Source organism: Lichenostomus cassidix, chromosome 4 (genome assembly GCF_008360975.1).
Source record: "Lichenostomus cassidix isolate B80296 chromosome 4, HeHo_3.0, whole genome shotgun sequence".
Lineage (NCBI taxonomy): Eukaryota > Metazoa > Chordata > Aves > Passeriformes > Meliphagidae > Lichenostomus > Lichenostomus cassidix.
This window is the reverse complement of record NC_139484.1, coordinates 69643114-69787292: the sequence shown is the minus strand read 5'-3', so window position 1 is coordinate 69787292 and position 144179 is coordinate 69643114. Positions and strand designations below refer to the sequence as shown.

At 38.7% G+C, this 144179-nt stretch overlaps 2 protein-coding genes across 6 annotated transcripts; one reads left to right on the top strand and one right to left on the bottom strand.

The window, feature by feature from the left end:
- The first annotated feature begins 36631 nt into the window (after window positions 1-36631).
- Window positions 36632-88589, top strand: CLNK (cytokine dependent hematopoietic cell linker). Of its 3 annotated transcripts, XM_085059825.1 has the most exons (18): window positions 36632-36673; window positions 57598-57669; window positions 58635-58684; window positions 62312-62346; window positions 64735-64897; window positions 66634-66710; window positions 67250-67295; window positions 69497-69525; window positions 69894-69913; window positions 71378-71506; window positions 74440-74467; window positions 77232-77250; window positions 78273-78336; window positions 79449-79489; window positions 82014-82147; window positions 82475-82552; window positions 82684-82839; window positions 88254-88589. In XM_085059825.1, the coding sequence occupies exons 1-18, from the start codon at window positions 36663-36665 to the stop codon at window positions 88380-88382; spliced, it is 1281 nt and encodes a 426-aa protein (XP_084915951.1). In that variant the 5' UTR covers window positions 36632-36662; the 3' UTR covers window positions 88383-88589. The 3 variants fall into 3 exon arrangements, with proteins under 3 accessions (XP_084915951.1, XP_084915953.1, XP_084915952.1); XM_085059827.1 differs by lacking the exons at window positions 36632-36673; window positions 57598-57669; window positions 58635-58684 and adding an exon at window positions 60368-60436; XM_085059826.1 differs by lacking the exons at window positions 36632-36673; window positions 57598-57669; window positions 58635-58684 and having other exon boundaries at window positions 62054-62346.
- Window positions 88590-89701: 1112 nt separating this feature from the next.
- Window positions 89702-103154, bottom strand: ZNF518B (zinc finger protein 518B). Of its 3 annotated transcripts, none has more exons than XM_085059823.1 (2): window positions 103021-103154; window positions 89702-95479 (listed from the first exon to the last, which is right to left on the bottom strand). In XM_085059823.1, exon 2 carries the CDS (start codon window positions 95274-95276, stop codon window positions 92055-92057), a length of 3222 nt encoding a protein of 1073 aa, XP_084915949.1. In that variant the 5' UTR covers window positions 95277-95479; window positions 103021-103154; the 3' UTR covers window positions 89702-92054. The 3 variants fall into 3 exon arrangements, with proteins under 3 accessions (XP_084915949.1, XP_084915948.1, XP_084915950.1); XM_085059822.1 differs by lacking the exon at window positions 103021-103154 and adding an exon at window positions 102573-102815; XM_085059824.1 differs by lacking the exon at window positions 103021-103154 and adding an exon at window positions 102616-102815.
- Between the last annotated feature and the right edge of the window lie 41025 nt (window positions 103155-144179).

Below are 144179 nucleotides of genomic sequence, written 5' to 3'. Positions count from 1 at the left end.
CTTATTTTATGCACCCTGCTGAGTATGTCTACAGGCTCACAGTCAAACGTCTGCTTCCTCAGCAGCTGATAATCTTCTGAGCTCTGTGGGACTTGTTTACTAGTCTGTGCCAAAGGGGCACAGTGTTCTTTGAGTGGCTCTCAGAGACAGCTGTTGAATCTTTTACCAAGAGGAAAATCAGCAGTGAGCAAAAGCAAGGATGAATTTTCTTTCACCTAATTAACTCAGAAAACTGCATTTTCAGACAACCGTCCCATTTACTCAAGTCTGCTATAGTAAAGACAGAAAATTTATAATTATTTGGGATATTGTTTTAGCATAAACGTCCTATCAGAACCTAAGAAAATTAAAAGGGGATCTTGGTTCTTTCTTAAGATATCCCATTTAAAATATTGGTAGGTGATAGCAGATGCACAGCACAGGTGTGTAAAACCACCATACAGTCTAAGTAATGCTTAATCATGCCAAACATATCATCACTCTATATCCAGTATTTGCTGTTGGATCAAACCATCGCTTTTTTTCCTAAGCAATTACCAACCCTACGATATAATTAAGATGAAAAAATGGGATTTTCTCCTCTGCTCTCTCTTGTGCATGGTGGATATCTTGTTCCACTGAACAACAGAACCTAATTTTATTTGATGCACTTGCCTGTCCATTTCTGATTCAGCCCCTGTATGCTGGACAAGTCACTTTACTTCTGCTTTTCCTGGGAAGCAGTAATAATAAAACAGACTTCCACAGAAAATTGCTTTGAGATTTCATGATAGAAACAAAATAGAGAAGACAGGAATTATCACAATAAGATGATAATCATTTAATTGTTCACACATCAGTAAAACTTAAATCAAAAGGTAGTGCAGTAACCTTAGAACAGTATGAAAATTCAGCTTTTGAAGATTGCTCTGCTGTGCATTTGCTAAACAATACACAGTGGTTCCCAACACTCATTATTCAAGCAGAAATTATTACTTGCCACCTAGAGGTATAGCAATTATCAGCAATGTCACTGATAAGCAATAACTTAAAATAGATAATTGAAGTCCTTCTTCTGTGAAAATCGAGTATTTTTTTCTACTATATTTGATTGTTTTCAGCATGCTCTGATTTTCTTTTTCTGCTAAGTGGAATAGCTATTAACTACTTCTGTTAAACTATGGAGTGACTGGGTAAGTTCTGCGCAAAATTTACCACAACCAAATCTCAGTGAAAGGTAGAGCTACAACAGCTTCCCTCTGAGCTGCATTCCCTCATGGGGGCAAATGGAGAAATCACCTGCTTCAAGCCTACCACCTCAAAGTTCCCAGTTTCACAAGATTATTCTAGTCTTGCTATGAAAGTCTTACTAAACATAATCCTTAGAAAGTCCTTCTGGTATTGGTATCATCCCTTCAACAGCTTGCATTGAGATAGAAAGACTAAAAATGATGTGTGTTAAATAACAGGAGTCAGCATCAGATTCTGCAGTTCCTCCTGATGTCAAAGCAGTTACAATCAGACCCTCATACAGCAATCCCAGGCTATTGTTCTCCCCACCCTCCCAAAAAAATAAACAGGTCCTTCATTGATATGCACCTAGTCAGTCTAGTGCCTTTGGTTTGTACAATTTCAGGAATAAGGTGTAAATTAAGTATTTGGTTTAAATGTGTGTATTTTCTGATTAAGGGAAACATTTTCTCCATAATTTTAAGTGTTGTTAATTACCTTACTAGTCCAATGCTGGAATATAAAAAGTGGTCATTGTTATAACAACCGTGTGACATATAGCTGTATGTTTATCCTGACAGTGTTACAGCACAGAACAAATTGATACTGGGCTTTGTTTATGTTTACCTGGGGAAGAAATAGAACTGGGGTTTTCTTATGTTTAACTCATGCCTTCTACTGTAGCAGGAGTCTGGGAAAATTAAAAACTATATGTACCAAAAGAAATTATGTGAGTGCTTTTTCCCTAGGGGCCTCTCCTGGAGCCCTCACAATAACAAAGGCAGAGATACCAGGGGGTAAACAGTCAGCCAGAATTCGACATGAAAAATACAATACATGCATCAGCTTCAAGAAGGATGAAAGGAATTATGGCTTGAGGACTAGGCCAAATTTGAGGTATCTTGCTGAGTTTACTGTCAAATTTCCTCTGTCATATGTTATAGATGCACCAGATGAAACAAATTGTTAAATAAGGGTTGAAAAAAACCTTCTAATATTCAATGCTGATAGCTTTTTCATCTTTCTGTAACACACAACTCAAGTATTAGAATGAACAGTGTAATATAGGATGCTACAGCAGAAGTGATAGATGCAGTCATTAGATTAGAAATGGGGAAAGTTGTCTTCTGCAGATTGAATATCTGAGAATTCATGGAAATAGGCAAAGTAAAACAAGCATATATAACAGAACAAAGATAAAATGAGGTATTTCATTAATTAATTTTGAAAGTATTTGTGGTGTTCTTTTATATTTGACATATTGACTGGCTTTTTAAATTAGCATTCCTATCATTGCATAGTATTAGTAAAAAGTGGCATACTTTGGTTTGATCTGAATATATTCTCATTAAGAATTAGCAGCCTAATGAAATTGGAATAAATAATATTTTCAACATTAAACCACATCTCATATGTAATATTGCTATATCAAAATATGGTTTTTGAGCTGACTTTGTATCTACATAAAGTATTTTGCTTACATGGAATGCAGATGAACTAATTTAATAATGAAAATTACTAATTATTCCATAGATCCATAAGTTTGGCCATATGGGAGATCTAAAGGTAACGCCTAGGGAATTTATATTTCACAAGGAAAATAGAAATGCATTTGAGGGCACACTCTAATCCACTGTAAAAGACTGGAAATACAGCTATGTAATTGAGAAATCCCACATTTTAAACAAGCATATTTTAAAAAGTTGTTTGGAAAGTTTATTTTGGTTGATGAACTTTTAGCACCCCTGACTCTGACATGAAGTTCTACACAGTGAGAATAGAAAGCCTTTTTCCATTGGTTTATAATTTTTTTTGAGACAGCTAAGCATAAATTTCTGCAGAAATTCTCTGCATTAACAAATCCAATTATCCGTTGTGCATAAAGACTTTGACCCTTCTTAGTTAAGGACTGTTAACTTGCATTTCTTTACATTCAGGAACAGGACTACTATTGTCACACATGGTAACATAAATAAATACATCACTACTTATACATTTCCATGCCAAACATATATATCATTACCAATATCACAACTTATAAAATTAGGGAGTGGCTCCAGGAAAGCTTCACACAATTCACTGGCCCATAAAAACATTTTAGCTATTGGGAAGTTTGGCATGCACAGGGCAGAGACAGTGCAGTGGCCTTTAATTTTCCAACGAGAATGGCAGTGCTCATCACAAACTCAAAGTGATAGATGAATTCATCAGTCGGTTCTGATGGGCAGGTTCTTCTAAATTCTGCAGAGAGGAACTGCTGGAACACTAAGCTAATTTTATTATGACTCTTAAGATTATCTGAAAACCACCTACACACTTAATATTTGTATCTTTAGGGAGGACACACAGCCCTAAGTGACCAAAACTACTCATTCACAAGTAAAATTGTGATCAATTACTGACAGATTGATCAGTGGCTTAGCATAAGTTTTTCTTCCTTTTTTCTTCAATTCCAGATTAATTTGGGGAAAATAAAATCTCCAATACCATGTTTAAAAATTGGAAGCAAAATACTTACCTGTGTGATATTTTCTTTCTTGACATGTTTTCTGTAAAATGTTAATATATTTTTGCAATTCTACTACAAATGAATAAATTACAGTGAAGAAAAAAGAAAAAAAGGCATTAAGCCAATGTTTTGTGCCAAGACAGCACTTTCAGGTCTCTAAAAAGCTAAATGAGTTGAAGTAAATTCTTTTCATCTCCGAACTGGAACCTTTTCCTACTGTGTTTGAATCAAATGCATTAATGCACCAAGGCCCACAGAACAAAATGTATGTCTGTGTCTGGAAACTTCTGTTACATCCAGTTTAATGGATCTTTGGGGGTGGGATGCCAATTGCAGCTGCATTTTCTGTGGAGCAAGAGGTGTAACTTACAAACATTTCCCTTCCTGATATGAAAGTGAATTTCAATTTTGTCTCTGGTGTGCTTGTAAATTAAAAAGATGGATGAATCTTCTCAGCATTGCTAACTTTCTCAGATTACATTCCTACAGATTTAAGATCCACACAAGGTTCCACATCCCTTCTCATTTCAGCTGCAAGGGTGTGAATTGAAAATAAAGCATGAAATATTAGAAATTTCTGTCTCAAGATCAAAAAGGTTCTGCATATTATATGTTAATAAATCCAAAGATTTCCTTTAACAGAAAAAAAGGAAAACCCCCACATTCTATATTGGATGTGATGATCATTCCCTGATCTTTACAGTACTAGGCATGGAAAAATCTGCAGTTAGAGTACCAAGTGCTTCCCAGCCAAATGAAGATGAGCACAACTCAGCATTTCCAGTCTGACTCTCCAAAGCCATGGTCTCAAACTCTGACTGTGGATCAGGGTCCTTGTTCAGCTCAAAAAACTCTGCAGTGCACTTGCTTTAGATCCTGTCATCAGTGCCTACACAGGCTGAGCCCACACCCACATTTGCACACTCTCCATCAAAATATCAAATAGGCTTTTAGTAGTTATTCCTTGGCTTTCTGGCTTCCTCATTAAGGCTTCTTTTGGACAAATAGACTAGAAAACAAGGGAGCACAAACTTAGCCAGGCTAAGCCAGGCTTAACCAAGGAATATGCTGCATGCTTGTCTTTTAAAAGCACTGCAGAACTGGGGAGATAATCTCTTCTCCCGTTGAGAAAAGCAGTCCTTTCTTTCTTCCATGCAGGCAAGCTGAATGTGCACAGCAGCTCAAGCTGCTGCTGAGGAGACAATCCAGTGTTCTGAGGCACTGGACCAGCAGTTCTGAAGCAGTAAAACATTATGGTCCTTAACTGCTGGATCATCTTTCCCAGTCACATGCCTTCTGGAATTTTTCACAAACCTTCTGGGGAATACATCATAGCAAGTTTGCCTGGGCAAGCTGAGACAAACACTGAGCTCTTACCACAAAAAAAAAAAAACAAAAAACAAGTACACCCTGTGTGTCACAGCCACCTTCCACCTTTTCACCTTCAGTTTAGAAATAAAACTGCTGATCATTAACAGTCTCTGACATTAACATGTTATTTTCTTTCATTATTTTATCACTGGTGTCCTAGCCTGATTCTGGACAGGTTATTACTGCATTCTACCTTCTCATACTCCTTGTTATCCTTCAACTGGATTGGATAGTCTCTCTCACATCCCATTTCAAACTCATAATTTTTTCTAAGCAAGTTTCCGTTTCCCTACTTTTAACTAACCAAAGTAATTGCTGCAATCATTTGACCTACAAGCAATTTTTATACTAAAACTGGTGCTGTTACTGCTACTGTTCTTTCCTATGTATTTATTCTATCCACCAACTCCTATAAAAGCTCAAATCAACATCTCATTTCCACACTTACTATAACTAAAGAAATAGCTTTCTCAAAATCCTGCCCCAAATGAAAATGTATTAAACGAAGCTGCAAAACAAAGGCATGTGATACCAATTGGATAATGTAATCTTAATCTTACTTTTCTCATAGCAATCAGGGCATTGATGATTTACAATAAGGGACACAAGATGAGGTACTTTCATAAAACTGTAAGGATTATAGCTGAACGTAAACAAAACAATCCATGAAACTGGAAATAGCTTTAGGATCATCCTTTTGCCATAAATATGTATGAACTTATCTAAGAAAGGAAAGGCTCAGTTGTTTTATCTCATTGGCTTCTTATCACTTGTCACAAATGATAACTACTCTACACCCTCTCAATATATTACACCTTTGCTCTCAGTCTGTGACTTTTCAATATGATGGGATTCTGCTTTCAGCAAAACACTGAAACTAAGCAGTAGATGGATATAGATTATTTGTGCACCATCAGCTTGGATGTTTAAAGCCAGCTTCCAAAAATGTGACACCTGCCCAAGTTCCATAGCCTGCTTTCTCATCTGATTTTTTCTGAGAAACTGTTGGTTACACAGTTCAAAAAATCTATGGATAAAATAATACATCTCTACTACAGACATCTCTGCTCTTGAGACTACTGGATTTTTACCAGAAATAAAGGAGCACCGGTGACAGAACTAAAATGATGCAACTTGTATAGCTCTCTATGACCACAGATTTTTATCATAAATACAAATAAAGCCAACTTTGTAAATGGCCCCTGGACCCTCAGGGTTTTGACTCTAAAAATGGTCATTTTCCTTCTACAATTCCATTTCCTCAAATCCCCACACTTTATCTTTCAAAAACGTCCAATTTTGCAATGCATTGTGTTCCAAGAAGACAGGTATCCAGTCTTATATGCCTTTTAACAAGTGGCCACACTCTCTACAAGTCAACTTCTTTGAAAGATCAAGGAGGATTCACAGTTCCTTTACAACCTTTCTATTCTGGAGGATTCAGCAAGCTTTAATCCCTTAGTTCATGTTCTGAGCATGAAATTCTAGTGTAAATTTATGATCTACAGATACTTTCACCAGATCAGCACCCTCATGATTTAAAACACTGTATCTGGGAGTCCTTCCTTAAATTTTTTCAAGAGGGAATTAAAATGATGGAGTATCTTTCAGCTACAGTCATACAATCAAAACAAAAATGGTTATCCACTAAATCTATTTGCTGATGTGACTAATGGGAATCATTGATCTAGTAAGTTAATTACAGCTTTGATTTAACCATATTTTTGTTCTATTTGTAATAGATGTAATAGTAAAAACTCAGTAATAAATTATACATAAAAATAACTTTGATTTCTTTGGAAAGTTGAGCAAGCAATGTAAGAAAAAAGAAGTATACAAATGGAAGAAGATCCCCATTCCTCTGCATCATGTCACTGTTAGACAGCACTGTCTTTGCTTCAGTTCACTCCAACTCGCTCTTTTCAAAGCAGAATTTCTATAGAGGAGAAAAGTTCTAAGATATTCAGACATGATCCAGTCATTTGCATTTATACTGAGTACTACAAGCCCTTTCTTGGCCTTCCTTTACTTAGTAGGATGGACACAGGATGCACAAAACCTGACAGCTCCAGAGATTTCTGGAGAGCAGCCTACACATCACAAAACTCTACTTCCAAATGAAAACCAGTCTTTTCAAGTAACTAAATAGAACTACACCAAATTCCTATAGACCAATATGACATTTAAAAGGCTGTAAATGTATTCAGCCTGGCATTTTAATAAACTGTTTTAAACAGTCATCTGAACCTTTTGGAGTAGAATGAGGTTTGAGTGCAGTTCTGCAACATAGAAGATTTATCAGTTATCAAAGGCCAGTTAGATCTGAGATACTTTCACTTAAAGTGACAACTGAAATTATGAACAGTCCTGATGTAAATTGTATGGAATGTACAGTGCTCAGTAATAAAGCACTCTTAAAAATTATAGAGCAAATCTGAGAATCCATGGCACTACCACTTCCCTGAAATTGTAGGTTTTACATGAGGGAAAAGCATGTAACAGGATATGCCATCACCTTAACCTAACAGCACTTTTAACCAACAGGTTTCTGTCTTCAGTAAACACCAGATCTCTTCCTGGATTTTACTTTTCTTGTGCTACAATGAAAACTTGGTTGATGATTCAAGGCTGACAAGAACAGATAACATTAGTGATAGGAATCAGATTCCTCTGATCCAAATACTGATGTCCAGTACTGGAGCTGAAGAACCATTTCCTGTTAGCCAGTGTGAGATTTATCACTGCTTAAAAAGTAACACTTACCTTGAAATTTACATTGCTACTCCTTTGGCTTCTACATCCATTTCTGTCTCTCTTATGGATGCCTTTCATGACATCCTTTATTCCAATGAGTGAGCTATACCAGTTATGTTTCAGTAAATATGGAATCATGCCATTTCTTGTGGCTCAGTATCTACACCAGATACAGGAATATGAGACAAATCCTCCAGCTTTACTGGCACAATAGTTGCTCTGACTGAATTAGTTCCCAATGTGGGTAACATAGCTGTGAGCTGTGACTCACTCAGTACAGCTACACCAGCTGTATGCCAGCATATAGAAATTCTGGAAATTATCAGAGCTATATGCTGCTATTTTGCCTCATGAGTGGCCTCAAGAGATATCAGAAGGTCTTTAAGAACCATAAGTTCCATTCCTTCATTCTGTCTTTTTAAGTTAGTGTACTCCAAAACTTTTGTGTCATATTTAGTCCAGACAAGGCTGAATAGTTCAGCTCATATTTCACATAAAATCTTACACAGATTGAAAATCCTCTCCCTTCTTTCCTCATTTTGAACCAGTCCCTGCTATTCACTGTTTCTTCAGTCCATTAAGGGACTGATTATATACATTTCTCCTATTTCTGCTCTTCCTATTGCATAACACCAAGATGTCACTATTACGACTTTTTCCCCTCTGTGCAAGAGAAGACAGTCTTTTAAACATAGATTTTGCCCATGTGGGAGGGTTTTTCCCAACAGCAGTTTTCCTGACACATTTCTTAATTTGGAATTTAAATAGTTACAAATATTTTACATATGAAGGGTGGATTAGATGGATAGATTAGATGAGATACAGGCAAACCAAGAAAGGGACACATAAACCAAGAAAGGAACACCCCAATCAAGTGGTACTGCAACATACCTGTGATTACTGAGTGCATTTTCCATCTTTGTGTTACTGGAGGTCATGAAATGTAAATGCTACCAAAGAGGTATTGCACACACTGAAGATTTTTCTGGTTCTGTTTCAGTAATTTATGATAAGGGTGAATTGTGTCCTCCAAGGATACCTGAAGAAATTATGCCTTTTGACAAATATTATTTCCAAATTAAAGGAAGAACTTTATGCTGAAAACAGCAGAAAGCAGATTTGTTTTCACAGTAGTCCCTAAAAAATCATTTTTTAAAAGTATTTTTAACAGGTTTAATGCACATTGAGAGCTTTGAAGGGGGAGAAAAAATCAACAACAAATAAAGTGGGTAAATGGAATGAATAAAATCACATAAATGAGCATAAAATTATACATATTTATAGAATGAAAAAAAAAAATAGAAGGAATAAAACCAGCTTTACAACCAGCTCTTAAAATTCTCAGGTGCTAAACCAAGAGCTCCCAAAGAAGACATATAAGGCCACTTGAGGTAATAAAAATTACCAGTAAAGTCATGAACTTGATGGAAATTCTATTGGAAAAGTGGCTCTCACAATCAAACCTGGGAACCAACAGCTGCCAAAGAAGCCTGATTCTCAGGCTAACAAAGAACTTCACTTAAAATCATAAACTCAAATACAGTGATAAATAAATAGTGCATTGCAGGTAAAAATAGAGAATTTATGTGCAAAAGGAGTATAAAATCAGAGTGCCTGCATAATGAACAAAAAAAGAAATGTTTGTACTCAAAATTGCAAATATTAACTTGAACATCACTAATGAGTCACCATTTGGTTGGAAAGGCAGCTAACTTCAGTTTAGAGACACACTTGCAAAGACCCAGGGGACTGAATTCAATGGAAACTAGAACTTGCTCATGAACATAAATTTAGTGCAAGGTAAATACCACTCCAAAGCACAACATCTCCTTATAATCGTGTCTCTAGTGCAGAATTATGTTCTTACTCTAAATTAAGTTAATATTATTATATGATTCTCAAATATATAAGACAAATAAATACATCTTTTAAATTTTAATGATTTAAAATTATTTAATGTTTTTAAACAAATCTATTGTTTGATTTTGAATTAAAATGGCTTTCAAACTTTGCCTGTGATAAGCCCTGAATTGTTTATTATTTCTGATTCTCCTTCCTGACAACAGTTTTCAGTCATCTTATTTCTTATTCATATAACTGAAGCCAAACCAGATCTGTATTACCTGTGACTTTCACTTACACTTTGCTAAGCTTTCACCTATATTTATTAAAGCTTTTTTACAGACCATAAAATGAATTAAGGCTTGATTACAGACCTCAGAAATAAGGCCAAGAGACTGGAAATAAGGTCACCTGTGAACATGTTCAAAAATACTGCTGTGGAGAAAGAAGATCTCTTTAGATTGACAGGAAGTGTAAAGAGCAGCCTCAAAGCTGCTTTGTGTACATGGCTTATTTAACTCAGATACTAATATCAGCTCCATAAGGAAGGAGCCTTCTAGCCATGTCTAGATGAATAAAGAGAAAGAAAGCTTCACTGGCACAAGATTTTTACTGAGATATCTTTTAAATACACTTTATGAACCACCACAGCTTAGCATGAACTCAGTACTAATTAGCAGTTAAACTCACTTAGACAAGAAAAAAATTTCCATCCTAAGTCCAGGCAATGAAAATTTTGCTTAAGGATCTCAGATATATTAGTTCTCTGCTCAAGTGTCATATGAACTATATGGCTCAGCACAGGAACTAATAGCAGAAGATGACACAGAGAAGATTTTCTGGATTAATACAATGCAAAGAAAATCTTTGTTGAAATCCCAGAGGACAACAGCACAAACTAGCTTTCTTAGTCTGTTTCTATATAATTTTGAAATCACTAAATCTGAATGAGATGTGGGAATTACAAGGACTGGGCCCAGCATCACTTGCTGAGTTAATTTTCCTCATGGACATATCAAAATCGTCGTAATATTTTTTGAAACCAAACTATAAGTGGGTTTCAAGGGAAGGGGTAATAGAACAGAGAGTTTGTCTCTCATAGATGCACGTGTCTATGTGGAGAATCATCCAACACCTTCCTGACAACCCTGTTATGCTCCCTTTTTCATTTGTTACACAACTGTCACACTCTATACTCAATTTGTATGTTATTTCTCTTCCTTCTCTCCCCCCTCTTCCTCCCAACTACCTCAATTCTCTCTACTTCAATTTTCAACTTGCACAATCAGCAATCCAAGCAGCCAAAGTAAAATGTTCCGTACTTGGATCACAAAAACAAAAATGTGTGCTGTCTCTGCCAGTCCCCCTGTTGCTAATGCTAACAGAACAACTTAAGCCCTGAAGCATAATGTTGGACATCTTTTCAAAATAAGGGCTGTAATAGTCTTCCACAGTGATGGTATTCCTTCTGCTTACCAATATGTCTCTTCCTTAAAAAAATTGCCAGTATCTTGATGTGTGATACTGAATTTGAGTCCTGTGTACATGAAGGAAAAGGGTGGGAAGGGAGAGAATTTAATCATTTTACTCAGAGAATCTTTTGATTTATTTCAGTCTCAGCTTGCTCTTGTGTTGCTCTGTTTGCCCTATCAGCAAAATGTGCCAGATTTAATAAAGTCCATTCGTGCTTCACTGTCATTTTTATTTAAAGACTATTAAAGCACTGATATTTAGAAATTTCAGTTTAGTTAAAGGTGAAGGTTTGGGTTTCTTAAGTATCCTCAGATGCTTAAGCAGAAATGTTAAGGTATCAAAGGGTGGCTGAATCTCAGTTTTTGGATTGCTGGTCTTAATCTGAACTTTTGACATCTGGCATTTCACTAGGCTCCCTAAAAAACGTGCTTCAGAAGTGATATTGCTGGGGAGAACATGGCAAAAGCTAATTAGCAACAACAGATGAAGTGTTGATTTCTCACCACAAGTGAAACCTGCTATAAGAAGAAAAATAAAATAATTGGTAAATATAAATAAATGTTGGTGATTAGCATGTGATATCTTTGTTTTCATGGTACATACAAAAAACATGGAAGGAGGTTTGCATAGACAGCCTGTGTGAAAATCCCTGCACATGTACTGTGGGGAGGGAGGAGACAGCAGGCAGCAGATGGAGGAGCCACATGGACTCCTCACCTTCTTTGCTTTCAACTCAGTGCTTTCTGTCACCAGCTCCCCAACCTGAATCAGAAGGCAAGGCAGGTACAGGCTATAGGATAAGCCAGATGAACATAAGGATTTCTAATAACAAGAGCCCTGACAATCTCTCTAATGGCAGGGATTTGACTGTGTTTTCAGTGGTTAGAAGAGCAGCCACAAAGGAAGTTACAATTACCAGGTGTAATTACCCTGCTGATGGATGCCCTATTGCCACCTGCAGAGATGCTAACCAGGAAATCCTCACTGCATTGCCTCCTAGAGTCAAGACATTTTACAAGCCTTGAATTGTGGGAGCCCAATCCTTGTGATAAACCTCTATGTTTTGGAAAACAAAAGACTGGAGAAATAAATCCCATTCTTAGTCTAAATTAGCCATCCACACTCCTCTGTGTTCTGTGAAGAGAGATGGACACTGGAGAAGGTAATTCATCTCATCCATGGTAAGATGGAATGAATAGCTCTCTGGAGATAGCTATTTGTCTCCACTGACTATGGAGTGAGGCTGGATGACTACCTTAGATTAGAGCTGTATCTTTTTTGATGGCTGAAATAAAGTAAGATGAATCTAGGCAAAAATCACTAGAACTTCTAGAAGCCCATTTATTTTTCTTTCATCTCGGGTTACCTGAAATCACAGGGAGCCATACAGATGAGTACATTTTCTCTGCTCATTAATTTTAATTCAGTAATGTTCCTTACATAGCATAATATAAATTTCTTCCAAAATGCCATATGCTGTTCAACTCTAATAAATTCCTACTAACCTTTCAACTCTGTTTAATTTTTGAAATCGATTATTTTAACTCTACATCATAAATTATGCAGTATTTCAGTTTATTTTAATAGTCTGAACAGTGGTCTGTGGGATCTAAAATCTCTGTTGGTTAATTCTCTGTCACTTTTCCATTTTATCTTTTTACTCTTAATGGCTATTTAAAAGACAAATCTATAGGAACTATCATATTTTAGAGCTTTAATTAATTAATTAGTAAAAAAATGATATCTTAATTCAACAGAAAGTCCTTAGCAGATTTAGATTTGCTTTTTTCTGCTGGAATAAATTTTAGGTTTAGTTTAGTGTATATCCTGCCCAGGCCTGTGCTTCTTTCTTTGACATGAGATGATGTAAACATATCTTCTCCAGCTTGCAGAGGGCAAATTGCATTCAAAGACACATGAGTAGGAACAACTCCACATTCTCTCTCCTTAATTGTCTCCCTCTCCGGAGCGAATGCAAAGGAGGGGTGAAGAATGAGTTGGACTTTGGTTGTGCCTTTTTGCAGAGCACTCTGCACAACTGAACTGGTGCCAGCAGAAGCTGGCAGACCCTGGAGGCCCTGAATTTGGATCAACAGCATTCCAGGGGAACACTTGTGCAGAAGACAACACAGAACATGTAATAGTAAGGTGAGGAAACTCAGGAATATTCTGCAGACGTGCTGGTTTACCATAGTATTTGGAAATCCCAAATTCTTAATGAATTTTTGTACAACATATCCTTCTCCGGGGGGAAAAAAAAGGATTAAAAAGAAAACAAAATTAATTAATGTTCCATTCATCAAATCCAGAATTATCAGCATCATCCTTGTGCTTAGGGGACACACATTGCTGCCCAGGTGATAAGGTGATAATAAATAGTATGACACAGTGGTAATAAATAGTATAAAACCAGGACAATGGAAAGAACTTCTTCTCCAGAGAAGGGCAACAAAGCTGGTGAAGGGCTGGAGCTCCTCTGATGAGGAGCAGCTGAGGGAGCTGCGGGTGTTTAGCCTGAGAAAAGGAGTCTCAGGGGGAACCTTATTGCTCTCTACAACTCCCTGAAAGGAAGTGGTAACCGTGTGGAATTCACTGTGCTTGTCAGCACTCAGTTATACCTCTGTATGGGCAGGGAATTGGGCAAGAAAAAGTACACGAGAGGCAGGGTGGATTGGAGAGGAAAAGGACTTATAAAATAAGAAGGTATTTGCTACTTGAAAACAAAATTCAATGCTTTATCATCAATTTTATAATATAGCCAAGCATAAATCTATTAATAATTTGATTATCAGTGGAACTTCTGTAAATATGGATCATTGCTTCACAAGTTAAGGTTTGAAAGACATTTCATTCAGTTTAAACGATTGGGTTTTTTCTTTTTACTGTTGAGAATTTGTCAAAGATATTAGAAAGTCTTTGGAGCAAGACTCCTGCTGCTCACTGTGTGCAGGGATCTGCCAGAACCTCCCAGAAGGGACATCACACTCCCACTAGGCAGCTCTCACATTTGGGGAGTTATCTATTTCGTGTACAGAAAGCTGCAAGGTCTTTCACACCACACTTAATTGTTCTAACTGAACCCTCCAAACTAGGTCAGACCCCACCCAGGAGCTTACACAAAAGTGTAAGCTTGAGAGGACAGAGAAGGTTTCTGACTTCCTGTGGGCCACTTCAGCAGTCAAAATGTGTTAATGCTGGTGGTTTGGGTGGTTAACATCTCCCCTATAATTCTGGCAAATGCTGCACTAACAGCCTCACTGTCTCAAGCCCACTGGTTTCTTTTGGTTTGGTTTGTTTTTATTTCCTGAGAGAAAGAGAGCAATTGCTCATAAGTTTTATACTATTATACAGCAGTATTCTGCAATAGTGTTTATCTGGAAGTCACCCTGTGCAGAGCTCAGCTGACATCAGTGATGAAGCAGGTGCTCTACATGAGCAAATATGCTTTGGTGAGATAAAGTGACATTTCAGCTAAAACTGTGATTCTGCAACAAAACCAGCAATCTTAACTCCAGTTTCACTGGGGGAAAATCAACCACGTTTGTCAAAGCAGTGATAATTTTCAGTCTTAGAGTGCTGCAGATGAAAAAAATATCTTATTTCAGTCTGTGCTCTGGTTGTACTAAAGCTGTAGAGTGTCTGCCTCCCTTATAATGGATTTTAGGACTGAAGAGGGCTTAGCACTCTGATCTGTGGCCATTGCTCTACTGTATTATAGTTTTCTGAATTCTCTGCAATACCTTCCTTCACCTTTTAGTTTAACTTCTCAACAGAAGAAAAAAGTTAATTCTGTAATTCTAAATCTTTTATGGATAACTCCCAAAAAGAGTGTGTTTTTCACAGAGGAAACTTGGCAATGATAACTGCATAACCTTGTGAATGCATAATTGTTTGATCCTGAATTCAGAATGGAAGAGTTTTAACTGTTCCTTTGGTCCTGCTTGTAAACAATTAGCAAAATTTCGCAGATTTCCATTAGCACTAATTAGAATTAATTTGCTTTGTAGAACATGATAATTTTGTCACCTCTTTAAACTTTCCAGAGTTTTGCAGAGTTATCAGAACAGAAAATTTGGAGCTATGTGATCTCAAAAGTTAAACAATTATTTGATGCCAGCAAATGTCTATTCCAAATGGCATCTGTTTCCCTTTGAGATTAAAAAAGAAGTATTTTTATTTATGTTTTCCATTCCATTCTTGCATATAAGTCTAAAGAAAACCTATTATAACAGAGAAGTAAATCAGATGAAATTTAGATGCACCTTTGCTTTCATAATTATATAAATAAGTCTGAAAATTCTGCATGGTTCCCATTGCTGTATTAACTCAGCTTTGTGTCCCTAGGAATTGATTAAATTAGATCAAATCAATAGTCTGGCTTTTCTTTTGATACAGTGCAGAGAAAAAAGACAAAACACCAAACAATGAGCTTACGGGATTCCATTAAGAAGGTAGTTCCATTCTGATGTCTGCAATAGTAATTAGAATTTACTATTTAATGCAATAGTCTCAGAATTAAGTCTTTCAGTGCTCAAATCCCCTGCCAGTGGAAATGAAGAGCAGAGTGCTCCTGCACGGCTAAGTGGCAATTTTAAAGATTTTAAAAATAGAAGATATGAATGAACAAATGATAATTCAGCTGGGACAACATCCAAATACCCAGCAATACCATGCTCTGGACACACATTAAAAACATGCCTCTTCACAGTCCATTACTTTCTTCCACTAATTTACCTCTAAGAAGTTTTCATTAATTTCCAGAGGCGTTGCAAATGCTATTACTTTTTCCCTGTAGAAATACCCATCTATCCTGATTGTTTTGAAATCTATTAATAAATAGAAATACCTTTAATCCTGCATGAATAGCTGAATCTCAGAATCTCTTTTCTGAAGATTGATGCAACACAATGAAATCCTAGTAATAATTAAAATTAGCATAAAATTTAAAATAGGAGGAATTTAATCTACATTTTTTAAAGTTATTACATACTCTCTCCTATCCACATAGCTGCTCCAGAAATTTCTTGGACATCATTAACTAGTGCAAAGCACTGCAGATAATTAAGGCCCCATTGTTCAAATGATGAATGTCATGTAACAATTTTTTGTATCTCCATGACAGATGGAGTAGGCAATGCAATAGGGTGAGTAAAGGAGGAAGAGTATTAAATGAGAGATTTAGAGATGCTACATACTAACTAAATGCAGAACACAAAAAGTATCAGGTGTCAGAACTCAAACTTTTTATGGCCCTTTTCTTGCCAGAAAACTGCCCTTAGAACTGAAATGTTCATGTGACAGCATCAGATGTTTTAATTCAGTATTTCTTATGAAAACATAGCTTTCGATTTTCCAGTTTGTTCTACTGCAAACTCTTCAGAAGAGAATTTTATTAAGACATTAGACATTCCTTTAGACATTCCAAAGCATGTCTGCATTGTATATCTACATTGTAATGTAGATATAAAACATGTATTCGACTATAATGTAGTCAAAGATTTATTATGTAACTCCAGGATACATTGCTTTAGCCTTTGGCAAAGTACAAGAACAGTTATGTCTGTGTTTCAGTTCCTATCTGCCCATAATTTCAGAGACCCCCACAAACACACTGCAAGTAGGCAGAAGTGTTCCTTTGTCCCTCACCTCCCACCTTTGGTTGCCTTGACAAACAGGTTGATGTTATTTCAGGTCTAGTACTGATCCACAGACCTTGATAAATGTGTTTTCTACATAACCATTTTGCCACAAGCTGTGTTGGGAACATGCTGTCACTTATTTGAAGAAGTTCTGTAATTTTGTTTTGAAAATGAGCTTTCATTGCTTCATTGTTAAAGTCAAATAACCACTCTCAGATTATGCATTAATAGGATAGAATAATTTAGGAACTGCAAAGAAAAAAAAAATGGCACTGATCACTGGTTTGCTGCAGACCTTCTCAAAAATCTGCAAGGGCTTTCTTAGAAATATTCCTTCCTGATGAACATCTAAGGCATTTTAGAAGGGGATACTAGTTAGTATGTTACCTACAAACCTTTCAAGACTTTGAAATGTTTACCAGCCTTGAATTTGAGGCATGGATTTTTCAGGGAGTTAAATCTCTGTCCCCAGAAAATCAATATCAAATGCCATATGATTGCCTGAACTTAGGCTGACCTCTGCATCCACTTATCCCTCTAACACAGGTCTAGCCTAAACCAACACCTGGATCCAGACCAGTTTATTTTTATCAGTCATTAAAACTGCCATCTCCAGTATATTTACTCTATTTGCTGTGTCACTGTTTGTTTTCCACTAACACCTGCTCCCTAATGGAAATAATTTAAGCTTGAATCTTTTTGCCAATCTGGTTTTTAGCACACGAAAACACTGTCAGTTGTCAGTTTTCTTAAGATAGGTTTTAAAATAGAAAATTGGCAATACCAACACAATATTTCTTTGTAAATAATGAGAAGTTTACACCTAAGTCTGCCTTGCTTCTTCTACAAGTCCAGTGCATCAGCTTTGGCAAATATCACTGAAGATGAGGCCTCAGGATCAAAGAGTGCTGCACAGGTGGAGTCAGAGATGTGCACTCCAAGAACCCAGTCTTCTAACACTGAAGTCAGTGATTAAGCAGCAAATATAGTCTCTGAAAAACTAGAATCAGCTTCCACCAGGACAAGGTATGTTTTCTGCAAAAAACATCATAGTAGGAAGGAATGTCCTCATGAGAACATTGTGTCACTAGGGTGTAAAAAGCATAAAAGTACTTTTTTTTTCCCAGATATGAAAGCCAAAGTGAAAAAAAAATAAACCTTTAGGAATTTCATGATCTTCTAATTACTCAGCTCAATGGTTTTCCTTCTGGATTTACAATTTCCAGATGTTTCAGGATTATAATGCCAGCCTAAATTCTGATTTGACATCAAAAGGAGGAAAAAAAAGGATTAATAACAAGTTTCAAAGAGAAGGAAAGAACAAAACATGTTTGCTGGAGAGTTCTTCGTACATTTTGAAAAGTAATTATTGCTTTTAAATGTCACACAGATGTCCCTGCAAAAGTGACTTCTCCCAAAGCATTGATACTTCACAGACTAGAACCTGAGTAAAATCACTCCCCTATTTTATGTCTTCATTTCCCCAGCTATAAGGCTCAGGAGGAAAGGAGGATTTCCAACCTCACACCCTTTTGGTTATGGAATGCACAACTGTTTAGTTGATTTATTCACAATTGCTACAAGTTTACATGGTTTTGATCCTTTGCAAAATGATATCTGGGCAAGTAGGAAAGTTGTTTCATTTTCTTTGGCCCAGAGTACTCACTTTGAGCCAAGGACCCCTGGAAAAGTTACTCCTTTCTCAGGGGAAGCTGAGGGGAAGCCAATGGGAAGCATGGGATACTCAGAGCTCTGGTGGTATCAGATTCCAGAGGGATTTCTTGAAAGAAAAACACCCTAAACAATTCAACAATGTTTAACCAAGCTGGACATATACTAATTAAAAAAAAAAAAAGTATAAAAATTTGCATCAATAACCCAATGTTAGATCCCTTAATTCAGTATTATCTTTTTTTTACTTGGATAACTAGTTTGGATTTGGACACAATAACCAAGTTTGGGATCTTTTGTGTAAACATGTTTTTTACTAAGCCTTTCAGGGATAAAGCAATCATTATGTCTCACAGCTACAAGGCAATTTTAGTCAGTACTGTTCCACAAAGTCTCTCAAGGCCTGTGTTTTTGTTGTCACAGCAAGTTTTGGCATCTTCATTTTTCCCTTCTGTGCTCTGGCCTGACTTTGCCTCTCTCCAAATACCTTCCAATACAAAAATAAAAAAACATTCCACCTAAATAGCTTCAACCTTTAAGTGATTATACATGTGCCTTTTTTTCTATCTGGAAAATTTAGCTCATAAGTTCTGCAATCATAAGTTCAGGGCAGGGCCACATCCTCACTCAGCTAAGCTTTTTAAAGATTTATTAGCTTGTGCTAATAAGCATTGAATTTATTTCCTGTTTTTAAAGTAGGCTATTCTTTTACTCACTTTGAGTTTTCCATAAAGATACTGGATTTTTACATTCCTTTTTTACCTCAACATACCAGATGATCTTTAAGATCCCTTCCAATCCAAACCATTCTGTGATTCTAGGATTCTACAGTAAATATATAATAATAATAATAACACTAATAATAAAATTTGCATATTTCAATATTAATATTATGCCAGATATGATATATATAAATTTTTAAAGGCATTTATCAGAGCTATTTGTTGGTACTGAGACATATTTCTTACATTTCCAAAAAAACCCCTCATCTTTCTCTGTGAAAAATTAATTTCTCTGCTTCCAGCAGGTCTCCAGGTAAGCTTTTAGAGTGAAAAAATGGTAAAGACTAGCAGCCTCCCTCCTGTGGCTTTGCTTCTTCTGCCTTAGAGGATGAATTTGGGTCTCCAACCTCTGTGTGTCCCCAGTTACCAAGTACTTCATAGCACTTCTCTGGTTTTTTCCCCTCAGAAGCAGGTAACTGATTCTTGTGAAACAGGATTTTTTCTCTCAATTTAAGAGAAGACAGCTTTTCCCTCCAGCTGCTTTCTTTGAAAATGTTACAGAAATTATTTTCCTTGATTTATATAACCTTCTCACTTTAACATTTTACTAAATTTAGTCAAATGTATGTTCTCATACATTCTTGTTCCTGTGACAATTTTGTTTAGCTTAAATGACTCTTCTCCCCCTGTTACTTTCACTCCCAGTATGGAGAATCTCCTTCCAGACTTTGTTATATAAGCTGTTCATATTTATTTTTGTCAAATATACATTTTGTTCACCTTCTCCTTACCTTCTGCATTTCAATTGCTTATTTTCAGATAAGATTCTAGAAATCACTCTTGCTCCCTACTTACCTGCAACAAGATTTACTTAAGTTGGAAAATAATTTAATGAGAAAGAAGAAGTTGAGCATTGTAATTCTCTTCTTTTGAATTTCTGAGGAAACCAGACTTGATCACTGAGGAAGCAAGCAGATAATGATGGCAATACAAACACACCCACATCCACCTTGGGACATGTTTTGGTAAAGAACTGTCAATGGTGGAAAAAAGTTCTGAAAAGTTAAATCCTGTGGACATTGTGATAAAAAATTCACAGTGAAAATGAGGATTCTCCATAGTGATAAAGTAATAAGTTTTCCATAGAAAGGTGAGAATTTTTTTATATCTTCTAGCCATAACCATGTAATCTGTTGTAAAGAAACTTTCCAGATTTTTCTTCCAAACAAGGAAGACATAGACATCTCCTAACAGACCTTTTTGTACCCAGTTTAACATCTTTCTTCCTGTTTCACAAGCAACAAATTATCTGCTTCACATCAGTGGGTAAACAGGTACTTCACTTTTCTGCTGAATAAGCAACTATCAGAAAAAGCAAATTGTTATCATATAGGCCACAGTTTGGAGGATAACATGACATGCCTAAAACTTTTCAGTCATGCTGCAGCATTGTACTCAAGGCAATAAAATTTCATGCAAACACAAAGACATGCCTATGTTGAGAGTGAACTGAGACCAGGACCACAAACTCCAGGATTCTGAATTTATTACAGAAAAATATTCAAAAGAAGTTAATTTTCCCTGTGATGTTCAAATAGACTGAATTTGGAAGTATTTCTTGCTCAGCCTTAGTCCCACTCATGTACAACTAATAAGAATGTTAAAGTACAAAACTTTTGTTTCTATAATCTTTCCAGATACTGCAGTCCCTCCTGAGTGGGGGATATAGGTTGCTTCTATCCTTGCTATTCATTTCATATAAACTTGAGTAATTAGGCAGCTTTTTGGGTGAAGACATACCATGGTATTTAAAATATTAACATTTTCAACCTACAACTCTTTGAATCTGTTCTTGATCAAATTTTCAATTAGTTGTCCCCCTTAAGTCAGGTTGCCAACAAGAAAATATTCCAGTACAGAAGCTCCTCAGCCACAGGGATGCAAGACTATAAGGCTGGCTCAAAAGATCCTCATTATCTTCTGACAACTCCCTAGGAACAGTTGTTTTGAAAACACTGTGAAATAGGTTGCATTTAAATAATGTAGAGGTGCCTGTAAATGCAGCCTGATTCAAAGTAAAAGCAACAAAATGTCAAGACTGGCTAATTTTAGTAAGGGTAAAACTGAATAGTTTTAAACTTATCTCTTCAGGTTTTCAGTTTCCAGCTCTGCCTAGATCTGTCCTTTTCTGTCTTCAAACCTTAATTTCTGCTCATCCCTGCCCTTCTATTTTAAAAACACCATGAGGAAACTTATTTCTGCTTATCCCTGACCTTCTATTTGAAAAAACACCAAGGGGAAACCCACTCTACCCCAGTCTAACCTCAGCTCCTCAGCTCCAGCTGAGGCTCAGGCCCCCCTGCCACCCCTCACTGCCCACAAACCCCAGGCAGGAGGATGCACTCGGGGTCAGTGCCTCTGTAGGCAACATCACTGCTCTTCAGACCTGGACATTCAAAGCAGCTTTGCTAAATGAGGCCATTCAGGAGCTGAAGCACTTAGAAGTATTTTAGATGGGGGCAAAAACCCACTCTCATTATTTATTCCAGGAGTGTTTGAATGTTTTTTAAAAGTATAAGCTTTATATATTCAAGCTTTTGCTCTAGGGTTAGAAACATAATTCCCATTTAAAGGAGAGCTGAATCTCACATAACCCTGTGATTTGGGGGTTGTGTCCCTATTAGGGACAAATATAATGTGTTATAGGACTCACCCATGAGAACTGGCAGAAGTGAGTGCAATGCTAGCTTTTCAATCATCATAACAGAATGTTTGGAATCAAATATATTAAATCAGAATAAAATGTGACAAATATTTTTGCTAGTCTCAATTGTATAAAAGTTTGTTTATATGTAGTGTACAAGCCAAATCTAAGTTGGCATAGTCGCTGTAAACCAGAATGAGGAAGAAAGGTCTAGATAAATATGAATAATACTTTTTTTAGAAACAAAAGCTTATCTGAATCTCAAGAAAAGTATTTCTCTTGAAGACAAGATAAACATTATTTCTTATTATATTTTCCTTGTAAAATGTATCCTTAGTGATTATTTAGAAAGTTCTATAAACAGATTTTTAACGACAGAAGAATTGACATGTAAAAATGAATAAAAAATGTGAAGTTTTGCTATGCTTCTTTTCACAATAGAAAACAGTCACACCGTAAATTAATAATCACAAGCAATAACTTCTAAGAAATTGAGAATCACAGTCTATCTATTTGTCTGTAAGATGTTTCTTTTCCTACAGTACTTAACACCATGGTGCCTTTTTGTGGCACACAGCTAAGAGTTTACTTTTTGTTGACTTTGAGTGCTTTGAACTAGGTTCTAGTTGAGAATCCCAACAAAATATATTACATTATGTGAAAGAGATGTATTTGTTATTTTTAAAATTCCAGCTGCTTATAAAAATGAGTGCCCAGAATCACTGTTTGGAAAAAAAATACTGAAAAAAATTGGTATTATCCAATCCAATTGGTATTATTTTGCATAAACCCAGCAGTATTGGAGCAAAGTATTTGCTGGAAGGCAGCTTGTGGTCAGCCTTCCTCCAGCAATACTCTTCGTTGCTGTAAGTCACTTAGCACTCTGCAAACTACTATTTCAGAGATATCTTCATACAACCACAAGATATCTTCATAAAACACCTGCTCTTATCTCTCACTAGCTCATCACAAGCACTTTTAGGAATCCTTCTATGTGCTATCTGAGGTAGCCACCTGCATTTAAGCTATACATGTACTGGTAGAGTACAGTTCTGCTCACTGGTGTGTGTTCCTGACACACATTCATGAAAGCAACTTGTTGACAAAAACATTCAATTCAGAGCATCAAAGTCCTAGAAAACATTTGCAATAAATTTGTCGCCTCAGCCACCTCATGAGGTTCAGAGGTGCTGGTTATTTGTGAAGGGTTGGCTTTTGGTGGAGGATACTGCTGAATTACCCCCAGTCAGCAGCATGGACTGTGTATACAATGAGAAGCATGTGCCAAGATGAAAACTGCTTTAGTAACTGCCCACAAGTGCCTTGAAGGACTAAATGTATAAAAGATATATGAATAACAAAATAAAAAGCTGAGATCACACATGTGACCTCAACATAAAAGACACTGACACACTTTCTGTTCAGGTTTACACTGAAGAACTAGTTCTCATTTGGTTTGCTAAACACTTTTGATCTCATTTATTATGATGGTAGGTGTTTTTAGCTTTTGTACTCCCATGTTAGAAAAGTGACCTTTTCTGGAGATTAAAATAATTCACAGATGCACTTTAACATATTAAATATATAATGTACTGAAATAATAAATATTTGGAGTTCACCTGTAGATTTGTTTTCAAAATAATGAGTACATTGTATACAGCTAGAGCCCTAGAGGGATATTTCCTCTGCATATTATGGGAACATCATAGAAAAGTCAACATGGAAATTATTTTATGTAGCACTAAGAGTACATAATAGACTCTGCCAACAGGGACTGCTAATTAGAGGATCTGTCAATGAGCAGTTATGGACCCACATCCAGTGTTAGCAAGACCAGTGCAAGCAATGTTGTGTCTTCTCTGCTGTCCACAGATGAAGGATGTGAAAATGCAAAGGCAGTTCAAAGGAGGGCCAAAATAATGAACTAAGGGATGGGAAAAATAAACCCCATTATTTGAGTCTAAAAGAACTCAACTTGTAAAATAAGGGCTTGATCATGAATACATGAAATAGTGGGAGGCCTTTGAACCTTGCTGACAATGACATAATGAGATCCAATGACAAGAAATGGAAATTAGGCAACTCGACTTCAAAGTAGCTGAAATTTCACAAAAGATGAAATTTCAGAGAAATACCACCGATTATATACTTGAACAACTTAGCTTTACTAACTCCTTGAACCTGTAAAGTGATATTAGAAACATTTCTCCAGAACAGAATTAATCCATCTCCTGGAAGAAATTCCTTGGCTTGTGATCATGGCTTGAAAGGAAGAATAAGACTGGAGAATCTGCCTGGGTTTGAACTCCTTGAATTGGATTAGTATCAGTCATGTCTTTTATTTCTGAGCCCCAGGGAGACCAGGACTTGCATGCACATCCCCCACAAGCTCTGTAGTTCTGCATTAAGATAAGGATTACAAATTTCATGCTTTTGGATTTTTGAAAATGCATCTAAAGAATTGAAAATAAGTGTTTTGCCATGACATCTTTTTTGGTGCAGACTGGGATAAAGGTTCTTACCTCCCTCAGAAGCAACAGAGGTTAGCTATGAGGAGGGGTAAGACATGGACAAGTATCACCCTACAAGCCTCCCAATTAGTGTATGTTATTAATTAATTAATTAATAATTTAAGTTGATGTAGGGAAATAAATTTCCTCTCCAGTGAGGATGGCATAAACACCCATTTTTCACCATTTTATAACTCAAGAAGAGTAATTCTGTCTCCTCCACGTCCTTTTCACTGCAGAAGAATCAATTCATTGTTACATCTAGTAAGCACTTATTTTTCAAGTACTGAAATTCTTGATCTTTTGTAATATGCCTGATAATCAGTAACATAAAACAATATCAAACAATTTCTCATGGACTCAGGTCTTTGACCTGGTTAATTAAGTTAAATTAACTAAAATTAATGTAAAAATCTTAAATATTGCATTTAACATTTGACCAGTCAGTGTAAGCAAAAGGTGATACACAATACCTACATACATATATATGCAACTATGATTAATTTCGTAAAAAGAGCAATTTTACCAACAGAACTTTCCTTTTCCTGGTGATACTAAGAGATCAGATTTCTGTATGTGCTATTACTAATCAATTTCTGATAATTTTTATATTACTATTGCACTTAGAAACTCAGAGAAAACCAAGAAAAACATTTCAATGATTTTCTGCCTTGTCCCAAATGACTCAGTTATTTCTAAGGGGGATACTAAGGATTATTATAAGATTTTGCCCATGTAAAAACACCTTTAAGTGCATTTTAACCATGAGAAAATAATTTTCACCATTTTATGTAGAAATCTAGTATTCCAGCACTCAAACTTTAAAGAAGGTTGTGACAGAAAAACGACATTTATATTACTGATATTTTTTCAACTGGGAAAAAATACTTATATTTAAAACTTTTCTGCTAACTAAGTAGTCTCACAAATCTATAGGTGCTTAGATGAACTGATCCGCAAGATTTCTGAGTGAATTCTAGAAGAATCTTAACAGCTGTGACTCTGAAAAGTCCCCTCCTTGCAGAGACCTCCAGGATCCTCCAATGTACTAAGTGCCAGCTTCACAGCAAGGAGTCTAGAAACAGGGAGAGGTGAATTATACTGAGCGGACTCCCAAAATTAATGCAAGTTTTTACCTAAATACCTCAGTTCCTCATCAGTCAAATTTGGCTAATAGCATGCCTTCACCTCCCAGGGGAGTTGTGAAGATTTATTAGTTAATATTTATGAAGCACTCAGATACCACAGTGATCATGCCATAGGAAAGTCATCAAGTAAATACTCTGCTTCAAAGCAGTTCTCCAACAACATCAAGCAAAAAGAAGAGGCACAAACTCACAGCAAAGAAAGGATAAACTATTTCTGAGCAAATCCCACTCACTGTATGTACTTAGCGAGGCATCCTAATGTTTTATCTTTTTTTTTTTAATCTAAATGAGAAATTAAATTGAGTCAAAAAGAATCTGAATAAGTTTGCCCACAAAGAAATTACAGCATTTCTTGATTCTGAGTACAGAAAGCTGTCCTAAAGTTGAATTTTTGTATAATCTCTCAGAGATTAAAACACACAGTTAGATGTAGTTTACCACATATCTTTAATATGTTTCATGTATCACATATCCAGTGATGTGTTCCACTCTATTTTTTATGGAAATGAGACTCTATTTGCTAAGCTCTACAGTGAATGTCCTTTCACCAAGTACTTTTATTTACTGAAAGTTTAGTTCTGCTAGCCTGTTCCAGGAAATATGGCCAACCACAAAAAGGTTAAATTCAAAAAAGAGTACCTACAAAAAGGATGAGCATATACAGAGGTCTTCAGGTTTTTCAACTCCGTGTTTTTGCTGACTTCTCTTTTTCTGAAATTGGTCAATTCAAATTTGGATTTGTTCAAAGTAACATTTTGAAGTACTCATCTTGGGTCAGACACAAGCATGGCATATGTTAATATTTTAAGAAAGAATTCTAAAATTAAATAGTAGTCATGCAAAACAAAAGCAATGCCCAGAATTCAGGCTCAGCCATTGACTTTTCCTTCTGAGCAGAACATCACCTAAGTGCCATTTCCATTACAGAGCAGCTGAGCTGGGGATGTGTGCAGGAACCCAGTGAGAGACAGGGAGTTCTCACCTAAACAGGTCAGCTCAGCTCATCAAGCATTGCAGGTAACAAAGGAAAAGTTAAATTATTATCTTGTCAGCAGTATCTTGTCCTGGCTTAGTTCCTGACTTGTGCTTCCTACTGAGCTTTGAGTTTAGCATTGGCTGAATGTCTCTTCTGCCAGGGGTGGACAGTGGCTTTTGGGCAGGCAGCAAGTCCTACTTAAACCTTTTTTCCAACTGCATGTCACATCAGAAGCCCAGTGCTCCTCAGGCTGGCAAAAAGTCCTTAGCCAGCTCCCATCACTGGGATCCTCTGCACTGCACAGGTTGATGCAGGAGGTGAGCTGGACATCCATGATGGACAGTGTTAAATCTCTGCTGTATTGGTGAAATGTTGGATTTATGTCTCCAGGACTTGATACTGAGGTACACAACACACAGGTGGGCTAATTTTAACTGCTTGAAAACCCTCCATGTGAAACCATTTCAGAGCTGGCATAAGAAGAAAAACAAACAAAACAAAACCAAAACCAACAAGAACCAACCAACCAAACAACAACAAAAAACTAAATCAAAGAAATCATGCTTCTCATCTCTGGAATTTGAAGTCCAGGTTGACTTTATTTTATGAAAATTGAAAGGACATAATATGACGTGTAATGCCTGGGGAGTGTGATGGTGACTCTGAAACACAAATAAATGAAAAGACAGAGGAAAGCAACTGCCCCAATAGCTCTGTTGCTCCTTCATGTACCAGTCAGACATAACACACTAAATGTTATCTCACAGTATCAGCTGAATTGGAAGAGGTAGAAACAAAGTAGGGTTTTGAGTATTTTTTGAGGCAGAGGAATCTGTAGTGCTTTGCTGATCCTTTTCACAATTCCACATTAACAGCAGGCAGCCCTGTGACAGGGGGAATCCTGCTCCAAAAGCATGCCCATTATTTTGGGGGATTTCAAAATATTTCACAGAGTTATCTTTGGGTTTATCATTGAACTTTTCCCCAACCTCAGACTTGATCAGAGAGATATTCACTGCAATTTCCACAAACTAATTCGAACACTCTTCTTCCACAAATGCATTGATGTCAGCAACTTTTACCCAAACCCATATTTGAAAACTCTGCTATTTAAACCCACAAGTTTAAACAACTACCTAAGTTGAAAGTAGCTTAGCTGCAAATGATTTGTGCTGTTTTTAATTAGTATATTCTGTAGGAAGCTTAATTGGAATAAAATATTAATAGATATTATTTTCACTGTTCAACAGGCCTGATAGGTTTTTATTTCTTAAACAGTGCTAAAACTTTCATCTGATTTAAGTCATGCTTGTTGACAGCACAGTATGCAGATTTCAAAGCCTGTGTCTCTGGAAAAAAAAACAAAATAAAACAAAACCCATGAAAATGAATGTAATCAGCATCATACCAATGAAAACTTGATTTCTCACCAGTCAGAACCTCTATCATTTGTTCCAGTGTTTTTGTACCACACAGACATACATTTTTGCTATATGTTAATATCACATTTCCAATCAACTTGGAGAAAAGGGGATGACTACAACAGAAAGGTCACCAAAAATATTGAAAAATTTGATCAAAGTGTGATGTCCTGGTCTAAAAATGGCAACATTTATTTTGCCAAGAATAATGATACTGTATTGCAACCTCACTTCACCAGTAATTAAGCTAAGACTCCCATAAAGCTTGCCTGGAATTATGGTCTTTTAATTTTGCTTTGAAGATGAATAAATTTGGATTAAGAAGATATGTTCTCATTTATATTGACAGAGTTGATCCGTTACTGCAGAGTCTGTGACCTTGATAACACACAGACATTTTAATATGGACATGATCTCCATTCCAAAAATCACAGAAGCACATTGTACACACAGTTTCCCCATTGGATACATCAGCCTTATTTGTATTAGCATAACATACAGGAGGATTTGGCCTTGTAAGTGACACTGAGGAATGTATAAAAAGAAAATTGAGAAGTCAGCAAAATGCCCTGTAAATAGGGGGGCATACTTTGTTTTTCAAAGCAGTATTACAAGCAAGAGAATGGTGAGAACAGTCCATAAGAGATTGAAAAATAACCTTCCTAGAAAGGTTTAATTACAATTCTCTAATGCTACAAGCAGCTTATTATTGCTTCAGGGAAGATATCCAGAATATACATGTTCCACATATACTAGAAGTTCCATTATGAATAGGACTTATCCATAAAAGTACCCATAATCTAAACATAACTTGAGGGGAAAAGGACAGACAAACCTTGTGGGTTTTTCATTGACCAAAACACAAGGACAGTGTCTGTTGGACAGGATGTCACCTGTAGTGTGCAAGCATAAACAGTGTATAAATAATAGGTCTTGCCCTGCCATTTATTAATTCCTTTCCTCAGCACAGGGTTTGGATGATCCCAGGTAAGACAGAGGGTTCCTGCTAAGCATTCATACTCTTAAATATTTTTATAGCCTTTTCCTAAAATTGGAAAAGCAACAAGTTTTTCATTCCCTTTATCTCAAGATGAGTTTATTCATCACTGAATTTGTGTTGTAAAAGCTGTCTTTCTGTGTTTACTTTCCCATCATAATTGTATTGTTAGAAAACAAATTTGGTGATCCTGGCATTTCATCCTGTGCTGGTGGCTACCTGCAGTATTTAAGAATGTGAGGGATATTCCCATGCTGTCAACACTAACAAGATAATTGACTAAAAAGAAAAACAGAAGATGCAGAAATTAATTGAAGTAAACTGGAGATATGAATACAGGGCCTTTAATTCTTCATCCAAGAACAAAAGGGAATAAACAGAAAATCAAATGTCCTGCCAAGGAAAAGCCAATTTCCTTCAAACCAGAAAAGACAAAGTACAACCCATTCTTCTCTCTACCTCATAGGGAAAAATGCTCTTTGTCTGTATAATTCATGAAAGAGCACTTCTACTGGCCCTGTTAAGCCTCAGCTCTTCAATATGGGAGGCCTGCAAGAGTGGTTTTACCAGGGACAGGAAGCCTCCTCCCCAGCACAAGAGAACTTGCAGGTCCAAGGCTGCCCAGCACGTTCCTGTGCATTCAGCCTGTCCCACAGGCAGCCTGCAGCTCTACCAAGGCAGCCATGCAGATGGAGAGCTTGCAGGAGGTGAACCATGCTGTGTTTACATCTGTCCTGGGATGCTGCACTTTCAGAGGCACAAAGACACGGCCATTGAGTCCCTCCTCTGTAAATGAGATGTTTTCTCACAGTGAACAGCTTGGGTATTAAAGCAGTAATGTACCATTTACTAAAGGCAAAGTACTATTGATGTTAATTATAAAACTAAAACAACAGTTTCTAGAGAAAAGAGACTTTGAGGGACTTTAGAAGCTAACCATTTTAAGATGCTGAAAAATTTTCTAGGGAAGTAAGATTTTTCAAATTGCCCTAATTGAAACAGGAGCTCAGTGCTTACAGATTTTAGCTTTTGTCAATGTGTTGCTGGAATGATGGTTACACAAAGAAACTGTGAGACTGGTCACTCCACAGCAGTGGTATGTACCTTATTGCTCAGCCTTAAAAAAGCCACATACTTGTCACAAATATTTTGTGTGACCCACAAAGTCGTTAAGGAAGGTTTGTTCCCTTGAAATCAAATAGTGTTTTTATAAATGGTACCTCTGTGAACTTTCTGAACTTAGTCTGACAAATGTTTGATTTCAAAAATTTTAAAACAAACTGTTTCAAGATGGCTGATTTTTTCCCTGCTTTTTCTTCAGCTGAGCTATTACTAGGTCCCAGTGGTAACAGAGTCTGCAAGTAGATGTGGATAAACTGAAATTATTTTTATCAGCAACTAAAGCAAGTAAGTCTCGGCAAAAGAATACCATAGTCATAGAGTCATGAGCATAGCACAAAAACACTGTCCCTCAGAAACTGCCTCACAGCTCCAGAACTTTCTGTTCTGTAAAACATGAGCAGGAACAGACTTCTGGAACAAAACCAAAAGTCACATTATTACTGCTTCAGTCAGATGAAACCCTGACCTGAACAGAAAGCAAGAGAGGATGAGCAGCTGTGGAGACACTTCTGCAACATGCACCACAAAGTCCATCCTGCACTAGACAGTACTGGTACCATCACTCCATCAAAACTCTTCCTCTGAATTCCTCTAGTTGCTCCTCCTCAGCAGGATGGGAAGAACTGCCCATAGCAGAGCAATAAAAGAAAGAAGAAAACGGGATCTGCAGGGGTGTTTTACAAAGGAAGCCACAGGGTGCATCTTCATTCTCTAAGCAACAATTCATGAGAACAGTGGGAACCATGTTGACTCCAGCTGGTGCTAAACTGGCACTCTGCAGTGTTACAGATGATAAATATAAATGTGTTCATCTGGCATAATGGTGGTTCCATGCTACATTTTAATTCTAATATTTTGTTTATGTACCCAGTACTGTCAATGTTAGGGCTTCAACTGTGCGCATTAAAAATCATAACTAAAAATATAGCATGCTTTCCAAACACAGAAAAATTATCCATTGATTTGTGGGATATAGGCTGATCTGATTGAGAACTGGAAATACCTATTCTATTTTTGACTGATTTCGTGCACAGAAAGCAGATTTTCATACAAAATACCCTTTATTCCTGAGAAACACAAGTCTGCAGCAAAGCTGTTGGAGGGGAAGTCAGCTTACAGCAGAAGTATTTGTTTTGGAAATTCCCTTAACAAGATTTATTGGGGCTATACTGTTAGTGCCCCATGCATGCTAGTTTCTGGGCTCTCTAAAATGCTGCCATGCTCTTGTGCTGGGACACCATTCCTGTGTACTGTGGACTGATGTTTTCAGGACGTTCAGTTTTCTCCCACATCAACACTGACCTTTTTTACAAAATGCTATTTTTAGTGAAAAAAAATTTACTAAGTATATCATTTTAGAAAGCTCATATATATTTTCTAATTACATATGGGTCTTATGTTTTAAAATACAAGGAAAAACATGCTTCATGTTTTACACAGTAGGTACAAAGATTTACTGAAATCCCTTGGAAGCATAGTGCGAGAATAAGCACATTGTTCCCAAATTATTAATTTTGTTCTGAGAAATAGATAATGAAAGTAGTTAAACATACCTTGAAATGATGAGTAAGATCTTTGAAAAGATTTAGAACATGAGAAAATCTTAAATCAGGAGATATATTTTCCCCCATTAAAATTAAGCAGCAGCCTATTAATTTTTTTTTCTCTCTGTGTTAACATTTGAAATGGCTGCTGCCACAGAGACAGAGCTGCTGAATATGGGTTAAGGTAGATGAGACTGAGAGAGCATCTTGTCTGTCTTTTCTCACTTAGAGGTATATTCTTAGAGCAGAAAGGGTGAAAATCCACCAGTCCCACAGAGCTGATTGGTGCCCAGGCTGTCGTGGCCATCCACAGGAAACTCACCAAAACCCACAGAATATTTGTCCACTTGCATTGTTTCAACCTGCCAGTGTCTCTGACCTTCAGACAGCTTTCTGAAGTATTTAGCAAGGCTGCAAAAATTTGCTTTACAGGGGAAACCACCTGGGCATTGTGCTAGCTCCAAACCCACACACCGTGAAGGAAGACCTCTGTAAGTTGTCCTTGATTCTTCCTATGCTCTTCTGCTTTTAAAAGGTTTCTGCTGAAGAGTTTTATCCAAGGGATTAGCTTGTGTTCCACAGTCTGCTTTTGCACCAGCTCATACCTACTATGTCTTAAAACTTGAATTTTATGGGATGAGGGTCCTAGAAATAGCCTGACACCTTGGGCAGCCTCATGGCGTAGAGCAAAATTTTTTGCCTGCCTTGTTAAACTCTTTTCTTCTCTCTTAAGAAAATCCATAGAGCCTCTATAAAATAACTGTACTTTTTTTGCCTGATTCCACTGCATGTTTTTTCTGCATTGCTAATTTATGTTTCTGGGTAAAAGTTATGTATTAGAACTGCATTACAAAGTTACACTTAATAAACTGATGCAAATAGTTTCCTGAATAACCGCCTTTACAGAGAGCTCTGGAAGCTCCTCTTAGAGATATATTTTGTTACTGTGAAGCTTCTGGTTGCGTTTCTGGCAAGATCGGGAATCAAATTAATGTGCTATTAAAATAAATTGAGCAACATGCTAATTATTGCCAGAAACGAATTAGTGAAACCAGATTGTATTCATTTAAATCAGATAAATAAGTACTTCCTCCTACATGTAACAGTTTGTTGTTGCTGTAAAGACGGCCCTTGAAAAAAATTTTGACAATGCCATTTGACAACTGCTTTTCACTTGCTGGTGAAATGACTGCTTCAGTCTCTACCACTGTTCCCTCTTGTACCAAATACAGTTGGTCTGGTGCTACAAAGCACTTCAAAAGGAGATTGAGCAGCATAAAAATTAAGCTTCCCAAGAATTCCCACACCTTAACTGTAATCTCACAACTGATTTTCTGAACCAGGAACACAGCAGTGTCTACAGAAACTTCTGCCCATTTCCACTAAACTTTAATGTGAGAATACAGATGGCCAAACGAGCAAGGATAACCAGTGAAAAGTTTACATGATGCCTCTGTAGTGTTGCAGTCTCTGCATGAAGATCTGGCTCCTGGCAGACATTTTTAGCTGTTTATAGGTTGAGGTAATTATTTACAGAACTGAAAACCCAATTCTTCAGTTCTCCCTTCAGTAGTACTTGATAAGGAATCTAGCTATGCTGTCAGTAGGATTTTCAAATCCTCTTTTAAAAGGTGTCTAAATTAATTTAGAAATTTATGTCCCTTTTCAGAAGCAAATTACTTGTTTGTTAACTCACATTTGATTGTAAGAAAAAGTCCTTTTTTTTCTGCATCAACTTCATGTAGGTTTTGTTCTGGTTATTTCCTGTTGGGTTTGGGTTTGTTTGGGGTTTTTAAACAAAATTTAAATGTCCTGAAGAACCCATATATTTTCTTCTTAGTCAAATAACAATGGCAAAAAAACCTTGAAGCACTAACTAGGATATACTGTCTAGCAAGTTATTAATAGAAAAATTTGCATTAGCTATCCAAATGAACAGGCAGAGACCTTCTTGGTTATAAAATGAAACATTTTAAAATGCTCGGCATTTTAATGTACTGGGTCACCCCAAGGATAATGCAGGTTCCTGCGATTTGCTCCAGTCTGATGTTTGGACAAACAACTCATGAAATTTCCTGCAGGGCCCTGAAATCTGTTTGCATTGCACATCCCTCTGCTGAAAGTGGAAGCCCCAGGAAATCTGCTGCCTTTTGTGCAACAGAGCTAAACCAAAAGCAAAGCTACACATCTTCACTTTTCCCTTTTATTTTGAAATTTCATTTAAGTAGCAATAATTGAAAGGTTTTGATCATTTTTCATTGTTCTTGGCAAATAGTACTTGGCTGGATTTTTAACTGTGCTTCATATGTTGACTAGTCATTTTTTTAGACAGCACATAAAAGCTAATTCTCATTTTCTCATTACCCTTAGTTACGGTTTTTACAAACTCTTGGTGGCTTGGGGCCTTTTATTTTTCTTGCTTCTTTTTAAGTCACATAGAGGCACCCCTTCTGAGCCTCGTTTATGGGAGACTGGAGTTTTCTATTTTTTTTTGTTATTTTGACAAAGATGGTCCTTTAAGGACAGGGGTATGACTGGCATGTGCCCTGCTTCAGTTTGCTTGGCAAGGGGCCTCAGAACCACAGGGCTTTAGCCAAAAGAAACAGACAATCTCTTTGACTCCTGCACACTGTGCTGCATGTCCCTGTGCTCCTGTGTTTGATGGGCAGACAGAGAATGGCAGTGTAAAGCACATCATGAAGCTCCAGAATTTTTGTTGTCTGCAAAAGATTTTGTGTTGCTGCTGAAAAGCAGACACCCAGCTACAGCTGTCACTTACTCCTCCTTTCATCCATGGAACATCTACATTTACAATCTGGGCCAAGTTTACTCATCTAAATGATTGCAAAACCTTTTCTTAATCAATAACAGACATGGCTGTAATTTTACTAGTTGTATTCATTCCAAGGATTTTCTTTCCAAAGGCCCCCACACCCACAGCAACAGCAGCCACCCAAATTCAGGAGGTGTAACCTGCCAGAAGAGTGGCTTATCACAACACTCTTGTAAGAGAACTTAGCATAGTGTTACTTCTGCACTCTGAGTGATTTCCAGCTAGGTTAAGTTGCAAGAAATAAGGATGTATTTCTGGGATTCAGCTGAATAGGGATCTCAGTTGAATCTGCTTATGTATTCAAAGTTTTCTCCCTACTACATTTTACATCTCCGCTACTGACAACCTCAGTCTTTTAATACTCTCAAAGAAAACTAGAAAAAGAAGGTTTATTTTTTTTATGTGAGTTTTCTCTTTTGTTCTCCCTCTAACTTAGACCTTGCATTTTAAGATCCAACCTACATCAAAATGCCTATAAATTTTCAAAAAAGGACATTATTGCATAACTATGCAATTATTACGTTCATAACAACTCACTCATTTGCAACACTGTGAGTTATTACAAGTTTACAATTTGGCTTATGCCATCTTTGAACATGGAATAAATTTAACAAATGCAAAATCCCAAAGGAAATGTTGGACAAACTGCATCATAAATGATCTCACATGTGGTAGCAAATTTTCAGGTAGCTTTCTTTAAAATATTATGGACTTTTCAGATGTTTGAATCATAATGTCCAATATTTAAGGCAGAAAAATAGCTTTTATTCTTGTAGTATGTGATGATAGAAGTCAGTACTCTTTGGTGAAATTTTTAAAAATAACCTGTTTAGAGAAAAGTGTTTTTTCTTGATCATCTTCAAAAATTTTAATTCTTTCTTAATTTTGAAATGTAATTAAGGAACTGTTTTTCTCAGATGTCCATCTGCTTCTACCAATGCTGCTTACTGTAAAACACAAGCCACTGTTAGCCATTTCCACTGTCACAAATCCATTATTGCCATTTCAGAGAACAAGCAAGCTGCTCGAGAAAGCTACAAAGAATACCACAAACACAGAATAAATATAATCCATACAGAATAACAGCAGGAGAAAATTAACTTTAGAAAAATAAAACACTTTTTGATTCACTACCATTCAGAAATAGCTAAAATTGGCTTAAGGCATTTTGAAATAAACTGAGTCTGCACACTGATGGGTAAATAGAAAGCTTAAGAATTTTTGTCTGTGAATTTATGGCCAATTTAAAAAGAAAATGTAAAATAGGGTGAGGATAATAGAAAGCTCAGAAAGAGTTGATATGCATACAGTTGCAAGTCCCTGCCATTTGACAAGTTGTTGCACATTAGGAGAGCAGACAATAAGACTATTTTTTACTCTCACTACAGTTATTAAGCTGAGAGAAAGTAATGGCAGTGGACAGTGATAGAGACAGAGTAAATGGAAAAGTTATAAATTCCATTTTTATGTCTAAATTACGTGACTACTGAGGCTTCTATTAGGAAATATCAGGCAGAGACAAGCAGACAATTGGAAAATTGATTGAGTCATCAGCTTAAAAGTCTTGGCAATACAAGAGGTGACAACTCTGAAACAGGTTTTAGAATTCTAGATTTCTCCAACAAAATGGTAAACCCAAACTTTTAAAAACTCTGTCTGTGTATGTGTGTGTGTGTGTGTGTAAACACACATACTTTAATCGCCCTGTTGTTGACCAAGGAGTTTCACAGATTTATAATGTTTAGATTTGATTTTCAGAGATACTTTTTAAAATTTATGCTTGGTTTTTAAAATTTAAATTTCGCTTCCCAAATTCTCATATAAATACAGATCTCTGTGTACAAATTCTATTACTGACTGGAAGACGGTAATGGTAGAACAATGTGTGCAGTTAGAAAATTTGTCCATGCACCAATGGAGATATCATTAAGGCCACTTTTAAAAACATGACCATGCTAAACACTCTCTGATGCTGCTCATAGTCATCATCACATCTTCCAACAGATTAACACCTGCCAAAACTGGAGCATTTTCTCCTTTGAGTAGAGCATAATTCAAGACAAGTTCTTTTCTAGTCTAGCAAAAATTATTCCAAAAAAAAGACAAAAAAGTGTTGAAAATGAATACATCTAGATTTTTAAGTCTCTCAATAAACAGTATATTTCTTTTTTCGTCACAAGGTCTTTTGAAGATTTGCATTTTTCCGAGTCAGAAATCATGAGCAAGGAGTAAGTACTGCACCTGAATGTTTGCCAACCTCTCTTTGGCACTCAATACTTGCTTGTTATTGCATTTGATTATTGATGTTAATTTTATGCTTCACTCATGTTAAAGGTTTCATGGCAGTCCCGCAGTCTTTCCACATCTTCTAATCTGTTACTGCCTTCTTCTTTTGTCCTTCCTGAAACTGCCTTGTCTTGCTTTATCTCTTAGCTCTCGAATCACCCTCCAGGATGATTTCTGAAGGGTGACCTTAATTCCACTGCACTCACCTCTAATACTGAGTATATAAACCTCATCTCTCCTTCTAGCAGAGCATTTCAGGGTTTTTTAGGAAGGCTAAAGAGCCATCAGCCCCATGCAAGCCATGCCAGTGCTGAGGGGATGTGTGGGAAGCAGTGAAGTCACAATCAAATTATACATGTGCAATTAAGGATCTTCCAATGGTTGGGGAAAAAGATGTAGCACTCTAGAGCTAGCTTGTAGGAACCTCTAGTATTAACTGTGGGCAACAAAGCCAAGGCTTGATTTTGAAGCCAGTTAAAATACACTGAATGCATGGCCAGACCCAAGGCCATGTAGGGATTCAGTAGCAGGTACTGGCAGGAAATGCAAGCTTTCCAACTCAGATATCCTTCATGGTGAAACACTGCCTCCTGTGTTTCTTTCCAACTGGGGCCTTTGAACACAAAGATTTTCCAAGTAGTTCCAGAGTCATATATTAGTGGATAGCTCTAAGAATACATTTTAAATAACCTGGAGCCAATGGGTTTTTTCCATGGGTAATAAATGGACTTAAAATTTATTACTGTGTCACATTATCCCTAAAGATACTTCTCTTGTGTAAGCATCCAGAGTGAACAACTCTTCTGGGAGATGGATTCAATAACATTTCACTTCCTTATGTGGTTTTTTTTTCTCTTGCATACTTCTCCAAATTTATGTCTGTTTCTTGCAAAAATATTGAGACAGAACTGATAGACAAAGACTGAAAGGGACTTCTGTGTTTGCTGATGAGATATTTTATGCAAAGGAAATCCCTTTGTCCAATAAGGTGACCCATCTTTCTTCTACTATGAGGCATCTTGCCTCTTACCCATCATGAGTAGCTGATCTTCTGCCCAGGTTACCCCACTTACACCACTTACACTGCTCTTGCAACATTGTACTACCCATGCAATCCCTTTATCTTCATTTTAGGGTGGATTTGCTTCTGGGTAGCATCACAGAATTACTGTCCATTTGCTGCACTTAGCCATCCCCACCCTCTTCTCTGTAGCAAAGATCTAACAGCACAGTGACTCATACCAGGTGCCTGGGAGTGCATGTGTTGCATCAGGATCCAACAGCACACCCAGAAAGGAAATATTCAGCATTGAAATGTATTCCCTTTGCTGCAGACCAATTCAGTTATAAGGAAGAGAGCAATTCACATGCTGCCAGGAATGCGTGTTTTATTTCAAAACATGTCTTAGGTAATTGAGAGCAATTACTAAAATTGACAAATGGAAATAATTTCCCAAATCAGTCTTTTGTTTTAGACCCTTGTGTCTCAGACTTTAAAGCTTTACCTTCTTTCTTATTTAGATTTCTCCTGCTCTACCTTTGACTCTCTTTTCTCATAGCCTCTTCTCCGTGGGTTTTTCCATGTTTCCTTCAGTGCTCCCAGATGATGGGAGCCACCACACAAGGCTTTCCTTTAAACACAGTTTAATTCTTTTAACAGATCCTCTGATTACTAACATGTATTTTTGACCATTGGAAAGCTTTAATTTGATGCAATATATAAGTAAACAAATCATAGTATGGTTGAGGTTCGAAAGCTCCTCTGAAGGTCACCTCATCCAGCCTCCCTGATCAAGCAGAATCAGAGAAAGCAGGATGTCCAGGGTTGTGTCCAGTTGAGTTCTGAATATTTTCATGGATAGAGACTCCGAGAAAACTGTTCCAGATTTTCTGCTCCCTCAAAGTAAGGGAGATTTTTCTTGCTTTTAAAAAGAATTCCCTGTATTCTCTTCTGTGTCCATTGCCTCTTGTTCTGCCACTACACACTACTGACAAAAGCTTGGCTTCCTCTTTACTCCTTCCAGTCAGGTATTTATGGACACTGACAAGATCCCCCCCAGGCCTTCTCTTTTCCAGAGGGAGCAGTACCAGCTCTCTCAGGCTCTCTTTGCATGAAATACTCTGGTCCTTTAATCATCTTCATGGTCCTTTACTGGACTCACTCCAGCAAGTCCATTTCTTTCTTTTAGCCTCAATTTCCATACACAAGGTGTGGCTTCGTCAGTGCAGTCACCATCCTCAGCCTTGCTGGCAACATGAGGATGCACCTGGCCTTCTTTGCTGGCTCATGCTCAGCTTGGTTGTCCACCAGGACCCCCTCATCCTTCACCCCAGGAGAATTTCTTCCCAGGTGCAGAAATCTGCATTTCCCTTTCTTGGGCTTTGTGAGTTTCCTCTCTGCCCATTTCACCTGTTGAGGTCCCTCTGAGTGACAGTACAACCAGCTGCTGTATCAGCAACTCCTCCCTGTTTTCCATCCCCTGAAAACTTGCTGAGGCTGCAGGTTGCCCTGTGGGTCACTAATGGAGATATTAAACAGTATTGACCCCAGCATCAGCCCCTGTGGTACACCACTACTGACTGGTCTCCAGCTGGGATTTGATCACAACCCTTCAGGCCTGGATATTCAGCCAGTTTTCAATACTCTTTACTGACCACTTATCTAGCTCACATTCAGCGTGCCTGTGAGGATGAATCATGTATGTATAGGCAAATTCTATTATGCTGTATCTCTTTTTTCCAGTTCTTTTCCCATTCTTCTACCATCATGTCAGAAGGGATGTTATCACATCCTGTTCTTACTTTAATGTCCCTGACATCTCCCAGAATGGAGAAATGCACCCTGGGATTGGTGTAGGGATTGTGCAGTTAAAGGAACAGTAATTTTGCTTCAAGTATTGAATTTTGCTAATTTGTATTTTTCCTCTGGGGTCACAACCACATTTCACTTTTTTCATCTGTTGGCTTCAGGGAAGAACTCAAATTCACAGGGAACATAAGGGAGGCCATGTAATTTCCTATTTACATGTTTACAAAGCCATATTTCAGAAGATGCTAATTTTGGCAGCAGCAAGAAGTTGTAGTTTGGGGAGTGAGTGGGGTTAGTGAGGTTCTTTGAAGCTATGACACTCCTTTGTTCAGACTTGGATCCATCAGTCAGGATCACCTCACAACATTTCCACAGAGAGCAGGGAACCTGCAGAGTCTTCCTACCACCTCAACGAGAATTATAAGGATCTGTGAAAAGTTTTTTTTTCTGTAAGAAAGCTCAGCCTCTACTTCATTTTCTCTTATAGTTATTTTTAGGCACTCCAGACACCAAGAAAATGTTACAGCAGAAACATCCTGCAGCTACCAGGTCTTGTAAAGAAACAGCTAACTCAACTTTAAACTAGTCAGCTCACTACTGAGAGCAACACACCAGCAGCAGCTCCCTGCCAGATGAAAGCAACCTCGGAGGATTTCCCTCCATGAGCAGGAAAGGCTCTCAATTCAAAACTTGCTCCACCAGATTCACCTTGACTGAAGTCCCTCTAGTAACTGAATTTAAGATATGGAGGCAGCTTTTATGCATGAAGTTGACTTTGTCTGTGTGTGTGTGTAGGAGCACTGACATAATAACCTAGTATGAATTTATGTTCTGGCCAGGTAAGGCTGGTCAGCTCTTCATAGCAAAAGAAAAGCTTTGTGTATAATGCCCATTATCAGGTCTGAAAAATGACACCTGTGCTGCACTTGCAGATTTTTTTTTCTCCTTCAGATGGGGAAAGGGAGTGCTCGGGTTTAGCTAAATGAGAAGACTTCATAAACACCCATTTTCTGAGCTATCACAGAAAACACACTTCATGTTTAAGGAAGTTAGACTGTCATGGGAGAGTGAACCTACAAACAAGAAGGGGCAAATCCAAATTAGAAAATTAAGAATCCTTTCTGAGGTCTTGACAGGTTTATACATACTTTGTTACAGCTCTTTTAAATGACAACTACATAGCTAGACAGCTGTCCATCCCAGCTTACTCTTGTTTTTCAAACTGTGATCCTGGTGGGTTCCTTCCAACACAGGATATTCCATGATTCCATGACTGATCAGTGGCAGGACTCACCCAGTGTGGGTCTATAATTCTGAATGCTTAATAAAAACCAAAAGTATGATAGTGGAAAGATTTAGACCATGACACACATTCTGTAGAGAAATTCATTAATCACTGAATGAAGTACTGTAGTTCCGTCAGCTGGCAGCAAAAGACATGCCTGTGGACGTGACTAGTATAACATTTGTGGAAAAATCCCATATGCACAAAGTCACTTAGCATTCATCATATCAGAGTTATGGTCAGTAAAATAATACAAAATAAGAGATGCACATGCTTTTCTCTCCTATCATGAGAAAAACAAAGCCGATTATTCTCTCTAACGTGGAAATCTATTGCAAAAAACAGCTTTAAATCCATGGGCTTAGACTATGTTAAAGTCAACATTGTCTTTCACGCTCAAGCAAAAGGTGTTCCCAAAATCTCTCAAACCCTTGCCACCATCAGTCCTCTGGCACAAAATGCAAAAGCATAAACCATGATTCCTGATATTTTTAACTAAGACCACAAATGAAAATCATATCTCAAATGGTACTCTCTTTGTACATCATAAAATAAGATCAAAGAGCACAAACAAACTTTGTGGTTCACCCTTCCACATGCTCTTGCTCATGAAACACAGTACAGAAATGGGGTCAACACAGAGTTTCTGGAACAGTGCACTCATCCTCCTTCCTGTTTTTTCCTTTCATTTGCTCACAAAGCTGACCAGAGGGAAGGAACACGCAGCTGCGATTACTCTCTTCAAGGTCTAATAACAGCCATGCAATATATCACTTTAAAATACATTTTTTAAATGAACAAGTTGCCCTCGGGGCTGAAGAGTGGTGAAATCTCCCATGCTAGATCAAACCACTGCTTTTGGTTTCAGCTCCAGCCCCTGCTGGGACTGCTCCTTTGAAGTGTTTGCAGGTAGGGGCAGCTCAGCAGAGAATGCCCTGCTGTGCTAAACCAAGGAGCTTGAACCCAGAGATCTTATTTTCTGCTTGTGCTGGAAAGAATCCTGCTGAGCTGCAGGCACAGGTATTCAAATAGGAAGGCTACAGGTACATTAGAAATATTGCAATTGATTAAATGACATTTTTGCATGGGAAAGGAGCTCAAATTTAAGCCAGGGTCTTTGTGCCTAAGTGTATCATAGCTATAAACTGAATTTCAACCTGTGTTTTAAAGCTGGTGGCTTACCTTTGCTGTGGGAGTGGGTTTTAACTACATCTGAGACTGAAGATGTGATATCACCTGCCTCTAAAGCAGATACAGAGATGTCTCTCTGCATCAAGAAATAACTCTTTAAGTCAAGTTCCAGCTAAGCTACAGCAAATGTAAAGGCAGTGTTTAAGACTGTGTATTTCTTTGTCTGCAGAGAGGAGCTTCAAACCCAGCTGTGAGTACTTCAAAGGCATAGATTCCACAGCTGGTGCTAGAGCTAGAATTAAGATGCCAGCTTCAACATATGCTAGATTTTATGATCCAAAGTTTTTCACCATCAGTTTTATTAATGTATACATTTTAATAAATTGGAAGTCATCTATAACACTAATTTGCAATTTTAAATATAGCTACACTCTAAAATATTATTGAGATGAAGGAGGCATTTTAGCATTTGTGAATTATTTACATTTTTCAGAGGTTTTTCTTTCCAAAGGATCAGACATATACCTCCTGTAGTTTGGTAAGGTGCTGAAAGTAGTACTTGTCTTTATTAGCATGTCTAGGTAGAACTTTCCTATGATCAATCAAGGCCTCTGAAACATTTATGCAGTATACTGAGGAATGACTCCATATCCTAGCTAAATACAATGTTCAAGCTGCAAAAAGGCCCGTGCTGCTATATGGAAAGGTGGCATTATTTCCCAGACTTTGCTCTGAAATAACTGAAACACTTCAAGCACACAGCTTGGCATGTGAAGTGAGAGCCAAGAGTGAGACTGCAGCTTTTGCCTCTCTCTAAGTGTGGCAAGGCAGGTGAGAAAAAGCTCCTCATCACAGAGACACTGTATCCAGGGGAGGCTTGGCTCATGCTGGGGTAAAGCACAGATTTAACAATATTGCTTTAAAAAAATCCCACTGACACATATTTCAATAGTATTTCCTGGAATAATCCACAGATCCCTCCATCTTATCCTTGATCCACAGATAATGTGGTTCTGCCATTCTCCATCTCCTGAATTTGGAGCCTAAAGAGGGGATCTAGAGGTGGACAAGGGACACAATAGGAAAATCCCTGCTGGCCCCTTGTCTGTGGGGTATATTCAGCCAAATGAGTGGTAAAGTATCTTAAGAACAGGCTTTGGGGGGGATATCAACTCCATTTTTAGCCATGGGATTTATTTCATCTGAAATGAAGCCTGCTTTGAAGGGTGTGCCCTTTTATTTTTAATGAAAAATCTAAGTCAATAATTTACAGCCTTGCTGACAAAAAGGTCTCTTAAAAAGTCCATAAGGTTTTCTTGGTGAAATAGCTTTTTTTTTGCTTTGTCTCAATTATTTGATGAACAAAGCATTCTAGTGTATTTGGCTTTGTTTATAAGTTTCCTCTGCTTCAGAATGCAATGAAAAGAGACAAAAATGTTGAGAATGGGATGAAATCAGGAGCAAAAGGTAAATTAAACTGGAGACAGCTCAAAGCTTCCTGAGAGTCCTTTCTGCATACTCATTACACCTCCCATTTCCTCCCTCCCTGCCTTCTCTAGGCAAGAGGCAACACTCCATTTTATTAGCTCACAATGAGAAGCAATACCATGTTTGCTTTCTGGCCAGGCTGGAATTACTGTCAATTCAGCTGCTCTGTGCAAGAGACATTAAAGAGTATCTCTTGTTCCATACTGGGGTTTACATTTTGTCCACAGCTATGAAGCTTTTTCAGTCTTTTTAGCAAGGGCAGTACAATGTCTTTGGAGGGATTATATGGTTGCCCTTTTCTTACTGCAACTTAAAGTATAATAGAGAACCATGGAGTAACTCTAATGCTGTAATTAACTGGAGTGGCTCTGCTGATGTTATTAACCATGAGCGTATAATTCAAGTGGCTTCTGAATAGCCATAAAGCCCCAGGAGTGACATACAGCTCCATATCTACTTCATAACCATCTGTTATTATCAAAATATGTGGGATTTTTCAGTTTATGGTGAAAGTTTTAAAGTAATGCCTCTCTATGAGATGATGGAAAATGCTTTTCGAGATGGTCCATGACTGGGGTAGTAGGCAAAAATTATAATACATTGGTACTAAATATTAGTTTTATTTTACTGTATCAGAGCAAAGACATGCTTGTAATTCTTATTACCTTTTTTTTTCCCCCAATGCAATACTCTTTTTCAGTCTAATTCTTCATTCTGAACAATTTATGTCCATCCAACATAGCTGTAGTCTGCATTAGGGAGAAGTGGAAAACACACAGTTTAAAGCCATTATGACTCTCCCTGTCCTGTGGTGCAGAGTCAGCCTGTGTGAGTTGTCGTAGCTTTATTAAGGTCAACATTCCACCAACTGGTAGAGCATCTGATGCTCCTGTGGTTTTGATCTGAACACACTCATGATTTCCTTCCCATCTGCTTTCCTCTTCATGCTAAACATTTATATATCAAAAACTGTGTGCTTAGAATTTCACCTTTTAATTCACACAAAAGCACTTAAAAATTTTAAGGTGTGTATGCCATCTGTGGCTTCTGGAGAAGCAAGAAAGGAACAATGGCTAGGAGAGCAAAGCTTTAGCAGGCATTAATCCTTACATTTTTGGCAGAGAATTGAAATTTCCTGATTTTTTTTTTTCCACTTCCCTTATTATGCACAACACCACTCTAATTCTATTTTTAAAACACAAAGATATTTCAGGAAAAATTATTAAAAACATTAAATGGATCACAAGGAGCTAATAACTCAAAGGAATCCAATAAGCTGGGCAAGGTGAACTTTACCACTTCCCTTTATCAGTAGTCTGGCCAGATGTCTCAAGGACAGTGAAGACTCTGCCAGCCCACAGTAGCTGTGTGGAAAGAACAGGAGGCTGAGATGAAAACAGTCAAGAGAAGTGTGAATCTAGTTGTTGATGGGTGGGGTGTGGAGTTTGGGTTATGGAACATTATTTAGACTTGGGACACAGTCAGATCTAGGACTGGAGTTTAAGACTAAAGTAACCAGAGTTGGTTTATTACAGGACTCTGAAAGGCATTTGGCATGAAGTGAATGCTGCTGCTGCTGCTGCTATGGACAAAGAATCTGCTGGTTTGAGGTTGTATTATAATTAGTACTAGAACTGGAGTTAGTGTAAAGTTCTCAGAGACTAAGCAGTGAAAGATGGTTGTGTTGCTGAGTGACAGGGAGACACACAGGGCCAGCAAATGCACATTACTGGAGGTGACTTTACAGATGGATATGGTTTGTTGAGGCATGGCAATGTCTGGGGCAAAGGCGAGGGAATTAAATGAGCATGAAGCAAATTTAATATCCCTGTGGGTTTGATTGGACTGGTAGATTCAGGACAAGAACTCTCCCAAGGGGTGCAGAGCCAGGGGACAAGGGGGAGTTGGTAGGACCATTGGAAGAAGGGCCTTGGCAGGCAGTGCCCACCAGAGCACCCCAGTGGGACAAGCAGGGTGACAGCCCCAGGGTCCAGGTCAGACAGACTCATGGCAGTGAGGTCAGTTTGCTGGTCCTGTCTTATCTGATGAGGGTAGCCAGGGTCAGACACATTCCCACAGTGGCTGGGCAGGATCAAAGTCATGCTGGGAAGTCCTTTGGGGGTTGGGGTATTGATCACCACTGTCCATGGACAGACATGGGTGTGGCTGTGGCTGAGTTGGAGTCTGGAATTTCTGTGAATTTGTCAGGTAGGGTCTGACAGCCCTGTTGGGCTGAAATGGGGCTCCTGGGCCAGGGGTCCAGCTGGGCCAGTGGCCCCAGGGGTGGCTGGTCAGAGCCATTAAGGACTATTAGTGTCCTCAGGGTCCTGGCAGTAGATGATGTCATGACAAGAGTCTCTGACCTAGCTTTAAGGTGCAGAATTGGGGTTGAGGCTCAAGGCATAGATTTAGGATATAGCTTTAAACTGTGTCAGATAAACCCCACAGAATTAGGATGTGGGCTGACTACAGCAGCATGGTGGTTAGGTCTGTGAAAGGTTTCCCTCAAGTACAGTTAAGGCTAAGTTCCATTCAGGGAATAAATAAGTGGTAGAGTAAAAGGCACAGTTTATTTGTGGATCAGTATAGGCTAGGATGAGAGCTGTGAATGAGTTTAGCTGCCTGATGGGTTAAAGCACAGCAGTGGCAAAAAACAAAAATGAAGATAGCTTTCTTGGGTTGTTGTCTTCTGGGCATGAACAGCAATAAGTTGCACATCGACCTAAAGCAAGGATGAAGGGCATAGCTAATCTTCCTTCAGAAAAACAGATGGGGTTTTGTGCATGTGTGAATGGCCAGTTTAGCATGGGAAAATATTGAATGTGGATCCCCCTTCCAAAGAGGATTTAGTGGCAATTGACAGGACTGAGCATCAGATCTTACTAATAGTATGTTTGAAGCTGCAATCAAAGCATTTGGGCTTTAGCAATTCCAGTGATCTCCTGAACTAGATGGAAAATTGTCCAGTCTTTTCCAGGACTTTTCTGAAATCACCCCTTTGGGCACACTGTCACAGTGAAGCTGGCTGGGTACAGCACCACTGATCTTAGCCTTGAGAGGAAATCAGCTGGTAGCATTTTGAACACCCTTTGGAACAAGGAGCAGAGCCTGTACTGATATTGTGCCAGTGGGTTAACTGAAAATTTGAGGGCACTATAGAGCCCTCAGTGAAGGACCTCTGAGTCTGATGTCACTAAGGCAAAAAAATCACATTATGCAAAACATTCCATTTTTAAAAGCATGGTTTTATACAAATATATTAATGTTCTCTTCAGTAGGAAAGGATGGAGTAACTCCCCAGACTCATCTAGCCTTCCTCTGGAGGTATCTTGAAAACATATTTCCCTTTTTTTTAGGTGTAATAGATATTACAGGAACCTTAAAGACAACTGTATTACTGGACCATGTTACAAGATTAATGGTGCAAAAATGTGCTCTAATGAACAGGGTCTTAGTATGTTAATTCATGTTTGTAAATTAAAATAATTCTCCCTTCTTCCAGTACATGCTCACATTTGGTAGCCTTCAAGCTTCTAAAGTGCTCCTTCTCCTTTTGGTAGCATCCTGATGATGGTACTGGTGATATCTGCAGAGAAAAGTACAAGACTTTCACAGCCCTCTTTCCTCTTTCTCCAACATGAAATTTCTGATCTGTCAAAAGAGAGTACCTCTGGGGCTATCATTGACATCTTGGCAGCAAGAAAGTAAAAAAAAAGAATTATTGACTCACATGAATACAAATGCAAAATCAAAATACCTGAGAACAGATGTTTTTATTAACAGAACATAACTCCTTTGAAAAAGTGTGTGCACATACTGGACAAGATATGGAATTTCTGGAAGAGGTTTGTAGTAATAGCCAAGGCAGAAGAGGATAAATGGAGCCTTCTTTTGACTCCCCTGGACCTCTTTCTCCAGGTTCTGTCCCATATTGTTATGGGAGAAAGAATACCAACAATGGTAATTTTGGATGTATACATGATATTGAATGAAACTTTCATTTGTTGTAAATGGATTAAATTTTACTTTAAAACCTAGCATAACTCCTTTCAGCTTTCACTGAAGATACTGCTGAAGTATATTTTTTCCTGCAGTGGAGCCTCTCAGTTCTCTTTTTACTGACTTTCCCAGCATAAGTTTATATTTCCAGATATTTTGCACGTATTTTCTTGACATTTAACCTTGTGTTGTTTAATTTAGGACTGGAGGTCAGAGCTGGGTTTTGCTAGGCGCATAATCTGAACAGCATTTTATATATATATATATGTAAGGATAGTGTTATATATATATATATAAGGATAGCATTACTGTAAGTGTCTTCATTTGTGTGGCCAATCTTGAGTTCATTTTGCTATATTCCTTAGTCTGGTTGGAATGTCCATCCACACATTAATACATGAATACTAAAGAATTCTGCAGTATGCTAGGACAAGGGTATGCAGTTATGGTATCACTATTTAAAATGGCAAGCTGGAAAAGCAGTTTGTTTACATTCCTGCTTTTTGACAGACTCCTATTGCAAAGAAAAGCATTATAGGAATCTGATCAAAACCCTTTGAAAGTCAGTGGGAATTTTCCCACAAAATTATTTGACATTCATTAGATTGAATGAAATTGATGATGGAATGATGTAATATTAATTTTCTGCCATAAACAGCAGAAGTAGTAGAAGTAAAGAAGTTTTGCAAAGGTTACATTAAGTTAGCATTCTTGGTTTTACCAAGTAGCCAAATCAGTGTGCTCTCCCCAGATACAAAAGCAGTATGTTTGGCCTCTGCTCCTCTAAGCAGTATCTGGCAGCAACTAAAGAAATAAATACAAAAATAAAAAATAAAATATTACACTTAACTGGAAGAAATTAACAAGCCCAATGTGGAGTCAAGCCCCCTACCAAGTCTAATTTCAAGACTACTTCATGCACACAAAGGATGGACAACCTGAGGACTGTTAATGTTTTATGGTCTTCAAATCCCCAGGCATCACAGACAAACTTCACCTAACAAATCTGTGCTGATCCTTTCTGAAAATCCAGTTATTTACCAAATAGTTTTTTTGTAGTTCCTGGACTCTGGTTCTGCTGAATGGCCTTCAAGAAGAGAAGAACTGAGACAAAAATTAATCAGGCTGCAGTTGAAAGTGATGATTTAAGAAATCTTTCCTAAAAGCAACATTGTGCTGCTTGTGAAACATGTCTGGTTTTCATTTTTGCCAGCTACCAGAGCCAGGCACTTATTCACAAAGGCTTCAGAAACAGCAAGGTCTATTCCCCTCCAGACTCTCTCCTTCAGCAAGCTGTTCATGCAGCACCCAGCCTTTCACCTGAGTACACAGCTGCTGCTGAACACACAGTACACTCCCAGGCAGCCTGAACTGAAATCCCAGGGAGCCACGAGATCAGGGAGCCAGCAGTGCTGAGCAGGAATCCAGGCATGACTTCTGGGGAATCCCTAACTCCAGAGTGGGTCACAACTGCAGAAGAGTGGTCAAACGGAAGAAGAGGGTTAGTCAGGGATTAGTCAGGAACAGAGACCAATTGTAGTGTAGGACAGGTCAAGAACATGAGCTTTTACACCAAGATGGATAATTGAAAGAGAGAGTGGAAGGGAGAATGCTTCTGAAGTGGAGGGCTTTTGGTGGGGTTTCTTATTTTCAGAGGCACTTAGCTACAGCTAAGAAAAAGCTACTCTTTTCAAACATGAATGCTGACATTGAGTCAACAGCAGGTTAATTCAACCATGTAATTTAAGACCCCAGTCTGAATGACACAAAGGTTTAAATTAGCAAATATAACCTATTCAGCCAAGTCCCTTCACTTTCTCCCAAATCAAGCATTTCTTACATTTGATTTTTCAGTATGAGTTTTAAAGATCATTAAATCAAGATGTGAAAATTTTCTGAAATTTACATGTAATTTATAAATACAGTTTTCCAGTCAGAAATCCCCTGCAGAAAGCACTGGTTTACTAGTTGTTGTTCTTCCCAAAGAACTTCGTGTTTAGGAAATGCCAATGGCTGTTTTCCTAAAAAAAAAATACAATGAGGTAATTTTAAAAAAATTTAAAATACTGAAATTAATTAGTTTTGTCTGTGTTTTGCTGAATATTCAAAAACTCCATCAACATGCTTATAAATGAAAGAAACAGCTATGAAGGTACTTGCTTGCTTTCATTTTTACTTGGAAGAATTACCACTATACTAACCTCTAATACAGCATGGACACCACTCCTGTGAGAACTCAGAGCAGTCGTTTTCATCTTCCTATAAACTGGATTTCATTGGCAACCTGTAAATACAGTGTGATGCTGTTGGATACACAGATACCAAGATACTAAGAATGTGGATGTAGGATTAGAGGACAGTAGCTGTGAACTGAGTGCTTCAGTGTACCCTGCTCTTTTCACTAGATTCATATTTCTCTCCAACCTTGGGCAGGGTAATTTTATTCTCCCTGGATGTTAAGAGCCATATTTTAGGCTTTATTCTGTGTCTGTGAGGCAGGGATCAAAGACTTACATTATTACATTTATATGCAGATTAGTCCACCTTGACTCAGACAGAGTGAAATTAAATTAAAAGCTGCTTACCTGCTAGCTCCTTCCTGACAGCAGGTAGCAGGAAAGAACAGAAATGGCATTTTCTTCAAGTTCTACCTTGTTACTCAGCTGTCACATGCAGTAGGTAGGCTCAGATTGTTTTATGATTTGCTGCAGTAGAGAAGTAGTAAACCATCAGCATAATGGGAATAGGGAGGGAATTGTGATCCAGGCACTTAACTCTAAGTCAAATGTCTGCTGAAACAGTAGGTTTGCTCAGGGCCGTGGGGAAGATTGCCAAACTCTGGCCTCTGGTATGTGGAAGAGCTAGGAAGAGCTCTAGGAAGAGCTATTCAAGCAATGACAACACCCTGGGCAGTGCTGAGTCTCACAGCACCTCCTGAGGTTCTCTGGCAAGTGGCTGCAGCCAGCACTGCATCTTCTGAGACACAACATCATCTGCCTGACTTCTTGTTTGCTCCCAGGATGTCACTCATCTGAGGGAAAGGGAGGCAACAAACCTTCAGCTCTTCTGACCACTGAGGCTGGGATTTACTGGAATACTAGTATTCCCTAGGTGAGTGCAGATACTGGGAAACTAGAAGGCCTTGGCTTCCTTTCTCACATGAAGCACTCCCCAAAATGTCTGGCAGATGGTAATGCCATGATTCCAAGGACTAGTGAGAGATTTAAGAAGTTAAATATTTTTCCCTCTGACTTCCCCAGGTACACAGGGATTTGCACCCTTCATTACAAGATGCAGGGACAGAGATAAGCAATATATTCTGATTCTAAAAAACCAGTAAAAACAACTTGGTAGGTAACAACACAGAAAAAGTCTGAAAACTGTGCTGCTTATGAGACGGACAAAAGAGAAAATAATTTTATATATTCATATGTATATATATATATATATGTATGAACATTGGGAAAGCACACATTTTAGGTAGAATTATCTTTAGATGGCATGTTTTCAAATTCCATGTGCTTTCTGAGACTGCCTCTGTTACAAGGATCTCCATGAAAAAGCAAAACACATCTGTTGCCCATTCAAGCCTTTGCTCTTCATTCCAGAAGAAACCCTCTACAACTTAGATGCGAAATATCTCAAGGGTTGGCACAGAAGCTAGGAAATGCAAAAATGAGTGTAGTTACAGGGATGCAACCCTAAACCTCTACAAAGTGTTAATGTCAACCCAGGAGCAAATTCAGATGAGGTATTTTAATTCAATGACTTCCACTTCTATGGTCACAAACCACCAGTGCTTCAAAAGCATCTCTTTTTACTGTTATTATGTTACTATAAACCACTTTTCATGCATAAAGAATTCCCTCAGTCATGTCCACTCAGTTTAGCATTTACCTGCTTGGACTGGAAAATGTGAAAACCCTGTCCACATGATAGATTTGGTTCCTTTGTAGTCTCACTCATCTTCTCATAGAATACATGATTTTCGGCGAGTTTAGCAAAACTTTCTGAGAGACAATTTTTATTCATTCTTAATAAGCATTTCTATTTCAATCCACTGCTTGCCTAATCTCTCTGCTCTATACTGTGCCATGGCAGAGCTGTTATTTTAGATAAGAAAGTGCTTGGCATACGCAAGCACAGTAATATGAACAGTAATTACAGGTACCCAGGCCTCCCAGCAGCATTACTCCAAGTGCCAAATGTCTGTGGTTACCTTTCAGGTACCCACAGCTCCTGTCACTCCTGACAGCATCACTTCAGCCAGCCAGTCACTGCCTGACAATTTATCAGAAGCTCACACTACAGGAACCTGACTAAATCAGGGGTGTCCCGTGGTCCAGGAGCCAGACTAGATCATTCTTGTGAGTCCCCTCCAACTCAGGATATGCTATGATTCCATAAAAGCAGGTTGGTCACAAATGTGTGGACCTGAGGTGACAGATGCTAGGCTTGAACAAGTACATTTTGTTAATGAAGCTGTGGTGCTGCCTTGTGCAATGTATGCCATTAGGAAAACACATAGGAAGGGTAGTGCAAGGAGGATGTAGGCTCATTCTTCATACCACTTTATTCAGAGGCAAAATTTCCATGACACACCTCCCCAAGAAATCTTTGCCATGTGGTTCAGACTATTTTGCAGCATTTGGCTTGAAATGTCCCATACTACTCTGCTGCTACGTGAATATGTTTTATCCGATGCAGTAAAAAATTCTGGGAAAAAACTCATGCCAAACACTGAATATTTTCCAGGCATTTATTTGCAAGGCGTGGTGTCATGCACAACAACAAAGACCAAATTTCAGTTTCAGAAGAGCAATGGCTTAAAGGAGGCAATCTCTGTCAGTGCTCACAATTAAGACTGAATTAAATATTTTCCTCTCCTGAAAGATTACAAGCTTTTGGCTTGAAACATACCTCAGTAGAGAGTCAACCTCTACTTCAGCCACAATGGCTTACCATTTGTTCTCTTTTTCTCTCATCCAGTGCAAAGTGACATGTCTAGGATTCATTGCAGCAATTCCACATGAATGTAATACAAACAAAAGTGCATTCTGTGTGTCCCAATTGTCAGCCTGAATACCTGTGCTAACCAGTACTAGAGAAGTGGCATTCATAACACATTGACCAGGGACTCAATACCTGATAATGCTAATTTCAATGTCTTCTAAGATTTTGTATGTGGAACTAGAGTAGTGCATCAGTTCTGGAGTCCCCAGCACAGGATGGACATGGACCTGTTGGAATGAGTCCAGAGGAAGCCACCAAGATGAGGGATGGAGCACCTCTCCCATGAGCAAAGGCTGAGAGAATTGTTCAGGCTGGAGAAGAGAAGGTTTTAGGTGCCCTAATTGCAGCCTTTCAGTACCCAATGGGAGCCTACAAGAAAGAGGGAAAGACTTTTTAGAAGAGCAAATAGGAACAGGATGAGGGGAAATGGCTTCAAACTGAAAGAGGGAAGCTTTAGATTAGATATTAGGAAGAATTTTTTTTAGTGTGAGTGCAGTGAGGCACTGAAATGCATTGAGTATTTGTGGATGCCCCATCCCTGGAAGTGTCCAAGGTCAGGCTGGGTGGGGCCCTGGGCATCCTGGTCTAGGGGAAGGTGTCCCTGCCCACGGCAGGTTGGTTGGAACTAGGTCACCTTTAAGGTCTCTTTCAACCCAAGCCATTCTATGATTACATAATTCTTGCAAAGAGCTGGGCCTTTGCAGCTTGTTACTGGAGTTTGGTACTATAGAAATGTTTCTACTCAACAATTCTAAAATCTGCATTTAACCAGTACAATAATTAATTACAGTTCATAATACTTGTGTTTCTGTGGGGTTGTCTGAACTGATAGTGTGCTGATAGGTTTCTGTATTTACACATAGCATTTTAAAGGTTTCCAGGGAAACCTAGAGCACTCTTTTTGGGAGAAGAGAATCCAAATTAATGTTATCAATCATAATTTCTAAGTAGTTTTGCAAGTGATCAGTTACATAATTTTGCTAAGATAATAGAGCCTTTAATATTTATTATTATGTTCCTAGCATTTACTTTAGGTAAAAAGAACAGAACAAGTCGTCTCCCTCCAATATGGCACACTTGCAGGACTTTAGTAGTTTAAATGCAGTAACCAAAAGAGCATCTGTTTTATGGAGTATTTTTCATAAGTCACAACAGTAAGTACAATGTTGCCATGGATGATCTTATTACTGATTCATAAAACTGACCTTTAAAAATTCAAGGAAACAAAAATCTGCATTTCAGGGCTGTAGTTGGGCTTACATAAAAGTGGTCAGGCCTTAGCCTTGGACCTGGATGATATCTGTATGCCAGTGTCAAAACCGTGATCCTGAACCCCCCGTGATCAGCTGAAAGGTCAAATGGCTCTTCCCTCCCTTCCCTCAATCCCTGCCTGCTGATGTGCCTGCAGCAGGCTGCCCCTGGCTGGGGAAAGATGGAAAGCAAGTCAGGAAATTTGTGGGTTATGATAGACGCAGCTTAGCAAGCGAAGAAAGAAAAAGAAAAAAACCTGAAACAAAACAAGTGGTGTGAAGGCAATCACTGAGCAGTGGCTCTCTTCCAAAAAAGGGAAAATCCTCACTTGTATTTTTTTGCTGAACACATGCTGTGCAGTGTAGGATATCCCTGGGGTTAGCTGGGGTTGGCTGTGCCAGCTTTGTCCACTTCCAGCCTCTGCCCACCCCCAGCCTACTCACTGGGAGGGCAGAAGAGGAAAAAGAGAAAAAGAGAAAAAGAGAAAGCCTTGGTGCTGTGCAAGCATTGCTAACAACAACCAAAACACAGTGTGTTGTCAGCACTGCTCTGGTCACAGATCCACAGCACAGCACCCTACAGACTGCTCTCAGCACAATTTAACTCCATCCCAGCCAGAGCCAGCACAGTGAAAATATCTGACATACATAGGGAGGGAACTTTGCCTCTCCAAAATTCCCACACTTTCCTTCTGCATGTAGTTATAGCATTCAGAAACAGGAATATTTTGGCTCACATTTTGGAAGATCCATGGATGGATATAACCAGCGTGCTAAATTGTATGATCCTTTTGTTGGATAAAGTAGCCCATAAAATATAATACTGACCTCTTTCAATAGTAAGAATTGAAGTGCAAATATGAAATACAAACGTGGTTTTCTCTCTCCACGGGTCTGACAGGTGCCTGCTTTTCAAACTAGGGACTGACCCCCTTCAGATGTCTTCAGTCAGCACAGAGTTGTATACTCCATGTTTTATTCCTTTCCTTCTAGAAAAACTCCTTTTACCTGCAGCTTCTTGTTTTATCCCCATCTGTTTGTTGCATCCACCTATTTTCTCCTGGTTTATGTATCCTTTGGACTGGGACTGACTTTATAATTGTGACTCATCTGTTACAGGACTGTTCCATGATAGGAGCTCTCAAACATATCAGCAAAACCAAATCAATATGATAGAACCTCTCAAATATTTCTGCAAAACCAAATAAATATGCAAATAACTGTAAAAATAAGTCACAACAACACCAGATAATCACAATAATGTTTAAGCAATAAGGAACTGCTTCTGGATATTTTGGGCTAGATTAGACGATTTACAGTCTGTCATGAAGAAGGATTTGACACGAACACAGCAGCAGTGCCTTTGCAATGCAGTAAATGAACGAAACATCAGGCAATATTTAAGTGTTACATGCAAAGTATTGCAGTCAGAGGAGAGCTAGTAAATATGATCACAACAGCTTGTTGTTCCACTGTTGAAATGGAAGAGAAACAACCGAGAAAAGAAGAAATGGACTTTTCTCTCTTTTAATCATCTGTACTTAGCTAACTTTTATTCCTAGCAAGTAAAATTTACCCTGGTAACAATCCCCTTAAATGCTGTGAAATAAATAAACTTTCAAATGGTGTGTCTTAAAATTTACCTAATAATTTCATGACTCTTGGAAATTTTAACACCTTTGAAAAAGACACTTTTATACAACCAATTCATCATAAATTAATCCTAAGTTATTGGCACAGAACCCATCAAGATGAATTCATTTGACTTTAACATAAATGTAATTTCTTTAATGTAAATAAACCAATGCATCATAAATTAATCATAAGTTATTGGCACAGAATCTATCAAGATGAATTCATTTGACTTTAACATAAATGTAATTTCTGTTTCTGTAGGTGCTCCATTACAATTGGTCTGCATTTGACTATGAGTAAATCATCAGTTAAAACGAAGTCTACCCTCACTTTTTCTCCCCAGTATAAGTTCTGGCCACACATAATGTGATTTGAATCTTGAGAGGAGTGGTATTGCTGCCTGTGCCCTAACCTGTACTACCACAAACACACAATTTAGGATTTTGTATCTGGTCAGTCTGGTATGAGTATCATAAATGGAAGAAGTTATAGAACATAGCCAGATAAATGAAATTCTGCCTTTTACTTAAGGAAAAAAAGGTGAAAGTGTCTTAAATTGCATTAAAGAAATCCCACCTTTTTGCAGGAGGAAACAATGTTGCTGTAGCATTGACCAGAGAATTGTGTGAAGGAAAGATGCTTTGGCCCTATGATTAAACACGGGGATTTTAAAAATAACATAGCTGTGTTTTAAAACCAAAATGGTGAAAAATATATATATTCTTTTTAAGCAAGGTGGGTATTGTTGTTAACATAGATCATTCAAAAGGTGCTAAATGTCCTCGTGGTCTCAGCCATGATAAGTTTCTGACAAATCCTGAGCCATTTTTGCTACTAGTTACCAGTAATGTGTATGAAGTTCTGATGGACTCATAGAGATTCCAGTAAAACCTCAGGGCTGCATCTCACACAGAGACAAAAACTACCAAAAACAGACTAAAATAGTTCCCTGCTGCAGGCAAAGGAGAGCCTGCAGAAGGTCATTCTGCAGGTGCATGTTGGGAAATTTGCCACAGGAAGGGGCAGGGAGGAATGAAGTAAATTCAAACACACAAAAATTATGTTCGCTGTGTGTATAATACTCATGCAACAGCCTTTTGCATTTGTAATACAGACTGCCTTGGGGGAGTTGGGGGAAGAGTTTTGCAAGGAATGAAATTGTTCTTTTAAAAGACAAAAAAAAATACATGAATGATAAAGAGCATTGAGATGGCAGAAATCAGTTACCTGTTCGTATTCCACACGCTCCGGAGACATAACACTGCAGTATAGATTTAATGACTTAACCAAAATTCTCTATAGCTATAGCAACTGCTCAAGCATACCTCTCCTGCTAAATCCACAGCTGAAAATAAACATATCTTGTCATTCGTCTAAAATTTGCATCTTCGCATTTGTGGCCTTTAGTATTTCCATAATAAACTGTCTAACATGACAGTCAGAAAAATTCATTAACAACGTGCACATTAAAATATTGATTGGGGGGGGGTGGATTTTGTTTGGTTGTTTGTTTTATATAGGTTTTGGGGCATGTTTATAAAGAAAAACTGAAACCTGATTTGGCAACACTGATTATAGGATCCATGAATATGAATGAGTTTGGGTAGGACTAAGTCCCACAGGACATGACCATCTTTTCAATCCTTAGGAATTATCTGTGAGATAATCTTAATGCTTTTTGCTGAAAGCACTGAAATGTCTGGCAGTCAAAGGTAAAAATGGAAACCAGTTTTGTTTTTTTTCAAGGCTTTAGAGATCAGTATCATTTCACATGAGTAAAATAAGGGGCTCTGTTTCTAAAAGAGGCTCCAGAGCAACTAGAAGTAGAGAGTCCAAGAGAACTGAGCTCTGTTGTTTTGATAGCTACATCGCTGGTGTTTAGCAGCTATTTAGTTTAGTATTGCTATTTTACTAGCAATAGACATCTTGGATGGGTGCCCCTGGGTTTTAATTCCTATTCAGTTGAATTCAGTAAGTACCCAATTCTAATGTAACCAAAACAGTGGATGCAGGAATTCAGTTTCCAGCTTTTCATTCCCTCAGCAGGAAACCGTTGTTCTTTTCCCCAAATAGCTGAAAACAAAACAATCAGGAAAATATTCAGAGAATGAAAATGTTTGAGGTAGAGAAGAAGGTAATCATTTACATACGTGCATTCAAAAGTTTTGAAAATTAGCTTTTGAGCTCTGCTTGCACTCGCATTTCTTTCCCACTTATTGTTGCTCTCTAACAGTAAACTTTGTTCAATTCTGTCAGAGCCAACAGAAAAATTGTAGAATATCACCCAGCAGATTCAAACAGCAGGAAAACAGCTCTGCCAAAAAATAAGTAAGTAAATAAATAACCTTTTAAATCACTGATAAGTAATATAAATAAAAGTTTCATTATTGATGTGTCCATGTTATTATCACACACTCTAGTACACTTACGTGGTTTATAGCCTGCTCACTGAACAGGAAACCACTCAGTTTCACCCTGTGCTCAAAAGCTGCTGCTAACCTAAATTATCTTGTAATTGTAGGAATCGTCTAGTTGAAACTCAGAGGTTTGTGTTGGTATTACCCAAACTTTAGGCAATTCCAAGGGTGGATGCTCAGATGTAGATAAAATGGTTGTGCATTAATGTGATCCCTTAATGTGATCCCTGGCCAAATCTTCATTGCAAAATAACTTTTGATGCTGTCTCTGAATACTAAGTACTGCTACTGCCATGATCCACAAATGTTGCTGGACAGGCTGACACAGAGCTACAGCCCAGTGGGTAAAGAGGGTCATGGTGAGAGAACCAACACCAGAGTAAGTTGCTGTGGCTCTTCCACACCCAATATATGTCATATATTCTCTGTGGCAGAGTAATAGCAGGATAGAAGAATACCACACCTAGCCTAGGGGAAGTGTGATACTCTTTTGGCAGAATGGGAAGGCAGCCACATGGAGTGGCACAGCTGCATGTGGAGAGAATTTTAGTTCCTATCTCCCTGAGGAAACTCATCCCTCCAACAATATACTGAATGTGCTAAAGCATCAATAAGGCTGTTACAATATTTATGTCCAAAATGAAAGTTTGCAAAATGGGTAAAGCTCTCTGCCACAAACTTGGACCTGTAAGTGAACAAAAATATAAGGTTTGACCCAAGATTGTTGAATTTCCAAATCTGCCTAGTCATTTCTCAAATGTAGTCATTATCCTTGCAGCTTTCACTCATTCATTTAAACTGGACTCTTTAAGAAGTTTCATAGAACATTTTCTAATATTTAATTAAGTGGATTTTTTTCTTTTTCTATGTATTTAGATCTTGCCCAAACATACGTGAAGTAATGGATCTGAATATACATCCAAAAGGTAAAATTCTTTCACTGCTGAAAAAGGAAGTACTATAGCATGTCTATTTAGACTACTTATTACTCAGATTCAGTAACAGTCTGTGACAGATCTGAACATGTTATATGAAAAAAAAAATTAAAATAAATTATAGGGAAAAAATGGAAACTAATGGATACCCATTAATGCAGAAAACAAAAAGGTGTTTGCTTTCAGCATGCCCCAAAAAAATTTTGGCTTCATGATGGTATATGCTGAGAAAAGCCATCAATAAGTTATTTTCTTAATGCAGGCTGAAAACATTACCCTGGCTGATAAGGGAACTTTCTTTTTTCCTCTGTTGCTACCTTTAAAGGTCTCCCTTCTTTTCTCTGTTTGCTGTTCCAAAACAACAAGAAGATTACATGGGATCTCTAAATCTCTTTTCATGACAGATTATGGTCAATAGTAAACATTCTAAATCTCTTTTCATGACAGATTATGGTCAATAGTAAACATGTGTTTAAACTACATTAATTTCAAAAGTAAAACGCTGCACTTAAATCAGTGGTAAATGACACTGCAGTACATAACTGTAGCTGAGCTGAGACATTTAATGCAAAGCATATAAAATGATCTAACTCAAAAGTAGCACAACTAGCCAGATAAACTTATTGGATGTACCATACACTTATAGTGTTATGTGAAGTTTGCTTAAATGCATTCAATAGCCATATAATACAGAAGATTTAGATTTAGGGCTGGAAAAAGCAGTTCTGGGAAAAATAAAACCCAGCAATCTATCACTTAACTGCAAATCTTTTATTCTCTGTGGATAGCAGGTCTTAGCACAAATGCCCACCACAACTGGCAGTTATTCACATGCCTTTTACACAGTGTTGGAAGTGAAGCCTGCCTAATCTTTTACTTGGTACTCTAATGAAACCTATATTTTCCAGGAAGTTTCTGCTTGTTTACCTAGCCCCTCCATAGGCTAGAGGAAGATGTCTATATACTTGAACAGGAAAAGGCTTTGCATGGTAAATTTGGATGAGACAGTAAAAAAGTAACTGAAAAGTTCTATGCAGTTCTTTCTCTCAGCATTTCCAGCTTCAGGTTTTTTTTCTACTGAAGTGGTTAGGACACACCCTGTTAGGGTCACAAAGTTTATTAAATCACAACCCACAATTCTTTATCTCTTTCTGCCACTGGCTGAAACACCACAGGTACTGAAAAAACAGCTGTGCATTCACAGACTCACAGAAGCCAAAGGGAACAGATTTACCTTCTGCTTTCCCACTTAAAGGGCTATGTTTTTATGTTGGGTTTTCATGTACAAATTCCTAACCTGTCACCCTTTTAAAGAGACCTTTTTTAGGTCACCATGAAAAGCAGTCAAGGTTGCCACAAAATGCACACTCTGTTTTATTTCCTTGCAAATTAAAGAGCAAATTATTTTTTTTTCATTTTGTCCTTTGACATCAAGCATTCTCTGTCAACCAGCAGAAACACACCCACACATATGCCTTGGAAATATAACACCTTCCTATTACTATAAGTGATATTCTCTATTTATTAATTTCACAGGCAATGCAGCAAAGCAACAAAAAATTTTCAGACTCTAGCCTGTGCCAGCTATGTCTTTAGTTTGTAGTTAAAAAAAAAAAAAAAACTATGCCAGAAGGTCCAGCTGATTGCAATTACCTGGCACAAAGATTCTGTCCTCTTTCCTCCCTGTTCAACAGCCAGAGCTGCAGAAGCCAGAACATTTGAAGATGTCCCTGCTCATTGCAGGTGGGTTGGACTAGATGACCTTTAAGGGCACCTCCCAGCCCAAACTAGTCTATGATACTGTAATAAATTGGATATTCCAGGGTGATAGATAGATAGATAGTAAACAGCAGAAATAGTCTCCCCTTAGGTGGTGAGCCTTTTCAGTGGTGCCTCTTCTAGCACCTAGAGAGAGTGCAGCGCTTATTCTGAAGACCTGACACATACAGCAAGGCTGATGGGGTGAAATATTCACCTTCACTACAAAAATTATATTCTTGAATAACAGGAAGAGTGGTTTCTAGCTGGTTTGCACTCCTCAGCTAGCACAGAGCAAATATTTGGGCACTGACCTTACACAGAGGGCATACCTATGGGAAAGCAGCAGCAGTGCTGCTCCCATCACTGGCCCAGGGCAAAGGAGGCCAAAGAAGAAAAGGAGAGGGAAGGCTGGAGTTCATCCCAACTCCCGTGATTCATGCAGAACAGAAGAGATGACAAACTAACCTGGACATCAAATTGTAAAGTGGTATTGGATAGCAATACATCACCCCAAAGGCTTGTGTCAAACAGTCCCCTTTTGGCATAAAGCCATGAAATGAATGGGTAATAGCATTGATGTTTACCACCGTTATTCATTTTTTATTGTTGAGGATAAAACAACCACCTCTTTTTTATGAACAGAAGTACAAAGGCTGCAAATTAAGACCCTGTCTGACTTTTTTTGGTTCTTATCCTGGTACCACCATTAACTGGGCTTACTTCTGATTTGCACCAATATAACTAAACAGAAAATCAGACAAGAAGCTTGGACAAATAACTCTCTTTCCCTGTCCCCCACAAATGATTCTCTGAGCACAGACTGAAGTACCACATCTATTGAATAAATGAACATTTAATGCCATCTGCTGGGGTATACAAAAATATGCAATACCAAGCTCACAGAACCAGAGCAACAAATGCAAAGAGGGCAGAAACTTTCTTCTTTCAAAACACAGCTGTAAGGGAGGGTTGTGGGATGCTGGCTGTCCTTAACACCCTTCACCACCTGGGTACAAACCTGGACAAGAAGCAGGTATGGTTTTAACTCCCTCCTTGGCATAACAGCTTTTCAGTGCACAATTATCCCTTTCTTCTAAGCATTAGAGCATCCTGTAATTATTTGTTAATGGATGATCTTGACAGAAGAACTTTCATGCTCTGCTTTTGAGATCAGGCCATTATGTACCCAGAGATGCAAGATTTGTAACGTTGCAGGCAGCCTAAGGATTGAAACCATCCTGAACATGAGTACATACTGGGCAAGGTCATACATGGCTGTTTTGCATTAAAGAGTCACTGGATTAAATGCGTAAATCAGGTTAATTGCAGAATTTGGGAGTCTGTGTTCATCAGCTCTTTGGCCCTGTAGCTCAAGCTCTCCTGGCTGTACCATGAGACAACTTCATGGGCAAACAAACACCACTAAGAACAGTTTATAGCCTGAGAGCTCAAGTGTTCTCAATTTGGGGATTTTCTTCAGCTAATAAGAGAACAAAACACGTTTCTATCCACAGGGGGATTTCCAGACCAGGAGTCCCACAGCTCTCACAGTTCTGCACCAAGCAGCAAAACTCAGAAGAGAGAGAGGAGTTCAAGCACATCCTCCTTTGGGTGTTTTTGGTGGGAGGGCTTAGGCATTCTCATGGTTGTGAATCCCATTTCCACACAGCTACTTCCTCATGCATGGTATAGCTCAACTCAAGGATGGACCTGCTTCATCAGTATCTCTAAAATACTGTAAACAAATACTCTAAAATCTGCTGCTAGCAAATTTTTATTCCTCTATGTAAGTTGTTGGCTACCGTAGAATTTACTACAGAATGGGACCTGCTGACAGTTTTTCTCCATTTCATACAGAAAACAGAACTATTCCTGCTAACACCTATCATTCGGTAAGTACCACCTGTTCTTCCTAAAATTTTACTTTTCTTTCACTTCCTGATGTATATTAATATCATCTTGGCTACAATGCTAACAAAATGCAATCGTTTTTTTTTTAATGCAAAATAAGGCATGAGAATTTTGAAATATAGATGAGAACTTTTATTTCATTTTAATGGGATCTAGACAGGAGAAGTGACTCACTTGTCAATTCTCCATTTATGCGTTGAATCCAAAATACAGTTTTATCATAAGATCATGTGAAAATAACAGGAGTCAAGCTGAACAATTATGTACAATAGAATAATTGTAATTTATGTAAGTCATAAACCTCAAGGTTAAATATGTATCCATACAAATGAAAGGTGAAAAGCAAACAATTCACATTTCAATGTCTTCCCATTTGTATCTGAAAGCTGGATTTGAGTTTCAGTTGTGGCATACAAGAAAAGAGTGTAAATTCGTTTTAAATCAGAGAAAGATGAAAATAAAGCACAGGTCTATGTTTAATAATCAAGCTGGATAAATAAAAAAGACTAAAGAAGTTTGATGTAATCAATACTTTGACTGCTTCAGGTTTCACAGCAAGATTAATAAAAATCAGATGCTATATGGTATTAATACCAAATGGCAGCAATAGTGCAGAGCAGAACAAGGAAAGAACCTTCACGAAAATATTTATTTATGCTAAAGCACTTACAGAATTATTTGAAGAAATTTCTGAGACATTAACTGATTGTCTTTGGGAATTCTCCCAAGAGACCTGAGATCCTAAAACGATGGAAAAGAGCAGTGGTAACCACAATTTTTTCCAAGAAAGAAAGCAAATCCTGAGGATTTATTTGGTACCTGGAGAGATTCTTAAACAAAGTCAATTTGAAAGCATCTTTTAGAAATAATAGGTCTGATTGTATAAAGAATTGCTAACGTGAACACAAAGAATATCTCATCAGCTCCTCAAACTAAAAATAATTTCCTTTTCAGCAGAAATATGACCACAATAATGGGAGGGAAAAAAAAAAAAAAACCAGTAAATTTGATATATCTTCATCATTGTTGTAAAGCCTCTGATATTTCCCAGAAGGCAGTGTCACAAGCAGACACCTGGAAACCTGGTCTAGATGAAAATGTATTGGATGTTTGCACAGCTGATTGAAAAAAATAGCCACTCTCAGCCTAGCTGTCAGTAGTCTGCTACTGCCCTGGAAAGAGTTGTGCAGAGAAGAGCCTGAAAACCCAGGTACCCTGCAGGGGTCTGTCTAGGGTGTAGTGACATTTCTGTGAACTGCCATAGAGACAAACCTCACCCTGCAATAAACTGTAAAGAACACTTCTTGTAACAAAGATATGCACAACCTGGAGAGAGTTCACTGGAAAACAACACTGGGGATATGAGATTCAAAATCTTTTGAGTTGGTTGACAAGTGAGAAGACTACAATAAAATATAATTATAGGCATTAGCATAACAAAGGTTGAAATGAAATGGGTAGTAATCAATTTTTTTTAGTGTCCTTGAGGGTAAAACAAAATGGTTTAAATTTTAGCACTCAAGAGAAAAAGCATGAACTGAAAAGGCAGTTAACTAGTGGAAGATGCACCAGGAAGCTACTGATTCCCCATTACTAATGGGAATAAAACAAACATCAAGGAAGATGCAAGTGCATGGGTGCATCTACATTATTGTTAGCAAAATATGACTTCCAGAGGCATGGGTACCCTCAGCTGAGCTCCCTCAGCAGCAATCTCTGCTCTGCCCTGAAGGAAGGCAGCAGTAATGCTCCAGTGAGTGAATAGTGAGGATGAAGGGTGGAGCAGCACTACAGAAAATAGCCTTGAAAATAACTTATTGAATTGAATAGACACATCCAGAGACATTCTGAGTCACCCTCAGCACCATATCTCCATGAACTCCACTGTTCAGCACATACTTGCTTTCCCATTCACTTGGACTGCACATTTGCTAGCACAAATTCCCCAAAACACTGAAATGGTTTTCTTTTGAAGAGTGACATTTGTAATGAGCTAGTTAATATATTCTTGCAAGTAACATATGTAAACAGTCACTACAATACAAATACCACATGGATAATACTATAATAAAAGATACAGTTTAAAATGTCTGCAATGATCATAAAATTAAACACTCTCATTTTATTTTCAAGAGCAGAGTGGCAAAATTCAGAGAGACATTTAAACTGTCTCCCAAATGGCTATTTTATGAATCTAAATTAAAAATTTAGGTCCTCAAACCACTTCCTTAACTATTTTCCAGCTCTTCAGTTTCCATCAGAAAATTTCCCATGCACCAAAATATCTGGTTATGGCAATCATATATTTCCACATTGAAATTATCCTTGAACTTAAATTAATTTGTATTATCTGTATATTTCTTTTTCAGAGCAAATACTTGACAATGAAGGGCGAGAGTGACTTACAGTTTTCCTCTGAGTTATCTGAGGGGGAAGAAGATGGTTATGAGACTGTAAGCTCTTCCATGCTGGAGGCCATCCATTCCTTGAGAATTCTTCCTGCCAAACCTCTACAAGAATCTGAATATGCAGGTAACTTTTCCTGTCTGTGGAAACTGAGCAAAACCTGGAGTTATATAGGAACAGTACACACTTGGGGTTTTCAGATATTTTTTAATTAAATGGTCCAACTGAGAAATAACACTGGCAGGCAGAAACATGAGAAGAGCTTTGTCTGCTTCTTCATACTCAAGTTACCCTGATTTTCATTAGATTATGCTAAATTAATAATTACACACTACTTTTTTAATTTTAATAATACCTTCATGGGATAAATTCTATTATCCCATTCCGTGTGGAATGTGCAAAAAACTGGCTGATCAAACCCACAACCATTTCAGAAAAGCTCACTGCTATTTAAGCCTAGAAACCTTTAAAATGGAAAACATTAAAGATCACACTAAACTTTCCTCCAGATGATAATATTCTTTCTAAGGTAGTATTCTTACTAAAAATGTTCTCTGATGCTTTAAACAGCAGTAATAAGCAATTACTTTGAGTGTATTTCTCAAACATTCTTAACCTTTTAAGGCAGTTGCATTAATCACCTTTTGGTTTACTAAAGCCATTCCAAGTCATATATAATGCCTAAACATACAGAGCCAATTAATATCCCATTTATGGAAGTGAAATGTCATCCTAGCTGTGCATTGCTCAAATCCATTACAAACACTCTAGAGGTTTTAAATCATTAAAAAAGTAGGGGGGAGTCCTAGATGAGAAAGAATGGAAACCATAAACCAAAAAATATCTGAAAATACAGGATCGATATATCTATGAAAGCTTGCTCCAGCTCACATCAAAGTCAGCAAAGACATTTTCTTCTGATTATTGGTGGGAGTTTGTTTGCTGTCTAAACAAATAGATGGCTTTTAAAGTAAGTTTATCAGTGCATGAAAGGATCACAATCAGTCTCAACAACAAGATATTCTACATATTCTACATTATGTTCAAAGACTAATTTGTCCATTTTATTTGGAAATCTGAAGTGAATCCCAAATACAGTTTTTATCTTGGTTAGTAGTAAAAACTTTCAGTTACCAGTCAGCATCTTTTGTCATTTATGTGAGACTGTCCTGAAATAGCCAAAAGACATAGTTTTTGTTTTGTGATTTCAGATAAAACACATTAAACAAAAAGCTGCTTTTTGCCCTTGTATTGTGCCCAGTATGTGGCAAGATACAAGAGTGAGGAAAGGATTGGAAATGTATTTCAAAAGGGTAAAATTCAATGCTAACATTTTTCCCATCTTTTCTAGAAAAATACCAGTGCCCTTGAGACGTAAAATTAATGACTGAAAAACACATGCTAGCATACAACCTGTGCATTTCTTTTTGATGGCCAGGGATGCAGTTTTTATTAGAAGCCAAAGGAAAAATTTAAATACTCCCCAGAGAATAAAACCCCTACAACCCTCGCAAAACCAGAACAACACAACAGCACTGTCAAAAGCAAAGGGTCAAATGAAAAACAAATTCAGTAATGTAACCACAGTTAAGGTCAAATGTCTGCCTTAACTGTTTACCAGCTTATTAAGACTTTTTTTGTAACCACAGTGAAGAGGTTAACCATAAAGCTATTACCAGAGTCATGTTTCTGTCCTCAATGCAGCTGCTAAAATGGCGGTTAAGTTCCAAAAAAAAAATTTAAAATATTATAAAAATGGCAAGACCTGACTCGAAAAGCACATTTTGAACATTAAAACCACTTCTTCTTAAAACATCATACTACTGAATTACTCAGGCTTGATTTTTCTTCCTCTTTTACAGACAAACGTTGCTTAAGGCCTTCAAGCACCACTTCCCCAACAAGTGAAAAGCCATCTCAGCCCCTTCAATACTCAGCTGTGAGTAAAGACACCAAACCTTATTCACCAGCAGATTTCCCCTTTCCTGTAACATCCCCCAAAGTGCCGCCTATTTAAAGCCTCAGCCACATCACATTCATTTGTACAAGGCCACCCAAGTTCCTGGGAGCTGTTCCTGTTTCACTTTGCATGGATGTCCCTTGCTTTCACTGCTGGGGCTTTTAGAGGCATCCCAGTGAGGAGCAGCCTTTCACTGGCCATGACTTCACGGGTGGTGGCTTGTCGCTGTTGAGCCGCTAGCAGAGAAGAAATCCCCAGATTCTCAGCGTGGCATAGAAAAAGAACTTTATTATTTGATTTCAGCTTATATAGACTTTTCAGAGGTCACCCAGATTGGTCAGCCAGAAACCTCCCCCTAGGCCTGACTGGCCAGGCCTGAACTGTCCAAATCTCGAGACACTGTAACAACAACATCCAAACTTTATCTTTGTTTATAAAACACAGGAGAAAGTTCTCATGAGAAAAACTGTGCTAACCACAGTGGCTAACATCACATCTTTGTTTTGGTTTATCTACAGATTCGCGCTTTTGATCCGGAGGGGAGCAGAGTGCCAAATGTAAGAGGTATAATAAAAAAATCTACATGGTTCTGCAAACAGAAATATTAATTGCTACTTCCATATTTAGCTTTTGTACATAGGCAGAGGTACAGGCAATGGAATAGACACGGTTTTCAGAACAGCATCTGCTTTCCAAAATAATCATATTGCAAATTTTGCAGTACTGTTTCAACCATCTAACACTGAAGTAATTATTCACATAATGAGATATATTTTACCTCAGGTGGTCCCTGTTCCTCCAGGGGGAGGAAAAAAGCCCTTCATTTTAAAAATCAGATTTTCCTATTCACTGTATTATAAGGACAGAAGGGTTAGGGAGAAGGCTATGTCTTCTGAACCCTTCCACCAGAAGGCTGCAAGTTCCCTGCTACGTTTTACTTCTAACAATGTCCTGCTTTTTCACTCCCTATCCCTCTCAGGCTTTTGCATAAACTAAAGTTTGGTTCATTAGTAAAGCATAAACTAATAACTATTTTTACATAGTAATACCAACTTTAGCAATTCCCACTAGGGATTTACATCCTAGGATAACAATTTGCAAGGGCTGTCTGACAATGTTCACCTACTAAGAATATGTTAATTGTGTGGTAAATCACCTAGCATATCTTTTCTCTCTGCTGCTTTACCTTTAACTGTAAATTTGCTCCAAAATCCTTTAATTTTTGTCACAAACGTACCTTTAATTTTTGTTTGTTCTGTTTTGTTTCTTGTGGTGAAATCGCAACAGACTGCTATCTTATTATTCAAGAACCTAATGAAATGTCCAGATATTAAATCTTCTGACTGATAGTTTTACTCAGTAGTAAGATTATTTTAAAAGTAGGTTTCTATACACGTTTTTATATGTAAGTTACTTTAGATGTAGCAGTACGCCATGAAGTCAACTACTAAAGTATTAAATATCTAATTAGCTCTGAAGAGAAATTATATTTTTTATCTTGCTATTTTCAAGTCTTTGAACCATAGGGTAAATATGGTCAAAAAGACTGCAATTGCTAAGCCAAGAAAATGTGGTCTTTTCTGTGTTTGCTGAAACAGCTGATTTTCAGAAAGTATTATAATTTGATCAGCCAAAAAAATAACTCAGGGAATTCCATGTAAAACAGCATTTGGTTTTTTTTCTTCTTATTTCATACTATAGTGCAAAATATAGGGGCAAATAATTCCTACAGATGATGAGAAACTAAACCCCATAGAGTTTGAAAATGAAAGGTTAGATTGATTCTTGCGAGCAAATCCCCATGTAGCCTGGGAAAAAAGCTGAACTGAGATAAATTCGAGTAAGCCAGCTTCAAAATCTGCAGAAATCAGAAGGCAAGGACAGTTTGCCAGTTTATCTAAAGCTTCAAATTCCACCAGGATTGATTAGGTTGGATTTACATGTCTCCATGTGAGGTGTGCTGATGTTAAGATGAACCAAAGCCAGTACAGGTAAGTAAATTAAACTCTGGAGTTTGAGAAGGTAACTGATACATATCTGTGGTACTTCCTGAGTGAATAGTGCTTATAGAGGACATCATTATTTTTAGATAGTAATGACAGTGTTTTTAAATATAGCCTAACATTTTTTCTCATGCCCAGTGCTATTTAGTGGCCTTGCCACAAGATGGCATGAACAGCACAGAAGACTTTTTGTCAGCGCTATTTTCTAGAAATGTTAAACATTTAAGGTATTATTATTTTATTCAGCGCAAACTGTTATGGTTTATTGAAGGAGAAATTGAGATCTGTTCCATCTCCTTTTCATTAGCTAGGACTTCAGCATGTAGAACTTAGGACAATATTTTCAATATCAAAATATATATTGTGAAAATAAAATAAGATTGTTTTATTAGTAAGATCTTAATTTAAATAATCAGTCATATTTTAGTATATTTGAAAAAATATATTTGATTTCATTGGTTTTCAATATTTTTTTTATTTCAATTAAAAATAAAAACAGATTTAAAAATGCATCCCTAACTTGATAAGCATACACATACATAAAGTCTCTGAAAAATATTTGAATTAACAATACCTGAATAAATATCACCCTCAAATGTTTTGTTTTGAAAGCCAGAGCAGAGTTCTGGAGGTAGAGCCAAGGGAGGGCAAGGAATGGGGCTGGACTGCCCATAGTAATAACAATACCAGAACAAAGCTGTAATCACATTTGTGAATTTTATGGGAAGCACTCTACTAACAATTATTAATAATTATTTTCAGGAGAAAGAATAAAAATACATGGATACAAGGTAAGTGGAATCTCTCATCAATTTAAGTTTTTACAGGTAATTTTGCCATTTTGCTAGCACTAACTAAAGGAAAAGAGGACTCCTATCTACAGTCCCACATTATCTCACTTTCATTCACAGTTCATGAGGATGTATTTTATTCTAATTATGTCTACTATTATGTCTATAATTATGTCTATTATTTCTTTTATTTATTTTATGGTTTCACAATGGCAGGTTAAAACATGATGTTTTGTGCTACACAGCACATAAACCCTTTGATTCTTGACACAGGCATGTCTACCTAATCTAAATTCTTCACATTTCTTCCTAGTAAACCAAGGGGGGAAAAAAGGCTTACAGAGATTTTTGTTTCCTCTCTTTTCCAGGAGCCTACACCTCCCCCACGGTAAGACCACATCAGAAATCACTTACCTGTGTTCCCTGGGGAACTCAGTGCTAATGAGCTCACATCCATCTGTACTGCTCATGGTAATGAGGGGACTGGAAGGGAGCCAGCATCCTTTGACTGCTGCCTCTCTTTGGACTTCGAGGTGCTGATATGGAATTAAGGAGAACAAAACAGGAGCTCTAAGTGTCCATAGCAGGAGCTCAGGCCTGTATCCTCAAAACCAACTTGGCTATGCCCACAGATAAGTCAAAAGCCTACAAATATTGGATGTGGTTCAACCCAGATATGAATTGCTGGGGGAAAAAAAGTATTCCATCAATTTGATTGGTGCCTTAGGCTCTGTTCGCTGTGATAATATTGACTTCATTCTCACTTAAATTGATTTGCCAGTGCTCTTTGCTACACATCTAAATCACATCTAGAAATCAACTGGAATATTTCCACTTACTCCCACAGAAAATTGACCAAGCTCTGGTCCACAAATATATTTTTCTATGATATGCCCACAAATGAAAAATTATTCACTTCTTCATTTTGTCAACCTCAAATAATAACTGCTATAATTTAAAAAACATCCTTCCAAAAGGTCATTTAGGAATGACAAGCCTCTGCCTCCATGCCTACACTGACTGGCCTAAAAGCTATAACAAATTTTAAAATATGATTAACATTACATATTCAGATTTGACACTAAAAAATACTAAATAGCATAAAAGGGCAGTATAATTTCACAAATTAAAAACTGTAATAGTGCAGAAATAAGAACATTCTCAATCCATCATTCTACAAAATTGCACTATTTGTTTCTGTTTGCATTATGGTGGCCAGAATGGCTCTTAATTCTCTCACTTGACTTAACTTGGGTATGTACTCTGCAAACACACAAGGCTCCCTCCCCAGGAGCCCATGGCTGAAGGCAGCTCTGCCAGGTACCATGAGCAGACCTCCAGTTTTGTCCAGCCAACCTCTCCATGCTCCACCTTCCAGCTGGAGCTGGGCTGTGACTGCTTAGTCTCAGAGCACAGGCAGGGTGTGCCCACATCTGCCAGAAAACACCAGGTCCACGCTGCCTGTGAGTTTTCTGGAGTGAAGAACATTTTTTCCTCTGTATCTGAAACTGCAGTGTGTTCCCTGGCTGAACCATGCACTCAGCCATGCCCACCCAGAAATACCCACATGGCAGAGCTGTGCTTGGCACACACTGGTGAGGCACACAAAAGCAGTACTGAGTGGCACACAACATGGTGCAGTAATGTCATGTAAATGTAGAATTTTATTCAATATTACTATTGCTATTGAAGGGCCCTAAAGAGATCCTGAACCTGAGCTTGGCTCAGCACAAATACATTGAAATACTCTCAGAGTATTCCAGTCTCTTACTTCCAGAATTTGCACTTACAACAGTCCCTACACCTACTTTATTCCCTAGTAGCTCTTCACGTTCTCCTTTGACTTTTCTAGGCCTCTGAAAATGCTGCCAAAGCAGTATCAGCCACTTCCTCCAGAGCCAAGAACAAGTGGCCAGGTCTTTCACAAGAGGAACACACTCAGCCAACATCCCACCTTTCCAATATCAGCAAAAGTCACAAGGTACAGTGCATTCCTCGTCTTCATTCCCCGAGAATCAAAACACTCTCGCTGCTCAAACCACAAGATTTTACTTCCATCACACCTCTGCTTTTACTTAAGATTGTTATTCTTTAGACAGCTGTGAATAATTGAGAGAAGTGGTATTTAGTGTAATGTGACACTAGCTTTTTTTTTAAAAAAAAAAGAACTGACAAAATAATGGTAAAGGAGTAGAAAAGTAGACAGAATTTTCAAGAACACTTTGTTTAAGGTTTGTCCTGTTTTTTTCCTTAATAACATTTAGAGGTCTTCCAACCACTTTTTAGTAGAAAAAATGCTATTTACTTAGCACAGTCTGTGAATTAAGTGATGGGGAAATACATTGACTGCACCAGAGATACTGAAGTACACTCCACATCCCAAGCACATTGCATTCAGCAAAAGAAATTATTCCTCTGGAGCCAGAAGTGTGGATTCTGCCCATGAGACCAATGAATCCAGACTACAAACCACTCTGTGCTCTTTCTGTCTCACACTCCTCAGTCACACAACACCCATGGTCATTCAGCACCCTGACATGGCAGTGAGGATGAGCCACCTGAATGACAAACCACTGTGTCCAGCTGTCTGACCCAGCACATGCTTTCTGCAGGTTATGAGTCTGGTTGATGTTCTCACACAAGTACCTGGTCAGATGAGCACATCCATTCACTGCTCACTGCCATGTAACCAGATGTGCAGTGCTCTTGCTGTATGACCAAAATGCACATTCATAATGGGGGATGGTGTTGGACACATGCTGGGAAGAGGAAAGACACAAATCCAGGGGCCACAGGGTATGAAGTTCAAATAAATCTTGACAAAAACCTATAGCAGCCAGAAGATGTGTCAATCCTGTCCATCCTTCCTTAAATGACTTCAATTTCACCTCATCAGGATGGAATTTTGCTTCATTTCACAGAGGTCACTACAAATCCCTTGGGGGAAAATTAAGCTTACAAATGAAGGAAATAATCTTTTGCTTAAAGTTAAGTATATATTTAATGAGTGGGCTATAATTATGGGTAGTTGCAGTGGGGTTTCTTTCCCAAATGGTGCTTAAATTTTTTCATGGATTAGGTTCCAAAAGCTGTTGGTTGCTAGGACTTTTTTATTAATATGAAGTAACTTCATATTCAGATGCAACACCTGACACAGAGCTGCAAAGTTCCAAATCCCATGACTGATCCCCTCCCTTGGTAGGGCAGCACACAGATTGAAAGCTTTGTGAGAAATGTTATAATCCATGTTGCCAGCAGACATCAGTGTGCAGAGCACTTGGATTTGAAAGGTCCTATTATAAAGCCAAATTCTGTAATAATAAATACATGTCATTTCTATTGTACTAGGGTTCTAATCACAGGTGTTAGAAAGCAGTGGCAAAGAATTAAACCACACATGATCTGGGGAAGGCACTTGACAAATTTCCCACCCAAGCACTTCACTCAAAATGTTTCTCACCCACCTTCAGTCCAGTTACAGCTTTGTAAGGAGAAAACATGAGCTGCAGAGGGAAGGAGTATGGCACTACAGCTCACAGTCCTTTGCTAGAGTGTAAGAGTGTCCAACCACAGATGTGATTTAGGAGTGCAAGTCCTGTTTTCCAACAAGATTTGGAAGACTTAGAAAATTTAACACATCATTATTTATACACTCTATAAATAGCCTTATTAAAAAAAAGAGAGGCATGTGCAGAATCCTGGAATGATCTGCTATGATTTAAACCTTTAAATGTGGTAAGCAGGCCATGCAGGGGGATGTCCCTTGGAGGTGGAGGCAAGCCCTGCAAGCACACCTTTCATGTCACTGAACTTTACCATGCACCCAAATCCTGAATATGGGCTTTCACACAGCAAGTAGTGGCCCTGCTAACAAATTGCAGAGGCTAACACAAAAGCAACTATCCAAACACAAAACAGCTCCTCTCCTTTCTCCTGCTTTCCTGAAACTTTCCCCAAAGAGATCATTCCCAAATCTTTTGCCTCAGGCCTCCATGCTGATTGATGTTTTCAACACAGACATGAGGAAGAGAGCTCTTGTCACTGTTGGTAAAAAGCTCCCAGGGTTTTCTATACCCAATCTTCCTTTTGTGTTTTCACTGATTGATTTAGCCAAATATCTCACTGTCATATTTTTTCAGTTCAGGAGATAGGCTAAACAGGGACTAAATCTCAGAGCCTTCCAAAAACTAGTAGATGCTTATTCACACCTTATGTTGCTAAATAACTTGTAAAATCTGGTTCTCTGTCTCTTTTATTATGATACATGCTGCTAAAAAGCATAAGCTTTCGTCAAAACCAGAACATCTAACAAAACACGTCAGACTCAATTCCTTGGCCATTTTAGGAGGCAGAATATTTCCTTCCCAGGAAAGGATGACACTCCTGTTGCTCAGACATATTGAAGGCAGAAAAATACCTAAACACCTACTTCTATCAGGACCATGAGGAACATTCTCCATTCCTCTTTCCCTGGTTTGCACCTCCTTTCCTCTGCACTTTCCATGCTGCCTCTGTGTTTCATTTTTAAAACTCTTCATTCTTCAAGGAACTCACTTCCATTTATAGCTGACTCTAAAGTGTGTAACAAGATCTTTTGGCATGACATGAAAAGTGTTGAAGCTGATACTCCTATCTCTTCTTCCCCTCCTCCCAGTCCTTAACAAAGTTGTCTTATACCATGAGTTCAGTGGATGCTCTTCTTTATTTAAGGAAGTCCAAAACCTTCTCCTGAAAATAATTTATGTAAGAAAATAACCAGCCTCTGAACTTCTCTAGCAGTAATAAAATCCTTCCCTTGTCAAGGGCTGTTAGTTTTCAGTGATGATGTAATCAAAATATTTAAGTGGCTTAATACTTAAGTGATTTTTATTTTATCATAATTAAATATTTTGCATATTATTCTTTCTTTTCCAGACATCCATCTGTCAAGGAATCAAATGATGTAAGTATTCATCTTTGTATATATTAGGACCATGAAATCCAAACACATTCCATGGCTACAGAGCCTCTCTTGTAATTGCACTTTAGCCTATTGGATAAAAAAACCTGTAAGAATCATATTAGCTTTGGGTCATAAAAGTGAACACCTTTAATGCACATTTCAGTTTCAATACTGCTACTTTCTGAATGGGGGAAGTTCCTCAGTTTGTTTGCAGAAATAAAAATAGGTATAGTGCAAAGCTACCTGTCTGACTGTCCACATAAAAATGTCTCATATCTGTCTGATGTAGATGCCTGTGAAGAGGGAGCAGCAGGAGACACTCCTCCAGACAAACAGCAGTTCCACATATATTTTTACAAGCAGAAAACTGAAATTATAAGGTCAATAGAGGAGTGTAATAGCATTAATGTAATATAAATATTTCAAACATAAGATGACCCATTTCAATAAATAACAAAAATGGACAAATTTTTAATACAGTTTTAACAGCACCTCCTATCCCTCAGCTTCCTTTTCCCTCTCCTTCTCGTCTCACTTTCTACTCAGACAAATGAAATAAAGCAGAGGAAATGGTTTTAGCAATAAGGGAGTTCAGTTATGACAAGCAGTTTCCTATAAAACTAATTAAGATATACAGTACCTAAAATCATGCAGATGATTTAAAGGATGTTTGTGATATTTGGAGAAAGGTTATAATTTATAGCATTTTGTAGTTCTTACTGAATGTTTTGGTTACTGCACTAATGTGTTCCTACTGAAGTGTTTTTAATTTTTTTCTCAGTAAAAGGAACAGAAGAAAGGAATCTGTCATAGTCAATCCCAACTGTTTCCTTCCACAGCAAGTTGTAGCACACATCTACAGATGAGTCTGGATCTGACTTTTAAATCCATTGAGTTTTCCTTCTCTACAGTTCTGACTGGGAGGCTGTCCCAAACCTCAGTCCTCTCAGGGTTAGAAACTCCTCTAGTGTGAAAGATGGTTACAAAAACATGGTCTGATAGCAATATTGTAATTGTAATTAACTTAATGCCACAAAAAATATATATTGGCAAGAAAGATAATACTTTAACAAAAAAAAAAAAGCTTTGTCTTGTCCTGGATACTGACCCATTACAAACCAAATATGAAAACACTCGCAAGAAAAATAAATCTCTTACAGCTGTAATTAATGTTTCTAGTTGGACACTGTACAGCTGCACAAATTCCTCAGCTTTTTACAGGCTCTTAGTTTGGCTACACCTTAGGGAGAGAAACACTGTGTGTCTCATGACATGGAAAAGATAAAATTTAATTTTGATCACTTCCCATTCATATAAAGACCTAAATAGTTTCTGTGTGACCTGAAGGAGAAGACAGAGTGTGCCTTTGTCAGGGTTTCAGACACTGAATATCAGGTCAATGGGTTTGAGAGAAGGACAGCCCTTCACCTTAACTCAGGCAGGCTGCAGGAAATGGTACTGAGGAGCCTGTGAAATGGGAAAGGACAAAGGCAAAATCCTTCCCAAGAACGAGCTAAACCCTCTGCTCAGCTCAGAAACACCTGGGGACCAAAGGCTGAGCCACTGGTGTGTCCTTGATGGCCAGAAAGGCCAACAGCATATCAACAGAAGCATTGCCAAGAGATCAAGAGATTCCCTTTCACTCATCACTCATTAGACAACATGTGGAGTAGTGGTCAAGGCTGAAGCTGAGAGAGAGGAGAGGGTCAGCAAGGGTCACCAGGACAGCCTGGGAAATGGGGCTGGGCTCCCTTTGCCTAGAGGGGACAGCCCTGGGGGAACCCAACAGCTGCCAGGCAGTGTCTGAGAAGGCAGAGCACAGCACTCTACAGAGCACACAGTGGAAGTATAATATGCAAAAATCTTGAAATGATGATGGTTTCAACCAGAAAGAGGGAAGAACAATTGATTATGAGGGTACTGGAAGATGTTTCCTCTGCATTCTGGAAGGTTTGCAAGACCCAGCTGGTCAAAGCTCTGAGACCCCAGGTCTCATCTCACACTTCTGCTTTGAGCAGGAGCTTGGACCAGCACCTGCCCAGGTCTTCTGCAGCCTGAATGAGACTTGAAATTTCTAAATAATAGGTAAACATAATTGGGGAAGTAATTTATCAGGAAGGTTCAAAGTGCAACATTTATAAAGAATAAACTATTCTTCACTTAATATTTATGTATTATAGTCATAGACACATCAAATTAACTAACAAAATAATTGTTATTCCTATGTGAATCAAAATAATTCAGAAATACAGTGAAAGTTTATGAGTTAAACTCTGGTCTTTAGAAACCTGTCTATCATTCTTATTTTTAACATAATGTGCTGGATTAAGACTCTCCACACAGTGATTTTGAATGAAATGACTGCCATGACAGTAAAAATAATTGTGCTGTCAGTTTAAGAGCCTGAAAAGATGTGATTGATTTCAATATTTGATTATGGTTGGCTGGAGAGACGTTATCCAATCTCTTGATATAATACAAGATCAAGGAAGGAAAATCATAATGTAACTTAAACTGATACACAATAGTCATCATGAAATAGTGATCTTTGCAGATGTTCACTTACACCCCTAAAAAGTTCAATTCTCATTGTTGCAAGTGGACTGAGATCAGCATTCAGCCCAAGTTTTAGAGAAAGCAATCAGGTATGAATGACTGAATGTCTATAAATTGTTTTGAAACTGGCTGACAGTTGGGTCTGCTGGGGTAAATTCAAGTTACTGATCCAAAGAAAAAATATTTACTATGTTATCATTTTATATAGGCACCTGGAAGAGAGCAAGGTCAGTATTCAATATTATGATAATAATTTGTTGTCTTTCCTTTATATTCCAAAACTAAAATATTCTATCATTAAAATTCTAACTGAAGCAAGAGACATCCCCCACGTATACATCTGCTGAGAATGGAGAGAGTTAGTAAGAGAGACCTCAACAGCTGCTGATGAGCAGCAGAAAAAAGAATACTTAACTTGGCCTTAGCTACACCTGCTTGGGGCTAAGCAAATTTTTGTCCAAAGCAAATGTCTTAAGGTTTTGGGAAAATAAGAGTTTTTGTGCCTAAAAAACCAAAAGAAGGATGTCCAAAAAAGATCTGCACAAAGGACACCACCCTTCTCTCAGTCTTGCTGTTCTACCAGTATTTGAGGGTGAGAATTTTGAAATAAAGTTTTCTAAAAGCTCTAAGTTTTTTAAAAGCTCTAGGTTTTTAAATCTACAAAAAAAAAAAAAAAAATTAACACGTCAATTGTTTAGATGTACATACAGCTTTGAAAAAATGGCTTAAACCACTCACTGTGCCCATGTAAAACAATGTTACTCCACAATACTTTGAAGATAAATACATGTTACGAGGCTTTTATGCTGTTTACACTTTATGTTAATGACTTCATCATTTTCTCTGGCATTTCCTTTTGTGGCTTAAGGCACCATTTCCTGATTTTCAGCAAGAAATAGTATTGACTGCATTAATAAATTCAATGCCTATCCTGTCCTATAAAAAGGAATTATGAACTCTCCACATACTTCTAGTTCAGCATTCTACATTATTTACTATTATGTGAAGCCATATTTGGCAACAGCAAACCCTGTAACATCCCCATGTAACATCCAGTGCTAGCAGAAATGTTTCCCACTGAAATCATTAGCTGACTCATTCAGCCACACTGATTGCAGCCCTCTAAGGTTTTCTGTTGAACTGCCTCACCCTCATGGATGAATGTAGTTAATTTCTTTCACAGTCCTTGCTAGATACTGTCAGTCACACAAAAGAGGAAATAATGAGTTCTTATCCTTTTTACGAATAGTTACAAGTTTGGGGAAGAAACCTGAAGTATCTTTTCAAGCACAACAGCATGCTCCTCAAGCCAGGTAGGAATATAAGAATTTCATGAGTTTGTACTGAATGCTTCAAGGACTAAATATTCTGCCCTAGACAATAATTATTCACTATGAAATAACAGCAAGATGATATCACTTTCTGATGCCATGCAGTGATATATTATATTTTGTCCTGATGTATGACAAGAACCATCTTTGGGAATTGCTTTCAAGCTATTGTAATTGCACAGACAATTTTTATCTTTAATAGCAAGCTACTGTTTCTGCTGCTATTTCTGTGATAGGGTGTTAAATATACTGTAAAAAGAAGCTCTGCAATCTCCAGCCTCAGCATTTCCTCTCCCCCTCATTTTCTATTTTTACCCCCAAAGGATACACACCTGGCTTTTCAAAGGCCAATTATTCTTCCATAGAAATCTTCCACAGTTAGTGCTATTTTGCTTTTCTAACCGACACAAATCTTTCTTTTCTAAACATCTTTAATCTATTTTCTCCTGAAATATGCAACATTCCCCAAAACCCAGGAGACAGCATAGGAAGTATACGAATGATTTAACAGCTTTGCTAGACAAATACAGAATCTCTCATGTAGCATTGTTTACAACTAGGGCATTTCTCTGAGATAGAAGTATTGTATGAGTAAATATGACCATATTGGTGACGCCTAGTATTGTTTCTTTTTATTACTCTGTTATGTGAAGTTACTTGGTCAATGTTCTCCCCTGTATAACAGAACAAAATACTAACTGGGCACTCAGGAGTGGTCTAGAAAATCAGGCAGGGAAGAACTGCTCCCTGGGTCTGCCTATCATGGGACACCAGCTGAAATTAGCAGGGAACAAAAGTAAACTGTGCTTCACTACACATGCAATTAAAATGTGGAACTCTTATGGAGAGTGAAAAAAAATGTATACAACTTGAAAAAATGGCTGGTGAAAATTACGGCAGAGAAATCTGTTAAAAGACACTAAATAAAAAATTGCCACCCAAAACCTGGGAAAGCCCAAAGCTGGCATCAGAAAGAGGAAGGGATAGCCTGGGGAAGCGCAGCTATGTGTTGCTCTCTAATTTGACTCTTACACTGCCACTAAAAGAAATATTTTTCTGACGTTACTTTCATTACTTTCATTGCTTTTTCCTAGCCCTCAATGTACAAGGAGCTCTAAAAACATTTGCACAGCAGGTAAGAACCAGAGATTGCTTTGAAAGCCAAACTAAACATGGAGAAATAAGATTAAGAAAGAGATTCAGGTCGCTATGCTTGCATGTCTGCAATGTTTTCAATGTACTTCCTACTGTCTTTAACTACATAGCATACTTTTACTCTCCCATTAGTGCTGCTGCAAATGCCCTTTTTTATCAGAAAAACTAACCTCCTAAACTGTGCTAAGAACCTATGAGTGCATAATACAAACTTATGGTAAAAGAAAACACCACCAGGAAGAACATATGGACTTGCACTATTTGTTCAGATCTTCAGATTCAAATTAACTTTGGTTGTTGCCAGGCTAACCAAGCCCACCTCCCCAGCTTTGTTTCATAGCCTCATTCGGGGGCTTCCTCCATTGAGCTGCTTCCTTCTTAATCTGGGGTGCAATTCCACACTGTTCTCTGGATATCTACTAAAAATTATTCTTCCCATAACCCACAAAGCTCATCTAGGTCTCTGCTGCTTCTGCTTCTGACACTTCCTACCACGGCTCTTGCTCATTCAGGCTCTCTGGGCCAGCACAGTATCTTTTTTCCTCTGTCAGTTCCTGGCTCTCCTGAAGCAACAGGGAGAAAATGAACAAGCAGCCTTTCCCTTGCTACCCTACAATTGCCTTCAAAGTCTGCATTTGGGTTAAAAAATATTTTAAGAACAATAATTTTATTAAACTTATACTAATATCCTTTTTTTTTAATCCTATGTAAGTACATGAGTGTTAGGTTTATGGTTGGACTTGATCTTAAAGGTGTTTTCCAACCTAAACTATTTTATATTTCTCTTTCTGGTAATTTTAGCTTTTGCTGTTATAAACAAATTGTTTTCTGTGCAAAAATCTAAAACATTCAATTTATCAACAAGCTGTTGTCAGCTTCATCTCAGCTAGACTTTGCAAGAGATTTTTTTCCTTCTTGTCCCACAGCTTAAGATATACCAGAAAAAAAATTCTGCAAACACACAGAGCACAGGTCACAAAGCAACTATGGTCCTAGCAGGGGGAGTCTCTTTAAAAAGTTTCTAGGAATAGCCACTAGGAATGCAATGTGAACAAAAATGCTAAAATCCTGATGCAATAAGCTGAGTGGTAACATTTCACATTCTGACAACTCAAAACGATTGCAGAAACAAAAGGTAGATGTTTGGTCCCAGGCCCTTGGAACAGTGAATTCATTACTGAACAGACTGATTGCCTGCTGAAGATCATGGCTGTTTGTCTACTGCTATCAGTGGATCTTGTTTTAAAAGTAAATGTAATGCTGTTATAAATGAGAACATGGTACATATATGAATGGAACAGTGAAACAGAGAAAACCATTTCTCCTTTGTAAAAGGAAGTCTTCCATGTAAAATTTAATATTGTAATATGCCACATACCAGCATAACAATAACAAACTGATAAAGTAATGAAATACCACTTTGACAAGCAGCAGTCTCTGGTGACAGTAACCAGAAGGAAAAGATGGAAGCCATTGATCCACATTCTTCTCATTTACTCTTACAATGGACACTGGGCCATTTCTCCCACCAGCACTACATGAAACAAACAAAACTGTTTCTGTTATACAGCAGGATATGATGGTTTTTAACTTCAATTAACATTTTTTCCTTGTGTCACATATCTGAAAATTACAATTGATCTTTACATTGAAAGGAAGCCCTTGCTTTTGTCAGGCTGTTTCTGCTGCAGCCTGATTAAGAGTCAGCCCAACCTTCCCATATCACACTTCTTGTGTTCCTGACCCAACCCTGCACTGCCACAGCTCCAGAGACCTGGGGAGCTGGGTCTGGCTGGTAAAGGGCAGCCCTAAACCTACAGCCAGTGACTCCCATTTGCTTTGGGAGAAGGGTTCCAGCTCTTCCAGGCCCCTGTAAGGGCCAGCAGCACTTACAGAGCTGGCACACACAAAGACCAACACCTCCTCCTCAGGGTGAGAGCAGCCTCACCCCTTGGTCCTGAGTTGGTTCATTGAAACAAGTCACAGAGCAGACTGAAGTGCATCAGCATGGCAGAACTGAATCCTTTGAGGTTACAACAGCTTGGTAGAAACAATGCTAGCTGGCAATGGAATAATGAGGGGTTTTTAATGTGATCCAACACAACAGCAACTAGGATGCAACACAAATAAAGGGGCTCAAAAGGTGAAAATAGAACAGCATGAACCATTATCCTTGCCACATATTTGGTATTTTATTTAGCATTTGTTGTTTTATTAACAGTTTACTATTTTGCTATGTGCACAGAAGTCTGTCAGATTGAAGTCAATTAAAAACCATCAGGAAACTAATGTGCTAAATCTCTAGGGGCATTAATCTGAAACCACTGATGCTGCATTAGCACAAGACCACGCCTAACTGACAGCTCTGAATTTTAAAGGTTAATACCACAATACTCTATTTCTAAATTAAAAGTGCTATTCTCAAAATTACTAAGTAAAACAGTGTAAAATTAAATTTTAAGTTTAAAGTATGCAACTTTTTCCTTCTGAATTTACTTTTACAGGTTCCACTTTAAGTGTAGATAATTTGACACTGAAGAAGCCACCACCTCCTACACCATATGCACCATGCAAAAATAAATCAAAACATTTGCTTGTAGAACAGGAAGTGCAATCTCTTACCCAACCCACTGGAAAGGTAAAGACCAGCCCTGCTTCTTAAAAAGACAAGCTTTTAGGAAACAGGATCAACACTATAGGGCACCACCCCGACCCCCTCTGAAAGCTGGGGTATTCAGCACCCTTGAAAAATTCCAATATGAGCTCTTGAAACCATGGATAAGAATTTAAATGTCTAATTTTATTAACATTTCCTAACAGGAATTCTCAATGTAGATGCATTACAATTATATACTGTGCTGAATGTGCTTCAAATGCATATTAGATACAATCTGTTTTCACTAGCTTTTGCTTCTGCCAGTTGTTGTTAATTTCTATACGCTGATTATGCTATTTTAAAATTAAGGATTTACACAAATATGAATGGTATGTTGGAGAATACGATCGCCATAAAGCAGAGAAGATACTGTTACAAAAAAATATTGTAAGTAGCATTTACATCAGAACTTGGGATGTAAACTCTTGGGGGAAAATTTCTGTAAACTGTCCACAATGGCTTACAAGTTGTGTTGTGAACTAACCATACAATCTGTAATTTAAATCTGCATCATATAGGATGAGACATTCTTGGTTAGAGATTGTTCAAAGAAGTCAAAGGCTGAACCGTACGTTTTGGTTGTTTATTATGGAAGAAGAGTATACAACATTAAAGTACGTTTTCTGGAAGAAAGCCAACAATACGCACTGGGAACAGGGCTCAGAGGAGAGAATGTAAGTAAAATCCCATCTGCTGTTAGTCTATAGCTTTTCTGTTGGACTTCACAAGTTCTTAACACTAAATATTAGTTACAAACTCTCCCACATAGAAAACTTGCTGTTTCATTAAAGTTTCTGTTACAATACCCTCATTTCAAGTATGTCTCAAGTTTCAAGCACCTTCAAAATAATTTAAATCCAAATTTTGCATACCATGCTCAGATTCAGATTTAAATCAATGTAAAAATTTCCTAAGTACTTACAATACTTCTATCTACTGTACGTAACACCTGCAAAGTAAGAGGGAAAGAGAAGCTCTACCTTTTCAGGTATACATATTATTTTAGCATATTTTTAAACATGATAATTTAAGCAGGCCTTTTCAAATATATACAACTCCACATACCTGACAGCAGGACCTGGTGCTATGAAGCAATAGGACAGTTGTCATAGAAATTCTGAAGCAATTAAATCATGTGGGTCCCCAGCTGTCTTTCAGATATGGTAAATTTAAATTAGAAAATCCCTTTAGACTAGCAATGCTTTTTTAGATCATTAAATTCAATTACAGTCATGGTAAGAGTCTAACTCTTATTCTACATATATGGTTAAATAACAAACACTGTATCTGCAAGTCTTTCACACAAGGAAAAAAAACATTAAAAGTCATAAAATATCACTACAAAACGTGATATTTGCAAAACAAAACCAAACAAAGAGCAAAACAAAAAAAATAAAAAACAAAAAAACCCCCCAAAAACAACAACAACAAAACCTAAAACTTAAAGAATGCTCAGCTGCAAAGCAAAAAAGCATAGCAACAACCTCCTATGGGTTATTAGCTATGTAAATCACTGACACAAATCCAACTTGGGTAAAGCAGCAAAACCTCTGTAGCTGAATCTTCAATTATATCCTTTTCATGCATGTCAATACTTTTCAAAACATATCTTTTGTATAGACAGTCTTTAAAAAGCCTGAAATCACAAATGACCCAAGCTGCTTTAAGGCATTTGATGGGTCCAAAATTTAAATTAGAATTTTTATTAAAAAGCATGGGAGAGGACTCATGAGCTATCCCAAGAGGAACAAGGTTTACTGGCAAGTTGTTCTTCAGGGACATGGGCTTCATGATGAGTGGGAAAAGAAAATCCTTCATTATTCAAGCACAGTGGAACAGTTTGGGAAGCTGAATGGTAGCAGAAATCAAGAACTGTGCTGCAGGTACAATCACCCTGGTGTTGCTGTAGTGACCAAGAGTCTTCTGTAAAACACTGGCTGCATTTCTGACCTGAACCTCCCAGATGATTTCCTGGAATTTTAGTATGATTTAGCAGAAAGCAAGTTTAGTTTTCCGTGGTTCTTACATTGTTTAGTCTTCCTGTAATCACTCTAACACAAATAGGCTCAGAACAGAAACAATGACAGACATAAGGCACGCTACAACATAATGTAGTATTTGTGTATTCTACACTACAGAATAAAGATGTAGAACTAAATTTTCATTATGTTTACAGCTTTAACAATTAAGGTAACTGGAAAACTACTTGAACAGTACATGAACTAAAAGGAAGGAGAACACAATCCCTCCCATCTCAGGAAATACCATAATATATGACTTTGTTGTTTGTTCCAACTTGTGCACAGACAGTACATATCTTAAACAGCAGGTCTGGACTGACAATTCAAATTGCAAAGTAACAACTTCAAAATAAGGATTCCCAGCATCTGGTTAACAACACACATCCAAGACTTGACTCTACCAGGCCAAAACTGTAATCATGACTCCTTACCTTATGCTTTCTTCTTTGAGGATTCTCTAACTCAAATCTTCCCATAGATCAAGCACAACAGAAAAAAATCAAAATCACTTTGCTGGTCAACTCAGTGTTACACCAGGCAATCACAAACATGGCAGTTTTCCACCCCTATGTATTATTCTCAGCAGTAGACACAAAAATAGAACTGGGCACAAAGCACATGTGCAGTAATGAACCATCAGTGGCACCAACATTGCTCAGAGAAGCTTCTTCCATCTCAGGCAATCTCAAAGGATTCCCCCAAAAGGCTCTTTTTTGAAAACTGTCACTTCAATTTTTTGCAGCTCGTTTAAGGATTTTTTCCAAAGAAGTTGCAAACACTCTGTAAGGCTGTGAATTACAGCAAATTGCTGCCTGTAATTTTCCAGTACCTGTTAAAATGCTTTCCAGAACACTCTGCATTGCTCCTTTGCAGGGATACCCTTTGTTACACCACATTTTGTAGTGTGCAGTGCAGCCAGACCTAGCTGATTTATCTAGATCAGCTGAATATTCCCTCTTCACCAGCCACAGAGAAAGAAGCCTAAATGCCAAAGAACATGTGCAGACCTATTACATTCTCCACAGTTGGTGATTTATTCAGAGATTTGGTCTTAAAATATTTTCTGCAGTGTTTTCACTTCTGAATTACTCTATTTTTATCCATTAAAAACACATTTTTCCTTACACATAAATATATTTTTTTAAGTTTTCCCTGTTTTATTGCAACTTTTGACTTTTACTATACAGCATACAAGTTGTTAACGGATTGTATTATCAAATAAGATTTTAAATTATTTTTTAAAATGTATTTAATTTAACTCGCATTAGTGCTTCTATCATTAGCTCTCACATAGCCCTACAAGGCCATAAGGGGGAAAAAAGGTTGATCATCAGATTTTTATGGTGAAAGTAACTGAAGTTCCATGCAGCTAAATTAGTGTCAAACTCTAATACAATATATAGAAGCAGAGGGGTTAAAAAAAATCACTCACTTAGTGGAGGTACATCTTTTGATAGCTATTTAGCCACAGATGTTCACACCTACATACATATTTACTATACCATACTGAGCCTTATAAAGGCCAAATTACATAAAGCCATAAAGATCAGATCCCCAAATGAGGCATACATGGAATTTAGGCATTTACATTCAAAACTGCTGTCCTGAGCACCCTTTACTTGGCTGTTGCCCACCTCTAATCCAGACAGTTTCACTATTAAAGATCCCAAGATCCCTCTAGCACTACCTTTTTTTCATGTGCATAGTTCATTTGAAAATGATGAAATACAAACTTTGCTCACGTTTAAAGCTGATCATGATAAAAAATTTAAATATTTTTCTTATCTGTTTTTCAAAACTAGATCAGCCACACACAAAATACATGTTTTTAGCATGTCTGTAGCATGAGGCTCAACTCCCAACACAGAAACTAAAAATGAAAGGCAGGAGTAGGCTTCTCTTCAACGTGGTGCCTGTTTTACACCGTTTAGAGCACAGACCAATGTGTATCTCTGGATCTCCCTGTTCCAGCCACAGGTATTTTCTCCATTGTCACCACTGCATTTGCAGCTACCTTTCATCTTCAAACTATCAGCCACAGCAGTCACATCACATCACTCGATTCATTTCCATGTCAGCCAAATGGATTAGCTCCACCTACCTTCAGCAGCCACCAAACTGGCCTGGCTGCCCAAGCAGGTTAGGGAGAACTTCCACCATGCCTCCCACTGGCAGTGCTATGGCAAAAGTTTCTGCCAGAAACAGAGGCACAAAAACCAGGCAGTACCTTCAACAGAGAGAGATGTTTACAACATAAGCATCTTGTCCACAGCTTAAATGACAGCCCAGGGGTGAATGGTCTCATTCAGGATGTGCAACATAGCCCAGAGTTCCACCACCTTCCCAACACAATTCAGAACTGCACCTTTCATGAGCAATTTTTGAGACCTTATTCCCACCTCCACAGAAGAGTCTGGAGACCTGCAGATAGGAAATTCCTATGACAACAGAGATTGGCTGAGTCTCTTCACACGGTGAAGAGAAGTAAATCAAGTACTGAATTTTCTTCATCTTTATGTCTTCAGATGTCTTTATGCCTAACAAAATGCAGAGTTCCACTAAAAGAGCCAAGGACATAAAATTCTGGACCATCAATGCATATAATGCCCAAGTCAACTTCATGTACTAGCAGACATAAATAGACTCAGAGCTTAATATTTTAAAACTCAGTAATTCAAATAGGAGTCCAGAATGAAATAATATAGAAGGAAAAAACCCAAGTAACACCCTATTACTAAAGAGCTACAACAATGAATAATGTGACATTAGCCAAGTGAAGCCTAATTAAATTTCCAAAGCAGAAGAACAATTATAGTAAGACCTTTTAAGTTCCCAACCAAAAAAGAACATTAGAAAACAGGAAAAGAACTGGTGCTTATAAAGAGTTAGTTTAGAGCAAAAAAAGTACAGATTACTTTCATAAGGCATGAAATTTAAAACACAGTCTTGCCTGGATTTTCAGTAGCAACAGTGACTTTGAACATAAGCAAAGACAAAACAGCAAAGTAGAACAAAGGCATATGAGTAAAAATTATCAAAACAAAAATTTAAAAAATTAGCATACTGGCTTTGAGATCAAATAATTTTCATCTTAATACAAGAACAGTTTCACCAAATCACATCCTTAATCAGATTCTGCTGTTATAAAGTAGGTGTGAATCAAGTGGGGGTTGATGGGACAGACTACCATGAGATGCCACCAGGTGCACAGTGAAGACCCATACTCACAGTAAATGTCATATAAATACGTGATAAGTATTAATGTCAAAGTAAGCTTTCATTACTGTGTGCAGTTCTGGTGATTTAATACCAATGAGTCCAAAGAATAGCTCAAGAGGAAAAACACCAATATGATGAGAGCTTTGTGGTGTGATGAGAGCTTAGAAGTTACACACAGAAGAGAACTATTTAAACTGAAGGACTGCTAATCATTGGAATGGGATTCTCCCACTAGTGCAGATGAGAATAAACACCTTGGATAGCTTTCTGTTGCTGTTTGATCAGGTCAGCAACCTTGAACCAGACCTTTATCACTTTAGGAGTTGCTGGGAGGATGTCATTGTTTTGGGCACGAGAGAATGAGATGCTTTCTGTTCCATACTTCAAAGGGATTCTATAGCAACTGTCTCAATAAACTGAATGGGAAAATAAAGCATGCATTTAATAAGGTACACTGAAATTTGCAGTGTAAAATATCATGTACTGCTAAGAAAGTATAACTTGTGGCAGGAAAATGTTAGTAACTATTTATGGTTGCTTCATGGTTTCAAGATCTATCATAACATCTGGCATCACAAACTTTTACAGGTGGTACTGTGTTATCAGGGCTTAGACGTGCTCCCTTTTTGCCCTAAGCAGCTAGTTGCTCTGTCCTGCACAAGACAGAGACACACAAAGGAAATAAAAGGATCAAAATATGGTGGTTTTCCTTTTAGAATTGCTTCCATCTAATCGTAATTCCATGCAAAATATTTTTAATACTGTTATTTGCAAGTCTTTTGATGTTATAGATTAAACCATCTAGAAATTTCATTTTCAGTCACTGACTACTGTTTTTCCCCCGTCAGAAATTTAATTCTGTGGAAGAGATCATTGACTTCTACCAATCCGTTCCCATAACACTCATTGATGGAAAGGATCAGTCAGGAACCCACAGACAACAATGCTACCTCACACATCCATTCAAGTCATGCTGACGTTTTCTGCCTTCATGTCACTGACTCATTTGTACAGATATAAATAGAAGTTATTTAAATATCTCAAGAATTAGGTTAGTCTTTTGAGCAAGGATCTCCCCGATAATAAAATGAAGCATTCTACAGACCTACTCCATTTTTTGATTGTTGCATTTTCACTTTAATGATACAAGTAAAGAATATGCCAATGTATTAATTCACAGCAAAGTGTTGAGACTGACTCCTGATATCTTGACTGACCAATTTACTTATCTTGCACTCTACCTTCTAACTTAAGATAAAAACAAAACTTGCCCTTGCTTAATTGTCGCTGAAACTCTGCTAAGTAGCAAAGACTAATAAAGTATACCACAATCATTAAATAAATATTCTTGCTTTCAAAACTACACATGAAACACCGTGTGTCACAGTTCTCACTGTCTAACAAGCTCATGTGCTGTGCATGTTTGCTCAACAAGGAGCTGTGCTCAGCTGCCACTGAAGTTCGTGTCAGCTGATTCTTACAGGCACTGGAGATTGTAAAGCTAGCTGTAATTATGTAAATTCTATCACTCAATGAACACTTATTCTTTAGCTTAGGTGGCAGATGCTTGTGTTCCATACCTGAGCCTTCAAACACTTACATAGCAGGACCATTACACAAACATCATTTTGAATTCCTACCATGTGCAAATTCAGACATAAAAATCATCAGTAGGAAGAGTAAATATGCTTCAAAATCAGCAAGAAACATGTTCCAGTGTGTATGAGCAAAAAACGTGAGAATGTGATATTTTTCCAGGAAAAAAAATACAGAAATATTTATTCATACAATTTGAGTTTTCGAAGGCCTAGCTAAATTCTGTATGTATATAAAGACAAATACAATTCCATACGTATGACAGGATTTTCCTGCCCAGCATTGATAATCTTTCTAACCCCACTCAGAAGTTTGACAAGGTAATTGTAACATACCAAAAAAGGAACCTCACTTACTTTATCCTTATGGAATAGCAACAAGAAGAATGAAATCACTCAAGCCCTAAACCACAACATTCCAAGCCAATTTATGACGTACTATGTAGTGGCACAAACTAGCCCTAAAAAAATTTAGCAGTAGATTGTTTTTTCCTTCCAACCTTTTTATTTCTCAATGCTGCATCAAAATGGAAGAAAATATCCACTGTAAATTATTTCCCTCAAACTGATGAGACTTGAGGGGAAGTTAAACTTGAGGGAAGTTATTCTGACATAATTTTATCTAGTAAGATTAAAAATAACAAAACAGAAGCTGCTAAAATAGAGTTTAGCAGAGCTCATAAAAAAAAAGTATGACATAATCTGCTTTAAAAATTTTATAACCACAGTACAATTCAACTTACAAGATGGCTTTCATATTGAAACAAACAAACAAAATTCTAAATTCAAAACCATAAAAACCCCAAGGCTTAACAGTTTAGGTAACAGATTATGGCAGTAACATACAGAGCTTTGCAGATGTTGACAGAAGTAAACAGTAAACTTGCTTACAGAAGACATGCATTACCAGTATACTTAAACCACCTAGAGTTTATAAAGCTGAGCAGCAACACCTCCCCCATCCCCCCCAGCACACCTTTCATGAGCAATGTTCTGATTTTGCCAGTGACAACTCCTCCAAGCAAATTCAAAATTATTTATTTAGTAGTTTCTACAGAAACAAAATCAATTCAATCAGTAACCTGGACCGAAGGAATTAAAACAAAGGAGGAATGCTAACCATGGGGCTTTTGTTGTTAACCATTTCAGCATTTATTGTATATGATATGCCAGAATTTTAAAATGGAAACTATTTTCACCATTGAAAATGCAAATAGCACTGTTAGGTTTGGCATCAAAGTATATGAAGTGAAAAAAAAAACCCTCTAGTGTACCCATCTAAAAAAATATAATTCCATTTGAATACAAAATGAGAACTGTCATTTCCTTATTATTGACAAAACAGGCAAAACAAAGTTTGTTCTGTGGAACAAGTTAGTCTGATACAAATGATACAAAAATTTTCCATGTGTACACAATGAAAAAGATCTGACTTAAAGCACCAACTATCTGAAGAATTTTAACACTGTATTGCAAAATTATGGGAAAGCAATAAGTGGTTTTGAAAATAAACCTCAGATGTAGTTTTAAAATATTTACATTTCAATGTAGATATGATAAATATTTTATCAAAACAATGTATAATCTGCTGGAGTATATAAAAAAATATTCCCAGCTAAACTGTTTACAAAAAATGCACCATCAGTGAAAAGAGTTAGGGACTACCAGTTTCACCAGAAAAGTCCCAGTTCAAACACAGAACACACATCCAGCATTAGAGTCAGTATTGATTTTCATATTTCTAAAACTGTAACACATTATTTTAATTGTAAGTATGTGCTTCAGTATGCTTCATTCTACATGATTCTAAAATGATTTTCAATTGACAAGATGAAGAGAAACATCCATAGCTCACATACGGAAACAGTAACTTCAGTGTCATCCATCCCTCTTTTTTACTAAAAAAACTGTAATTTGGCCCTGATTTAGAAAAGTGTTTAAGCAACTGAGCAATGTTTACACTGCACTGAAGTCAGTACACATAAGACATAATCTGTAACCAGGCACATGCTTGTATGAATTTGAGGCCTACAAAAAATAAATTGTAACAGCATCTAAATTGTTAAGCAGGATGAAAGATTGCACTGAAAATCTGGTTCAACACTGTCAATGTAAAAGCTGTGCAACATGGCTTTTCATTTTGAAAAGTCTTCATCTTCAGCAAGTTCCTCTATAAATAAGCTCACCAGCTAGACCAAATACTAGCTAACCAAATACTGAGTTCTGTAAATGTTTCTATCACACACAAGGTGGTAGAGGGTTCATGTTTGGCTAATACTATTTCAGAACAGCCTTGAGGCCATATAGAGAAGTGCTTTTCACTATCTGCCCAAGCCTGATGGTATCTCTGGCTTGATGGTACAGAATTCTGACAGTGTTCTGGTCACTCACATCTACACGATACAGTCTAGGTAAAGACTACTAAACAAAATTAAATTTTTAGTGCTACCTGACCTAGTGGGAGTAACTGATTCCACAGATTTTTCATTTACACCCTTGTATCTCCTCTGAAGTCAGCAGAAGTGTTTTTATTTCACTGAAACAGAGCACTTGCATTTAAATTTTACTTTTTATGCGTGGCACTTAATTTGCCACTAAAACCAATGACATATACTTGCTGTCCACGGAGGACCAAAGGTGCTTTTCAGTACAGATGTGCTCGATCTCTGAAACACCATGCTGTAATAAAGCAAACCTAATCCTGTTAAACTTACAAAGATCTCATCTAAGACTTTAATCCGTACAGACCTAGCACAAAACACATACAGCACAGTATCTAGGGTGACTAGAAAGATGTTTGCATAGCAAATCTTCAAATTTCTCCTATGGAACAGATGAAGCTGACCTCCAACATAAATTTCAAACACAAGAGTGCAAAGTAGTGCTTAATTCTCACTATCAGCTTCTCTATCTCTCTGTACCTCCTCTCTCTTCTTCACTTTGCTAACAGTAGAGGGCTTTTGGCCAAATAAAGCAGTTATTTCAATCCTCCGTTCCAAGCAAGTTAGTGGCACTCATTAAAAGCAAGAGGGGAAGCTTCCCCTAGTCTCTCACTTAAAGTTTTCTTGCTTGAAGAGAAAGAACATCCCAGCCCTTCGTTGCCTCTATTAAGTGCCTCTGTCCATGACTTATCCATTCTTCTTGGTCCATGTATACTCTTCCACAAAACCAGCACTTAAAGAGACACTGAAGTGCTTCAGCTGGTGATGTTTCCACCACTTGGTAGTTATTTTTATGGGTCTTTTTCAGCTTCATTTTTAGCATACTCTGCTTTTTTGCTTGGTTTCCTGTCTCAACATTCTGAAGAGTAAGACGCTTTCTGTAACGTTTGACGCCAAGACAACTACTTGTCCTTTCTGACAGAACTACTTTCAGGACTTGACCTTTATACTTGTTGATAGTCTTCATGACATTAATTATCTCTGGGGAATCAACATCAGGATGGTTTAGTACCACAACTGGCTGGTTACGACGAGGGCATTTTATCAACTGATTTGTTTTCAGAGGAACAAGTCGAAGACGTCTTGCTGTCAACAGGTACGACATATCAGAACTTGTGCCTTCCGACTGAGCTCTTGTTTTCCTCTTAGGAAGTTCTCTGAAGCTTGCTTGTTTTGCCTTATTTTTGGGACTTTTTGAATAGGGCTTGCTTTGCTTGCTCACATCACTGCTTTTCTGAAATGGTACACCAGTTTGCCTGCTGTTATTTTTAACATTTGCCTCTCGCTTTGGTCTTTGCCTGAGTGATATAGTTCGGGATTCAGCATTTGGTTCACTCTCATTAGGCAAAGATGGGAAATTACTGCTGGGTGTCTCAGAAGCACTGACAGGGACCGGGCGAGGCAGAAACATTTCATTGCAATGCACAGGATCTGATGTTTCACCCCTGTTATCTATTCCATATGAGCTTTGACTGCTAGTAGTATTCAGCACTCTCAGCATTGTCCCTTTGGGGATAAACACTGGGGTAGCAACATGGGAATTTTTAGTTACCCTGTTTTTAGAAGTTCTTGCAAATGTAAAGAGATCTTCACTGTGTTCTTCACTACTAATCACACTTCTTCCACCATGCATTTGAGACAAAGACACAGGCTGCTGCACTTCAGAGGCACAAACTCTCTCACAGCTTGCTGAACTTTCTTGAGGCAAAAGCAACTTTTTACTAGAAGCTTGACACCTCAAGGGCATGGATTTCATGTTAGGTTCAGCAGCAGACATGAGCTGAGCAATCTTTCTACACAGCAACGTTGCTGATTTCTTCCTGCGTGTTGTGTCATCCCATCTGACATCCTCTGGAACATTTTCAGCCCCAGAGCTAAGAGAAAATACAGATGAAATAACAGGTCCCTCAAAAGAATTTGCTTTATTTTCCATCTTCTGTAGCTCTAGCGATTCCAGAAGACGACCGTTCTTTTGACTTACAGTTTCAGTTCTCTTTACTTTGCTAAAGCCGAAAGTCATATCCTCAAAAGGTGGAGTTTTAGTAACATGAAAGTTTTTTCCTGCCTCAGAAGATGTAACAGATTTTTTATCAAAACCCTTTCCAGCTAAATGTGCTTCACTAGAGCCGACTGGTAGATTTCTACATTCTTTGTCAGCCCTCTTCACAGACAATGTATCCTTTTCTCTATGGACTGGAGAAAAACTTTTGCCCTCCTGAGTAGCTTCTACTGAAATGTTCTTGGAACTTTTAGCTTCAGAAACAGAAGCATATTTTGGACGGTATATATCCTCAACTTCTTCATAACAATACACATCACAATGTAAGTTATTTTTTCCATCTACCTTCCCCCTTGAGGATTTAGGATCACTTTTTTTTTCAGTACTGTTCATCACCAGAGATGGAGAACAAAGTTCTATAACACCTGAATGGACATCAATACCTTTCACCAAATGAAAGCATAATTTTGATGTATCTTCCCTCTGTATAGATACAGAGCTACAGTCAGAGAGTTGAGAATCAGAAGAACAAAAACATTCAGAATTCTTGTCATATGTACTATCCAAATTAAGCTGGTTACTAACACTGGATAATTTGTTTACATTCACTTCCATGGTTAGCAACTCATTTTGAGACATAGAAGATGGCTTTTTTACTTCTGCAGGCTGTTCTATACCTTGATTCTCAAGTTCCTCTTCAGCACAGTTCAAAGGTTTGTAAGTTGCTTCTTTCATAGGAATTAGTTTAAGAACCAGCTGTTGTGCTCCATTCACTATTTTAAGCTCTACTATCTGAGCTAAACAGTTAGAAGGAACTACAAGTTCAGATGGTGCAATTACTGTTAAAGGCATCCCAGGTTGTAAAGGCTCTGTTTTTGGAGAATAAACCTCAACCTCCACACTTTGATTCTCACATACACTCATTTCAGATGGCTCCAATATTGTCTTATCCTGGACTGATGCTGTGTTCATGCTACATTCTACATTTTGAGATGAGCAGACTGTTTTAGTTGTTTTACCTGGAATCTCACAAACCATATTTGAAGACAAAGTTGAAAGTTCATTCTGGAAAGGAATTTTATTGTATTTCTGCTTTTTACATAAAGTGCTTTGACTCTGCTTCTTGTGTTTGTGGTTTATGAGAGTATTTGACAGCCGTTTTCTGGGTGTTTCATGTACTCTTCTTGTATGTTTGACTATATAGTCGTGTCTAACAGCACCATATTCACAGTATTCACACTGATATGGAAAAGTTCCAGTGTGTTTCACCAAATGTCTCTGGAATTCTCCTTTGGTGTAGGATACATAACTACAGTGGGAACAAAGAAACTTGATTTCTTCATGTTGCCCTACGTGCTTTTTGTACTGTAAAGGATCCTTTGTTGAAAATCTGCATTTATCACAGTAGTATTTACCTGGCAGAAAATTTTTTACTTTAAATGTTTTCGGAGTTTTACTTGGGGTTTTTCTTTCACGTTTTTCAATGTCTGCAGCATTGGCACCCTCAGGAACAAAATCAAAAGCTGGTGGTTTAATGTGACTGCACTTCTTGCAGATGAAATTATTGTCTTCAGTCCACTCAAGCTTCCTGTGCTTTTCGATATCTTGCATTGAAATTTTCTGAACACTTCTGCATTTTATACAGCTTATCAGTGTCAACTTATTGTTCTCAGCCTCAGTTCCTTGGTAACAGCAGTTTTGGTCATCTGCCCCTTTTGATGGATTTGATTTATCATCAGAAGATTGCTTTGGGGATGTAGTTAAGGAATTATTTGTATCATTAATTTGGCCAGGGTACAATCTTGGTAAAATTTCCCTCATTTTTTTCAATTGCATTTCAGAAGAAGCAACTCTGCACCAGTGTCATTAAAGACAGCAGCAATAGATAGAATATTTCCTTGGTATTAATCTTGTGTATGTTGCTTATCAATCAATCATTCAGGCCACCAATTCTGCAGAATCTAAGCTTTGGAATAAATGATGTTCAAGCAACCGCATCCATCTTATGTTCCATGTTCTTAGTCAATCAACTTGCAGCACTAAAGAATAAAAAGCAGAGGATTAAGTCAGTTACAATTCACTGATCACTGAAATACAATAAAATAATAATTGAACTATTAGTGGACTACAGCTGAATTACAGAGTGCAAGTCTACTGGTAATATACCACTGACTGTATTCTGCACATACTCTAAACATTAAAACATACCAAATCAAACAATCCTTTAACATTTGCTCTCATTCAAAATGTTCACAAATTCATATTTTAATTTGCATCTGCTATGCATCAAAGCCTATGGAGTTCGTGGTATTTCTCCCATGTCATGAAAAATTTTACATTTAATAAACATATTTATAAGCCAAACAAGAAAGATACTTGATAACAGTACTGAGCAGCAGAGTATGATTTCAGTTCATATTTAGCCCTCAACTCAGGACAAGATACCATGAAACACTGCAAGTGCCACTTATATGTGAATAGCAGGGAAACAGAATGTGGCTACAATGGTTACTAGAAACACAGAACCATTAGCTTGTTTTTAAATACAAGAATATTTAAGTTAGCACAGAAATTCCTGATATACAGAAGTTAGTTCTTTTTTAATCAGTGCCAATGTTTCAGATACAAACAGTCTTGAACACTAATTCATAACAAAACGTTATTTATGCTTTACATGTTCTCAAAGTAATGAAGTCAAAACAATCTGTGGCTGCAAAATTAATTACTTTCTCTTCTATTAATATCACAGTATAATCACTTCTATGTACGTGGACAAGCATGTAAATAATTCACTTTGTCCTAATAAAACAGAACGTCAATCAAGCAAAACAAACAATGCAACATAAGGCAGAGGGAGATCAGTAATATCACAGTAAAATACCCTACTAGCATATGCATTATATTTGGCCCACAGGTTCCAGCACTCTGTCTCTCTACTATATTTAACAGGAAGAAGATCTCAGCCTTCAAGCTTGTGGAAAGACTATGAGACCACTATTATTTGGAAAATAAACAACCAAATTAGGCTTTTGAGACATACATGAAGCCTAATCAACACCTTTCTTATTTAACATTGTTAGTTATAGACATATTGTTGCACAGACTTGCATTTACAAACAGACTCTGTTGCATGAGGTTATTTCTGTTTTTCAATACACCCAACAAAAGGCTTCTGCTTCTGAAATCCAGATCCTCAGCAAGTCCACCTACACAGATCAGGGCCTGATTTGGACTCCAGAAGCACAGTGCTGAGTTCACTTAAGTAGTTTCCCATCACAATAATCATACGCTAATGAAGAAATTAAACTGTGGTACTGGACAGACACTGAGGTGCCAGAGTGAGTCCAGAGAATGGCAAGAGAGCTGGTGAAAGGTCTAGAGAGTCAATCTTATGAGGAGTGGCTGAGGCAGCTGGGGGTGTTCAGCCTGGAGAAAAGCAGGCTTAGAGACCTTATTGCTCTCTGTAACTACCTGAAAGGAGGTTGTAGGCAGGCATCAGCCTCTTCTCCCAGGTAATGAGTGACAGGAAGAGAGGAAATTGCCTCAAGTTGCACCACAGAATGTTTAGATTTAATATTAAGAAAAATTTCTTCACTGAAAGGGGTGTCAAGAATTGGAACAGGTTACATATGGAAGTGGTGGAGCCACCATTCCTGGAGATATAAAAATGACATGTAGACATGGCATTTAAGGATATGGTTTAATGGCTGGCTTGGCAGTGCTGGATTATAGATAGGATTTGATGATCTTGTAGGTCTTCTCCAGCCTAAATAATTCTGTGATCTCCCCAATGGTTTGACAGGACTAAACACCTGATCCAAGGTTTTTCTGCATCTCATGTGGTCACAGCCCAGAAAGCAACCATATCGTGTACTGCATCAAAAGCAGTGTAGCCAGCAGATTGAGGGAGGCAATCATCCCCCTCTACTCTGCTCTTTTGAGATCCCATCTGGAGTGCTGCTGCATCCAGCACAAGGATGTTTAGTGGCTCTCCTCTGGACCCATTCGAAGCTGATCACAGGGCTGGAGCATCTCTCCTACGACGACAGGCTGAGAGAGTTGGAGCTGTTCAGCCTAAGGAGGTGGCTTCACAGAGATCTTACAGCACATCCCAGTACTGAAAGGAGGCTTTCAAGAAGGCTGGAGAGGGACTTTTCACAAGGCCATGCAGTGATAGGACAGCTTCTTCAAGCTGAAGAAGCATAGATTTAAATAGATATTAGGAAGAAATTCATTACTGTGAGGGTGGTGAGGCACTTCTTGCCCAGAGACGTTGTGGATGCTCCATCCCTGGCAGTGCTCAAGGCCAGGTTGGATGGAGCCCTGAGCAACCTGGTCTTGTGGAAAGTGTTCCTTCCCATGGCAGGAGGTTGAACTAGATGACCTCTAAGGTCTCTTCCAACACAAACCACTCAGTGATTCCATGATCTTCCTTGTGCTTCATCAATATTCCTGCTATGGGAATGCTGTCCTAAAGATGGGGCTCTTCAAAGTTATCTAATGTACCCACAAACAGCAGTAAAAATAAGTAAGAAAACTAGTTAGGGACAACGTAACAAGCTTTTCACTCTTAAGCAGATGGACAGCTGTACAATAAATCTCCTCAATGGGTAGTTCCAGGACTGTAGTAATCTCATCTCATTGCAATACAAACAGCTGTAAAAATATACACAATGTGCAAAACAAAACAATGGTAGCCTTGCAGGAAAGAGAAAATTATACGTGAGTGCTTTATCATGATCTGGATAATTTTCTTTAAGCAATTCTAATGTGGGTGACATTATGCCCTCTATTATCCTGATTCTAAAGAGGAAATAAAAGGAAAACCTTTGTGGTAGTTCAGATGGAATATCCTTTCCTGGCTTCTACTAGTTTCTAGACTTAAGATGAACCTGTGGACATACAAGTGTGCTGGTAGGCCTATGTTCAGCAGAAAGATGGTAAGAGATCTTGATAAGCTCAGGATCCAGACCAAAGATGCTTTATGTGTTTTTATACAGCTTTAAGACAGAACTCATATGGCATTTGAAAGGATGAAGCTAGATCAGTAGTTGCCTTTTTCTGCTGTAAACATCTAAGCATTAATACTGAAACTGCCCTCTATGTGAACTGACTGAAGGCTAAGTATAGAGAATTTATGCCACCAACATCCTTGACCACAAAACAAAAGTATTATAAACCCAGAAAATTTTCTTATATTTTTTAAACTGTGTGAATTCCACTTTATGGGAGAACATGAAAAAGAATCCACAACCTTTAAAGGGAAAAAGAGTACAAGAAACACAGTTCAACATTTTAAGAACACTTCAATTTAACAGACAGTTCTGGGCTTCTCGGCCCAAGACTATGCCAGAAAAATTTAATAGAGGTAATTTGAAGAAGAGGCTAGTAATCCTTCCAAAATGTCCTAATTCAAACAGCTGTATGTAGGAAAGTGGAAACACTAGGTTTGCCATGGTTTAACCCCAAAACCAAGCTTTCATTCAGACCTGTGACAAATACCATGCTGCTAGAATGCAGGTTTCATGTGTTGGTGTGTGACTGCATGCCATATGTGTGGTGAGTTGATCCCAGGCAGCAGCCAAGCAGCCACAGAGCTGCTTGCTGGTGTCCCACCCACTCCTCCCTGAGTGGCAAGGGGAGTGAAGCAGAGAAGAGGCACAAGAAAGGCTGTGGGTCAGGACAAAGGCACTTTAATAGAAGGAAAGAAACAGGGAGGTCACTTGAGGGAAATCACTCACCACCTTCCAGAAGCAAAGCAATCCCAGCCAGTCTCCGAGCAGCAGGCACCCTGGAAGGCAAACCCCCTATGTCCTTCTTCCTCTACTTCCAGTTTTCATGGCTGAGCATAACATGTTATGATGAGCATATCCCCCAGACCAACTCTGGCCAGCTGTCCCAGCTTTGTGCCCTTTCAATCTCTTGCCCACCTCTTGCCTGCTCTCTAGAGTGGAGGTAGAGAAGGGATGGAAAAGAAAACCTTGGCATTGTGTAAACATTGTTCAGCAACAACCAAAACACCAGTGTGGTATCAACCCTGTTTTAGCCACAGATCCAAAGCAAAGCACTGTACAGGCTGCTTTCAAGAAATTTAACTCCATCCCAGCCAGACCCAGTAAAAGGTAAAAAATGAACTGAATAACCAGCTGATGCCAAAGCAACAGCTCTGCTGTCTGCTGGGAAAAGAGGAATCAGAAAGAAGACCTAATTAAAATTGAAGGCGAAGAAATCCGGATCCATTAGGATACCAAATATAAAGAACTATGCAACTGTGGACCAAGGAACACTGACCCAATACATTTCTATGTATTTTGACTGTACAAAATATCTAAAAAATCTTGTAAAAGCCATGTGTCATGGAATGATTCTCTGCACACCCGGACTATATGTGGAAGAGATGATTTCTGTGGTACATCCTGGCCAGATAACAAAGTAATGCATTGACTCTCTAACATTAACATGTTGTTGGAGGGTTTTTGTTTTTCCTGCAGTTTTGTTGACAGAAACATGCTCCAGAAGATTTAATTAAAATAGTTGGTTTTTCAAGTTATAATCATATGCAGTGCACACAAACCAATCCAAAGACATTAAAGGAAGACGACAAACTCTACCAGGAGTATCAATGGCAAACACAGGAATGGGATAGATGGAAAATGGAGTAGGAGACACTAAGAGTGTCAAAATCAATTCCAGTCACTATTATTACAGGAATGAACTCAGTAAAAAATATAAAAATACTCAGAAATACAATAAAGTACCCAACTTAGGAAACATAAAAAAAAAAAAAATCAGAGGCCCTAGTTTGAAAAAATAAAAAAATTTCAAAAGATGAAGCAAATGCTTAGAAGGACATGGAAAAAAGATACAGAAAGATAAACCGAATTTTTTCATTCACTCCTACCAGACACCTGCAACTCAGTGACATTAAAAGGTCAGGGATTCAAACGAAACCAACATTTTCCACCTTTCACACAATGCTATCATATCTTGAACTTTGCTGCTCAAGACACAAGAGATTAACAGATCCACAGGAGTCAAAAGGCATCCCGATTCATGCATATCACATGTATGTAAAGGTTAAAAAACAAAGGTCCATTAAAACAAAGGAAAATAGGATGAAACATCCTCTGCAGCCTGACTATGCCAAATTCAATCAGAACAAGGCTTTTTGCACTGCAGTAGGTTACAAACCACTGATGTGCCATTGTCAGACTGGAAATTTCTATTTCCTTCAAACACACTGAATATTTGTTCACCATTTTGAAGAAGAATATGTATATTCCAGGGCTTTAGCTCCCTTTAGCTCAAACTATATGCTGCTATCAATGAAAAGGGTGCGATAAGCAGGATGCATTTAGCCTATGTGACCACATAAATGAGCCCTTACTTCAGCAAAGCACACACCTCTCACACACAAAGATCACAGACTGCAGCCAATAATCAGGGTGTGCTTTGGCACTGAAAAGCCCATATAAGTCAACCCTAAGAAAAAGAAGTTTAAACAGAATTGGAAGACACTGTGCATCGTTGCATCAGGAGGATGCAATGTACAAAATTTGAGCAACTGTGAAAAATTTAAATCTCTCTGCATGCTTAAAATTACCTTGCCTGTATTTTACAATTATATATATATATAATTGTAAAATACAGATATATATGCCATATACTGACCGTTTAACATCAACTATCTCTGTTAAGCAGAGTTAACTGTTCTACTGACCCAACTACACAATTGCCAATCATCAGTCACTCATTTTAGGCCTAATGACTGAAGGAGAACCAAAGTGCTTCACTCAAATATTACACATTGTATTAGTTAAAATCATTAACTTTGTATTAAAAACAAACACTTCAAATACACCAAAGAAATTTTGTCTACAAGTATTTCTTCTTAACAAGACATTTTGTTTCACAGTAACAGCTAATCACACAGTCGTAACAGTTTTTGTTTTGTAGCTGAAATGTACATGAGGTTTTTTAAAGCAAAATTGATGAGGAATGACAATGCAGAGAATTAAGAAGAGCAAGGACCATGCATCAAGTTCTTAGAGCTCATTTTTATTATAAAATATACAATTCTTTCACTCTACAGAAAAAAAATCAATTACATTTGAAATGTTTATTACTTATAAAGTCATGCAAAACACTGATTGAAAGGAAATCATTATTTTTTGAATGCATAAGTGAAAAAATGTCCAACCTACTGACTTTTTTGGCATTGTATGGAGGCAGGTACATGTATGTACTATGCAGTATTCTACTGAAATGGAGGACTGCTTCCCTGTGGCTCTAGGAACAAGGCCTAGCTTTCTTTGTAGCTGAAAGACACACATTTCTGCCATATCACTCAACTGCTTGATGGTCTTCCTGCAATAAGGTAAACAAGGCATTCCCAAATAACTATCATATCAAAAGCAGTATTCTAGAGAGTGCTCAGAGACGTTTATAGAGTTGTTTATCATGACATGTATGATCAACTTGCTAAATCTACGCTGCTCATTTCATCATTTCACACAGTTTACAACGATTTTCAAAGTCTTTCTGTATATCCAGAGCATCCTGACTAGTATAAAGCACTACCCTACTCTAAGCTCTAAGGCCTGTGAGAAACACAGCAAGGAAATATGGCACTGAAGAAAATGGGAGAAAAGTACCACTAAAAGCACATAACCCTCCATGCCTAGATCTCAAAGCACTCATGCAGATGTTAAAACTGATTTCCACAGATTTCATTCCTACTAAAATTAGCCACATCCTATTTGTATGTGCAAGCAAAGAGCCTTGACTGTAACCACCTACTGCAGTAACAATGCACAACAGACTGCTAGAAAAATCCTGTAAGCCACCATTAGTCTTCCTAAACATAACCCAGACTTTTTCAATTAAATGTACATTGCAGGACACTTTGGCTACATCGACGATGACACTGGATCATGTATTTAGAAGAAAATAGGTTTACACGTCTAAATTACCTTAAGTGTCCAACACAACACTTTTCAATGAGAGATTGTCTTGCAACAAAATTCAATATAGGATTCAATTAAGCCAATCTTATGCCCAAATACTCAAAAGAACCTCATTTGTACACAAAACACAGGATGTTCTATTTTGCCCACGAATACAATTACTAACCCGAGAGCTCCTTTTCTCCAGGAGGATGACCAAGACGACAAACCTGGACAACAGCTTTAGTCCAGACGAGTCCAAAGCGGCCTGATGGCGTCCACGAGACAGCAAGCACCAAAAATCTCCTTTTCTTGGGCATCCAGCCCACCCACGCATCAGTGCTGCCGCCTCTCCGGGGCAGGGAGGCCGCTGTCCGTCCCTCTCCGTGTCTCCTCGCTCGCTGCCGCGGCGGGCCGAGCGCGGCGCTGCCGCTGCGCTGCTCCGCGGCGCTCCGCGGGGAGGGCGCTGAGCGGGCCGCGCAACCTCCGCCCGCCGCCGCCGCCGCGCAGTGCCGCCGCCGGCCCGCAGGGGGCAGCACCGACAGCCGCGCCCGCCCCGGCCCCGCAGCCCCGCACGGGCGGGCAGGGCGGCAGCAGGGCGGCGGGCAGGGCGGCAGCCGGGCCCGGGGCCTTACCTGGCTCGGAGCGGGACGGGGCGACGGAGGAAGCGCCGCCTCCCTCGGGACCGGCCCCGCCGGCCGCCGCCGCCGCTCCCGTTGTCTCCGGACACACGGGAAGCGCAGCGCCGCCCCGCGTCCTGCGCGGCCGCTGCCGCCCCGCCCTGCGGCACTTACCCCGGCAGGGAGGGCGGGCGAGTCCCCCGGCCCGGCCCGGCCCGGCCCGGCCCCCGCCCGGCGCCGGCGGAACTGACCTCAGCGCCCCGCCCGCCGCGCGTAGAGCTCTACCGAGCCCGGCACCTGCCCGGGCCCGGGCCGGCGGGATGGGCTGCCGGCGGGACAGCGAGCCCGGGGTGCGCTGCGGGAGGAGTACAGCCTCGCCTCGGGGCCCGCCGGCCGTCCCTCCGCTCCGTGACACCACAGGCCGAAGGATGCGCTCTTGTTCCCAATAACATCTCTATCTACATCCCTCCCCATTCCCTTGTGTTTTCCCAGGGTATGGTGTGGGCACGCATTTCACGGGCATCGCTCAGTGAAGCGCTACAATGGCGGGGTAGTTGCGTATTTTCAGATGCTTCCCATGAAATCCAGATTTCTTTTGAAATAAAAGGTGGTGTTGGCCAAAACTGAAGGGAGAAAAAGAGCATTTAACTGACAGCATCATGCCCTCTGAAAGTACCATTGATGTCACTGCAATGTCAAATCATTCCACTTAAAAAGCAAACCATATCTAACACAGGGTTCATTCTTCGAAATGAACCTTTTTGGTACATGTCTTCAAAGTTGAGCTCTGCGTTGCAGATTGTTCTGTTTGCATGGATTCCGTGCAATAACCGACACCAGTAGGAGTAAGCGACATTTTCCAATCTGTTCTCTACTGGAATGATTTGAGAGTGCTTGGTCTTTTCTAGGCATGGACAGACATCTTCAGGGATCTTGGATTTTGGGATAGGCTCTTCAGGTCACAAGAGAAAGGAAAGCTATAGGACAAGGAAGTCTGGGGGAAAATAATCCTCTTAACTATGATTTTTTTAGTTCCAAAATGAGATATTGGCCTCAAGAGTCTGTTGCATCTTTTGATTCGCAGCGTAAGAAAGCACTCGTAATGGCAGTTTGCAACACTGTCGTTTACTGAATATTTTTAAACTTGTGAAGAAGATCTTCTGGCTGATAGAGCCTGTTGGGATTTCTAGAAGGCTTTTGACAAAGACTGTCAAAGGAATTAAACAGTAATGGATAAGACCAAACACCTTGGCCTGAATAGCTGGTTAAAGATGCAGTGAATGTGTGGTTCTTGTAGCACAGAGATGACAGGTGCACTGCTGTATCAATCTCTGCTTAGACCTGCTCAACATGCAACTGACTTGAAAAGAGAGCTGTGCACTCAGCTGACAGCCTTCTGATCATATAAAACTATTCAGGGACTTAAGGATAAAAGCACACTAAAGATCTGCATAAGGACATTATGCAGCTGAATAACTAGACAGCAAGAGGGCAGATTAGATTTTGGATAGATAGAAGTGATGCACAGTGAGGAAAAACATCCTAAATTCAAATAAAAAATCATCAACTCTAAGCTGACTAGTACTGTGCAAAAGGAGCAAGATCTTGGCCTTAGAAAAAGTTTCTGTGAAAATCTCACTTCAGTGCTTAATCAAGTTCATAAAAATAAGCCATATGCTGAGATTCGAGAAAGAACAGAGAGCAAAGCAGTGTAATGCTGCTGTGTAAATTCACAATTTAACATATTTTAAAAGCTCTTTGAGTTTCTAAGTTCCCTCAACTCAGGAAAGACAGAATAGTAGTGGAAAGGGTTCAGTGAAAGGTAAAAAGGATGATCAAAGGTACTTTGCTCTCAACTTTCACATAAGGAACAGCTAAGTAAGCTTCTGTCTGAAAAGAAAAAAAAAGGTGACTATTTATATAACAAAAGGCTAAAAATCATGAGTGATCATTGTAATTGTGAGCAGTTACAGCTGGAAGTTGTGTGTGGGGATCCCATGGAAGTCAACAGGGACAATTTGCAATTACTGACTGGTCTCAGCTATTCTGCAAAGTTGATTATGTAGTGTTGTGTACATTCACTTCCCTAACTGTTATATCAGTCAGCCTTTGTAATATGAACATGTATTCACTTTGTTACTATGTATTAGTTCACATAATACAGTGAAATGGAATGAGATAGTGGAATTTTACTGGAGACTTTGGGTTTGTTCATACTCAAATAAAACAAACTGAAGGGACAGCCCAGCCCTGGAAATAAGGACTTTGCTTCTTGGAAGCATAGAACTTCCATGAAAGATAAAGGACACCCATGGACAACCCAGATAAAGTCAGAATTCTAGCCACTCTAATATCTTTGAAACTCTTGCAGTGTTATCTGGAAAAACTGACCCCAGGGGCAATCTGGATCAATAGAAAAGCAGCAAGAATGCTGCAGAAATACAGTTGTCTGGCAAAATTTTATTGGGATTAGAAATCAGTAGGTGGGTCTTAGTCAAATAATGTTGTACCGAAGTGGTTAAAGGGTATAAGACCCCATGTGTAAAACCACATTTAGGGTGACCCAGTTTGGCTGGGACACCTCATGCACTTGAATAAATATTTACTCTTGTAATTCTATACTTTGTTTCCTGGCCTCTCATGGTCAGCACCAGTTGTTGTAAAGCTTCATAAAAGTGAACTACACTTGGCAGATCAGTTTTTTCAAAACCAGGAAAATTGGAAACATTCCTAAAATACAAGACTATAACATTTAGCACAATTAATAATTCAAACAATCATTTGCTAGTCAACAGGTTTTTCCACCTCATCTATCTGTATCTGAAAAAGTCCAGACTGCAATAAATATGCTTCATATCAGTAAAATGGAATCAGTTATTTGATACTCAACACTGATTAAGCACTTTTCTTTCTTAGATATGTGTAGCTAGCCAACGCTGAGGTTAGAATGGCAATTTCCTGAAACAAATGCAAATAGATTATTCAGTATTTAAATAAGGCCAAACTAAACAATCTCATCCAGAAACAGCTTTGTTATGAAAAGCCTGAGAGACAATTTGCATCTTCCTCAGTGTTTCCCACCTACAAAAATTAAGTCGCTCCCCTGCATTTTCTAGCCTTGCGTTCCTAGCGCCTCTTTCTCTCTCAGGCTCCAGCCCTGAAGCGATTTAGAGCACCAGAGAGGGAGTAGTTCTCCTGCACTTTCCACCTTAGCTGTTCCCTTTGGTTTGCCATTTGCAAGCCATCTTTGGTGACCTCTGAATTCGCCGCTCTTGCCTGGTCTTTTGTCCCTTCTCAGTTTGTCTTGTGACTCAGCCACCCTCAGTGCTGGTTAGGTGTTCATGAGCTTTCCCGATGAGGGTATGAAAGGGAGCGTCGTCACTTAGTAATGCCAGGGCTTGTTAGCTGATAGCAATGCAGCTAATTAGTTGGCAAACAGAAGCAGCATCCCAGCAAAGGCCTCTTTAACTTCCTGCATCCTTTGCAGCATTGCTGTCCGTGAAACAGGACCTGTCACACGCTGTGGGACACCCTCCTATCAGGAATTCACCACAGCTCCTCAGTTGCCGCTGCTTGTCCTGTTGCAATCCTGCATTCCTTTCCAACCTCTAACAAGATGATCTGACATGAAATGCTGGTTGTTGCTTGCGGATCCATGAGAACCACAGGTAGACAGAATCATCACAGAATCACAGAATCACAGAATCACAGAATCACAGAATCACAGAATCACAGAATGGGTGAGATTGGGAAGGACCACAGAGGTCGTCTGATCCAACCTCCCTGCCCAAGTAGGGTCATCCTAAAGCACATTGCCCAGGGTTGCATCCAGATGGTTCTTGAAGGTCTCCAATGAGGCATTTTGGCTTCCAAGGTAAAAATATACTACTTTGTAAGCATTCAGAACACTTAGAAAAGAGAAATGCAATCTTCGTTTTCCAAAATGTGCACACAACGACAACAGTCAGGATTTAAAACAGCAAGTTCTGAGTTTCAGTTCTGAGTTTCCCAGCCCCGCATATTGCAGGCTTGGACTTTGAAACCGAAGGAAGCAGCTGAGTTGTTGCTTTGCATTTCTGCAGCTGTTCTTGATGCTGTTTGACACGTTCCCTCTTCAAGTGGCTGAGCAAAGCGCCTACGACATACGACGCATTCTAGAGGTTTCTTTAGGTACACGTTGCTGCTGGTGAGCAGATCTCCCGCTGCTGCTGCTTTGCTGGTTTGCAGGGCGTTAGGATCCCTAGAAGAGTCAGGAAGAGTTCCACGCCGCTGTTGGTTCCGCAGCCGCGGCTGTGCGCAGCCCGACTCGCGGTGCTCTGCTGCCCTCCAGCGGCCATCGCCGCGCTGCGCAGCCCAGCGCCACCAGCTCCGCTGCGGGCCGCGCTGGCCTGTCCTGCCGCGGGGAAACCACACTTCAGCCTCGCGGAGGAGAAAACCCAAATCTCTCTCGTTTTTCTGCCCTCTCTTGCCCCGACATTTCTAGTATTTTCCGCCGCGTTTGTCGGTGACCTCACCATCCCAGAAGAAGTATCTCTTCTCCACCCCCAGGCTCACGCAGACACAGCCTCGCCCCTGTTCTAGCTACGTGGCAGCGCCTCTGCTGCCTCTGGCCAAGAAAAACACACTTGGATGGGCTGCTAGCATGCAATGCAGTGCGCCTACTTGGGTTCTGTTAGGTGCTCCTCCAGAAAGCAGCCAGGTTTTACAGACTTGCAGGAAACACTCTCTTGTGGTCCTCAGCTCATTTATTAAATAGTTTGATTTGGGAAATAGATTTCAGCATAGGGGTGGGAGCTGTGGGCTGTGCAATCACGTACGCCTTGATCGGTTGGGAAATCAGGTGAAGAGATGAAAGTCAAGATGAAGAAAGAAGAGCCAGCTGAGAATGTGGTCAGGGCAGAAACTACAACGAGGTTCTGAACTCCCAGAGACTGGAACTCCTGCGATGGCTTTTCAGCAGACAGACTGTGAGGAGTCATTAATTTGGGCATAGCTTGGGCACTTCTTTGAAGGGTAACAAGCAATGATTACCTGCAAGAAAGAGACCAAAGGTGAGCTAGAGAGCCTTATGGCACTGTGTTCCCTGCTGGTGGCTGAGCTAAGAAAAGCCCCTGGGTTAAGGGCCTGGGGAGTGCAGCTGTCACACAGCACATCTCCAGTGGCAGCCCCAGGAAGGAACAGTGGCAGTGACGAGGATTCCAGTGTACCCTACAGCAGTCTAAACGAGAATGGGGAGGAGATATGAAGTGAGCAAAAGCAAAACTTATTATTCAGTCAGTTAGATTAAAAGCACACCTAGTCACAAGTCAACAGTTCTCCCTCATCACTTACTTTGTGGCTTGTAGCTATTCCTTAAAAAACAATTGAAACTACCTGGGGATAGAATAACAGTCTCCGTCAAACAGTAAAATGTATTCATGGTAAAGGTGTGTCCTGTAAACCAATGCAGCAGGAGAAATCTGAAATAGACTCTTGCATTTTACACAGAAATTAGAAAAATAGTGCTTAGCCAAATACCATTAACATGTCTTAATACTGTCTTCAGTCCTTTCAGATTTCAAATTTCATTGCCTTACACTTCCCTAGGTATTATGACTATTGCAAGAGTTTTTTCAGCTAGCTGCCAATTCTGTGAAGTTTTGTTTTGTAATTTATGAGAAATTCAAAGACGGGCAGAAGATAATGTGTACATAGGTAAACCCTGTTAAAGCTATGGAGGTCTAAAGTGACATTCCTGTATTTAAAATAATTCCACTTTGTCTTTTTCTAAAAAGATCTTCATTTCATATTAAAGAAAATATTCAGTAATAATGCAAATCCAGACTGCTCAATGTGTGCCTTTTTTTTTTTTTAGAAAAATAAGGAAAGGCAAAATAGGAGTTGGGGGTCATTTTTGGTTTTGTTTTTCTCCAATAACTCAGACATCCAAGTCATGATTATCGCTTGTGTTTTACTTTTGTATCTATGGATTTTAATTCCTGAAGTAAAGAAGAATTAGTAGAAGGAGATGTTTTTCATTGTTGTCAAGGTTCTAGAATTAGCACATATGTGTTTCAGTCAAGCCAGAGAACAGCATTTTCCTTCTGCTGCTCAACATCCCAAAGCACTGGAGCTGCTCTGTCAGCACAGAGCACCATGAATGCCATGTGAGATGCTTTTTGAAATACATGCTCTTCAATACAGCCCTGAGACATGATGTGCTATCAAAACTGCCTCATTTTGCATCAAAATTTAAGGGGCATCTTTTAATTTCTGAATTAATTTCCTTTAATTCATCATAGAAAGAGATGAGAAAAGAAAAAAATTCATGGCTTCTGGCTTACATATTTTCCTGAGCCTGTAGAGGCTGTAAAGTATCTCTGCCATCTGACAGTTAAGGGTGCCACTGTTGCACCCATACAATTTAAAAGAGTGCAGTTTTTAGGAGAGTCTTCCAGCCAGCTTACTACTATCGAAGTTATTCCCACTTTATCATTTGATGCAAAAGAACCTCCATTTTAGAAAATGCTGCAGAGTCACAAATTTTCCATACTTAAGACATCTGGTTTTTAGGTTTCCTGCTGCTGTGGCAGCTTTAGCAATAAATACATTTTAAATACCCCTTTGATGAGTCGTAAGTGTCTATTGAACTCTCTTTGTGGTGAAATACCATTTCATTTCCATTCAAAGAGTCTCATTGCTCTTTTACATTAATCATTCGTTCTCTCCAATCTAATAGTAAGGAACAAAGAGGTAATGTTTCACATATGTATAATCACAAAAGAAATCTTACCAAATTCCTTGATCTCCTGACACAGGCATAAGCATAGTGAGAGGAAATGTTGCATCACATTACCAAGCAGCTCCAAAATGGAATCTCAAAAACCTTGCGTGTTCACATATCTGAAAAACTACTTTGTAAGCATCAGGTACAACATTCCAGGTTATCATATCTACTGTTTATCAGAAATAGGATCTTATAAATACTGTCACACTTGCTCCCTGTACACTACATCTGTAGATATTTTTATTTTACATGTGCCAGGAAGAGAAGGATAATAACAAATTACTTGAGATGGGGATAAAAAATAAAACTTTTTAGTATAACCACTTTCAACCTCACATACTTAAAGTTAGTCTCTTCCCTTAGGTGCTTTAAACCTCTTTAGTCCTACAGACAATCTCAAAAGGCCAGAGATATCTGGTGATCTGTGGGAGTTTCCATGAGTAACTGGGGAGGTCTCTTAGGCTTCACCATTCAGCTGCCTATGACTGGTTTGGTAGCATCAGTCTGGGCAGTTCAGAGAGCAACTTGGACTGGGAGAGGAGCTGTCCTGGCAGAATATTAGACACCTGGGGCTTCTGTTTGAGGGCTGATATGCCTCATGTCTTTTGCAGTTTTTATGAGCTACATTGGATGGAAATAGATAAAACAGCTTATGGTGGGGAAAGCCTTAGATATACATGTATTGTGAATTTATTTTTTTTACACAGGTTTAATCTTGTAATCACCACTGGAAAAAATGTGCATTGTTGTAGAAAGGATTTCTATTTTTAAATAAAAGTCAGTTAATTTACTTTGAACAGATAATGGATGTAGGTAATGTTTTGAGCGCACCTAACGAGCTTATTTGGCTTTTTGAAGTCAATTTAGTGTCTCAACAGGCATCCTTAGTGATATTTTTAGTTGCAGTAAATAATTTCATAAAATAATGAGGTTTTCAACAGGGAATTTAGTCAAGCTAGAATTGGACTAAAATGTATTTCCGAGCAGCTGCAGATTGGCGTTTTTTCCAACAGAATTGCAGTCTTCATCTCCATTCCTGGAAACTGTTCAACATAAAGGGAACCAACACAGTTAAATTCCAATGGAGACACTCCTTATGCTGCTATTTTACATCAGTGCATTTTATTCTGCACTGTTATTGCTCAAACATGGCCTGGAGTTAAAATTGATTAAATTTATTAAGCCCTGAAAATGAACTGTTCTTCTGCATAAGATCTTGAGTTTAGACTTGTAGCTTTAAACAGCCTTTTTATTCTGGAAGCAAAGTGATAGTCTGTTTTCATGTTATTATTGAGAGTCCTGCTTAAAAGGAAAAAGAATCTGAATGGCACCAAGATGCCATCTACCTCCTCAGCTACCAACAGAACTTTAAAGCCCTTGCCCAACCTACATCACTGACCTATTTAATAACACGAAATGCTGCATGGATTGCTAGTGCCTTTAACTATATTTCTGCAGAACTAAAATTAAGAAGTTCAAATGGCTCCATTTTTCCCTTGTAATGCAATTTTACCAATATTAAATTTATTTAATTAATATTCCTGTTTTTTTATAACAAATGTTTGCCAAGACACTTCATAACACAACCAGAAACATCATGAGGTATGTGTTCAATTCTGTGTTTAAAAGTCAATCATCAAATGATCAAAACAAAATATGGATGTATGATCCATTCTTTTTATGCTCAGAAGTTTATTTCTTTCTCGCTGTCATCTTTATTCCAAGTTTCAAAGGCAGGATTCAAAACCCACTGAAGCTGATGGAAGCCTTTCCATTGATTTTCACTGGGCTTTGGTCAAGCCCCAGATGTCAATGAACAAGCTGAAACTCTTTGAATCTTCTTGTTTACAGAAGTGATGAAGCAGGTCGAAATCCTCATTTAATCTCACTGTGCTGGATAGGCCACAGATGAGAAAGCACACCAGCAAAAGGCAGATTTTAAGGAGACAGACCTGAAACAACCTGCTGTGCAAGTGTCATCTAATGACCTTCATTCTCTGATCTTAATTTCTCTTGATACATCCTGCTACAAACTGAACATTTTAGAATAAACATAAGGCTATTTCTGTTGCCTGTCTTTGTTTCCAATTACCTTTGATGTTGGTAAAATGGTGAATGTATGCAATGTTGTAGAGCACAGTGGGAAGGCCTGAAAACTTGGAGGGACTTTTACCTATGGGTGAGACTGCAGCCCTGTCAGACCACCCAGGGAAATCCTTGCCTCCAGCTGCTTCCCTTTGCCCAACAGCACAATGTCTTTATGTTGCCCTTTCTTCTCACAGACATCCTTCTAGGTTTGAAGCCAGCAGCAGTTGAACTGCCTCAGCTTTTTCTTACTACCCCAACATGCACACATCTTCCTTAGAAGTGGATTCTCGGTTGGATTACTACATACGATAAGCAAAATTAAATGGCTTATAAAAGACACCACCAGTGTTCGCTGTGCTAGCGGCCACATCAATCATCATTTACTGAATCTGTTCAGAGGGTGACTCTGAGCCTGCTCGTGCAGAGGAAGAGACCCCAAACTGCAGGACAAGCACAGCTGGCAGCCAGCACGTGAGCCAAGCAAAGCTGAAGATGAAGTAGGCATTGCACAGCAGGCACACCAGTTCTGAAACAGCAAAGGATGAAAAGTCAAGCTATTGCCTTTGCACACCTTTTCTAAAAGAAGCCATAATTCTCACCATTTCACAAACCTAGATGAGACTTCAGGGGAGAGACCTCCTGTGAGGAGCCATCACAGCTTTGTTGTCTCCAAATCAGTGGCCATTTACATCAGCTGTCAGTCCAGGAAGGTAACCCAAAATGTAGGATGGTGAATTCCTCTGAGGAATTTACTTCTGAACTAAGGATCAATACAGAAGCCTCATGTGCTTCTGGTTGATGTTCATCTCCAGGCACATTATCACATTTGCAAGCAGAAAGTGTGTGTGGTGATATATTCGTAATCCCAGCCTGATCTTCAATTAATAATACCTTTCATGAGGAAAAGACCAAAAGTTACTGAGGCCTTGGTCCCTCCTGGCAGCACACACACACAGATTCTTCTATTGCAAATATCACACCAGTCAGCACAAAAGAAGAAGCTATTCATGTCAGTGTCAGTTACCAAATGTGTTTCTGTGTTTAGAATTCATGATAATTTATTCTAATGATTTTCTTAAGAATGTACACAAACTGTTTAAATTTCTGTTTATTCTCATATCAGCTGTTGTACAAGATAAGGTCTAGACATGTACAAGATAGGGTCTGATGATTTTAGCAACTGAAGCAAAATGAGCAGACTCACTGAAGCTGATGAATAAGCCTCTGCAGAACACCCACATATTACAATATTTTCCTCCATAGTGTTGCAAGAACACAAAGAGGAAAAACAAACTCAATAGAAAACAAAATTAATCCTCTTGGGATTGTTTGAATCAGAATTCTAAGTGGCTCAGTTGATAATGCTGTACACCTCCACTGGATTACTGCAAGTAGAGAAAAGAGATATGGCCCTTAAAAAATTAAATCAATTTAAAATCCTTTTTACTACCTCTTTACTATATAATTGCACATACAATCTGAATCAGGTATAATATTGTTTCAGTGCATTGACTCTTATCCACAGCCTCAGGACAGGGAATACCTTCTTTTTTCTTCTCCCTATTCAAATACCACGTGTTGTGCCTTCAAAATTGTTGATAGCCTTTTTCCCCAGAGAGGTTTCTTTAATGAATGTTTTAGTACTATCACCAAGCAGTTATAATGGTGAATTTTTGGTCAGAACAGAAGATGTTAATCATGGAAGAAGACAGAACAAAAAGGGAAAACACCTTTGTTGCAATTTCTAGCTCTGTGGCACAGACATAAGAGAATCTTTTGCACATCCCTATGCTTAAGGCATTAATGCACAAGACAGGCAATGACGGGAGAGTTAGTGTCCATATAGAATGTTATACAGGTCTGTGAACTCTGCATTGCCTCAGATGCCTGAATCTAAAAAGGCATTGCAGCGTGACCAAGTGCAGCTTGTCAGATGACAACATAAGTTTTGGAGAAAGCAAGAATCCAGAGAATAGGGAAATTTCATACCTAGTAGATTCCACATGGAATATACATGCTACTGGAGGAAAAGTAGATAGTTACAAAGGATTTTCAATGAGGAAAGAATAAAATATGATAGATCTAACTTAAAAAAATACTAATGGAAATCTTTTTGTGGAAAAAAGTATAAGGACATTTTATTTTTAAAGAAGAACTGCGTATTGTCTAAGGTAGAAATCTTAGGACTGTCTTGTGTGATGGAAACTTGGTTGAATTAAAATATGTCTCTGCATAAAAAGAGGGGATATTAACCTTTTCTATTCAAATTAGATATGGCTTTGAAGGAGAATTTAAATTGAGTAGTAGTCTGGAAGCTTTGATTTACATCAAATAATTGGATATGTACTTCCAACATGCAAAGCAGGCAGCAGCTGAAAATGATCTGAAGCAAAACAAGATTTTCAAAATCATCACTGAATTATTTGGAACAAAGGGCATGAGTATTGGGAACAAAACCAAGAGTGAGAAAAGTATTAAGGAGCAGATGATTCACATAGGAAAATCTTATATATAAAATAATAGCCTTTCTGACTGCTATTGGAATTGAGAATTTTATTACAATGTCAACTAAGTGGTCAAGTGCTCAGGTAAGAAAAACAAATCAAATGCTAGGAATGACAAAGAAAGGCATAGAGGACACAACAAGAAACATTTTTTTTTCCCTATATGAACCCTATGTGCCTGCACCTTGGCTATTCTGGGATGTTATGACTCTTCTATCCCAGGGACTAGAATGGGTTCAGGGAAGGGCAGCAGGGATGATCAAAGTCTGGACCAGCTCAGTGAGGGGCAAATGTCAGCATGAGAAAAAACTGCTGAGAAGGGAATACAATGGAGGCCTCTGCAGCCATTAGCAACACAGGGAATAAATGGAGAACAATTGTGTTTTACAGTTAAGAGACAGCAGTATTACTCTTAAATAAAGCAAGCAGGCAGCGGATGCAGAGCAAGCAACAGGAGGTGATCTTCCACACAATGAGTAAATAAGCTATAAAAATTCCAGTGATAGTGTTGTTCAATGCAAAAGTGTATATGGATTCAGTAAGTGGTTGGGCAAATGCAAGAAGAAATATCCACAGGGGACTAAGTTAAGGGGCATCACCCTCTGAAAATACCACAGCATGATCTCTGGGTTTTGTATTCTGCACAAGACATGTGCTGGTGGTTGCTACAGATTGGTGGGTTAGAAGGACCATTGGCTTACTGTGTTATTTTTATACTTTTAGGCTGCTGTAGTTTTGTGCTTCTGTCTTAAACAAATTTAATTTGTATTGTGCATTAGGTTGATGCACAACACAAATTATCTTCTACCTGTCAAAAAGGACAGGAACATCATAGAGTTGTTACTAGGGATCTGTGAACTAGAATTAAATAATAAGTTATTGACAGTGATGTTACCATCAGAAATGTCCATAGACATTTGTTACATAAAAGCAGGTTTGTTGCCACACAAACAGAAGGAATGTTAAAAAATGCTATAACAAGATTGCAATTTAGAAGTCCAAAGGCACTTGGGGTGCTTTATCATATGGGAATTTAAGTTATCCATTGATACTTGGCTCAAATTTCAGAAAACAGCATAATTCCTACTCAAATGTCATATAATATGAGTATTTAGCATATCTTTTTTCATATCATCCATCTAAAAAACAATTTCATAGTCCACGAGAACTTATCAAAAGTTTGGGACACTTTTGATGTTAGATAAAGTAGAAGCTTAGAATCAGAGACAAGAAGTTCATTAACTAAACACACAAATGAACAGCAGGGTAAGTACTCCTTAAGAAAGTAAGCTATGAATAAAGTGAGAAAAGCTCAGTGAGGTCTGTCCAAAACAATCTTTGAGAAGTAGCAGCAGAATGACTGATGACAGAAAACAGTTAAGACAAACCTCTCTGTCCTTTACAGGTGCCTCAAGAGCCCTTACAAAAACTGTAGTGATACTGTAACATGACCAGCCCTCCTCTGTTTTTATTGGGATTAAAATGTGTCCTTCAAGTATTAGTGTTCCTCTGTATCTTCAATAACTGAATTCAGTTTCTTGGCTGAACTAGTTTAGGGGAGGATTTACTGCTCATAGGGCCTGTGAGTGCTGCTCAGCATCCCACAGTGATTGCTTGTCAGGACAATTACACTTCCTCTGCAAGGCTGTGGAGGCAGTAGGTGGGGGATGATGGGTGTGGGCAGGATATTCAAAGGCTGATATAACCCACTGAGACTTGACATCTTGGGCTTCTTCTAGAATTAGCAGTCAGAGCTGGGTTCTTCAGAAAGAGGTTCAGGAGTGAAATTCCAATTTCACCAGTTTGAATTTCTCTCTGGAGTGCTTATCTCTCTGTACTGACTGTGCAGGGAGCTAAGGCACTGGGGCTTCTTATGCTAATATTGAGCTTTGGGACACTACTGCCCTTTGAAGGTCTGTCACTGCATGCCAGAAGCTTGTTGGATTTTGCAGTAACATCACAAAGCCCGAAGAGGCTCCATCTCGGCTGGAAACACAAACCACAGAAGGTTAATGACTCGTCGGTGCAGGAATGCAGCACTGGGAGCTGGGAAGAGCTGGTTTGGGGAGCTGGAAAGAGCTGGTTTGGGGAGCCGGGCAGGGCTGGTTTGGGGAGCTGGGAAGAGCTGGTTTGGGGAGCTGGGAAGAGCTGGTTTGGGGAGCTGGGAAGAGCTGATTTGGGGAGCCGGGCAGGGCTGGTTTGGGGAGCTGGGAAGAGCTGGTTTGGGGAGCTGGGAAGAGCTGGTTTGGGGAGCTGGCCATTGCAAAGAGAGCAGAGATGTATCTACAGTGTGTAAACCATCTGTGCACATAAGATATTTCCTGTTATTTTATCCTGTTAACATAAGATAACAGGAAAGTGTAGATAACAGACAGTCCCTCCTAGGGAACAAAGGAAGAGCAGAAATTGCTCCATCACCAACTGTTCCAGTTACAGAGGATTAATGTCTGAGTAATGTCACTGCTCCATCATGGCTACCACCTCCCTCCCCTTCGCAGTGAAGGAGCACTTTCTGATTTTCCATCCTCTTTATTTTGCTCCCATGATCCAGCTGCTTTATGTAAAGAGGTTTCCTTTATCAAATCCTCAGGTTCAGTAAATAAGTACATTGAAGAGCAGTTTGTATCTCTCTGTCTTCTGCTTCAACTTTCCCACAGGAAAGTGTGATTTATTACCCTAGTGATTTATTATCAAACCAGTGTGAAATAAGGTGCAACAGTTTTGATGGTGTGCATGCATTGGAAATGTTTAACAGTTTAGCAGTGAAATTAGAGTTATGAGATGGCAAAGTGAACTGTGAAAATACCTGTTGTATGACAGAGACAAAGAAGAACCAACAACTCAATGAATGTCACTAGTTTTTCCATAGTATTTAAAAAAATGACACCTGGACACACACACAAAAATAATTTCTAGAGTAGATAACTGGATTCTATCTATTTAATGTACAACACTTGACAATGACTGCTGACCTGTGAAACTGTCACTGTATTCCTTCGTAGATGGGATATGTTTTAGATAGGATATCCAATTGCTGAGTGGACTGGATTTTGTTTGTCTCCCTAAAAGGCTTCTATGTTTCAGGAAAAGTCTTCCAGATGAAGCAAAGTAAACCTCATTTCCTCTGTACTTCCTGCTGTATGACTATTCTGACAGTAGAACAAAGTATTCACTTTTTGAACCATGACACACTTGAAGAGATTTAGTGGTTAAAGTCATATAAATTCCATGCACAATGTCATTTGCAGCTCCCATCATCACTTCTCTAGTTATCTTCTTCATCAGGCACTCTGCCTGATGTACACCTTGGAGCTTGCTGCATTTGAAGTTACATTGCTGTTGCCACACCTTTTAAAGATAGGATCTGGAGTTCAGTCATCACTATGCAAATATCCCCCCAAAGCAGGTTCCTCCCACACTGTTTGTCCTCAGCCAAGTGCCAGGGATGCACTGCATGGGTGAATCTCACCTGCCTGTTTGTATTGAGGATGCCTGTCAGTTACACAAACTTCATAGCTCACCAGCTGCAGAATGCCTTTATTAACAACCAACATAAGAGAACGAGCAGCTGCAGGATGGATCTGACAAAACGAGCTGGGTTGAAAGGGGTGAGAAAGCCCTTGGTTTAGGGGAGAAGTGTCACAGCAATCTCCAAGGAGGTTAGAGATGCAGAACTTCAAGAAAGCGACCAATAAAGGAGATTTTTTTCTGACAAATGTAACCTTTGACATAAAGCCTGGATGAAGAGAGAAATTTCTGACTGAGCCAGAAACAGAGCCAGCACAGAGCCTACAACAGGTTGTCTGATTGCAAGCAAACAATGGGTTTTTTTTGTTTTGTTTTTGTTTTGTTTTTGTTTTGTTTTGTTTTTTGTTGTTGTTGTTATTGTTGGTTTTGTTTGGTTTGGGGTTTTGGGGTTTTTTGGGGGTTTGTTTTGTTTTGGTCTTTTTTGGTGGGTTTTTAAATTTTTGGTAGGGTTTTTTTTTTTGTGCTTTTTAAAATTTTTTTTAATAAAAATATAAAAGCATATTTTTTCATTGGTGTCATTTATAAACACTTGTAACTGTGTAGCACTCCTGGCTGTTTGAGAAGTTGTAAATAAATACTTTCCATTCCAGTAATCTTAACCTAAATCAGGTGAAAAGAGGATGTCAGCCTTTGGATAATGTTACACATCTTTTGCCCTTAAAAGTAGAAACTGAAATTTTCAATGAGGACATCTTGTCACAGCAGAATGTTTTGGGATTTTCAGCTGGTAATGTTTTTTCACAAAAGCTGCTGAAATCAGCTTGAGATCTAGAATCATGTGAGTCAAGAAAGATGTTACTTCTGATGATTAGCTGAAGCTTTCTGGGCTAGAGTAACACAGTGAGGACTGTGCCTGACACCCAGCAGTCCCCAGGGTACATCTAGCAGTTGTCACTTCTTCATACAGCTTAGCACATTTTTTCATTAATTGTTAGAAAGCATTAAGAATTCTTCTCATGCCTTCTATCCACTAATCATTATTATACTCATTACCGAGTTAATTGCAGTAAGCAGTCATGATTTTAATACTTATCCTGTCACCTGTTTAAAAGAAGTCCATATAAGCATTAAATAATCCACCTACTTAGTAACAGCACTGGAAATTAAATTCAGATATCTAATGGAATTATACTACTCTCTAAGCTCACAATGTTAAAATGCAACACAAAGCTGAATAGGAAATTGGAATGAAGGCAAAAAACTTGTTGTGTTTTAATTAGGGAACAGTTCTTGAGTTAGACTAAAAGCATAGAAAAATATAAACCAATCTAAAACTTCTCATTGCATCTTACTCTAGGTGGAACTACAAACTGAGCTAAGCATACAAACAAAATAACAAAGCATGTTCTTCAACCAGGAGTATATAAAAGAAAGATCATGAACAAAAAGAAAAGAGAAAAAAACAGTGTGTTAAATTGAAATGATGGTTGTCTGGCATTTCTTAAAGTTGAATGATCTACCTCAGAATAGAAACAAAATCTAAGAAACATCGCTATTCAGGTACTTTCATCATGTTAAATATTTTTTGCATCCGGTGAGAGAAAAGACTTTTTGTAAAAGCATCAGTTAAATAAGACAACATCCTTCAAATGCTTTATATTGAACTAAAAAAGGAACCAAATTTCCAGTAGTTCATAAGAGGAATACAGTAACACATTATAAACTGCATGCTGATCATAGGAAAAGTATTTGAAAGGATAAAGGTCATATCTACTCAACACACAGCCAAATCCTCCTGGGTTTTACCTTGTGGTTTGAATAGTGTAAATACAATTTTACAAATGAGTCCCAGCTCACAGCCTGTTGGAAAACAGCAGGAGGAATGGTGCAGAGGGGTAAGGGGCCAGGAGGATGCTCCATGCCTGCACTCTGCCACTGCACTGCTGTGTCCTGTTTCCACTCCAGGCCATTTGGAGGACAGTGGGAGTTTAAAGCCACATTTTTTGTCCTCTATCTTCACCTGTTTTTTCTGGTTTTCTTGCTATGCTACTGCTGTGATGGTTCTGCTCAGCCCTGCTACATCAGCACAGGATGGAGCTCCCAGTGCAGAGCCTAACAAACTCATGGGGTGAGATGGAGTGCACTGAGTGCTAACAGAATCACTGAACCATATTTTGTTATGGCTCCAGCTATGCTGCTTGCTAAGAGTTTCCTACCAGTGATACCCTGCAAGAGTGAAGGCTGCAGATGTATGACAGCTGTCAGCCAGCTGTAAACAACAACCAGTTGCATTCAATGTGTCAGACCAGTGCAATAATAGAGCCTGGGGAGTTTATTTTGTTTGGAATAGAACCGCACCTTAGCCATAATTCTGTCCAAATGATTAAACTGAAGCTGCAGGGCATTTGAAAAAGAATATTGGACTGTTTTTATATAAAGATTGAATATTGAAAACCTTCTTGATGGGGACAAAATGTCCAGTAAATGTACATTTGCAGTCAGGACACAGCTGTGCAAAGTTAGCTCAATTTAAGTCATTGATTGAGGTGTGGGAAGTAAAACAGCAAATCCAGTTACTTCCCCAAAGAGGAAACTGGAATGAGAAGTCTGTATAACATGTAATTTGTTTTCTCCTCAGCTCAACCAAACATGGCTTAAGCATGAGGCAAAATTTGCAGTTAATTACAGATGATTGAAACAGTGAGAATCAAATCTGAAAGTAATGTATAATGGAGGAAAAACAGAGAAAGCAGTATTTGGGGAAGTGGACAAGAAGATCCAGATAAACATCACAACAACTCAAGTGGCAGCTGTAGCAATGATCTGTGGAGGCCAGGGATAGATAACACTGAAAGTGGGTTGTTCCTTTTTCCAGAGATTTGCAGGTGCAGACTTCTTATTGATAAGAGTCCCAACAAAGCAATACAGCTTTTAAGAGACACGGTAAGATATTTATAGTGATTATAAAATGTGAATTTGATAACATTTATTTGATTTATAAGATTTATATCATCCTGAGCTACTTCTTTGTTACTTCTGGCAGGAAATGGGCTTGTCCTGGCAGCAGCAGGATGGGATGCATTAGCAGCTGTACTGGACCCTACTGAAATAACAGCAATGGTTTTCAGATGCAATAGCTGTCCTTCAGTTACTCTTCAAATGCTTTATTAAAATGCCAGCTGGAACCATGAACCATCTCCTCTGTTGCCAAATAATTACCAGCTTTAATAAAGACAGCAAGTTAAAACAAAAGCTTGACTTGGCATTTCTAACTAATGTCTACACCTAAATATCAATTTCTGCTATGAAAAGAGGACAAAGTCAAGGTAGAAGTTAGAGTAACATGGCCTTCACATTTTACAGATGAAGTCCCTCATGAATGTGTCAACACTGTAGTTTAATTTTTCATTTGATTAATATTGAATTCCTTCTCTTGTTGGCACATTTGAACTTTGATGAAATGGAGACTGTGTAGAAAGAAGTAAATAACTTAGCAGAGGTGCCATTTTAACCTTAGTAGGAAACAAAAAGTTAAATGGGTCCATTTTGTTCTGAGCTTTGGCAAGAATTAAAATATGTGTTCTTCTGTTCTTTAAAACTTTCTTGGAGAAATGCCATCAAACCAAATATTTCTACATCATTCTTTACCAATAAATAAACATTTTCAGCATTTAATGCAGTTGACAAACAAGACCGGTTCCTCCAAACTGGAATTCAAGATGTCTTTCATTTTCCCAGACCTCCTACCCCCAGCCCATCTGTTACCCATTCTGGCTCTGTCTTCGGGAAAGTTAATACAGGTCTTGATTAGCCATTTCTTAAAACAGCACAATTTACAAGACAGTAATACCTGTCATTTCACATAAGGTTAGACGTTTGTGTGAACCGATTTTTCAGTTATCCAGGATAGATTTGTCCTTATTTTCTTGGGTATGGCTGTTAGCTTAATATTTTTTTTTTCTGTAATGCCCCAATTCTTATGGAATCATCAACACTCAGAGGGTTTATTGTGCTGCAACACTCAGCTAAATTGCTGTAAAATTGTCCTGGATTTCAATTTATTCAAGGACAGTATTTTAGTTCACAGTTATATCTGTGAATCTGGCATTCACAAATGGTGATATTTACTTGCTTCTGAACAGCAAAAGATAATCTCAGTCTGACCTAAATAATTTCAGAATAGTAGAAGTTATTAGTACAAAGGTGAGCCTTTCCTTTTACATGACTTACATCCTGTTTTCAAGTCCAGACTAGTCAGGGTGTCTCTATAGCCTTTGAAATCTAATCCCTGTCTTCTCATAGGACTGTGGGTGGATTTGGCTAGAAAACTTCTCAACAGTACATATTGTTGTCATGCAATTTTATTCAGAAAACACACCAAAATATTCTGCCTAGTTTCCTCCTCTTGTGGATCCCTGTTTGACAGGCAGGATTTATAAATTACTATGAGCCTTACCAATAGCATTTTTATTCAAATACTTTGTAATTTAAAGGGAATTTTGTTCAGATAATGTGAGGGATGTGAAAGCTAGATCCCTTGTTAGACTGCTTTTTGAACAATTTCCTTGCAAGTCTCAAGGCAGTGAACTGATGCCTCCTGGATGTCACTTTACTCTCTATTTTCAGCACAGAAATGGAACCTGAATAGCATATATTAGTATCAGGAAGAATCATAAATGTTGAAGCTGTGGCAAACTAAAATACCAGATTTGAGATCCACCAGCTGGTTTTTCCACAGACAACAATACAGCCTAGTTCAGAACTATTTTCTAAAAGCTCAGCCTGCCATCTGTGTAAATGAAAATAATTTACACACTGAATTTACAGCAGATTTCTTGTAAATGGCCTGAATAACAATCACTCTTGGGACAATATTTCTGCTTATATTATCCTTGTATGCCATGGGTTGATTTCTCATTGCATGGCAGTTCTTGTATTTGTGTGGTTGTTTACTTACCTTCCCTTTAGCAGAAAGGGAATGATCATATGCTGTGTCCTCAATATGACACAGGCAGACAATGTCTCAAAAACCATATGCATCATCTTTGTGGAGAACTCACACGTGGTGCTACAAGGCACAGAAAACTGGTTTCTTGCTAAATGTCATTTTCTTCTCCCACGGGGCAGAAATAGAGAGGCAGAAGGAGGGAAAAGAAGCACAAGCAGCTGAAGCCCTCTCCTACATCCTTCTTCATTGTTTTGCCATGCCAGAGGCAGGTGGCTAACCCAGCTGAGTAGGTGACCCAAGCTCTGGAAGACTAACTGGCAAGATGACTTTCACAGACCTTGACTATGCAGATGATGTGATCAACTGGAGATGATGAGATCAACTGATCTGAAATGCTTGAACATTGGAGTTCAGACTGCCCTGTGAGGTGGTCTTCTCTTTCCATTGCATCTCCTGAGATGAAATCAATTACATTCAGAGGCAGCACCTCTCACCAAGGCCTGCAGTCCTTGCCTCCTGGTCAGCATTTACAGCCCTCAGCTACCACTGCCTCTGGATCAACACTGAGCTGCCATGCATATCCCTTGGCTGCACCATGTATAGCTGAGGCTTGGGTGGTAAACTGATCAGGGGGTGTTGCTGTCTGCTGAGGGCATGTAAACCACTGCTGAAATGCCATCTCAGTCCATCTTGTGCCCATGTTCAAAATGGCAATTGTTTCAGTGTCAGTATGCATGAGGGATGTAGCTTAGAGCAGAGTTCAAAGCTCCCCAAAATGTGCAGTGAAAAATCACAAGAGGGAACAATGCTCTGTCAAGTTACTCAAGCTTTTTGGGAGAATAATTGAAGTTTTTATTGATCTTATGTCCTTGTAAGACCCCTGAACACCGACCACGATTTCTTAAAATTATGTGTCTTGTCTTTTTACTGCCTATTTAAACTTCACCAGTATCTGTCAGTCCCTCCAAGAGCCTTAGAGCATCAGGACTTGCCATTTCAGTGCCACTAGTGGGCAAATCCCCTTTTGGTTCTGTGCCCAGACAGCACAGAGGAAAATTTCCCTCAGATGTGCTCAACACTGGCAATGAGCAGCTCAGAGCAGTGCAGGTAGCTCAGGCACATGGATGCAGCTCTGGGCAAGCAGTGTCTGAAAAATGAGCTCCCCTCTCTGCAGCAGGGCTTCAGCCTTGCCCAAGGAGGGTTGGGCACAGTGGTTGTTGATGCTTGGTATGAGAGTGAAACCCTGAAACTGGGGTCATGTTTGTATGGGGTGATTTATTCACTTTCTCTCCTAGGAAAATCAGTGTATGTAGACAGCTGTGAGCCTGCATTTTAGTATGCTATACAAAATTGTAAATGTCTTATGCCATTTCACTGGCAAACACTTCAGTTATGCAGGGAAAACTGCCTTGGCATCTTGAGTGTGAGAGCTGTTAATTTTACAGAACAATCCCTCAGCAGCAGGCAGGAACTCAAACATAAACAGATAATTCTGGATCTATTGCACCTACCTCAGGACCTACACTGACATCTGTGTCAGTTGTTCTTGAAAATAGGATTGTTTTGTTTCAGGGTTTAAAATACTGATAGTAACATGTGCAAATCTAAGGCAGGCTGTGCAATCTAGCCATTGGGACTCTGCACAGGAATCCTGGCAACTCTTTACCTCTCCTATGGGCTTGTTGATGTACCTGAGTGAATCACTTGATTGCTGGTCCTGTGTCACCCCCAAGAATGCCTGAATTATTAAGTTAGATGCCACCAGAAAAAGGAGCTGTGTGCAAGAAGGTGACAGGTATTTTAGTGCAGAAAACACTGCATGCAGAAACCGTATATATCCTTCTAGGAATTACAAATGTACCTGATTAGAGTACATTTGGTTTGGTGCCTCAAAGAGACAACTAATCCTGTGCACCAAAATGTATCATCTCCAAATTTCAAGCTGAAAGTCTAAAAAATGACTCATGCAGGTAATAATTATTCATTATATGGTGGAGATTTGACCAACTAAAGCAATACAGTTTAAAAATTCCATTAAAATACCAAAAATGCTATGTAGAAAAATTTCATTTTTACTATTTCTATTCTCTTCATGACAGAAACATATTGTTCCACCAAGTGTCAAATGGGGATGAAAAGACTGAACTCCTCCAAATTTCTTTAGGGTATCTTTCAGAAATTAGACATGAATGGAGTTTTGTAATTTCTGATCACACCCCAATACATAGAGAAGTACAGACGTGAATTAATCTACCCAGGAAATTCAATAACACGTTTACATGATCAAGAATGTGACTCATGGGAACAAACAGTAAATATATGCTTAGAAACTAATTATAAGTACTCTTGTTTTGACTGACCATGAAACCAGTCTTGCAGTCACTTACTGCTCTTACTCAAGCAGGAAAGAGTAAAATTGTAGACAAACTTGCTAAAACACTCTATAGTCTTAGAAACATTAGTAAATAAGCAAATGGGAGAAAGTACTGAATCAGTTGCATAGAGACCAAAACCCTAAATGAATATCATAAAGAGATACAGATGCACAGATATATCACTGTGTAGAGAGATATAGATGACCAGATATATCACCATATGGAGAGATATATATGTATGCATGTGCACATGTTTAAATACACTACCCTCCTCAATTGGTTGCTGTTTAAAAAATAAATACAAAAAATTATAAAGAAATCAGTGTTCTTAGAAAACTGCTACAAAAACTAAGAATATGAAACAGGGAAAATTAAAATATGCAAGAAAATCTTTCTAGGGTCAAATAGCTTTATGAAGAAAGCTTATAGATTGAGTTTAAAAGTTTAATGTAATAACTGTGGGTGGGGTTTTTATATCTTGTTGAGAAATGAGACTACCCTGATACTTGCACCAAATGCAGTGCAAGATTGACAGCTATAATGCTAATCATTAAAAAAAAAATAAGCTTCTGCTTTATACATTTAGAGAATGTTAGATATCATGACCCATAAAGATATAAAAGAGGATTTTAATTTAAAGGCTGAGATTCAGCAAAATAAAGTAGTCTGAAAAAAGAATCAAATCAAGCCTCTTTAGTGAACAGAGAATTCATACATAATCATATCTACAATCTCAAATATAACCCATAAAAGGGATTTGCTTATGAAGAGTACCACATTTTGCTACTTATTTATAGTTTGAACAGGAGATGCATAAAATGCAGCATGACATAACGCCAGAGCCTGTCACAACAGTAGCAATCTTACAGTTAGCCCATCAAGCCTGCTGCAGACAGTCTGAGAGGGATGCACATGTGAGCCAGGGCTCATCTTGGAGTTCTGTGGTGGCTCTATGTTGTGGTACTAATTCAACATTTAAAAAAAGGGCATGACATAACCCTGCAACTTTGGCACCATCAGTAATTCAACTTGATCCTCAGGTTAGGTTTTTAATGATGAACAATGCTTTTTGAAACTTTCTTGTTTTGCTGAACAAATGAAACAGAGAGTACCCAATAAATCAGATCAGTGACACGCAGTATTGCTCTATAAATCAGCAATTTTGTTCCTGGATTATCTAATAGGCATCTGCAAAAGACAATGAACAACAATAAATATATTTTCAGGCTTAAATCCCCTTCAAATAACTCTCAAGAGCTCGAAAAAAATATTTACACGTTTGTTAATTGAAGATGGTACAGATGTTACAAGGAGATTTCACCACAAGACTTAGCTCTGAAAGACTGAATGAAACTTGTAAAGAGGGATTGCAGTGCTCTTGACATCCTTAGAGACATTACACTAGCTTGATGTTAAAGTTGCCATGGACTACACTACAGGGTACCACATCTCCAAAACAGGCAATAGATTCTTCATGGACATCATCTGGAATTGTCCTGAATGCAACCATTGACTGCAGTGAGCAGTTGGCAATTATAACGTGGGAGTAATGACTGTGAGAGCTGTGACCATGTTCCTCTTCCTGTTAATGCTGTTCTGTGACAGGAAAGAAGCATTTTTTACATTCTGTAATGTTTAATGTGAGGCATGTCTGGGGAGTATAAATATGCATGCTTTGAATTCAGCCACTTTTGGGCCAGAGGCTGCTAGCTAAATTGCATCCTGCTCCACATTGCTCCTGGATAATAATATGGCTTGGATTCCAGACAACTCATTAAGATACAGATGAGCTACATTTAAAGTATTGAAGAAAGAATTTTAATTACTTTCTACTCTTTTCTTAGAAATATTTGGATTTTTCCATGTATGCAGTTAGGGCTGCTTAGGAAGTCATGCTCCCTAAAACTGCTGTTGTAAGAACACTTCTTTCTGCTCATCTGTTATGACAGCAGCTGTCTCAGTGAATGTTTTTTATTCCAGGCTGGGTACTGCTCATGATTTACAATCCCCTGTTCTATTCTGTCTCTCAAACTTTAGGTTCTTTTACACCCAAAGACTGTAAAATGCATTCACTCTATAATGTATAGTTTGCAAAATTGTTCCAAGGAAGCTTTCAGGAGCAGGAAGTGCCTACACTTCTTCACTTTGTATCTCCCACTTGTCATCTGTGTGCCACCAGTTGAGATTTTGTTCGTTTGTATTGGGAAGGAAAAGTATTGTGGGCAACCCAAACAACCATGCTGGCTGGATGAGTTCCCTTCCATCTTCACATGGGAGACACCTGGCATCTCCAAAGAGGAAAAATTCCAATATGAAAAGACTAAATCAGAAACTCTGTATTTTTTGTCTCCAGTGAATTAGTCTTTTGCCCTTCCAGAGCTGTGTTCAAAACATGAAACTTAGATCATGGTGTCAGGAAAGAAAGAAGTGGCTTACAGATTTCAGTTATGAAATACTCTCCAGTGAAAATATACACAACATTCTTGTGCAGCTTTTATCTTAGAATTATCAACCCTAGTATAATTAATGCCCAAAGCAGTAATTAATCTGTCATTCCTATTTTGCATGGCAATGCAAAACTGCTCTCCCAGTGGGTCAGTATGCAGGATTCTTGCCACATAACCATTTTTCCCCAAGTAAAACAAAAGCATTTTCTTCCCAGTGTTGATCACTGATTTTATAGCAAATAAATCATAATGTCCACCCTAGCAGTGGGTTTCTGGACATGCACTAAAAAAGGGCACAAATGAATAACACTGTTTGTGACTGGCCAACTCCTCCTTTGCTAAGCATTACGTCCACCTAGTTTATTATTTTCAGGATCAGGGAGGAATTATTCTCATCAACTCCCTTCCTCCTCTAGCAAACTGGTCTGAGCATCAAGATTTCATCCCCCAGGAACCAGGGAGGGATTGAGAGATTAGGTTTCTTCTTGTTACTGCAGTGTTGCTGTTTTGCAGAAGGTAAAAGAGCCCTCAGGGCTGTGACTGACTTTCTGAGATACTTGGAAATTCCACTGTAATTCATTGGATTGTAGGATTTCAGGTCTTTCTGTTGCCTGTTGTTAGTCTGCTATAGCAGTGGTCTCTGTATGGCTAATTTCCCTTTTTTGTGTTTTCTGTGTTTTTTTAAAGAAATTTTTTAAAAGTGTTATGCAGGAAGAGCATAATAAAGATTGTGACCTTTACTGGGCCCACTGTTCCTATTTTATTTCAAAATTTTAGATTTTTCTTGATCCAGATAGGATGAGAATGCATTTACAATTAGTTCTGGATGTCAGCAAAGTATAAGAAGGGCAGTAACTGGAATTTTTTTCCAAATAATACAGAGCTTCGAAAAGTAACTGCTGTGTAACAAAGAGCAAGTTTGATTTGTCTACAGAGCACAGAATCTCTGCCACAACTGTTTCCATGAAGTGATTGCAAACTGCTATTTTTGCAATGTAAGCCCATCTGCAATTCTGTGACTAATGAACTAGAGCAATTGCAATTAAATCTGAGGAAAGCTCTATTCCCTGACAATTTTTTGGACAGTTTGTTCCACCTCTTCACTATTTGTCTCCACCCATAAGCAAGATACAAATGATCATTTCAAAGCCACAAAAATAGACAATTTTTAATTTCACATTGTATCCCAGTCTATATAATCTGGAAAATCTTCAGTGTCTATAAATAAAAATGCTCAGAAAAGTAAGGAAGGAAAGACCATGTCTTCCTTCTTTACATAGTTCTGGGAAGGTTTGGCACTGGGAGACCATTTTTCTGTCCTTTTCTCAAAACACATAATTTTTCTTTTTCCAAATAGTCAATGACTGTTTACGTGGTTCAGAGAATTTGCAATTACAGTGGCAGAAAAAGACAATAATCTGCTGCAAGAATGAGGGTATGTGTGAAGGTGTGCTAACACACAATTCAGGCATTTCATTCCATTCTTTCCTGTATGAGTAAACAAAACCTATTCTTTTAAAGCCATTGTATTACTTGAAGGAGAGAAATGTAATTACAACTATATGTCTAATATTCAAAAATATCGGTCGTATGTCTAAAAGAAATTATGGCATTGTGATCAGAAATCTGTGTTTAATACAAAGAGGTATTTTTCTTTTCTACCCAGCTTTCCTTCTATTGACAGCATTTTAAAAAAAATGAGGATTATTTTAAGGCACTACAAAAGCCTAATGGTTAAATCTTCTTATCCACCCTAACAGATTAGTGTCAGCTAAAGGTACTAGGGTGGTATAAGCATTGCTTCAAAAGCCACTCTTTTCCCTGGGTAGCCTCTCTTGGCTGAAGCATCCTGAAAAACAGCCAAGAATTTGCTTCCTTAGGATCTCCTTTCAGGCAAGGCATAGAGGGACCCAGCACAGAAACTAAAGAGACTCTGAAGTAACTTCAGGACAAGGACATTTGCATCTACTTTTGTGCCACCTTCCTTCTTGGCTTAAATTGCTTCTCTCTTCACCTGGCAAGTTTCTACAAGTGTTCACAGACAGAAAACAGATCTACTTTAGACCTCCCCTTCCGCAGCTCTCTCAGCAGCCTCTCTCTTTTTCCAGTCCTTTTGAAACATCCGTGGTCCTGCCAGGACAGTCTTCAGGGAATCTCTCTCACTGACATTCATGCCAGCACTGCTGGAAATGCTTGTCCTGGTGTGTTCTGGAATTACATTCACCTTTTCCATGGCAACTTACAATGAGTGAGCAATACCTCTCCTGTGATCAGGCCATGCATCCAGCTCCTTCTTCCTCTCAGGTCCTTCTTTGTGTTTACTTTGTAATTAACACCAACCTTCTGGGAAGACTTGTGTCTGCCAGACCCTGAGTACAAAACCTTGCCCTTTCATTCTGTGCTCTGAATTTCATGCCAGCTCTAGCCATACAGTGGTCATGGTTGTTTAGTTCTTTATGAAATTCCAGCCTTCTTCTGTTTTGACAGTGCATCCAAGTCCAATGCAATCAGGAATTTTCATTTTTAAGCACTCACTGAGTAACAGCCATCAGAGAAGATTTCAAAGAGCTGTCCTAGGAATGATGCTCAAGGAGCTACCTTGGTCACTGCTCCATGTTCTGATGCATTCCTTTGCAACACTGTTCCCTCCTTTCTCACCAGTTCCTGATCCATTCTCACACCAGTTCCCACCTGTGATGATCCACCCTCAAGGGGAAAGAAGCACCTAATCCACCCTGTGACTTAAAGCCAACTTCTCTGGGTCTCTGCACCATCATCTGTGCCTCAGTTAGTACTTTTCTGTATAGTGCCTTTGGGCTACAGGAAGGCTGCTAGGAGAGTTCTTGATTAATAAAACCTGACAGCATCCATTCATCTAAAATTCAAGGTATTGTGCAGAAATGTCAAGCACATTTCACAAAAGAAATTAGTTGATAATGCAGTATTTAGAAAAAAGCCATATGAGATTCATATATTTTCCTTTCTCTAGAAAACTGAGAAGAGCTATCAGGACAGCCTGATGCCATCTGTATTGGTATATCTATGTTGCATTTTACCCTAATTTTGAGGTAGCTTCATGTCTTTGATTAGTCTTAAAATTATTCTACAAATTATTTATGTGCTCTGTGTGCTTCAAAATTTATGCACTTACTCTTGTTGCTGTAATTGTCCTATTTTGTGTGTTTTGTCAGGCTTCAAACTAAGGATGGTTTTCTGAATTTGTAGACTTTTGAGCATTTCAAGTACAATCTCCTCACAAGCACAGCAGAGCAGGCAAACAAAAATTATCAGCTAAATTTTAGTTTATTTGCTTTAGCATACTTCAGGTCAATTAAGGAATAAAACTGATTAAGCTTGAAAGAATTTCTTCTGATCCACATTCATCATGGCTGGTGCACACCACCCACCAGGCTAAGGGGAAGCAATATTGAATGTGACGTGCAAAAGAAAAAGAAAACATTTAGTTTCATTGTGCAGATAGATAATGGGCAATGAGGCAGGCATTTGAGTTTCTCTGCCCCACTGAGTATGCCCAAACCTGCCTTTTTGCTTCCCAACATGCAGACCCAGGGGTGATTCCAGGCTGTGGGGCACTGAGCTGACCCTCTGTTCTTCTCTGCAAGATCCACTCAGGGCTGTGTCTCAGGAATGGCTCTAACATTTTCTCTTGACATCATCAAAGACCCTGCTTGTTCTGTGGCCAAGAGGAAATCCAAACTTAGACCTCTAAAACACTACAAGCACAGAGTTATGGTATTGTGAGGGTTCTGGCTGAGATTAATTACCTGCACAGCATAAGACTTTCTGTTTCTCACTCTGAACTCTAGTGAGGAGGCTGGGGGTGGGCAAGGGGTTGGGAGGGGACATCTGACCCCAACTGATCCCAGAAATGTTCCATATATTCCATAACGTGCAATGTCATTCTCAGCAATGTGAGGTGGTGAGTTTTCTGAGGGAAATGATGCTCAGGGGCTGGGTCAGTAGCAGCCAGTTGATGGGAAGTGATTGCTTTAGCCTCACTTTGAGTTATTTGGTTTGGTTTTACCTTTTTTTTTTTTGTGTTAATCCCTTTACTTATTATACTGTATTTTACCTCAAAGCATGACTTTTCTTGTTTCTGCCATTTCTGTTCTTTCTCCTATTCCACTGAGAGCCATGAGCAAGCAGCTCTGTGAGGCTGAGCTGAACTCCAGACTGATCCCCTCCCATTCCTTCTTGGCACCCAACAAAGGGCACTAAGTGTTCAGAAGAATGGCAGATTCTATCAGAGCATGCTAGAGGAAATCAGTTTTACATGTTTAGCAGTTGCTGGTTGCAAAGTTGCCTTACTGGTTCTTGACACTGACTTGTTTGTTCCCTTGCCTGCTCCATGCCACTCTCCATCTCTCGCTGTACATCAAATTTGAGAGTGTGTTAAAGGCTGGTTTGGGCTTTTGCAGTTTGCTATGCTGTGTATCATTTGTTCACTGGTTTTGAGAGTAATTTGGTATTTGGGCTTAACATTGCAGTCACCCCTGTACCTTGGCCATCATCTCATGAAGACAATTAACAATTACACCTTTTCCCTTTTCTTCTTTGAGAGCTAATTTATGGTCAAGATGAACAATGGCACCTTCCCCTCCTCCTGTGGTGAGATGCTTTCTGCCTTGTTTCAGTGGCTCCTCAGTCCCTCCAGCAACCTTGGGTAATCCAAATGCACATACTAGTGTGTCTCAAGAACCTGTTTCTGGCTTTTTCAGGATACACCTATTGAGGAATTTCACACAGGAACATGTCCTGAAGCAGTATGGTCATGGGAAGCAAGGTGCATGGGAGAACATGGGCAGGTACCTGGAACAGTTTCCACCTCTGAGGGTGTGGCACTTCACCCCAAACACATGTGGAAGGAGGCAGAAATCTAGTGTGCACCTTGAGGAGAATTAATTGTGGGTGAAATAAGCCATTATTTGAATTATATGGTGTCATTGCTGTATGAGACTATATGTCACCACTAACTGCAAAATATCTTCAGGTTAAAAAGGTTGGTTTGGTCTAAAATGAGCAGTGAGCAAATAGTGTATCAAAAGTGGAGTTTACCTACAGAACCTGGCTTTTGAACACTTTTCTTTAAGCCCAGCTGACTCCATGCCTGACCCATCATAGCAGAGTTGTGTTTAGGGTACCTCACCTGTGCCTGGCCCTGCAATAAGAGCTCATGTGCAGTGGTGGGACCTGGCTGGCCCTGGCAGAGCTGCTGGAGCTCATCCATCACTGTGTGCACTCCTCTAAAAACAGAGAGCCAAACCCAGACAAATAAAAGAACATGATTACAAACCTAATTCTCATATTTTCAAAAACCAGATCAGCCTGATAACCCTGTCTGCCCAAAAAGAAGGCTACACCACCACCTGTCCATAAGGAAAATCCATCTGGATCAAGAAGAGATGCTTGTTTGTGTAATAAATGAGTCTGCATTGACTATACAGCTCTGTCCTTCTGTCCCTCTGTCCCACTTTTGCTCACAAGCCTGTGCTATAATCCCACATGGGGCACTGCCTGTCTGATCAGGCCAGCCTAGTGACACACAGGGCTGGTATGATAAGCACAATATGTATTTATTCTCTCATACACCCAGAGTTTAACTCCGTGTTTACAGATGGTTTGATTTTTTGCAGCAGTAACAGTATACACTGAGTACCTTATGATTTCTGCATTTTTATTAGGACAAAAAAAATGAGTGTAAAAAACAATTCTGGAATGGAGAAAAAAATGAAGATATTAAATACATCCAAATTCACACAACTGCTTTGAACTGAAGCTGCACACTCTTAACTGAGTGTCAGCTCCCTGTTTTACACACTGTAAAGACAAACTTATTGTTCACAATTACTTACTGTCCTCTAGCAAAAAGCACATACTGCTCTAGGAATGCCACTCACTAGGCTGGGAAAGCCAGGATTTTATAATTAAATTACAGCAACTAGTAAAGAAAACATTTCATTGTTTATTTACTTCTTTAATAGAAAAAAAAACAGTGATATAATATTATAAACTTCTTTATTTCTATTCAATTTATTATATGTACATATATATATTGGATTCAGGCCCTTCTGCATCCATAGCTGTGTACTAGGTTGACTTTCATGTCTGTTTATAAAATCCCTATTTGTTTCTAAACAAAGCATATAAATAAAATAGTTTTCATGCAGTTTCATTTTCATTAAGTGTTGATTTATGAGGCACATTACAGGTGCGAGCATGGTAACATGGGAATGCTGCAGCTAAATCAGAGTGTATTATTTCAATTTATGATGGTGAAGTAAGACTACCATGTTCAAACCACTGTTTGAACATGCTAAGAATGGGAACAAACATTCAGGCTGTGTTTTCCTGAGATTGTCAGTATTTTAATACTATGTGGCAGGCAAACCACTACAATGAAAGTGAGAACAGATGGGGAGAACACTAATGCTATCCAGAACACAACTGGATATTGTACTTCAGTTGTCACCAGGCTCCACCATCCCATGGTCTCCCATTCAGCTGATAGGAAAAGAGATGAAAGATAATATTTTAATACATTAAAATTACATCATTCATGCAGCAAGTGAGAAGCATCATCTCCCTTAAGAAGTCCATGTCATCAGCTATAAGATGCAAGTACAAGGGAATCAGTAAACAAGAAACACCAGAGGACTTCACACAAATTTAAAGGTATTTTAAATACAGGGGGGAGAGAGATCCCTCAGCTCCTTTTCTGGAACGCTTATAGAAAAAAAAAAAAGTCAAACTTGTGATTAAAAATATTATCAAAGCAACAACTGGGCAGTAGTACATTAATTCTGAAATTTGTTCTTAATATCTGCACTTGCATTCCCAATTGCCATCTCAACAGAGCAAAATGTGTCACCCTGTATATAAAAAGGTTGCTCATGTATACAGTGTAATAAAAAAGATATATCTTGTATCTTAAAAGCTATAGCAATATGTAACTAGATTTCTCACAAAGTATCTTGTGAAGCCCAGCAGTTAGGCTCTAAAAGACCAGAGTCAGAGGCAGCCCTGCAAAGCTTGCAGTCCTGTCGATGGACATAGGTTAAGACAGGGAGGTGCCAAGCAGAGATTCAAGCCTTTATACCAGCACCTTGTTAAAGAACTGGAATTGTGTGAAGTTTGTATGGTGTCTGACAGCTTCCCAGAAACATGTTATGAAAGTATAATACTCTTTATGAAAGCTTTGAGCCTCTGATGGCAGGTCTGGCTCTAAAAATACAATGTGAAAGAAGTCCTGCAGAGAGGAATAAAGGGAGAAAACAACCCAGAGAGAAGACGGGAGCCATTGCTGGAGCAAGGGGAGCAAGGTAAGGGAGAAGATCAGACTGCTGAATGAGATGGAGCTACAAGGACCTTCAAGAAAAAGATGAGTCATTAAAAGTGATTGAGAAAACAAGAAAAAAGGAGAAACAGTGACAGATGTTGGAGGGTGCTGTGTTTTGAGTGATGGGGAGTGAAGAGAGACAGTTCCCAGTGAGACTGTAAGGAAAGAAGTTACAGCAAGGGAGGAAAGACACCTGAAGGACTGTGAGTATAAACCTGTATTTAACTGAAGGGAGGGAGCAGAAAGACTTTCACAGCCAAGTCAGGACATACAGGAGGGAGGAGCTTCCTTCAGTCAGGAGTCTGAGTGACAGGATGGAGCTGTTGTCAGCTGTGACAGATAAAGGCAACAGCGAGAGGATTAAGGGCAAGAGATAAGAAGCTCGGTGTCACTAGTGTGTTATGGCTGAGCTGCCAGGGAGTCATTCACTGCCATGCCAGGGACGTTCTGCAGTACAGCACTGGACACAGAGCACTAGGACAGGAGTGGATTCGTGATTCCCCAGTGAAAAACTAATAACTGGAATAGTTTGAGAAGTTCTCCAGGATTAACACATGAGGTAGTGAGTTGAGCTCCATAGCACAAACTCCTCTCTTTCCTTCAGAGCATTTGCTGTCTTTGGCCCACACTGTGGACCAGCTCTGTGGACTGCCTGGATTCTTTCCAGGTACCTTCATTTTTCTATCACCTCTGGCAAGCACCATTTTCTAGAGCGCAAAACAGTTTCTGCAGTTTATATTTAAAGCATGCAGATGTCTGCAAGGACTTCACTACTGACCAGGAAAATGGTGCTTGCTCCATGTTAGACTCCTGTACCTAAGCTTCTTCAGTCTTTAAAGCCTTGTCACTCCTTACAGCTTCAGCATCTTTGATCTACCAGTTTCTTCTCTTTCAATTACTGGTTTTGCAAAATTAACATGAATATTTTCATCTCAAGACTTTTTTGACTTGTGTCTTTGTATTCATTGAATTTCAGTCTAAGGAACGCAGAAGTTTTCTCAAGAAAATATACCAAGAATAAGGTTAATAATTCTGCTGTGATCCAACTCCCACTTTTCCTGGTTTATTTTCACCTGGGCTGTCTGACACAAGCAAGATGGATTTTGTTTACTAATACAAGTCTTTTACTTTCCTTATAATTGAAAATGGATCAAACACTTAACAGATATATAGGAAAACAAGTTACCTGTACCACATCTTTTTTATTAAATACTAAGAAAGTGTGAGGTACAAGAAAATTCATGAACCTATTTTAAAAATTGGAATGCATATAGTAAGAAAATATATTATAGGATATTCCAATAAGGCAGGTTTTATTAGCTAATAACTAAAAATATAGAAATAATTTTTTAAAAAATGATAAATTAACAGAATTAAATACTCAGAGAATTAAACAAAATGTTTCCCCATTCAGAGAAATATGATTAACAACATTTTCATGTCTCAATCTGCCTTACAGAGGGGTGCTTTTAAGACATGCAGCATAAAAGTAGGCTTTAGTCAATATAATCCTGATATTTGTCCCTATAATAAAGCTTAAAAGATAACCACTGTTCCATTCTTTTCAGGATAACTTGGAAATCTGAATTAATTTAGCATTAACAAGCAATATTACATAGGGAAACACATTTGACATAGTTGTCATAATTCTCTTCATTCTGGACAAAAGCTAAACAGACACTTCCCCCTTTCAACTCTCCAAATATCAACCACCCAGGGGTTGATGGATGGCAGCAGCAGCTGCAGCACTGTTGAGGGGAGAAATCTCATACCTACCTGCAAACAGCACTCAATACAAGAGTTCTCATCACCTTCTGATTGCATTAGGAATTAAAAAGTTTATGTTAGCAATTTGCATAGAAGTACAGCAGATTTTAATTCCTGTACCAGAAGGAGATGGGTTGAAAGGGAGGGTGATGGCAGACAAGGAGAATAGTGTCAGATGAATATCCATGTCTTTTCTGTGCTACTAGAAAGAGTGGAACATGAGCTTCCAGGCAGTGTCCCTACCCAGCAGGGAGCAGGCAGCCTCACACTTTGCATTTAGATTAGCAGCTGCAACAGAAAGCCCTTCAAGCAAACCTGGAGCTGCCATTTCCACAAAGGGTGCAGAAAGCCCACTAACCAATAACCGAATATAATGCCATGCTAATACCCGAAATTTTAAAATGCAGTCAGCTTAGTAGAGAAGGCCAAATACTTATAAATACAGCAAAAATTGTCTGTATTGCATGTATGTTCGGTAAGAATAGTTAATAGCAATTATTGAAAAATTGTTTTAGAGGACATCTCTGCTATTTCTTGTCTCCTGGAAGCCAGGTGTACTCTGCTGGGAATGCCAGGAACACCCCTGGGAACAGTGTCACAGACATATGAGCTCACCAGTTTTGTTTGGTAAGAAGGGCAGAAAATCCTAAAACTCAGCCTAAGATCCCAGGAGACAACATCAGCAGGGATGAGATTGGCAAGTGAATGAGCATCAGTTTAAAGAAATCAAATCTACTGGAATGTCTCCCTGCCTCAGTAAAAAGGGATGCAGACAAAGACTATAAATATTTCATATGTTATTGGCTCTACATTTTAACAGTGATTGCAGTGGGGAAGAGTAAATTCAGAATCTTGTCATTCTGAACAAGGACTCTCCCTGCAGACAGGCACTGATTAATGTTACCATCCTCTGAAATCTGAGCCACAGAGACCTTCAGACTTCAAGAACATTTTAAACTGAATTTATGTGTCCTTCCTAGCTCACTGAGCTTACTGTTTCATTGTGTCACACTTGCTTATAAGAGAAGACTCGAGACTATAACTGGCTGATGTTTTTCCTGTTTTCTTGTGACACACTGATATAGCATTTGACAAAAACTGTGGTTTTGAGCAGGAAATTTTATAAGGTGGCAGTGGTCACTCTGATCATATATGAAGAGAAATCTGTGCATGCTGGAGAACTGTATGTCTTTGCCATTGCTGTTTATGCTTCTAAACTATTTATAGTTCACATTTTTAACCTGATTTGATTATCTGTGTATCACTCTACTAATGAGTCTAAAATATATTGTCATCAAGAGGTTAAGTCAGACTTTAGCTTGTTTTAGAGAGAGATCCCCACAGGTGGACCATCTCCATTGTCTAAGAACATTTATAAATGGCTGACAAACTCCTTCCACATCTTTACTTATTTAACCTCTTCCTAAGCACAGATGATGGTGACTTCTGAAATCCTGATCATTGTGAAAAGCCTTCAAGGACACTTTTGGGGATGAGCATTGGAAATTAGGGTCTCTAGCAAGGAGTTGCAGATAATGTGACTCAAACTGATATCCAAACTTACACTTCCTTTAAATTTATGTCAAGTAGATTTAACAGAAGTAAAATTTGTTGTCTAACTTCTCTTTTCACTTCTTTAAATAAAAGTTTTCATTTTTAATATTTTTAGGCACAATCTCTAAAAGGTAAAACTTTCAAGAAATCCATATATTTTTATGTCACTGGATCAAGTCAGTCTGTCTGGACTCTCTGCCCATAATCAGGACAGGAGGAAGGAAGGTTATGACACTTCAAGCAGAAACTCTCGTGCCAGAGACATTTCTTCCCTTGGCATGCAAGATAATTATAGAATCCCACAAAAAAACTAGGTTTCTGCTGAGCATACAGTGAAAAGACTTTGTTGCTTAGGCATTTTAAAGTAGATATATCAGGTTACAGAGGCTATAGGTTGTCAGCATTCTCTTGTCTTGTGTAGTAGTTCTGCCACAGGAAAATCTCCAATTCTAAAGACAAAGCTCTCCCTCCCATCCTGGATGTGACCAACCTCAACACTTTAAACATTTGGAAACATGAGTTTTGTCTCCCTTGCTTGTGACAGATTGAGTAGATAAAAACAATTATAAAAAAGTGGCAGAGACCAGCAAGATAAATTCCATGACCAAATAAAAGAGAGAATGTCATCAACAAGATGGTTTCTGAACATGGCTGACTATTTTCATTGTAACTGCAGCTGGGGATGTGCTGCATGTCCCATCTCTTTATCAAGCACTACCAGGCAGGTGATTAGTGCAATAGAAATGAGGCACAAGTCAAGACCCCTGTATGTATTATGGAGGCTGCAACCAAAAATCCAATATCCAATAGAAAAATGAGTTTTAAAAAGATTATGACACGGAACAGGGTGTGGTGAAGGAGGGCAGCAGTGGGAGTGAAGTGTGATACTATCTAGAACACAAGACTAAATAAACAGGCTCCATGCAGAAGGCCGAGTGGAGCAGCTGGTGGTTAAAGCCTCTATCCGAGCTCCTGTCACTAGATGTCATTGGCACTGCACCTCCCGGGCACCAGAGCTGGCTCCCGCGGCAGGGCTGCCTCAGTGCCCTGCTGGCAGAGGCCTGTCACTTGCAATACTTAGGAATAAAAGCCTTTTGTCCTTGTTGCTGTAAATACTTCTGCCCTTTTCTTCAGCCTGTTTTTAGAGCTGTTGTTTCAGATGCAGACTGGTGCCTGAAGAGAGAGGGTCAGTGGGGGAGGGAGGCTCAACTCCTTGTGAAAGTCCCCAGCAGCCAGAAGGGATGTCATGCACATGCAACTCTGCCCTTGCATCATGTCAGTGTGTATATACACACTGTATGTGTGTAGATATTTCTGCCTAATCTCTGGCAGGAAGGCTGGAAGGGCCTCCCATTGCTCCAGTTCCACGAGCACTCTTGGTCTGGAACCACAGGGCAGCATCCTCTTCACTCTCATGCAAGTGTGAATCATGCAAGGCATGCAAGGCATTTTTCTCTGAGAGTGATGAAGGACTTCCTTCAGTCACAGCAGCATTTTGTACATGTGCAGGGTTAAACCTTTCTCATCCCTCAGCATGGTGCAAAGGAAATTCCCCTGTTTTCTCATACTGACCCAGATGTAGCCAGGGGGATTGGAAATAGTGTATTGAGGTTACATCATGAAAAACACTGATGAATTAAAAATAAAAAACAATCATCCACGGTTGGCAGGTGGATGAGTGTTAAAGAGAGGAAAAAATGCCATATTAAATTAATAAGTGTCCAAGTAGCCTAGTACCTTTTCAATAATGTTTTCCTAAGAAGGTAGAAAAAAAATGATGCTGTAGATGATTAGAGAATTATTGATCTTTGGGAAATATTTGGCTTGAATCCTCAAGAATCAGAGCTTGTAATTTATTCCAATACAGAGAATTTATATGTTTAGAAACTCTGGTCTTACCAACCATAGAACTCTCTTGAGGTATTCATCTATTCTTAAAAACAAGTAATTCCAAGACTTGATCAACTACATTTTTGTACCCTGCAAACACTGAAACCCACAGTTTCATACTGTAGTCCTCACCCACCAAGGATGCTTCAGAAAAATCAATTTTTTAAACCGAGTGGTGCATTTTCTGAATTCAAAGAGTCTGAAAGGGGTATTACTGTGTCCAATTTTGGGTCACCTACTACCAGAAAGATAGATGAGGCATCCCAAAGGAGCTTCACCAAGGACATGAAGCTGGAGCACCTGCCGTAAGGGCTGAGGGAGCTGGGCTTGTTTAGCCTGAAGAAGAGACAGCTTCAAGGGAGGGGCTGAAAGCAGCTTGCAAATTCACAAGCTGCTCTGAGATCCATCTCCACTCTAGTGCATCTGCCTTAGTTTCTAGACAGCCTAGCACATGAGAGGGAACAGGATCACTTCTGCTAGCACAAGAATAGAGCACCACAGCTCCTTAGTTCCCCCGTGCCTTGATCCCTCTCCCTGTGAAACAGGAAGAACATGACTCCTTTTATCACCTTTGTCTCCTTTGTCTCTGTCTGTCTGAGCCTCTCACTACCAACGTGTGTGGTATCTAAAGCTGCTGATTAGGGTTTCTCCTCACAGCGATGACACAGATAGATAGTCAAAATCATTAGACTGCTCAGTTAAATCTCCATGAGTGCTTTCAGAGGTTCAGAGCTGCCATCTGCAGTTTTTAGCTATGTTCTCAAGGATTAGGTTTTTTATAAATCAGATGTCACCAGAACCTGTTGTTCTCAGGGACCACTGCATCACTTGTAAGGGAAATTCCAAGTTATTTATCATCTGCTTAACAGGCATAATCTGCCCGACATCTCCATTTTCAAACAAATTGTATTGAGCCATAAAGCAGGCATTCTTCAGCTGTAACAGGGGATTTCTCCATTTTGCCTTTGGATAGTTTTCTCTAAAACTATGACAATTTCATTATGCTCTTGCTGACTTTTCAGACAGACTCCTTCTTTCATTAATTTATTAATGCTTCTTGATCTACAGGCAGTACTAGCAGAACAGTATTTTGGCAGCATCTCAAACTATATCTTTAGTTCCATGATGTTTATTTTTATTCTCAAAATAATCCTTATGCCGTAGTGTACCTTTTTTTGTAACCTTAAATATTTCCTAAAAAGGATGTTTTTCCTTTCGGTTCAATGATGCAAACCCATGATGTTGACCCATATAAGGATTCAGTACATTAACCTTGCCAGATCTGAAGTACTGGCAGTCTTCTTCACTCATTTCTGCAGCTAAGAGAAGGGATCTAGTAAACATCTCCACTCCAGCCATAATACCTGTGTTCAGAAAGGTTCAAGAGCAATCATAATGGGAAACTCTTTCTTTACAGGAATGAATCAGCTTAACCAACAGGATTTGTTTTGGTATACTCCAATTTACTGTAGAGATCCTGGTTTGCCAGAACAAAATGTCATGGTAACACAGTTAAACACACACTCATATTTCCCCCAGCCCTAAACAAGAACCACTGTGAGCTTCTGCTTCCTTCAGAGAGGCCAAAGAATGCCCCTCCCGTGCGAGCCAAAAGGCTGCGTTTCCTGCTGTGGTTCCTGGAGTGGAACACGTCAGCCCCTGCAATGCTGCAGGATGACTGCAGGGAACACGACTGACCTGCCTCTAACACAGGGAAGAAATCCTGTGTTTTCAGCCTGCTAGGCTTTGCTGCCAGGAGTACACCAGCAAGATAGCTACACGCCTACTCAGGAGTGCCTGCAGAAACCACAGCTCCTGCAGAAAACCCCTAGCCTGGTGCACTGAGGGAAAATCCCTTCCCTCAAATTTACACTGACCTCGTGGCAGAGCTGCTGCTTCCCAAGCTGCTCACTCAGTTCTGTGTTCAGACACACTTCAAGCTCTTGCATCATCTGCATTTCTCAGTCCCCCAGTTCTGCTGGGTTGAAGTTAATATTGCATGACTGCTTTCTGAAGGAAAAAAAAAAAAAGAAAAAGAAAAAACCCTCCTTTCTCCTTTTATTTTTAGACTATGGCACAGTTTCAGATGATCCTGAACTCATTTCTACATCAACTGACACTTGCCATTAATCTCACAGATCTGTGACAACAGTTCTTAAAAATTAAAAGAACTCTGTATCTCTGATAGAAAGGCCCTGGAAGTAAGATGAAACCCACATCTGAAGCAAGAGCTGCTTCTCCCTGATGCTTGCTTGCCTGTCAGCATTGCCTCTGCCCACTCCCCCAGGAGCAGTCAGGTTTTCTGATATGTGGGAGGCTTATCAGATGGTGTCTGTCTACATCAAAGACCAAATAATGCTGTTACACAGCATGTAAAGGTGTTTTGTTTTAGCCCTTTTTAATAATTCTGCCTTAAAAAATATGCCTTCACAGTCAGAATATACCTTTTATAAAGGAGCATTTTATAAATGCTCCTTTAACAGTGGCTCATATTTCTTTGAGAAATCATAAGAACCCTATTGTTTTCCTTCACTTAAGAAATTAAATAAAGGTTGTTATGCTTACAAGCCTTTCAGAGTGCTACGGCAGTGCTCCAGCATGTCCTGTCTTCAATATATTTCTCTGGGTACAGACCAGCTCTGTCATTTGAAAACATTACCATCTGTAGGCTAAGGATCACTGTTGGAAGGCAGCAGTCCATGCTGGATCTAACAGCCCAGGAGGGGATGCTGCACCATCCATCTGTCCATGTCAAACCAGCAGTGGGGCTGAGCTGTGTCCCTAGTAGGTGCATGCACACAGAGCACACATATTTGACATATTTACTTTTATTCATGCCCAGACACAAAGATGGCTGATACAAAGAGCACTCACATGAACACTGAGAACCCCAGAAAATCTGTCTTTCTTCCCTCTGTCTTTTCAAGACTCTCTTCTCTTCCCTCAAGGTTCTTTCTCCACCAACAGACCACAGCACTGGTGACTATCACACCTACAGTGTCTGTGACCAATCATTATTAATTCCATCATTAATGTAGTTTTTTTATTCCAAGACTTTTGTGTAGAAAGTATGTGTTCTTTGCCCGAAAGAGACTAGGACCTGAATCTCTCCATTTTAGGAAACCTTTAATGTCAGAATTTCCAGTTCAGTATTCAAAAAGGGCTCTGTACTTGTGCCATCTGAGCTGGAATGCCTCAGGGAAAAGCAGATAAAAAGATCACGATGGATGAACAAGCTTGCCTAAAGTGAGCCTTGCTTTGTTGCTTGTAGTCTTCAAATACTGAACTCTGTACTGATGTTACTAATAGGCACAGGAGTGTACCTGTAGGACTTCTGGCAAACAATTGCAAACCCAAATTTCAAAGGTCCTTTTGGTACAAATAATAATAAAAAAAAAGGAATAATTTGAGTTTATCTAAAGTATTTCTTATGTATGCACAAAAAGCATTCTGTACTAAGATCAGTGTTGTGTGCTGTGTTATGATTACTTACAAGTTACTGCTTCTGCACTGCTGTGAAAGAGCAGCAGCTATCCTATACAAAAAGTTTCACTAGGAACCATTAGGATGCTTTTTGAAATTACTAAGATGCCAGTTATGAAACTTCATTTATGAAAAAAAAGAAAAGAGAAAGGAAAACATAGAGGTTTGCAAAGCTCAGTAAGATGTGCTTATTAGTCAGTGCTTATTCATGCAGTGACTAACGTGAAATGTCTCTTGTACAGGAACCAATGTGTCTCCACAGCCTGCAGCAGTGGCCCACAGGTGGTCTCCAGACAGTTACAGACTTCCCTGAGATCAGAAACATTCTGTTTAAGATACCTTGATATTTTTTACAAAGCACGGTTCAAAATTATAGCTCAGTCTTCCCCAGGGTGTTGTGTCACTTTCCTGAACTCTTTGGGAATTTTCTTTCTGTGCTCCTCACTTTCTTCATTGTCCCATTTCTTGTCAGTATAAGGGAGCAGAGGAGACAACAGGTACACAACAGACAATTGTGTTCTTGGGCT

Bases quoted from the DNA above. Each gene is read 5' to 3' on its own strand.
- CLNK (XM_085059825.1), top strand. The intron at 58,685-62,311 runs GTAAAATTCTTT...CATTTCATACAG, and splicing joins TCTGAATATACATCCAAAAG to AAAACAGAACTATTCCTGCT. The intron at 64,898-66,633 runs GTAACTTTTCCT...CCTCTTTTACAG, and splicing joins ACAAGAATCTGAATATGCAG to ACAAACGTTGCTTAAGGCCT.
- ZNF518B (XM_085059823.1), bottom strand. From the start codon at position 95,276: ATGCAATTGAAAAAAATGAGGGAAATTTTACCAAGATTGTACCCTGGC.